We start from the raw sequence: 138,710 nt of genomic DNA on the forward strand, positions 1-138,710 counted from the left end.
GTGGCCCCTCCATGTTCCCGGCAAACTCCGGGCTTTGGTCCCCGAGACGTAGAGATCGAGTGTGGCCTCCGTGGCCCCCAGAATACGCACCCACCGTGGAGCCGGGGAGAAGGGCCCCCTTGTCCCGATCCCACCCTGGTGGCCCCCAGGATGCTTTGCACAAAATCCCCCTTGGCTTGGAGCGCCTGGCTCCTCCAGAGCTTCAGACTAAGTGCAGCCGCGTACACACAGTAGGTGTGCGGGGCAAGTATCCGTCTGTTCCAATCATGTGCCGCCCTGGCCTCTTGGGTTCCGCTCGAGGGAGGCAGCCCCAGACCCAGCCCTTCTGGGCCCAGCACCGTTTGGGAGCCATTTCCCACAATCCCCAGGAAAGTCCGGAGCTGCACCCCACTGCCTGCTCTCCTTCCACGAGGCCCCGCCCCAGCCGACCCCTGTTACCCAGGCCTGACAGTGGCCACTCAGAGGGAATGGCGCCTGGCACCCAGGAGCATCATGGGAGTAAGTGGCCAAGGTCAAGCTGCTGCAGGAGTCATGAAGGGGAACTTGGCTCTCCTGGTCCCAGTGCTCTGGAGTCCAATAGAAGCCGTTCCCGCCCCCATTCTTGGGCCACCTTCATGCCCCACCAGGTGGTCAAAGAGGATCCTCCCGGGGCATGGAGCACTCCCTGTGGTGCTCAGTCTCTCCAGCATGCTGCTGCTTCCCAAGCTCTGCCCCCGCCCCCAGTGTGAGGGCCCCCCTCTCCTGGGCTCCCTCCCATGCATGCTCTCTGCTTGGCTTCTGGGGCCAAACCTAGCCACCGAGGCAGAGCCTTCACAGGTCCCTCTTCACAAGTCAGACTCCCCCAGGGTGTGACATTCAAGGCCCCATTTACTGCCCAATTTCTAAACCATGGCTCCTCAGACAAGTCCATCAAATCAATGATCAACGAGCATTTATTAAGCACCTACTGTATGCCAGACACCAGGCTAAGTGCTGGGCATACAAACGCAAGGTATCCCTGCCCTCAGGGAGCTTACACTCTATGGGGCAGAGGGAACCCCCTCTGCTGCAGCAGAGGAAACACCCCGGCAATATTTTCCTGGATGTACACAGGAGGTGGCAGAGCAGGGTTCCCCTCGGTCTCCCTGCCCCCAATCAAGGAGCTGCTGGGAAGCTTCCAGGCCCAGCCGGTCCTAGGCCTCGGTTTCCTGCTGTGAAGGCAGCCGGGCCCAATGGCCTCCCGGCTCCAAGACCCTCCAAGACCCTCCAGGTCCAAGTCTGTGTCTCCTGGGCCCACCTGGGCCCTGCCCCCCCTCTTTCCCCGAGGGATCCTGGGGGGGCTCACTGTCCACCAACGGTCACCCCGGGAGCGACCCCCAGCCTGCCCCGACCCCTTGACATCTCACACAGACAAAACGGCCATTGATACCAGCTTGCGGTTTATTCTGTCATCGGGTGTGAGGCAGGAAGTGGATCTGGGGTGAAGGCCTAGGCCCAGGGCCGAGGCCCCGACCCCTGCACCGAGGCCCGTCCAGCCCCGGCCGGCCCCCTCCGCTTCCCCTCTGCCCCCACCACCCACACAGACCTTGGTCCCATGACGTGGCTCGCCCCGGCCCCCACCGGCCCAGAGCCGGGAGCCCCCCAGGCCCGGGCTAAGGGCACCGGTGGCTTTGGGGGCCGAGGCCGGACCCCCGGAGGCAGCTTTGGTGTGTGGCGGGGCGGGGGCTGGGATCTCTCCGGGAGAGGAGGATTTGGTCCTGGGGGGCGTCCCCGCCCCCGCCAGGCGCGAGTCTCGGGGGGGCCCTGCCCCCCCCAGGGAGGCCTGTGGCTTAGAAGGCACGGGGGCGGAGCCGGCAGTGACAGACACGAATGACAGACACAAGGATACACACAGAACGTGGAACGCAGCAGACACGACACAGAAAACATGGGACAAGATCTGTTTGGCACAAGTCACACTGGAATGGGGGCTCCGGGGTCGGGGCTCCAGGGGCCCGGGCGGGGGCTTGGCCCCCCTCCCCCCACATCTCGGAGAATGACGGGCAAGAGGCGGGAAGGAGGTGGGGCAGAGGCCAAAGGTCACACCCAGAGGCCGGCCGCCACCTGCCCGCTCACAGTGGTGGGGGACACGGCCCCCTCGCGGCCGGGGCCCCGAGGAGCAGGGGCCAAAGCGGGGCCCCGGGCTGTCCAGCAGCGGCGCCCCCTTCAGTCCGTCTTCCACACCTTGTTGAGCAGCTTCACGACTTCGTCATAGATGATGAAGACGATGGCCACGTCCAAGCAGACTCGGCCCAGCCGGGGCACGGTGCCCTTGTAGAAGCTGCGGGGGAGGAGCACGGGTGAGGGAGGGGCCACCCTCCAGGCTGGGGCCACCCCCTCCCCCCAGAACGGCCCCAACTCACGCCTTGAGGCCCTCGTGCTTCATGATCTGGTAGCCGCAGTCCCACGTGCTCTTGTACTTGTGAGCCTCCAAGCCCTGGGGGGGAAGGAGGAGCTGGAGACCTTGGGGACCCCGGGCCTTTGGGCCCCCCCCCCCCCCGGGTGAGGGGCCTGTGGGCATCTGGGGCCCAGGGCTGGGGCTCTGCCCGCTGCGCCCCCCTCCCCCCCCAGCACCGGCACACAGGAGGGGCTTAATAAAGGCTCATTGGGAAGAGGCTTTCCCGATGGCCACAGGGTCTGTGATGCCCCCCGGAGGCCGGGCCCACCCTGAGCCATCGCTGGGACCAGTCCTGGCTGCAAGTAAGAGGAGCCAGGCCGGCTGGGGGATCTGCTGCTTCTCCCTCGGTTTCCTCCGCTGCCCTCTTACCTCTCCGGGCCTCCAGAGTCTCTACTCTATTGGACTGTCCCCCCCTAGTCTCTTCCCTTCCCCCCCCCCCCAGGCCTCCTTGCCCCTCCGGCTGCTGGTGCCATTTACAATCCTGATCTCTGTGGCAGCCGCTCCCGGCCCCGGGGGAGCCTCACTGCTCAGGAAGAAGCAATTGCCTCCTGTCAGGGGTATTCAAGGCCCCACAACACCAACCTGCAGGCCTCGGTGCCCCCGGGACCCACCCCCGCCCCGGCCAGGGCACCCAGCAGGCGCTTAATATGTGGAGGAAGTGGTGGAGGAAGTGGCGGGTGATGGGTTTGGGGGGGCAGCTTTTAGGCCCATTGTACAGGTTCACGAAGGGAAGAGAGGAAAGAGAAGGCAGAGCGCCTCCCACATGGCCCGATTCTGGCGCTCACCTGCATGCGGGTCTTGATCACGTCCAGCGGCGTGTTCCCAAAGACGCTGGCGGCCCCCGCGATGGCTCCAAACGCCCCCGTCACCACCGGGTTCATGGGCTTGTTGGGGTCGTCCCCTGCGGAGGGCAAGCCCGGTGTGAGCCCACGGGAGGGCCGGGGCGCCGGTGGGGCTGCGGCGACGGGCGCAGGCGCTTACCTCGGTACCAGTTGCGCAGGGAGGTCATGACGAAGAAGCGGATGGCCTGGTTGGAGCCTTGTTTCAGCACGGTGGCGGTGAGACCCTGGTAGGTGCCCTTCAAACCTGGCGGCGCCCAAGCAGAGGTCAAGGCCCATCTGTGCAGGAGAAGCTGCCGGGGCCCCCGGGGGAGGAAGCCCGCCGGCAGCAGGGCCCCCGGGACCAGGCCGAGACCTCCGGGCAGGCTTCTGAGCCCCCCTCCCCCGGGGAGTCCCCTTAACCATGGAAGGCCGAGCGGGCCCGTTCCCGGCACTGACCTTGCTCACGGATGATCTCCCTCACCCCGTGGAAGAAGCCGCGGTACTTGGGGTTGGGGGAGCACTGGTCGTGGATGAACTTCACCTGCAAGTGGAGAATGGGGGACCGGGAGGGGTCAACCTGAGCCAGGGCCCCCAGACCTGCCCCCCACCCCCTCCTGCCCAGCAGCACCATGGGAGAGAGGGGAAAGGTCAGCTGGGAGCAGACAAGGTGAACCTGGGCTGTGAAGGAACAGGAGAAGGGAAAAGGGAGGGTGTGATTGTGACTGTACATGAATGTGAGTGTGAGCACATGTACACACGCACGTGTCAGACACCAGCCTGAGAGGCTGCAGAAGGGCCCTCAGGCCAGACCTCTGCCTGCCCCCCCCCTTCCCCCCCCCCAGAGGGGGGTGAAACTGCCTGTGCCCCCTTGGGCCCTGGGTGGGGAGAAGGCGTGTGTGGGGGGGGGAAACGGCGGGGGCAGGGAGGCCCCACCTTGATGGTCTCCATGGGGCACACGACCACCACGGCCTCGGCCACGCCGGCCCCCAGCCCGCAAAGCAGCCCTCGGGTGCTGTCCAGCCGGCCCTGGGCGTCCCGCATTTGGTTACTGAGAAATTCGAACATTCCGAACCTGGGGGCAGGGGTTAGAGGTGAGGGCGACGTGGTCAGAACCGACTCCCTGGGCCCCGCTGGCCGCCCCCCCCCCCCCCCCCCAGGCTGGCTCCCGCTTCTAGAAGACGTATTATTTCCAGAGACTTATTTTGGGCTAATCCGGAAAAGATGCTGGCCCCACAGCAGCCCCGTTTAACAAACAGAGAAACAGGCTGAGGAAATGGGCGAGTAGCCTGAGGCACAAGAGGCTGAGTGAGGAATGAGTAGAAAGAAGCCCGGCTCTAGCCCACTCTAGACCGCTGGGCACGGGACCTCTCCTCAGAGCCTCAGCTCCCACATCTGTAAAATGGGCTCATAAACTTGTGTGCTACAGCCCGAGGGCTGCGGTGAGGAACCCAGGGCAGACTCCAAGCCCTTGGCTGCCAGGTAGCCCGGCCCCTCCCCCCAGCCGAGGCTCACCTGACGGCCGCTTTGGGGATGGAGCCGTAGAGCAGAGAGCTGAGGCCCCGGTAGAGGCCCAGGACGCCATGGCTGCGCACAGTCTGCTTCACACAGTCCCCTGGAGAGGAGGCCCCGGCCGCTCAGCTGGGCAAAGGGCCCCGCCCACCGGCGCCCCAGCCCGGGTGTGCCCCACCCCCTCCCCGGGGGCAACAACCTCCCAGTATTCAGCTCCTCAGGAGGCAATCAGTCCTCAGTCCTGCCCCTGCCCCCACCCCCACCCCCCACCCCCAGGGCCGGGTGTCTCCCTGGCCCAGGCTGCCAGGAGCCAAGGCCCCAGCCCACCCACTCTACAGGCTGGGCTGTGCCACTTTCTGTTCACCTAGTCCCCACCCTCCTTCTTCACGCGGGTGTCCATGCTGCCTTCAGCATCGGGGCTCCCCATGCCCCCTAATCCAGGCTCCCTCTGCCCCTCCGCCCCTATAGCCATGGGGCGCCCGGCTAGGCCCTTCCCAACTCCATCTGGCCTCTGCTCCCGCTGCTGCCCTGGCCCCTTGCCCCTCCCTCCCCCGCTCCTGGCTCCCTTCCATCCCATCTCAAAGGTCCTTCCCCTCCCCAGGATGGCGGCTCCCTCCTGCCCCCCCTCTCCCCCCATGCCCCCCGCGCCCCGCCCCCTCACCGATGCCCCGGTAGCGAGGGGGGTTGGCTTTCTCGTCCAGCTGCAGCTGCGTCTTCACGTACTCGGTGGGGAAGGTGATGCAGATCTCGATGCCCCCGGCCAGGCCGCCTGCCAAGGGGGACAGCGGGGTTGGGGGCCGCGGGGCTGGCTCCTGGGGGGAGGGGCGGCCCCCCGCACCCCCTCCCCGGCCGCCACTAGGGGGCAGGGCAGAGGCCGGCCTTGGGGCTGGGAATGCAGACTGTCAGCCCCACTAGGTGACCCTACAACAGCCCCCTCCCCCCGGGCTCCTCCTCCACCGGGGGTGGGGCTGGGGCGCCAGAGCCCCCTTCTACCTGCCCTCCTCCCCTCCCCAAAGGGGGATCCCGCCCAGGCCGGTCTCGAGGTATAGAACCCAACGTCCCCTCCCCCCATTGGACAGCGCCAAGAGCCCCAGATGCCCGGGACACGCCCCCTCCTACTGGGGATATTCCAAGACCCTCCCCCACCCCAGCCTGGGGAAACATGACTCAGCAAGGGGGGGGAAGTGCCGCCCCGAGCCACCCGAGGGATTTCAAAGACCCAACTCTCCCATTCTGCAGAGTGGGAAACTGAGGCCCGGGGAGGGCAAGGGGCTGGTCCAAGGCCTCCAGGGAAGAAAGAAGCAGAACTCCCATTAAAGCCCACACCTCTTAGTTCCTGACCAGTGCGAGCACTTCAAGGAGACCCCGCAGGCTGCCTAGCCCGAGGGTTGACATTTGGGCGGGGGTGTCTCTGGAACTCGGACTCCGCTTTGGGGCTGGACTGCCTCAGTTTCCCCTTTACCCCCCGAGTCCTGGCCCAGACCCAGTTCTCTGGGAGGGAAGGGAGAGAAGAGGCCAGGACTCCGCCCCCTCAGTCCGAGTGGGGACCCAGCCCAAGCTCCCCCCCCCCCCCCCCCCAGGCCCGGAGCTCCAGGACAAGGAAAGGCCCTAATCCGGTCACAAGCTCCGGCCCGGCTCCAGCCCCTCTTCCTTTTGCAGATAAGGAAACTGAGGCTCCGGAGAAGAAAGCAGATCACGGCTTAGCCAAGACCCTGGTGAGGGGGGGCTCCGGCGGCCCCTCCTGCTGGCAAGACGCTTTCCCTTGGACCTGGAGGCCCCGTCACCGACAGGGAAGGAAACTGAGGCCCCAAGAGGTCCGGCTCTGGCTCTGGGACCGGGGCAGGCTTCGGAGCCGCCCAGGGCCAGGGCCCCAGGGACGGAGCAGACAAAGCCTCCTGGGCCCGCCCCCACCCGGGGGAGGCTGGGGTCCCCCAAGCCCGGGGAGGGCGGGACAAGGGTCAGTGGGAATCCGGGGGAAAGGGTGTGCGGGGGAGGCGTCTGGCCCCGCCCCCACCCCGAGAGGAGTCCCCCAGAACGAGGGTCTGTGCGAGTCCGAGGGTACGTGGAGGAGGCATTTGGCTCCACCCCCACCCCGGGAACGGGGGATCCCCTAGAAAAGGTCGGTGAGAGTCCGGGGGTGCGCGGAGGAGGCATCTGGCCCCGCCCCCAGGCGATCCTGCGCACCCTCCCCCACCCCGGGGAGGCAGGTCCCCCCTACAAGGTACATCGGCCCGAAGGTCCGTGGAGTCTGGGCCCCACCAGACTCTTCCCCAAACAACCCCGTCGGCCCCACCCCCATCCCGGGGAGGCGGGGGTCCCCCAGGGCCAGAGCAGGAGGAGCCCGAAGGAGGGAGAACCCCAATCTCGCGGGGAACTTCCGGGGCCCCCCCCCGGGTCCCCCTTCTCCCGGGCCCCCGCTCCCCCCGGTGCAGGGCCGGAAGCGGCGCGTGCTCACCTGCCAGGATGGCCTTCCCGGGGTGCGTGAGCTTGGCTTTGCCGGCCGGGGCGGCGGCGGCCAGCGAGCGGCCGGGGAGCGGGGCGGGGGCCAGAACCATGATTGCGGGGGGTGGGGGGGGGGCTCCGGGCTGACTCTCGCCTCGGCGTTCTGGGCTCCCGGGGCCGGCGGCGGGCGGACGGGCCGACTGGACCGACCAGGGGCGGCGGCGGGTTCTGGGGGATGGGGGGCGGGGTCTCGGCGTCAGGGCCTCGCTCCGCCCCCTCCCGCCCCCCGCCTGAGGTCGGACGGCTCCGGCTCCGCCCCGCCGCCTGACCCAGGCTCCTCCCCGGCCTTCCCTCTGGGCCCCGGGTCCGAGGCCCGCCCCGCGCCCGGGCCCTGGGCCCGGCGGCCTCTGGGCGGGCTGCTGGGGGGGCGGGGCTGGCCGGCGCCGCTCGGCTCCTCCCTTTCTGCGGGTAGCTGAGCCCCCATTTCTCCCGCCTCCCCCCGCCCCCGGCTGAGGGCGGTCCCCGGGGCCCCCACGCCTGTTTATGTCCCTTCCTCGGCCTTCACGTCCCCAGGAAGGGACAAAAGATCCGGCTTTCGGGGTTGGGGCCGCCGCCTACTGGAAGCTGTAACCTCAAACTGCTCCGCCTCCGCGGGCCTCAGTTTCCCCGCCTGTCCAATCTGGCCTGACCTCATAAGACGCTTCCAGCTTGTGCCAGTGCCTGCTCTGAGCCCCGGCCCCGTATTCCTTGCTCCTCGGGCTCGGTCTCTTCCTGTTCTAAGGCCTTGGGGCCGCCCTGCCCGGCTCCCAGCCCCCCACTCCATCCCTCAGGGCCCTTTCCTTTGGGCTGGGGGGCGGGGCCTCAGGGACCAGTAGGCGGGTGGGCCACCGCGGGGTGTGCCGGGACCTAGGCACCGAGGGGGGAATCCCTTTTCTGCAGGCCCTCAGTCGGGCTTTTTCCATCCTCAGCTCGGCCTCTGACCTCCCCAGCCTGTGACTCATCCAGGCCAACCTTGGCTAGGAGCCATCGCCAGACTTTACCTCTTCTGCTCCACTGCTCTAGCTCTAGCCCTCCCTCCTCCCTCCTCCCTCCTCCCTCCTCCCTGGCTCCTCTTTTCTGCCCGGCCCCTCCCCTGACATTTATCTCCCTCCCTCCCTCCTGAGCTCTGCTGTGCTCTCCCCGAGGCCTCCCAGAGACGTGGGCGGAATAGCCTACGGCCCTCAGCGTTTCCTCCATCCCTGCCAGAGGGGACGCTGGTCCCCTCCCCCTCCCCCTGGGGCCGGCGCCCAGGGGCTTCCTTGCCCCAGCTCGGTCCATCCGGGGCACCTGCGAAGGCCCCGCCCTCCAGGGCCAACCTGTCCTGGGGCCACCGGCCGGAATTGCTGGAAGACTCTCATGTTCCCCCAACCCCTCTCTCCCTCCTTTGGGGCAGCCTGGGTCTCCCCATCTTGCCCAGCTGCCGTGCAGGGTTCCTTGCAGCCCTCGGTCCCAGTGTTCAGCATGAGAGACGCATCCTGGGAATCTTCCCCCAGGGGGTCACCATGTGACACCTCCTGCTCCCCGGGGGCTCACCCTGTGCCCGAGCCAGCCCTGCGCACTCCAGAGCTAGGCCGCCCTCATCTCCCGGAGAGCTGGGGTCACATGTGCCCAACCATTGCCCCTTCCGGCTACACTCTGTTCCCGCACCGGACTCCTGCTCTCCAGCCTGGTTATCTGCCCTTGGCCTCCCCATCTCCCATCATCCCCGGCCTCCCTCTCTCCATCCCACTGCTCACAGCTGCCAGAGGGGTCTCTCCAGATCCAGCTCTTGCTTGTTGCAATCAGGAAGCTCCCAGGCTTCCCATTATCCCGAGCAGCAAATCCACACTCTTGTGTTTAGCATTGCAAATGCTTCCCAACAGCACCTGCGAGCCTGCCTGCGGACCCCTCCATTCCAGCCGGGCAGGCCTAGCAGTGGCTGTTCGTGCACCTCCCACCCGTCTCCGTGCTCGGGCTGCCTGGTCTCTGAGGCCGATGCCAGCTCCTCCAGGAAGCTCACTCAGTGGGGACGCAGCCTCTGGGCCCTCTCTGGCAGTTACATTGCATCTCCCTGGGTAAAAGGTTACACTGTATCTACCTGGGCAAAGGGAAGCAAATAGTTACATTGTATCTGCCTGTGCAGAGGCAGGGGAGTTACACTGTATTTAGGGGAGGGGAAAGAGAAAGAAGTTACATTGTATCTGCCTATGCATGATGCATATGGAGTGGTTACATAGTATCTACCTAGGTGTGGGTATCTATGGGGGGAGGGAAGTTACATTTTATCTATATAGGTGTGTGTGTGTGGGGGGGGGGGGAATAGCTGCATTGTATCTATCCAGGATAAAAACCCGTTGTTTGTATCTACCGGGGATGCACAATCCTATTTTCACTTCTGGGTAATTTTCCCTCCAAGATAATGTCAGTTGGGGAATGGGACGATTTTCTGCCCCCTGCAGAGAGCAACGTGGTGGGTTCACAGTCAAAGCCCGTTGGAATCCTTACAAAGTGTTCGTCATTAGAGCTGATAGAGACAATAATTACGTAATTTAGCCTGGTTCAGTAAGATTGATCTGATCCTACAAGGAGATGTTATGGGCCAGAAGAAACAAGGTACTAAGTAGAACTGATAGACAATAATGCTTGTGTTCACACCTTTAAAGAGCTCATATAAGGAAGAAGCTCAGAGCCAGGGAGCACTCTGGGAGGAAACCCATAATCCTCCTCTCGGATCCCACAATCCCATTCTCGGAGGCGCAGCCAGATTCATCTCAGACAGCTGTGGTGGCTGGGCTCCTGCACCTTCCCCACTGAGGCCGAGGCTGGTCTGAAAGACTCTCCAGAAAGCTGCCCAGCCACAGGCAAGGAGACAAGACTCAGAAGGAGCATTCTGGGAGATTGAGAGCCAGAAGCCCTCTCTCGGAGGCGAGAGAGATTCATTGCCTCTTCCACCTTTGTGCCCGCTGGAGGCTGAAGAAAGCAGAGGCAAAGGACAACTGCAAGAGCTCTTGCAATCAAGCAAGAAAGATAGGCCTCTAAGAAAACTAACAGGGCTACTTTGGAGGAAGCAATAAAAGATCTGAACTTTTAACACCTGGCTGTGTTTGGATGATTATTACTTTTAGCTGATACTAAGGCCGCCTCCAGAAAACCTCCCCCAAAAACCTGCTCCCAAAGAGCCATTATATTAAAGCAAAGCACAAAAGCCCCCCTTTTTTCTTTCTCCTGACCATGTGACTCCTTCAGCCCAGGTGGCGGGGGCACCAATGGGGATGAATGGGGGGGGGAAGTACACAGACCTTGGGGTCAGAGAGGAGCTTGAATTGTACCTCAGACACATAAGTGTCTATGTGATATCTCAGTTTCTCAATCTGTAAAATGGGAGTAACAATGGCATCTACTTCCCAAGGTTGTGAGGATCAAATGAGAATATGCAGGGTTTGGTAAAGATGCCAAAGTCAGGAGGGGATTTTCCTCACTGGCCAGGCCCCGGATCTTCTTTAGCTCAGTTATCTGATGTCCAACCTCCCTTTTATTTAGTCTGAAAAACTGGGGTCCAACTCTTCTCTCAGGCTCTTCTGTTTGTGTGTCCTCAGGGACCGAGAGGAGGTACAGGGAGGCAGAAATGCTGAACCCAAAATATATTGGGGTCCCAGCCACTCCTCATTGACAGTCCACCGAATGTTGGGAGGAGGGGATGAACCCCCAAATATATTAGTGTTTCAGGCCCTTGTCACAAGGTGGCCATCGCCAAATGGAGGCAAAGATGTCATTGTGCTGCTGGCAAAGGGTTAATTGTGCTAATTAACAAGGGGAGAGACTGGGGTGCTAAGTTCCCTCGGGAATTCAGGGCAGCCAACGACAAGGCAGCCTGAGCGAGTCAAGGGCGGGCCGGCCATCGCCTGCTAGACTGACCCCAGGAGGAGTTACTGCATCCAGAGGCAGCCGCCATAAGAAGGGCAAAGTTCCTAAAGAACTCCCTACCATAAGGTGGGGGGTTTCTAACGAGCCCACCGTGGTGATGCTCAGGGAGCGGAGCCGACCCTAAGGGAGTTGGGGGGGACTGGGGTACGGTAGGTGGAGAAAACGGGGAAATGGCAGGGGGCAGAACTCAGCCTGATGGGAAATAGAGAGCGAGGGGTGGAGAGAACTTTGTCAAAGCCGGGCATCTGACCTGGGCTCCCGGGGCGATCCGGCCAAAGCTGCTCCCTGCTCCCTTGGGAATGGCCGGGAATCCCAGGGGGCCCTGGGAACTTCACCAGAACTGCGCTCCCTGAGGCCCGCCTGGAGCAGGTGCCCAGGGGCTCGGCTATTTGTCACCCCAACCCACAGGCCACTCAGGGCCCACCTGGCCTCTCCTCCCAGTGCGCTCAATTCCATCCACCCTTCAGGGTCCCCAATCTGGGGTCCGAGTGTCCCAGGGGAATCGCTGGCCAAAAGCTGGGTGGCTCAAAATGGAATCTGGTGGCTGGGAGGGGATCCTGAGCCCTGAAAAGTCTGGGCCCCAGCGGGGCTGCCGGCCAGAAAAGCTGTGTGACCTGGGGTGAAAAAATGCCCTCTCTGGAGCTGTTCTCTAAAAGGAGTCCGGGGCCATTGAAAGCCCCTTTCCCCCTCCAGTGGCAAGGAAGCAGAAAGGAATCCTTTGAGCCCCACGCCAGCCAGAGCCTGGACAGGCCTCAGGGAGGCCAGGGACCCCTTGGTCCAAGATCTTCCTTTGGAGTGAGTTGAGGGGCAGCCCAGGCCCCCACCCCCAAGGGCGGCCAGTGGCCGCCCCCCCCCAGGCCGGGCCTTCCTGTTTGTCCCCCAGACAAAGGTCAGAAGGGCGGTTCTTCCTCCTCTGCAAGTCCTGGAACAATCTTTTCCTAAGGGCACGTGGGGCCCCAACTTGGCTCATGGCCTGGCAGCTCCCACTAGGAACTGGATGTTCTGTTTCTTGAGGCCCCGGCTTGGAGGGAGCAGCCGGGCAGGATTTGCACACGGGGCCTCCCCCTCGGGCTCTGGGGGCAGACTCCCAGCAGGCCCTGCACCAGCCCCTCCTCTGGGAAGCGGGCCAGGGGGTGCTGGGCCTTTGTCTCTCTGGCACCCCTGGAGTGCCCGGCTATTAAGATGCCGTGCCCCCGAGGTTGGCGGCCCCCGTGAGACCCGGAGCGTGGGCTAGCTCAATCTCTCTGGGGGACCCTGGCAACGCCCAAGAGACTTATCCCTGGGGCCGCAGCAGCCCCAGCCCCGGCCCCTCCGGCAGGGGGAGACTGCCCGGTCGGGTGCTCTGACGCTGGGCTCAGCTCTTGCAGAACTTTCTCCCCCTTCTGCCTTTTTGTGACTGAGGGAGGCTGGAGGTATCTGAGAGGCCGGAGTCCTTCTGAAAGCCTGAGCCCGGCCTCTGTGCTCGGGGCACTCCCGGGCTGCAGCTGCTCCCTCTGGGCCCCGGGCTCAGTGGTGGCTTCACAGGCCGAGCCCCCGTGCCCGGCCTGGGCGTCTCTGCCATAGGGTCGCGCCGGGAGGAGTCCAGAGTCCAGCTCTGCCCCCCTCCCACCATGGGAGCTCCCCAGGAGTGGCTCCGGCCCTAAGCCAGTCTGCCCTTCTAGAACACGGGAGAACCACCTGAGCCCTGCTCCCTCCCTGGGTGTGAGATCAGGCCGGGACAAGCAAGCGCTGATTCGTCGCCCCTCCCCCCCAGCCACTCTTGGCCAAAAGAGCTTTTAAATTAAAACCCCTGCAACGCCACGGAAACTGATTACAGAGTCACTTTCTGGCACCAAGAGGAGCATTAAGGGAATTACAAAGTCACAAGTCGAGACAGAGCCGAGGACAAGGGGGGGGCCCAGACAGCCTGGCCCTGGGGGAGCTGGGGGAGCCCGCCGTCCCGGCCGCCCCCACCGTGTCGCCCGTCCCCGACCTGGACCGGCCGGGCACCTTTGGGCAGCAGGTCGGGCATTGAACGCCGCCGTCTCCGGTGGGGCGGGCTCTTGCCCCTCTGCTGGCAACTTTCTGTCCTAGGGAACCCGGGGGCCCGCCTCTCCCCCTCACAGCCCCATAATGCCTTTCTCTAGGAACTTTCCACTGACCTTGGTCAGCCCCTCCCAGGAAGCCCTCCTGGATTTCTCCCCAAGACCCTTGGAACCTCCTCTTGTGTGCCCTGAAGACCACCGGAGGCAGAGCCCCAGGCCCCAAGCAGGGACATGAGGACGTCTGATCCTCCAGACCCGGCTCCCGGGCTCCCAGTCCTGTGGCCTGGCGGGGGTCCCATCCCAACTCTGAGGGAAGGAGCCCTGGAGAGGCCCCCATCCATCCCAGGCTCTTTGTGGCTCGCTATGGGGCCTCTGGGAGAGTGGCAGCCCCGGGTCCCACAGAGCAGCTCTCCCGGACCACGGGGTCCCACAAGGACACCCCGACTCCGTTAGCACATGCAGAGGGTCAGCGCAATGGGGCCTCCAGGACACCCTGTCACCGGGGTTGGCGCCGTGGATAAATGGCATTTTCTCCCTGGGGGACAAAGGCTCCCCCAGTCTTCTCAGGACGGGGGAAGGGGAATGGCCGCTTCCCCTGTGGCCTGAAGTCACTCTGCGGCTGCTGGGACAACGGACGGCCCTTGTGACGACCTTTGGTGGGAGGACGGGTGTCAGCAGGGAAGGGCCCTGCCTGGGCTCAGTGGGCATCTGGGTGGCAGGCTGAGTGGGCAGTGGGCACAGTGGGCACCTCAGCCTGCAGCCTCCCAAGGGAGGATGGGGGCAGTGGGCGTGGGGGAGGGGGCGCCGGCCTGTCCGCACGGATGCCACAGGGGCCGGCTTAGTTATAATGGGCTTTAATACTCATGATTAGCACAAGATTCATAACCATAAATTATACACTTCTCTATTTCCAGGACATCCAATGTTAATGGTCTATGTGTGTGTTGGACAAGGGCACCCGCTCACAACCCGCTTGGCACTTGACTGTCGCGGCGACCCCGGGCAGAGGTGGCCTGTGGGCACCGGGGGGGCCAGAGCCCCCAAGGCCCGCACTCCGGCCCCCCCAGCAGCCGGGCTCCTCTCGACCGTCCCCTCCAGAAACAACCTGCCCAAGCAGCCCTCCAGAGATGACTCTGCTCTCCCACTTTCCAGACCCGCTCCTGGGAGCTCGCTCAGAGGCCCCCAGGGGCTTCCTCCAGGCCCTCTTCCAGCCCCCCCGCCCCCCCACCCACGCCGACAAGGAACGAAGGCAGATAAGGCAATTCGCTCTCCAAGTCCCCGGGGTACATGCCAGAGATGACTTCTGAGCCCGTCCGTCCACGGGGGTCCCTGCTCGGCTCTCGGGGGCCCTGGGCCCGGGCTGGGAGGGGGGAAGGGGCCGCTGGTTCTCCCGCTATGGCTGTGCTGGCGAGGTCCCCGCGAGTCGGGGGCGGGCAGTGAGACGGTCTGACGCCTTGGGGACGTTAGCAAAAATAAATAAGCACCAGGGTCCTTTGGGTCTCAGGAGGCCGGAGGCCGGAGGCCGCCTCTGGGATCACCGAGTGCCGCAGAGGAGCCCCCAGGATCGCCTTTTACATGTTGAAGCTGTAAACGGGTGCCTGGGTGAATCCTGGAGCCGTGTATCCGTAGGAAAAGTTGGTTTGGGAAGGTCCAGAAGTGGGGCCTGCCGTCAGCATCAGCTGCTGGCCTGCAAGAGAGGGAGAAGGCGGGGGGTGAGAGGGGTCCCCTGGCATCGGGGGGAGCCGCTGAAGCAGAGGCTGCTGGGTCTGGCCAGGGCATGGGAGTGTCTCTCAGTGGTGGCTCTGGCAAACCTGGGGGGAGGGGTCTCTGGCTAGCCTGAGATGTCAGGTCGGAGCACGGGCGGGGGGGGCGAGGGCTCTGGAGGAGCCCCCCCGCCGTGCGGCCACGGTCTCGGCGGACCCGCTAAGCCACTGTGAAAGCTGGTGCTTGGAAGCGAGGGCCGGAGGGGACGCCTGCCAAGGCCCAGCTGTCTGGGGAGAGAGCTGCCTTCTTGCAATCAGAGCTGGCGCTGGGAATGTGGCACTTACTTAGCCGAATCAACTGTGTATCATTCATGCCCATCAAAATCTAAAAAAATCAGATGTCACATTTAAACGACAGTCGTAGACACTTGCGTCCCCAGCGCGACGGCGGGCCCCCGGTCGCAAGCTCCGTGCGTGCGCACACCGGCCCGCTAGGGCGTGGTTAGCGTGTCCCGGGGGGAGCCCGAGGGTCCGGCTGCCCCCGCTCGGCGGCAGCAAGCGTCAGAGGCCCCGGGACGGGCCGGCGGGGGGAGACGGCGGCGGTCTCCAGGTGGGCCCTCCGGGAAGCGTTAGTCACAAGGACGGAGCCGGCACCGGGACCGCTCATGCCCTGGCAAAGCTCCCTGGCTTCGGCCTCCGTGCGCCGTCAGGCCCCGACCACCACCACCATCCCTCGTCCGGGACGCTGCACAAAGCGGGTGCTCAAACCGCTTTCTACGACGAGGGGAGCCTGTGCGCTAGGGAAGCCTCGGGGCGCCCCCCCTGCCGCCCCCCCCCACGTACCGAAAACAATAGGGGTGGGCTCGGCGCCCTGCTCCTCATCTTTCCTCAGGCTCTCAGAAGCGTCCAGTTTATCTACCTGGGGGGAGAGATGGGGCCGAGGGTGAGGGAGCTGCCGGGGCTGGCTCAGCTGCAGCCCCTTCTCCAACAGCCTCCCACCAGGAGTCCCCCTGAGCCCCCCCAACCACCCAAACGAGTGGGCACAGAGGCAACGGGCAATCACCCGGGGCTGAGCGGCTCAGGGTTTTCAGTCCCAGGCCCTGTGAGCTCAGCTTGGGGCAGCGCCCCCCATTCCCCCCACTCCCCCTAAGGCTCTGCTTGCCAGTGTGTGCCGGGTCCCAAGGCCCCAAAAAGTCACAAGAAGACAGAAAGGCTAAGAACGTCCTGGAGGCAGAAGTGCACCCCGGACCACGAGCACCCCCAGCAGGCATGGGGACGCTCACAAAGATTCCCAGAATGCATCTCTGGGCATCAGCTTAGGTGAGCACCAAACCCCTAACCGAGGACTTCCACCAAAGAGCCAGAATGTCCTCCATGGCCCCAAACGCCTGCCTTCCCCTCATAAGCAAGGGTCCGCCCTGGACCCTGGCATGTTTGGGCCAGTTCTGGGCCCAGACAGAGGGGCCAGGCCCAATTGCTCCCCAAAGGCAGAAAAGGCATCTGTTAGCCATCAGGAAGCAGAGGAAGACCACGGTCTCCACCAGCCCTAATTTCCGGGCGTGTCCAAACACCTTTGCTCCCCTCAGTGCTGCCGTCCCAGACTCCTGCCTGCCCAGACCCCCCCCCCCCACCATCCAAGGCAGCCCCGATACCCCCCCCCGGGGAAGAGAACACTCCACCTCGGGGGTGGGGGGGCGGCATTTACAGTTGTCTGAGAACAAGCTGGCTCCTCAGTCTCGAGTGGAGCTTCACAAAGGGTCACTGCGAGGACAGGGGGCACAAGCTGGCGTGGGCACGTGAACAAGGAAAGAGAATGAACTGGGGGCAGCAGCACCCTCTCAAGGCCTGGGCCTGGCTGGCCCCATAAAACCCATGGCTCTCTGGTGCCTCAAGGGGAGTGAATGATGAACAGGGAAACCGAGGCAGGGAACCTGCCCCAGCCCGGGCAGCCTGACTACACAAGGCCGTCCGGCTAACAAGTGACAAGGCCGGCGTTCTGACCACAGGCTTCCGGCCAGGGATTCTTCCTGGTTCTGGACGCACTGCTGTCTATGCCCCTGTTCTAAAGCTCAACGCCATAATGGGAGCCTCGCACCTGTCTCTCCAAGGACAAGAGGGTGCAAGTTGCTCTCCACTGCCCCATGCCAGGGACAGAGGGAGCCCATGGCCCATCACGGGGCAGTGCCTGCCTGGTACCTGCTGCTGCCTCTGTCTGTCTCCCCCCCCCCCCCAACAGGTACTGACCAGGGCAGGTTTCTGTCACAAGGTTAGGGACCCACATGTGTCCACAGGTGGCAGCCACGCGGCAGGGAGCGGCGCCATCTGGCCTCGTCCCCGGGCTCAGGGTCTAGGGCCTCTGGCCCAGCACCGGCCTGGGAAGCAGCTGCCAGAGGAGCAGAAGGGCTGGGGAGCCTCTGCCCGGTGAGAGCCCGCTTCCAGGTCTGCAGCTGAGGCCCCTGAAGCCACCGTCCGCCACCCACCCCCCTCGGGGCACCACGAGCACAGATTGCTTCCATGTCAAGGACACTTAGGACATGGACACGTCCCCTCCATAAGCCCCGGTTAATCCATGCACACACAGTTAGTGTGGCCCAAGCAGGGGCGGCCCCAAAGGTCACTCCAGGCAGGCACTTGTAAATCCAACCAATCCCGGGGGGGGGGGGGAGCATCCCCATAACCTGCCTTAGGGGCACAACGACAAGTGCGCTCCTGGTGGCCCACGAAGCACAGAGCACATGGGCAGTGGGAAGGCTTGGAGGTGGGACAAAGGACTGGGAGCCGGCAGCCCCTGGCTCCATGCTGGGAACACACATGGGGGAAAAAGGTGGCCCTGGGCTTAGCAGGCCTGGGTTCGAAATCTAGTGCAGACCCCACTGCCTCTGAGCTCTTGGCAAGGCTGCTGTGAGGAATGCTGTCTGCAGGCCTCACAGCGGTTCTGTGACCAGGGAGGGCCTCCCCCTTGTGCTAATGAGCAAGCAGAGCTGAAGGACCCCGGGGGGCCTTTCTGGGCCTGCCCACCAGCCTCTAAGGCAGTTTATGGGGATGCTGCTGGGCCCCGTTCCCAGCCCCCCAGCCCCTCGAGCTCCCCACGCGTGGGAAGGCTGCGTGAGGCCGTCAGCACGAGTGGTCATCCCAAGTGCCTCCCTCAAGGGAGCAGAGTGAATGACTCCGTTGGGTCCCAAGGGCTCCTTCTCTACGGGCTGTGGCCTCTACTTGCCTCAATGGCTCACTGCTTCTTTCCAGAGGAGCCCAGCTCAGGAAACGCCCTCGGACTCCCACCCTCCCAACAGCCCAGAGCCCGTTTTCCTTCCTAGGGTGTAACCCCCGAGGGCCCAATTGCATTCCCAAGCGATCCCTGCCACGGGGTGACCTTTCCAGAGCATTAGACACGACGGAAGCCACTATGTTATAGAGCTCGTCCCGCAGCAACTAGAACTAGGCCCTGAAACATTTCTAGGCACGTCTGTGAGGACGGAACAGACCAATGAGGGAGGGGGAAAGCAGAGACTGTCACCTTATTAAACAGCCCATCCACCTGCAAGAAAAGTTAAGAGTATAGTATCTGAAGTCTCAGTGGGCAAGGAAAAACACGGGGGCTTAGGCAGGAGCACTGCTTGGGTGCCAGGAAGCTCTGGGGAGGACCCCCATTTGAGTATTGGGGGGAGGAGCCCCACTGAGATTTGGGGGAAGGAGCTCCCCTGGGCTGAGCGGGAGGAAACCCTGAGACCCAACTCTACCTGTCTTTTCAATGTCCCCCAGGGACCCCAAACCACCTCCCTCTCCCCAACCGGCTCATTCCTTGTCTTCCGAGCCCTCGGGAGCACAAGCTGGTTCAAGGATGGCCGGCTCCAACACCTGGGAGTGGGAGGAATCACACTTTGCTCATAAGATTAAGAACAAGAGTGGGAGGGGGATTCGAGAGAAGCCGACATCCGGGGGGGGGGGCAGCCCAGGTTGCATGGACCAGTGCGTGCTGGTGCTCTGAGAAGGCCTCGAGGCTACCGCACGTGGCGTGAACCAAAAATCCTCCTCCACTCCACCCTCAACCCTGCTAACCAGGGAAGAACCAGGAGGGTGCCAAGAGTGGGTACAACCCTTCCCTGTGAGGTTCAGGGAATTAAGACCTGCCCATGGAGCCCCAAGCAACGCCCTGGAGATCAGAGCGAGGCACGTAACATACTTACTTTGGTAAGATATTCCCTCATCACCTGGATAAAGTAGGGCATGGCAAAGTCCATGATGCTGTGCCTCCAGGAGAGCTCGAGGACAACATCAGGGTGCAGGAGATCATAGCAGGTGAAGAGAGAAGCAGCAAAGCATTCCCGCTTCCCCTCCTCCAGGAACCACTGCAGCAGGCCCTCGGCCAGCTCGGCGTCCCGGGACTCGGCCGCGTACTGCATGGCGTCCTGTGAAAAGGCAGCTGGTGAGGGGTAGCTCGCCACAGGCCACCCCGACAGCGTGCACAGCGAAGGAGAGCAACCGGGACCTCGTCTCTCCAGAAATTATCAAGGAAATCTGCCTTGGTAGCTAAGTCCCAGAGAGTCAAGTAGAAACAGAAAAAATCCATCAATCACCTCCTGAGACAGATTCCCAAAGGAAAACTCCCAGGAATATTATGGCCAAATTCCCAGGACAAGGAGAAAATACCACCAACAACCAGAAAGAAATGCTTCAAATATCATGGAGCCACAGTCAGAAGATTCAGCAGCCTCTACACAGGAGGAACAGAAGGCTTGGAATACGATATCCCAGAAGGCAAAGGGGCTTGGATTAGCATCAAGAATAACCTATCTAGCCAAACTGAGCATGATCCTTCAGGAGAAAAAATGGGCAGAAAACAGAACAGAAAACTTTCAAGCAATCCTGATCAAAGCTGACCAGAAAATCTTTCAAACACAAGACTCAAGAGAAGCGTAAAAAGATAAACATGAACAAAATGACAAGGTTCTTAATGAGGTTAAACTTTACATTTCTACATAAGAAGATGATACATGTAACTCCAAATTTTTATCATCATTATGGCAATTAAGAGGAATTGATATAGACAGAAGGCACGGATATGAGCCGATTATGTTGGAATGATTAAAAAACCGAGGGGTGAGAAAAGAGGAGAAGGGGAAAGGGAAAGGGAGAATGGGGAAATTTTTCTCATAAAAGAGGCTTGCAATGAAGCCCTTTTATACTTAAGGGAATTGGTAGGGGGACAATGCTTGAACCTCATCAAAATTGGTTCAAAGAGGGAAGAATACACACACTTAACCATGTATAGAATGTAATTTACCCAAAAGGAAAATAGGAGAAACAAAGGAAAAGAGAAGGAGGGAGGTGGATAATAAAAGGGATCCCTTAATATCCCAAAGAGATTATAAAGAAGGGAAAGGGACCTGTATGTGCACGAATGTTTGTGGCAGCCCTTTTTGTAGTGGCTAGAAACTGGAAACTGAATGGATGTCCATCAGTTGGAGAATGGCTGAATAAATTGTGGTATACGAATATTATGGAATATTACTGTTCTGTAAGAAATGACCAACAGGATGATTTCAGAAAGGCCTGGAGAGACTGACAGGAACTGATGCTGAGTGAAATGAGCAGGACCAGGAGATCATTATATACTTCAACAACAATACTATATGATGACCAGTTCTGATGGACCTGGCCATCCTCAGCAACGAGATCAACCAAATCATTTCTAATGGAGCAGTAATGAACTGAACTAGCTATGCCCAGAGAAAGAACTCTGGGAGATGACTAAAAACCATTACATTGAATTCCCAATCCCTATATTTATGCCCACCTGCATTTTTGATTTCCTTCACAAGCTAATTGCACAATATTTCAGAGTCTGATCCTTTTTGTACAGCAAAATAACGTTTTGGTCATGTATACTTATTGTGTATCTAATTTGTATTTTAATGTATTTAACATCGACTGGTCATCCTGTCATCTGGGGGAGGGGGTGGGGGGGGGTAAGAGGTAAAAAATTGGAACAAGAGGTTTGGCAATTGTTAATGCTGTAAAGTTACCCATGCATATATCCTGTAAATAAAAGGCTATTTAAAAAAAAAAATAAAATAAAAGGGATCCCTGACAGCAATTAGAAGAAAAATAAGACTATTGAAGAGGGAAAGAATAAACAGAAGTGGGATGGAATATAATACAGAATTAGTAATCATAACTGTGAATGTGAATGGGATGAACTCACCCACAAAATGGAAGCAGCCAGAAGAATGGATTAGAAACTAGAATCCAACGATATGTTGTTTATAAGAAACACGCTTGAAACAGGAAGATAAATAAAATAAAGGGGGCTACAGCGGAGGTGAAGAGGCTAGGAGTGGCAATGATGATCTCAGACAAAGCAAAAGGAAAAAATAAACCTAATTAAAAGGGATAATCAGAGAAACTCTATTTTGCTTAAAGTTACTACAGACAATGAAGTAGTATCAAAAAGTTTTATAGCAAATTCTCAAGTATATAGGGAATCACATCAAATGTATAAGTCGTCCTCCAATTAATAAATACTCAAAAACCAGGGACAGGACATTTTCAGAAGAAGAAATGCATGCTAGCCATAAACATGAAAAAATCTAAGTCACTAGTGATGAGAGAAAGGCAAATTAAAACAACCTCATGTAATGGGCTGAGGTTTGAGCTGATGAACTGAGGTCCCAAGTACCTGAGGCTAGATAATAATTGGGCTATACTCTATTAATATACATGATTGGATAAAGAATGGTCCCTGCCCCTCTCCTTGCAAGTCCTGATGTGTTGTATAGGAAATGACGATTTTGGTGGGTGGAGGCAGAGAGAGAGAGACAGGAAGAGAAGCTGGGAGAGATTGGGCCTGGGTTCGAGACTCTGAGCTGCTGGTTGTGTGGCTGCTGGTCGAGCTAGCTTCTTGACTCAGCTGCACACATTGCTATCGCCGATTCTCTTCCACCTCCGATCTTTCTTCACTGAGAATAAAGACTGACGATTTTCCCCTAACCTGAATTCCTGACTCGTGCTGATTTTAAAATACGCGATCTTCACAACCTCACATCCATCAGAAATGACAAATACTAAAGGGGGAGGTGGTAAAATGGCTACCCTGATATGCTGCTGATGGACCAGATTGGAGAACAATCTGAAACTATGTCCAAAGGGTTATAAAACTCGGCATACTCTTTGACCCAGCAGTTACCACTACTAGGTCTGTATCCCAAAGAGATCCAAGGGAAAGGACTGATATGGACAAAACATACCACAGAGTTCTTTCTGTGATTGCAAAGACTTGGAAATTGAGGGGACGCCCATCATTTGAGGAAAATCTGAACAAAATATGGCATATGATTGTGATGGAATACTATTGTGCTATAAGAAATGATGGACAGGAGAGTTTCAGAAAACAAAAACATGGCTTGATCTCTATGAACTGAGGCAAAATGAAGCGAGAAGAATGATTAGGGAATCATTGTGCATAGTAATTAGTAAAAATTAGAAACAATTCAGCTATTCTGATCAATACAATGATCCGAGACAATCCCAAAGGACTCACGATGAAAACTGAAAGCATTTTTTTCAGGGAGAGGGACTGATGAACTCTGAATGAAAACTGAAGTGTAATTTCTCACTTTTTTGGGTTATATCACTAAGAGGGACATATGCTCTGCGTGATTTCACAGGTATAAATGCATATCATTTCACTTGCCTTTTCCATGGGAGGGAGAGAACTGGGAACTCAAAATTTAAAAAGAATGTTAAAAAAATTTGAAATTTGGAAAACACAGTGATTAAAATATTAATAAGCTCAGGGACCAAAGGCTAGAAACTTCTGCTACAGGCAATCAGCTTGCTGCTCCGAGCTTCAGCTTCTTCAGAATTTAAAGTGGGGAGAACAACTGTAAGACCTCCCGGCTCCGTGGTGGGAACTGGGCTTAGGGCTGGTCAGGGATACAAAAAAGGAAAACGCACACACCCAAACTCCCTGCTCTCAAGAAGTTCACTCGAATGGAAGAGACAATACGAAAACAACTCTATGAACAAGATAGAGATCGTGTGAAAGGGTCATCTCAAAGGAAGTTCCTAACGTTAAGGGGAATTTAAAAAGGCTTCCTCTGTAAGATGGGTCTTTAATTGGGCTTTAAAAGTAGGGGGGGGGGGGGTTTCTAGGTAAGAGGGACGACCAGGGAGAATGCCCAGAGCTGAGGGATGGAGTCTTTTTCACAAAACAGTAAAGAGGTCGGTGTCAATGAGCTGAAGAGTACGTGTTGGGCTGTAAGGGATGAGAGGCCTGGAAAGGGAGGAGGGAGCCAGGGGATGAAGGGCTTCCAGTGCCCAGCCGAGCATGTATTTGATCCTGGAAGCAGCCAGCTGGTGCAGCAGACAAGCTCTGGACTTAAAAGTCAGGGCAGATGAGCTCAAATATTGTCTGTGGCACTGTATGACCCTTTCAAAGTCAGTTTTTTCATCTATAAAATGGGGGGGAGCACCTACCTCACTATTTTATATTGAGGATCAAATGAGATGAACTGTGCTCTGTACCACTCTGTAAATGCTATCATGTGGTCAGAGCCACGCTTTAGGAAATCCTTTTGGTGGTGGATTGAAGGATGAGGTGGACTGGGAAGAGCCTTGGAGCGGGAGACCTCCCAGCAGCCATTGCAACAGTCCAGGTGTGAGGTGATGAGGGTCTACACCAGGGTCGGGGCAGGGTCAGAAAGAAAGGGTGTATTGGAGATCTTAGAGGTGGGACCAACAGGTCTTGCTGACAGCCTGGACGTGAGGGGTGACTGGGAGGATGTGGGGTCCTTCCCCGAAGAGGGGAGGCCTGTGGAGGAAAGGTGGCGAGTTTTGTTTGGCTGCACAGAACAGGACAAGCCGTCTGGGAAGCTCAAGGGGCAGCCAGATATCAGGAAAGTCGGGGGCAAGCAAAGCTGAGTGTCATTTGGACACCTGATAACCAAATCCTTGGAAGCTTACTTAGGTTTAATCTTTAGGAAGATTACTGAGTGAGATGACACAAAGGGGAGGGAATAAGCAGCCACCGTGACTGCACTGTACTAAAACACATGCACAATTGTGATCTCATTTGGCCTTTGTGGGAGGGAAGGGCTATTATCCACTTTCCGTTGAGGAAACTGAGGCAAACAGGTGAAGTGACTTGCTTGGGGTCCCACAGATAGGAAGCGTAAGGCTGGATTTGAACTCGGGCCTTAACTACCCACTAAGCCACTAGTTGTCTTGAAATACAAAAAGGGGAGAGGGGCCAGGAAGTAGCCCTAGATGGGGGGAGGTAGGAAGGCCTTCGGCGCTGCTGGGAAGAGATGCCTCCAGCACCTCCAAACTGCCTGTAGCCCCACTCAAGCTTGCCCAAAGGGAGGCCCTGGCCCTAGGCAGAAGGATGGCTCCTCGATGGCTGACGCAGGCAGGAACCCCGTTCCTCAGGGAGTTCAGAGTGCGAGGCACTGACCTTATAGAGACGGTCTTTCTTGCAGAGCTCCACGCTCTGTCTCCACCGGTTATTGCCTTTGTACAAATAGGCCGCGATGCGCCTGAACTCCATCAGTTGGTGCTTCTCCAGTCGCTGAGCCAGACTGATGTTGTCAAAGTTATCGTAAGCATCAATAGATGCCCTCAAGCCCTGCGGAAGGCGGGCTCGGGTTAGAACAGACTTCTGGGGGCCCGGGGAGCTCAGTGGGTGACCTGCGGGCTGCCAGGTGCTAGCCCTCTGGGGGGGCAGGGAGGAAAGAGCAGGTGCTGACCAGCAGCAGCCTGAAGTCCAGGAAGGAACCACCACAGAGCGCCCACTTCTGCTTCGGATGGGAGGCGGGCTGGAGAAAGCCCCCCGACTTTGAGGGAAGCATGCTCAGTGCTGTGTCTGCACCTGTCCAGGCCGCAGGGATCTGGTGTATGTTCCCGGCCTGTGTAATTTAATGCCGGCCCAAAGCCAGGTTTGCCTCACAGTAACAGGAGCCCCTCCTGCAGCTGCAGACCAAGCCCCCAGGATGCACGGCGCTCCCCATCAGCTGGGAAATCAGCCCAGGTTGGAGAAGGGAAAGGACCATGAATCAGGCAGGATGAGAAACTGACCTGGTAATCCTCTTCCTCAGTCAGCAGGTTATTAAGAGCCTCATTTACTCCCTTATTATTGTGGTTCTGGACCGAACGCAGGTAAGGTTTCACCAGAGGCAGCTGATTCACCTGCCAAGTTAGGGAAAAAGGAAAAAAGGCTGGAAAAGCCAGTCCTTGAGATTCCCTTTCCTCCCTCCCCCATTACAGCTGATATAATGACAAGACTAAGAGCCTTCTGTTGGTGGAAGTGGTTCGTGTATCCCAACAGGAATCTCAGCTAAGGCGTCCCACACAGGTGGAACTGTCACAAATATCGTTTTTATAGTTAATGTTAGATACTGAAATAACATCTCAGTCTTGATATGGAGCAGCCCGGGTCTGAAGGGGAAAATATAGGATCGATGAAATGTTGGCAATGGACCTTTTGTCCCCCCACCCCCTGGCCCTCTTCCCTCCCAGGTTAAAGAACCAAGATGGGCTGGGGGTACAGGAGGGGAAGAAAACAAATCCAGTGAAAAGAGACAGGCTTTCCACAAGTAGAACTACTTTTCTACTTTGCAGCCCACTTGGACTGAACTCCCCCTTTCCTGCTGTTGCTCAGGTAATTCCCCCCCCCCCCCCCAGTTTTTGGCAAACTCACCTTAGAGAAAAACCTGACGGTGCGAGTGTGATCCAGCCGGGGCGAGAGAACCAGCAGGAGGTCGTTGATCAGGAGGGGCTTGTAATCCAGGTAAAAGCGCAGGGCTTTGTAGTACAGTTCCACATTGGCCACCTGGGCAAGTCAGCGAGGCAGAGGGTTAGCACGATTTTGAGGACTAGGAGAGCTCCAGGGGTAGCTCAGATCTCATTAAATGAACCGTTTTCTCTCATGTGATCTCAGAAAACCTTTCTCTTTTCCTCTTTTCCCTGGGCTCATTTTTTCCCTATTTCCTCCAGCCTTAGTCCATGCTTCTCTTATGTATTATTGGTCTATAACAACCTAGAAATTGTGGATTTTTTCTCCCATCACTGCTCCGTTGAAAACATAACCTTAATACCAACAGACAATTTTCAGATGATGAAATTAAAACCATTTCTAGTCATGAAAAAAATGCTCTAAATCACTGATTAGTGAAATGCAAATTAAGACAACTCTGAGGTACCACTTCATACCTCTTAGATTGGATAAGATGACAGGAAAAGATAATGATGAATGTGGGAGGGGATGCGGGAAAACTGGGACACTGATACATTGTTGGTGGAGTTGTGAACTGATCAGCCATTCTGGAGAGCCATCTGGAACTAGGCCCAAAGGCATACCCTTTGATCCAGCAGTGTCACTACTGGGCTTATATCCCAAAGAGAATTTAAAGGAGGGAGAGAGACCCACTTGTGCAAGAATGTTTGTGGCAGCCCTTTTTGTAGTGGCCAGAAACTGGAAACTGAGTGGACAGACATTAATTAGGGAATAGCTAAATAAGTTGGGGTAGATGAGTGTGTTCTGGAAATGATGAGCAGGCTGATTTCAGAAAAGCTGGAAAGACTGATATGAACTAGTTCTGAGTGAGTAGAACCAAGAGAACACTGTACACGGCAACAAGATGATTATATGATGATCATTTCTGACAGATGTGACTTCTCAACAATGAGGAGATTTAAGGCAATTCCAACAGGCGGGTGGTGGAGAGCGCCATCTGCATCCAGAGAGAGGACTATGGGACTGAATGTGGATCACAGCAGAGCTTTTTCACCTTGTTTGATTGTATTTCCCCCCCTTTTGATCTGATTTTTCTCGTGCGGCGTGATTAATGTGGAAATAGGTACAGAAGAACTACATGTTTAACCTGTCAGACTGCTCGCTGTCTTGGGGAGGAGAGGGAGAAAAATTCCAAATACAAGGTTTTGCAAAGGTGAATGTTGAAATATTATTAAATAAAATATTATTCTTTAATAATTTCCTGTGGCATCAGAGGCCCTGGGATACATTCAACCACAAGCAGAATCCCCGCTGTGAGGCCCGTCCCCTTCTCCCTCTGGCAAGTTCCTTTCGGGTCTCCTTTTAAGGAGGGGTCCAAAGGCCTTCGGGAACCAAGCCCCAGCGTTGGGTGGGTACTCCATGCCTTAACTTCCCCTGTGTAGACGGTCTACCTCCATTAGAACATAAGCTCCCTTAAGGCGAGCTTGGGGTTCTGTGTCTGTGAGCTTCTCTCCTTCCCTTTGTCACGAGTCCTATTACTGAAGCCATTTGTGCTCCTCCCTCTTTTCTGTGCAGTCCCCCAGTCTTGTGCCCCCTTTCTCTCCTGTGACATCCCCAGCCTCCCGGTGCAGGCTCCACAGCTCGCGTCTCCATTCCTGCCTGCATCCTGCCATTTCTCAATAAACTCCCTTTCACCATCACCCAGGGCCTCCTTCCTTTCCAGCCCACCGGGTTCTCTTTGCACTGGGGCCTCCCAGCGGCTGCACAAACCAGCCCCTCCACCTCCAAGCACGTGCCCCGGCCGTTTCCTGTCTCCGTCTCATCAAGTCTTCGTTAAAGCTCTTTCTTCTGCAAGAAGCGCCCATGGCCCCGTGGTGTGGTGCCCTTCATCAGAGCTCCTCTGGATACTGAGGCTCGCACATCAATTCCCCAAAAGACTGGTGCTCCTCACGGGCACTGCCTGGCACATAGTGGGGCATCAGTGTGGGCTGCTCTTCCGTACTTGGGCTCTCTATTCATCTTCCCTTTTGGAACCTGAAAACTGGGCCAGGCCCCTACCCTCTGGGGACAGGATTCAATTTCTCCAACAATCGCGCCGCTCTGGATCTCTCCCAACGTGCACCTGTTTCAGTGTCAAAGTCCCGCATGGATGCTGTCCCCACCCGGACTCCCGGGGCCGGGTTCACTATTCTGGGCTGCAAGCTCCGTCTCTCTCTCGCCTTTGGAAGCATTCTATCATGTGGTCTCACTGCTGGCACCGCCCAGGCTCTCGCAGGCCAGCTCTGGCTTATCTTGCCCAGACCAGACCCCAGCAGGGGCAGGACAGGCCTTCCTCCCTGCCCCCTTTTTCCAGATCCTCTTTGGATGGAAGCCTCGGGAGCTGGGTTGCCATGCAACCAGTTCCCTGATGTTCCCCAGACCGTGGGCACCCAGTCAGTGCTTAATAAATACTCTATTATCACATCTTCGTCCCTCCTCTCCTCGGCCCTTGTCAGATGCCCTGGCCTGCCTCTCTCAGGACCCCGGAAGCTCAGCCTGCCGGCATCTCCGTGGGACCCCCCGAGTCCCCGGGTGCCCCTGGAGGAGAGATGCCCGTGTGACTGGCCGCTAACACTCCGGGTCTTTCCCAGCTCTGCCCTGGCCAGGCTCTGGCCACACGAGGAGGTGCCCCTAGTTTTCTGCTGCTGCAGCAGCTTTAACACCAGGTCCCATTTCCTCCTGTGCAGGGCTCCTTGCTGACACTCTGCGCAGCTCTGGGATGGACGGGGCCGGTCATGATGACTTCTCGTGGCTCTCCTGACATTTGATTGGGGATGGCTGAGCCGTCCCCTCAGCGTCCCACATGCCTGGGACTCACGTTCATGAAAAGGAGGCCCAGGCGGCTGTCAGGGCTCGCCGAGCTACGAGATGCCCAACTGGCAGGAACTGTCCCCATCCAGGACCAGGACTCAGGCAGAGCCCAGCTCCTCCTCGCAGCCAGGTTAGGCGCACAAGCCAGTGAGGACACAGAGTTTTAACTTAGAGAGACAGAGGGAAAACAGGATGGCTGGGGAAAAACCCACAACAAACTCCTAAAATAGCCACGTGAGCCAAAAGGAAGCAATTTCTCTAGAGCTGGCTGCAGTGTCTGCTCCTGTGCAGGACATGGGGCACTGTGGCTTTGCTCGGCTGGATCTAGTGGAAAGAGCGACAGGGACCCAAGGGGAGGGTTTGGCTGAGGGCCTCCTGTGGCGGGGCCCGAGCGATACCGCCCATGCTGCAGACAGCAAGCTAGCCCCTCCACAGAGAGTGACTCAGTGGGCGAACTAAAATGTACCCAATTCCTCTCTTTCCTTGCTTTTTTTGGAGGGAGGGGGCAGAATATGGCTGATGTGGAAGTTCATTATACAGAATTTCCTGCTTGTAATGGACTTGTACTTCTTGCCTTCTCAATGGGCAAGGGAGGGAGAAAACTTGGAATTCAAAATAAAATGGAAAATAAATAATAACACAGTCCAAGATAGGCCAGTTATCCAATGTGCAGGGGCCACAGGTTCCGAAGACAATCAGGATTCAATAATAGCTCATCAGGCTACAAGATGGGCTAAGGGAGGAAAGATCAGAGTTCACGGAAGGGTTTGAGAACATCAGCATTCCGGGGACATAAGAGAAGAGCAGTGGTAAACGTGAATCTGAAAGCTCAGGGAGTTTGAAGAGAAGCTACAGAAACCTCCTGAGGCTGCCCTGGGCCCGGCAGAGGAACAGCCCCGATCCAGGGAGGGACCACGTCCCACGGGACTCTGCTGCGGTCAGAGCTGCGGGGGCGTCTGGCGAGAACGGCCACGCCCAGGGCAGAAGGGCCCAGGGCTAAGGGCCAGACCAAGTGCACCACAAAAGGCCCGTTAACAGTCACAGTCAAGCTGTTTCTTTTGGTGGAGAAGCAGACAAACAACAGTCTGAATTTTGTAACATAAACACCATCCCATCGGTAGCTCAAGGGCTGAACCCAGACTGGCAGCGGGCCCAACCCTGGGGGCCAGTTAATGACAGGGTCTTTGAGGGGCTGAGGGCCGTCATCAGGAAGAACTGCCTACTGCGCCCCGGCCCCCACCCCGCTCCCGGGCTCTGCACAAGCCTCCTGATTTCTGGCTGCGTTCCCGGCTCACCCCGGTGCCGAGCTCTCCTTCGCCTCGCGGAATAAAACAAGAGCAATGAAAGAAAGGGGCAGAAGGGAGAGTCCCTGAACCCGGGCAGCGCCCCAGGGAGGGCAAGGGAGGTGCCCCTGCAGCCTTGGCATGTGAGCAGTCGGGGGAGGGGCGGTCAGCATGGGCGCACCTTACCTTGGTGATGATGTCCTTGAACTGCCCTTCTTTCCAGGCCTCGGTGGGGTGGGCCATCATGGTGGTGATGGCGTTGTCGTACTCCTCGTACTTGTCGTAGAGGAACACGAGCTCGGCCCAGAGATGGGCCTGCTCAGCCGCTCTCAGGACCTGCGGGACAGGCTCGGGTAAGGCCCCAGGCCGGGCCGGCCCGGGGGAGCGGTGCCCCCTCCCCCACCTGGGGCGCAGCCTCACCTTGGGAATATTGACTCGGGACCAGAAGAGGTCCAGGTGCTCTCGCATCTTCTGTGGCTTGAACTTGGAGTACAGGATGGCCAGCTCAGTGAACATGCCCATGTGGGCCCGCTCCAGGCCCAGGGCAGCCTCCAACAGGGCGATCACTTCCTCGAAATAGCCCCGATCCTGGGACGGAAGAACAAGGACACGCATCGGATGGGGGCTGAGGTCCGGAAGGAGAAGCCACTTCACGGCCTACGCTGCTCTGAACGTGGTGAGACCGCAGCGGCACCTTCGGGAGAAGCCTCGGAGACAGCCCGGCCCCCCAAGGACCGAAGGCCTGCCCCAGCTTGCTCTAGGACCCCCTCCTGGGAAAGCCCTCCCTGGGCCAACAACCCTCTGGGCCCCAGGATGGACCTGGTATCAGGGCTGGTCTCCCCTCCCCCCACACCTAAACACACAGCCGGTGGTCACCCACTGGGACCTTCCTTCACCCTCCGGCCCCCTCAGCATCACAAAATCTTAACTGTCAATAGTGACTACTCTAAATTTAGATTGAGACCTTTTTTTTTTCACAGATCTTCCCTTTACCTCCCCCAGCATGTCCCCGTTTCCTGGCTCTCACCCCTGCCCCCATTTCAATTTCTCCATCAGGAGACAACAAACCCCCCCAGGGCAGGGACGGGTCCTCACCCCCCTTCTTTCTCACAGATGCTGCTGCCCCCAGCCCTGCCCTCCTACCCAGAGGGGCTGGAGACAAGGCCCAGAGTCCGAAGACAAGTGTACGCTCTTTTCCCAAAATGAAGCAGTTTGTCTGGAGACACTCGACTGCTCCTCGATGGTGCCCAAGTCAGCAAGAAAGCATCGGGGTCCCTGCCGCGCTCTGGGCCCCGAGAGCTCTGTGGGAACCAGTTAGGGAGCATAGCCCCGCGGGCGAGGAGCGTCTGGGATGACCACGTCCAGAGGCCCTTCGAGCTCACCTGGTAGTAGCTGATCAGCTCCTCGAGCTCATCTGCGTGGATGACGATATGGAGGCCACACAGCTGGGCCAGGCGGAACTCCTGGCCGTCCACACAGGCAAAACACACCTGCAAGAGAGGCAGCCGCTGGGCTGAGGACGCCAGCGGCTTCTCCAGCGCGCATCCCCGCAGTCGCGGCACAACGGGAACCCCAGCTTATCACGTGCGCTCCCCCGGGGAGAACGGAGGCGGTTAGCTCACGCCTCCAAACTGGTCCCAAAGGGGACCCCAGACAAAGTCACGGGCCAGAAAGCAAAAGCAGAATGAGGAAGCAGAGCACCCAGCCTGGCATTCTTCCAGGGATGGGCCCTACTGGGTACCAGCTGCCCTGGAGGATGAAGCAGAGGAAGGATGGCGGAGGACTGTGCCCCCTTTAGGGAAGATAGCGGAGGGCTGAGCCCCCTTTGGGGAGGATGGCAGAGGGCTGTGCCCCTCTAGGGAGGATGGTGCAGGGCTGTGCCCCTCGAGGGAGTGTGAGCCCAAGCCTGGCTGGACCACAAGCATATCAGAAATGGCTCCGGGCAGTATGAGCCTGGCAGCGCATCTGCTAACCCCCGAGAAAGGGGCTGGGCAGGCAGGAACCAGGCTAGAGCAGGCTTGCCAAGGCACACAGTCCTGCAGCTCTTGAGCCATCCTCCACAGGAGACCCGGGGGACAAGGCCCTCACTAAGGAAGCCGGGCGGACTGGGTGCTTCTGTCCCTCTGGGAGGCGGCCCGGCTGGCTCAGCCCCTTGACCTCTTCTGAAGGAGAACGGCCTGGCCCACCCCGTGGTGGGTGCCGAGGTTCGAGGTCTCCGTGTTGTGTTTTTGATAAGAGATGAGAACATAAGTGGCAGAGGGGGCGCTGGTGGCCGGCGGGCGAGGACCCCTCACTTCCAGCACTTCCACTGCCAGGGGAGACGGGGCTCAGAGCTTTACCTCCTTCCAGGTCCTGGTGCTGTTGGCCTTGCGACTGCTGTCCACGGCGGCCTGATACTCGCCCAGATGCACCAGGGTGGACGCCAAGCGGGCAAAGTTGGACACGTTGCTGTAGAGCAGCTTGGCGGCTTCGTACATGGCCTCCTCGTAGCAGCGGTCACCAACCTGGAGAGACACGCGGCTTAACTCCCCGGAGGAGAGAGCCCGCCTTCCCTGGGGACTCCGGCCCACGGACACACAAGAGGGACAGGCAGCAATGGGGAAGAGGCCCGGGACAGACCTTGGGGGGCGGGCCTCAGGAGCTGTGCCCGGCCTGGCAGCAAGGGGACTCTCTCTGGCACTTGGCACAACTAGTTCTGAAAACCCCTGCGTGGCCTGCAGCCTGAATTACCCAGCAGTCCCAGGGTGGCTGCCCTCTGGAGCTCACCCCACGCCCCCAGGAAGCCCAGGCACAAAGGCCTTCCTGCTTCTCACCGTGGGAAGTGAGCCAACCTCTGAGGTCCAACAGAAAGGTCTTAGATTGGGGAGCTGGGGGTGGGCAGGGGGAAAGGCTCGGCCACAGCGCCGCAGCTCGGTGAGGCCCCTCTGGCAACGGATGCCCCCGGAGCCCCAGAACAGAGATGTGCGTTCTCTGGATTCAAAAACATCAGTCAGCATTCATTCTCCTACGAGGTGAGGAATGAGGGGAAGCGTAGGAAGGCGGCTCTGGGGTCCATCCCCCTTCTCTCACAAGCAGAGGGAACGCAAAAGCAGGGAGAGTCCTGGGGAGAAGCCGAGGCATGGAGGGCCATCCCTGGAACCACGCTGGGGACCCCCTGGCGCTCTTGGGGGCTACTGGTCCTAGCTGGAAGGGGTCTCCAAGACCCCCGGGATGTGTCGCTTTTATAGAAGAGGAAGCTGCTCTTTTTATGGTGGCAAAGAACTGGAAAAGGAGCAGATGCCCATCGACTGGGGAATGGCTGAATAAGCTGTGGTCAGTAATGTAATAATATTGTTCTATGGGAAACGATGAACAGGATGATTACAGAAAGGCTTGGGAGGATTTACACGAACTGGCGCTGAGCAAAACGAGCAGAACCAGGAATACACTTTGTACAGTAACAGCCAGAACGGGCGGTGATACTAGGACAGACTGGCTCCTTCTCATGATCCAAGGCCATCCCAAGTGACTTTGGATGGAAAACACCATCCACGTCCAGAGAGAGCTATGGACACGGATGCAAACCCACACATGCCGTGTTCCCCCCCTTTTTTTTTTCCTTTTCTTGTTTTTCTTTCTCTCATGGTTTTTCTTTGTTCTGATTTTTCTCTTCCCAAATGAATCATAAAGAAATGTATTTTTTTAAAGTACACATATAACCAGAAATAAATAAATAATGACAAGAAGAGGAAGCTGAGGTCGGAGAGTCCCAAAAAGCTAGGCCCAGACCTGAGTGCCAGAGCACCTGCTGAGCTGAGTGCAAGCAGCAGGCCCTGGGATGAGGGGTGGCTCCTGGGGAGAATGTGAGACAGCCCAAGGTTCCCGGCCTTGGGAACACCACGAGCCACGCGGGCCGCCACAGGACACTGTTGTGTCAGCCACAGAATTCACTGTTCTTTAAGAATTCCTCAGTTGTACTCCCACCGGGAAAATGAGCTCATCAATGACTTAAGCCCGATCTTGGTTTCTCTTTCCCACAAAATTATCCTCTTGCTTCTGGCTTTTCATTAAATTGGTGTAATTATAACCAATGGGAGATGGGGCCGAGCCTGCAAACACTGGTTTGGAATCCCAACCTTTTGAGGGATCTCCTTTGGACCCCAACAAGAAGCCAGTCTAGAAAACCTTGGAGAAAGGTCAGGGAAATGACTAGTATGAGCACCCGAGGGCTCCCCGGCAGAGGTGCTTTTTACCTTGAGAGTCTCCGATTTTATACTAGGTAAGGGTCACTGTCCCCCACACTGCTGTCCTGCTGGCTCTCATGGGGTCACACCCACTGCCCCCCAGTTACAGCTTTCAATGGGTTGGGCCGGGCAGAGCCCCTAGTCCTAGAGAAGCACCTTTCGCCGGGAAGAAGGTGCTGAGGAGTTTCTGACCTGGGAGCTCTGCAAAGAGCAGGCTGGGAGGAGGGAGGGATCCCTTTCCACAAAGGGATTTTGTGCCAAAAAAAAAGCAAAAAACAAAACCCTGGGAAGATGATTCATTCTCAGGCAGGACGCAGCTGAAGGTCAACAAAAAGCAAAAGGAGCAGGAGTCCAGGCTGGAGGGGGTCGTGTCCCAAGGCCGAGGTCAGGGCCATAGGCAGGGCCTTGGGGCACTCTGTGCCACAGTTCCCTTTTGATGTACTGACCTAGTTTCCCTAATTGTCCTCTTTAGTTACTCTGCCTCAGGTTATGACCTTTCCCTCTTAATGTTTGATGAGATAAAGGTCTACCTCAGTTGCTCTGCCCCAAAACCCCAGGCTACAATCATTCCCCCTTAAATGGTTGAGATGAAGATTTTATATCTTTTTTTATATATATATTTTTTTATATATATTTCATATATATTTTTATATCGTTAGGCATCATAAGAGTGAGGGCCGGGCCCCGGGCAGGCCATGCTCTGTGCCCCAAAGTTAGCCGTTAGATGCTAGAAGCCGGGCTAAGGCGCTGGTGCGGTCGGAGGCCCCTGCTGACCCTCTGCGGGACGAGGACATCTGCCTGGCCCCGCGCCATCCTGTCACTTCCCCCCCTTCCTCCTGACAATGGCATAAGGCGCAGATGACCTTGAGGGCCCCTCAGACAGCCCGGGCCCATTTACAAGGCCTGGGTCAGCCGTGGGGTGGCAGGAGGACACGGGATTCAGGGACCAAAGCTACGGGGAAGGGTCTGGGCCCTTGCTCTGGGCAGCTCCCTCTAGTCCCCATGAACCCTGGCCCCACATCGGGGAAGGGCAAGTGATGGGGTGAAGCAAGGAAGGAGTTACCTGTGTAACTCTGAAGGGGGCAGGCTCCCCCTCCCCAGCTCCCAGCCTACCTGCTGGATGTGGGCGTTGTTGGGGCCATTGATAAACTCCTCCAACTCCGAGAGCCGGTTGGTTTTGGCCAAAGCGAAAATAAGTTCGGTCTCCACGTATGACTCTCGGCCCTTTTTCCTGGCCATGTGTAGAAATTTCACTAGATCTTCCCAGTTGCCTGGAGAAAGGAAGCCACAATGTGAGGCACGGTTGGGAATCTGGCATCCCCGGCCTCCCAACCGGGCAATACAGGCAAACCAGAGTGGAGGCCCTGGGCCTTCCAGGGCTTATGGAGGCTGTATGCTTTCCTTGGGCAGCCACAGCACAGGCAAGGGGAGGCCGACCCCTGCCCGAACCATCCACTGGGCCGCCAGGCTAAGCCCCTGACCCAGACCGAAGCAGCCGAGGGAAGCAAGTGTCAGAAGGACCTGATGTCACAAACCACCTTCCCAAGAGCCAAGGCTCTCCCGTGTTGAACTTTGCAGGGATCAGGCCCGTGTCCACGGCGCAGGAAGCACCCGGAGAGGAGCCTTCCTAGACATCGGAGCTGGCGGCACACAGGGATTCGCCCGCTTTGCGCGAGCAGCCCCAGACTCCCCACCCAGCCTCCTCCAACCCAGAGCATGACCTTCTGACCACTAATGCCCCCTTTGGAGAAGCGGGCCATTAAGAAATCCAGAAAGAAGGTACCCGGGGCTCTGGAAGTTCTGCCAACCAGTGCCAGCAGCTCTAGGTGAGAAAAAGCTAATGAGGCACCACAAGGGCTCAGCACAGCCCTCCTGGCAGTGAAGAGGTGGGGAGAGGGGCCGGGGGCGGGGGGTGGTGGCAGAAAGGAACACACCAACGACCTCTGGTGAGTGCGTCCGCCCGGAGTGTCCCGCAATCCCCACCCCACCCCCAAAGCGCTCCTGGGTGTCCGGGCGGGCCCCAACCTCCGTGGCCCCGGGGTGGGCGGCTCCCTCACCGTTTCTGCTGGCAGCCTCCACGACCTCCAGGTAGGAGGAGGGATCGTCCGCCTTGGTGTACGAGTCGATGGCCTCCCTCACCAGGTCCTTCTGCAGCTGGGCTCGGGCCAGCTGGCTCCATACAGCAGGCTCGTTGCATCTTTCCGCAAACTCGTAGGCGCGGTCCAAGTTGCCGATGTGTTCTATCAGCACCTGAGGGCCGAGAGCGGGGAGGTGACGGCTGCGGCGGGGCCGCATCAACAAGCACAACTTCAGGGTCTGGGGCAGATCTGGGCTTCTTTAAACTGGAATCTTGCTGCTGCTCCTTAAGGTCCAACCGAAGGACCTGGGCTGGGCAGGGACAAGCTGCCCCTGAGGATCTCAGCCCTGAACCCTCCACTGGTGTCAAGTCTAGCTCTTTGGGCTGGCACAGGGGTCTGCCAGAAGGACCGAGCGGCCCCAACTTGGGCAGGGAGACCCCGAGTGGCCCCGGCCCAGACAGGGAGACCCATACTCTGCCCACGCCTGAGGGCACTTCCTCTGCCTTTTGCTGAATTCAGCAGCTACTGTTGCCCTTGAGGCCTTCATCCTCTGGTTTAAGGACTCGTGACAAGCCATGTCTCTGTCTCATGCGTAGGAGACACAAAGCTGTTCCTCAACTGGACTCAAAAGGAAACACTTTAAAAATCTTTAAGTGTGTGATGAGAAAACGAGGCTTCTGAAAGTACCCGTTATTCCCCCAAGAAACCTCTTTAGGGAAAATTAACACTCACAGTGCAGGGGGTTACAGCCACGTATTCAAAAGCATAAAACAGACTCTTAAAGGTTTTTCCACAAAACCTTTTTTGGGGGAAGAAGGGGGTTCCTTATTACTGGGATCTTCAAGTCTTTAGGCAGAAATGGTCGGTGGGACACTTCTTCTTGCCATCCTGTAGGGACCCCATCTACCCTGAGCCTCGTCCCCATGTCTCCTGGGTCCCTGCCCGGAATCGGGCCGTGGTTCTGCGGTGGACACTCCTACCCCTCCCAGGCTGGCTCAGAGCCAGGCCCGTACCTGGATGGCTGACGTGTTCACATCGAACTTCCTGAAGATGGCGAAGGCCTCCTCGTAGAGCTCGTTGCTGATGGCGATGTTGGCGATGTCGGGGGCGTCGTAGTTATCCAGCCGGTTGATGTACTCCATGACGCGTGTGCGGTCAGCCTTGATGGCGGTCAAAATCAGGAGGTTCTGCAGATTCCTGCGGAAGAATCGACCGAGGGGAGGCTCCAAAGTCCCTCCTGGGGGATGTCGGGGTTTAGGGCAGGACCTCACTTACAAACGGCTCTTTCTCAGACAGATCCGGCCCATCCCCGGCCAGGCTGAGCAGGAGGCCCTTCTCCTGGCCAAGTGAAGGAGGACCAAATGGCCTGGGCTGTGTGAGGGGCGGTGGGATCTGCGTGGGGGGGGGGGGGCTATGAATCCCTGCATGTGCCATAACTAGTTAGAGAACAAGATACTGTGGGGAGCCGCTAGAACAGCTAGGAGGGAAACCAAGGAAGGCTCCACAGAGGAGCCACAAGGGGCCCCTCGGCAGCAGCAGAGTAGAGTGTATGGGAGCTGGCAGCTCTCGGCAGAGGAGAAGGGGCTGCTCCGTGAAGCAGATTCAGGCTCCTCGGTGCCCGTGGAAGACAAAGATGGTGGCCGTGAGACCTCCTCTCTCCCTGCTCTGGGGGAACCGACTTCACGACTCTGGGGGATGCTTTGCACCAGACGGGCACAGAGGCGTAAGTAACAAGTGCCCACCAACTGGTGCCTTGTGGTCAGAACAAGCCCTGCAGAACCGCCCCCCAGTGCCAGGCAGTCTTGAGGCAGCCCCATGATTCCAAGGCCACCAGAAGGAATCATTCTTGAGAGCCCAACTCGGGCCCATCTGGCGCCCCTGGGAGCAGGGTCTCGGTGCAGACTTCCGACCATCCACCCGAACTGGCAGGTCCATGTATGGGCCAAGAGCCGAAAGACCCTCCCCAAAGAGCCAGTCCACATGCCCGTGGCTGACAAGCCTGCGTCCCCGCCCCCCCAGGGTACTTAACCGGGGCACCCCGAGCTGCGGGCAGGGGGCACCAGCCCCTCAGTGAACAGCTCCTGCCCTGAGAGAACTCCCCACGGTGGCAGTCAGAGCCTTTCCCCTAAAAGTCCCCTAAAAAAAAGACGAAGCTGGGCCCAGAAGGCCCGAGGACGGCTCCCAGAGGGAGGGTCTGGGGATGGGAAGGGCGGCATCTCCCGTGGCCTGCAGCCAGGGGGCGTCCCCTCACCTGTGCTCGCTAAACACAGAGTTGTCTAGGACGATCTTCTCGAGGAGCTCGATGAGCTCGCTGGGCAGGTCGGCCGTCATGAAGGCTTTCACAGTCACCGAGACCTCCTCGGGGTCCTGGGTCTCAGACAGGGCCGTCTGCACCACCTGGTTTTAGACGTATTAGGGAGGGGACCCGTTAGCTCAGAAGAGTCAGCCCTCGGGGGGCCGGGATGGCAGGACGCAGCGGAGGAAGGGAGGGGGCCGGCCCAGGCTCTCCCACCCTCAGGCTCACCAAGCCCTGTCCTCCTAGCAACACTGTGCTGGAGACGGGGGAGGGGTCTTCCAGGGGGTCTCATGGCAGCTTCACAGGTTAAGGAGCCAGCCTGCCTCACCCATGGACCACAACAGGAGAGGGCAGGAGAGAAAGGGGCCAACCATCCCTAGGTGACCAGGGGGGCACCGTTACCCCTGCCCTGTTGGAGCAGACCTTGAAGGCCACCTGAGGTCAACCAGAACACCAAGGGCAATTGCATGAGGAATTGTGCTGGAGGAGGGGACGGTCGGCCTGGGGGGAAGGGTCCAGCAGGGACCCTGGCTGCCTCCCCCAGGCTCCCAGCACCCTGGCAAGACTACAGGAGTCGGGCCTGCTCCTGACTCTGCCATCAGGGCCATCCCCACCCCCTCCCCACCTCCTCTGCCTCCAGTCCCTTGGGTCTCCAAGGTGAACACTCCCAGCTCCACTACACGGCCGGCACCACCCTGGTCTCCCCCTGTAGGGGCCAGAGGCACCCAGAGCCGCCCCAGAGGCTGAACCCTCTATCTCCTTTGGACCTCGGACCATGTGAGCAGGCAGAGTGGATTACTCCAAGCACTGAGAAGAAGAAACTGTGGCTTCTGGGGGGCTGAAGGTCCGGCCTAAGGATCCCCAGCTAGCTGGCGGCCAAGCCATTCGCCATCTTGTACTAACTCCCCAGGGCCAGACCGATCTCATGAAGACTTGCAAGAAGACCTAATGTGATTATTTATCTCAATCCCCAGAATCCCCAGCTTTCACTGCCTGGCACACCTGTATGATGCCCACAGAGCTGGAACAGGTTCCCACGCTTCCCCCAGCCCAAAGGCATTTGACGTGGGAATCCCTGAATTATTTTTAATCCCATTTTAGGAACAGAGACGGGCCTGCCTGAAGCAGCCCCGCAGCAAGTCCAAGTTCCCCCACTTTTACTGAAGCAACTTTTAGCCACCCCATTGCACCATTCCAGCTGAAGGGGGTCAGCCTGCAGGCCACCCCCACCCCCTTTGGCCAAACCAGATCCAACAGCAGTAAGAATCCCACAACTCCCCTGACCTGGGCAGAAACAGAACCTTCAGCCTGACCACTGGGTTCTCCAGGGAGGGAGGGACAAATGCCAGCCCAGTCAGGGGCACTCCCATTAGTAAGTGGGCACTGCCCACCCGGCCCCAGGGGAGGTAGCTGACACGCCAGCTCTGCCGCCCCTTTCCCCAGGCCGGCTCTGGGGGCAGCGAGGAGCCCAGAGCTCTCCCAAGGCTCCACAGGGGTCAGGACTAGGAAATGGGGGATAAGAATGAAGAGAATCTTTTTGTACAGCAAAATAACGGTTTGGACATGTATAATTATTTTGTATTTAATTTATACTCTAATATATTTAACATGTATTGGTCAACCTGCCATCTAGGGGAGGGGATGGGGGGAAGGAGGGGAAAAATTGGAACAAAAGGTTTGGCAACTGTCAATGCTGAAAAATTACCCATGCATATAACTTCTAAATAAAAAGCTATAAACAAAGATAATAACAAAAAACAAAAAAAAACAAAATAAAAAAACTAGGTTATCTTAAAAAAAAAAAAAAAAATGAAGAGAAGACGCCACTTTACGGATTTCCCCAGAGCTCTTGGGCAACTGTTACGTGGCTGGGAGTGTGGTTCTCTAACTGTCCCTACTCTAAAACGGGGCCGGCCTCCGGGACAATCCACCTCAAGCACGGTGTTTCCAGAGCCCAGGGAAGCCGAGTCATTTTCCCAGCATCCTCAGTGAGAGAGCCGATCAAGGCCGGGCCGCGAGCTTCTATCAGAAGCCGCGCTCCCTAAGGTGAGGTCCTACCTCACAGCAAATTCCCGGGGATTTAACGTCTCTTGGGCGCCCGGCTGGGCAGGCTTGGGAGGAGACGTTCTCCTGCCTCAGGACTGTTCATGAACCAACAGGGAACCCACAAAAGCAGCCGGAAAAAGCCTTGCACCCAAGCGGGCCTCCAAGCCCGGGGAGGGGAGGGAGGGAGGGACTGTGGAGGCAGGAGTGGCCGGGCAGGGACTGGACAAAGACCCAAAGGAGCCCACGTGAGAGCCAGCTCTTTCAGGGTAAGAGGGGCCGGGTCAGCCTGGGCCGGAGAGGCCCCAAGCTACAAGTGGGCCGTCCACACCAAGTCCCTGCCAGTGCTCACGGGCCCATCACCAAAGGCGCTGCCCCCTGGAGGAGACACCCGAGAATGGCCTGGAGTCTCTAGGAGGCAGAGAGGCTCCTGGGAGAGGCAGAGGAAACCCAGACAAGTCAGGAAGGGCCATGGGCCGGGCCCCATTGTCTCTGCTCTCTTCCCGTGCCCCAGGGCTACGGCCTCTTCCTTAAAGCCAGGAGGCCAGGAGAGACTGCTGACCTCCCGGCTTCCTCCCAGTCTCCATTAAAACCCCACCTCCTTCGGGAAGCCTCCTCTAATTTGGGGCCTTCCCTGCTCATCCCCTTTTCTTCTGGCTCCCAGTTGGCTTTGTTGGGGTTTGTCTCTCTGTTGTCTCCCCATTAGACTGCGAGCTCCCGGAGGGCTCCACGGCTGGCATACAGCAGGCACTTAATAAATGCTTCCTGACTGACTCTCAGAGCCCTGCTGCCCTGTTAGAGAATGCCACGTTCGGGCTCCTAACTGGCCAACGGCCTCAAACGCAACCAGCCGCACTCCCCGGAGCTCCCTCACATGGGGATCTCGCAGCTCGGCCGCAGCGGCAGCTCTGGGCGCCCCCAGATCCCGTGTGGCCAAGAGTCGCTCCCGTGCCCTACCTGATCGATGAGCTGCCTCCTGAATGGGTTGTTCTCCTCCAGGACATTGGCCCAGAGCTCTGGGTCTTTTCTGCGTACCAGGTAACGAGCTTCACTTTTGAACAGAGAATTCTCGTTACAAACCTGAAAGAAGCCACAGCCAGTCAGAAGCTCCTGCTCTGCCGTCCATGCCCCCACAGACCCTCCCCCGAGGCTGAGCAGCCTGTCCCGCACCCCTGCCAGCCCGCCCGAGCACCCGGGGGAGAGGGAGCCATGTCAGAGGGACAGCCGCCCTACGCCGGGCAGCCCCCTGAAAGCCCGTCCTCCTGGAAGCATTCTGGCTCTCGGGGAGCCTGGGGGGTCAGAAATTTATCTTCTTTTAAAAGTCTTTTAAAAGGAACCCAAGTTCCTGAGTAACCCCCTCTCACTGAATTCCGCGCGCTCACCCAGCCCCAGTCCCAACAGGATCAGAACAGGGTGAGGTGCCCTAAAGCCCGACAGGCCTGGCAGAGCTTCCGAACCATTCTAAGTATCAGCTCGGAGGTCGTGAGGCAGCAAGAAAGGGGCCCCAGGAAGCTGGGTGTCTTATACCAATATGGACAACCAGCACACAGCAGGCACTTAATGCTGGCTAAGTGACCCAGAACCCAGGGGCACAAGTGGAAGGGCAGGAGGGTGCCCGCAGGCCCCCAGCCCGGCACTCGATGCCAACAGTTAATGCAGAAGCTCATGACCGGCCGTGGGCCGAGGACACTTGGAAGGTCAGTGGCCCCCCCCCGGGGGCCCCACTGCCTGGGGAGTCTGGGGGCATTTTTAATCTCTTTTTGAGTCAAGTGCCTCACTCCAGAGTCACAAACATGAGAGGGACTTGACGGCGAAGCCTCCCCGGAAAATCCAAAGCCCCCTCCCAGGGGCCCCATGATGGGCATTCACAGGCTCCTTTCTGAGGCGCGTCCGCATTCAGAACCCGAGTGGGGGGCCCGACTCCCCCCGCCCCAAACAGCACCACTCGTGGAAGGGGGCAGAGGCCAGGCAGGGCCGAGGGCACGAGGGCCACCTCTGTCGCCAGCCGAGCATCTGGGAGGAGACCCAGCGTGAAGGGGAAGCCACCCGGGGCAGCCCCGCCCCAACCCCCCGGGGCCCCCGACAAATAGAGTCTAAGAGACGAAAAGCAACAGCTGCTAACCTGGATGAGTTCGAGGTCACACTGCCCCCTCTCATAGGCAACACAGGCCAAATGCGGGTCCCTCTTTTCACAGTATTTACCTACAACCCGGCTGTCGTAGTAGGGGTTCTCGCGGAGGAAGCGCTCGGGGTTATTGTTACTGTCGATATAGATCTTGGCCAGGGCATTATGGGTGGCCGGCTCCTCGCAGCCCTCGTGGGTCCGGGACTCCAGCCAAGGAAGCAGCAGCTTCAGCCTTGGGTGGGAGAGAGACACGGCGCCCTGAGACCAGCAGGCCCCCCCGCGGGCCCGGAGGCTGCTCCAAACCGCTCCCACGGGTCCAGTACTGGAGCTCCCGGATGCCCCGAGTTCGCTCTGGGCACCCAGCAAGAGATGCAGCGCGGCCCCAGGAGGAGCGGAAAAGATCCAAGATGGTGGAACCAAAAGGTGCCCCTGGGTAGCCGCCCAACCCAGCAGGAGGGTCTGATGGGCGGGGACCCGGCGCCTGGGCTCTTGCGTTGGGGGGCCGCAGGCTGGCAGGGACACGCCCAGGAGGGGCAAGCACAAGTCGGGCAGCCGGCACCCTTACCTGTTTCTTTTCTCCACCTCAGCCACCAAGTCCTCGGTGGAGAACTGTCCCCTCACCACCATGATTAAGTTTTTGATGACGTCTTCCGAGCAATCCACATCGAGCAGCCCTCCGACCACGGCGGGAATCCGGCTGGGGTTGACCTGCCACGAGACACTCCGTCAGGTTGCGCACCCCGAGGAGAGGGAGCGCGCCAGCCCTGGGAGCGCCTCCTCTCGATCTGTTTCTGGGGGGCAATGTGCCCCACCTCCAAAGGACAAAGGCAGGAGGGGGACGGCCTCTGGGGCCCGGCTTCTCCCCTCCCACCAGTGTCTGTGCACCTGCGCCAACATGAGTCCCAGCCCTCCCAAGGCCGAGATCCACTGGGGTCTGACGGGGTCACCAGGGAATGCCCTCTGACCCCCAACCTGCCAGGCCTTGTGCCAGAGGCTGACACTGCCCAGCAGGTGCCATGTGCAGGGCCCCCACGGGCCCCGAGGCCTCGGGGCAGCACATTACCTTCTGAACGTAGATCTCGATGTACTTCTGCAGGTTGTTGCGGTACAGATACAGGACCAGGTCGTGGACAAAGTCAAATCGGTCGCAGACAATGATCAAGGGCAGCTGATCGGTCAGCTTGGCCTCCTACACATGGGGAGGGAGAAGAAGCTGCCTCAGGGCCCCCTCCAGGCGGAAGCGGCACAGGACAGCCCGGCCTCCCACTGCACGGGCCTCCGACTGCGCGGGCCTCCCCAGGCCTCCCACTGACCTGGGCTGCCCAGTTCCCCAACAGCCCCAGCTCCTTGGTCCGAGTACTCCCTGTATGGCCTGTCTCAGCCCAGGGCCGGGGCTGGCCCTGACCCCTCCCTGCTTCCTACTCGGGGCCAGGATGGCTTCTGAAGCCTCCTAAACCCCCATGAAGGAGGCAGCCCCCAGGGTGGTCCCTGCTCCGAGCACAGGCCCAAAGCCAGGAGGCCATGGTGGGGGGGGTCCCTCAGTGCTCCGGGCTGGAGGAAGAGGCCAGGTGGAGCCGCGCCAGGAGCGCACCTTGAGGAAGTTCTTCACCCGCTCAGGGTTGTAGCAGTTGCTCTCCCGGCATATTCTTTCCACCTCCTTGATCTGCCCGGTCTTACAGGCGGCCTGAATGTACTTGAAATGCACGTCCGGATCCTGGCTGAAGTTGACGATCGCGCCCAGGAAGTAGAAGAGGCCTGCAAGGAGAGGCTGCGTTGGGAGAGCGCGGGGAGAGGCCCGGGAGCCTCTGTCCCAAGTCACGGGGCAGCCTTGCGCAAGGCCTGGGGGCCCATCATGGGGGGGGGGGGGGGGGGGACGGCTGAGGGGGGTGGGAGACACCAGGCTTCATCTCCTCGTCTGGATGTAGGGCTGAGGGCAGCAGACATCTCAGGACAGCCTGGAGGCTGGGACCACCTCGGAGCCGTGGGAAGCCCCACTGGACGAGGGAGAGAACTGAAGAGGAAGTTGGAGGTCAAGGAGCCAAGGGGTCAAGGGCCACAGAGCCAAGGAGCCAAGGGGCTGCCCTACTTTTCTGGCCTAAGTCCTGGCACCAAGGACTAACCCTGCCTAAAGCACAGCCCTAAGGGCTGACGGACCCCCGGACCTGAAGCTCGCTCTGAAACTGGGTTTGGGAGCAGGACAAAGCACCCTAGAGCTGGGCCTGACCTCCCAACAATGCAGACCACGCCAAGGAGAGTCCTGCGACCTCCCGCCCTGGGCCCGGACGAGGCGCTACCTTCGTAACTCTTGAAGGACTCGAAGAGCTCAACCAAGGTCTGGGTGCCGAGCTGCTCGTGGTACTTGGAGGCCACCTGCACGCCCAGCTGCAGGTTCTGCCGGATGTTGGCCGCCAGCATCGCCCGCAGGCACTCCACGGAGTCCTCCACCGACAGGGAGCCGAAGAAGTTCACGAGCCACTGAGGAAGAAGAACCAAGGGCTCGGGAGGACCCTTCAGGCCCGGACCGCCCCTCCCCCCTGGGGCCCGATGCTCCCACAAGCGTCAGAAACAGGGACGAGGGACCCGAAGGGGACGGCCTGGGGGCCGGGAGCTCCGCCATCCTGCCCAGGCTGGGGGGGCCAAGCCTGGCCTCCTCTTGGTGCTCCCCCCACCCAAAACAACATGGAAGCTCCCCCTGTGATGAGTAGAGTCACACAAACAAGTCTGCACCTCGGCCCCCGGTTCTCTGCCAAAAGGAGGCCCGAGGCACCCCCGGCCAGTCAGGCTCGGGCCCAGTTACTGTGCTGCTGACAGATTAACTACAACGGCAGAGGGGGAGAAATGGTCCTTCCCATCTCAGAACCGCCAGACAGCGGCGGGTTCTCCCGGGCAGATTAAAAGGCGCCCCAGGTCACAACCCTAGTATCCAGCACAGGCCACGGTGCTCCCCGGGCAGGGCCGTACCTCGGGATTCAGGAGGTGGGTGTGCACCACGGCCCGCTTGATGTCGTACAGGTCCGTGTAGTGCTCCAGCGCCCGCTGCAGCAGCCCCGCCTTCTCGCAGAGCTGGGCGATGTGGGCACGGTCATAGTGGGTAAACATCTGATTGCCAAGGATGGCGTCCGCGACCTGGCACCGAGAGAGAGAGAGAGAGAAGCGCCTCGGTGAGCGGCGAGCCTGGCAGCCCCCACTCTCTGCCCCCCTCCCCAGCGTGCCCTTGGCTGCCTGTCAGAGTCGCCGTGAGCCCGCGAAGGTGGGGACTGTTGGACGAGGGAGGACGGGAGCACAACAAGCACTGAGCCGGATGGGGGAGGAGCATGGGGATCCCACTCTCTTTTTGCTGCTTCTGGGCCAAGAGCAGCCTGTCCTGGGGAGGAACGACCCATGACACACCCGGGAGCACCAGTCAGCCCCTGATGGCCCCACAGCTCGAAAGGATGAGCCCGTGGGGCCCGAGGGACCTGCCCATGCTCTGAAATGCTGGAAACCACAGGAATGGCGCCACAAGAGCCAAGGAGACTGAGAAATAAGGCCTGGAGGCTCATCAAAGGCACAGGACATGGCGAGTATGTAAGCACCAAAGCAGGTCTGAGGTGTTCCCTGTGGTCAGCAGTCACCCCGGGGATGGGGGCAGACTCTGGTCAGGACCCAGCCAGACCGGTCCTGGGCACGGGGAGGATCGAGACGGAAAACGGACCTGGCTCCACCCCTTGTCTCCCAGCAGACGATGGGCAGGGAGCAGAGAGTGACCCCTCCGGGGCTGGCAGGACGCAAGGACAGAGAGCCCGGGCAGGGCCTTCACTGGGGCTCCCTTTGGGGGCTGCGCCCTCAGCGGACCATGAGCGCGCCACCGTAATGGGAGGACCGAGGTCACAGCGTTGGACCCGGCCCGACGAGCCCTGGGTGGGGAGGGAGCAGCTGCCCCGGTTCGGTCCCGCTTCCCTCGCTCCCCAGTCCCCGGCTGTGCCCCTGCGGGCCGCGGCCCATGCTCCGAGCCTTCCTGGCCACGTCCCTCATCCGGAGCCATAGCCCCCCAGCACCGGGGCCGCACCTGGGCGGGGAGGGGGCCCTACCTGGGGGGCGTGGATCAGGTTCATCTCCAGGAGGCGGGTCTGCAGGTGGCCTTCTGCCGGGCGATTGTTCTTCAAGGCGTCCAGCAAGAAGGACGTGCACTGCTGAATCAGGCTGTTCTCCATGAAGACGTCCACGATCTGCAAAGCCCAAGGCAGGGCCGTCACCGCCACGCTCTGACCCGGGGGCTCTCCGGGGCCCAGACGCGCTCTCTGAAGCCGCGCCAAGAGCTCTCAGAATGAGGGCGAGGAACGGCCGTGCCATTTCTGACTCCCGCGATGTGACCACCAGAGTGTCTGATCGGGGTCCTCCCCACACTGCCACCCCCCGGGGACCCTCCATGTTTACATCACACCAGAGCAGGGCATTCAGGGTCACAAAGGCACATTTTGTTCTCCAAAGACTCCCCACAAGAGGGCAGTCTAGCACCTAGGCCAGGGCTCAGGCTGGGCTAAGGCAAAATGGTCCTCGGTCTGGATGCAGCCACGTGGACAGGGCACACGTCCCTCCGCTGGGCTGGAGCCCGCGGAGCTCCAAACATACCGAGGGCCCCTCGCCTCCCTCCCCACGTGCTGATGACTTGTGCCGAGCTCACACCGGCAGCGACAGACCCTGCCAAGTGGGGCGGGGCAGGAGCACGGGGGGGGGGGGGGGCGAGGGGAAAAGAGGGGCCCACAGGACCCTCGTGCACATGCCTGCGGGTTCTCTGGCCCCCAGAGGCCTTAGACACCACTAGCTGGGGGACCCTGGGCAGCTCGCCTCAGGCTCCCCAAATGTAGACCGAGGGTCACAGGAATTACTGAGTGTGTAAATGAGCCAATTCTTTGTGAACAAGGCTGAATACAGAGCCGGGCACACAGTAGGTGCTAAATAAATGCTTTTCCCGCCCTTTCTCCTTTCCCCCTGCTCTGCCCACCACCCAGACAGGAGCCACACTGTACTTCTCAACCAGGAGTGAACGACGACCACCTTTTAAACTCAAGGCTGCCTCACGAAACACACAATGTGGGAGCGGCCGGAGATCTCCCAAGGCGCCGCCCAGAACTGATGAAGCCACTGAGTTGGCCCCAGGCCCGCGTGGGGGGGAGGGGACGGGGGAGGCTTTAGAGCCAGCCCACCAATCCGGCAGCACAGGGAACCTGACCCCTGGCCACCTGCTCCCTAGCAAACGGACCCCACCGAGGCGACCTGGGGCTTAACCGGCTCAGGCTCGGGGTGGGGGCTGGGGGCGGAGCTTGTCTCTGCTAGAGCCCCTGGGCCCCCTTTGGGATCTCGGCCCCAGCCACCACTTACGTTCTGGGGGCAGCGCCCCGGGGAGCCAAAGGCGCCCCTGCCAACGACGGGCTGGGACCCCAGCAAAGGCTACTCTTTTCGGCTCACCCTGACACAAAGACGGGGGCTGGCTTCAGGGCTGCGGCGCCTGCTTTCCCACAGCCGGATGAGCCGCTCCCCTGGGACAGGGACACCCATTCAGGGTGGTCAGCAGGGCAAAGTGGGAAGGCTCAGCTAGGACGCTTCGGTTCTGCTCCAGAACCATCGGTGGGAAAGCATCAGTTGGCAGAAAGTCCTCCCGGACACTTCTCGGCGAATGTCCCTAACTCTTCATTGGGGATTCAGGGAGGGCATCACGAGAGGGGTTAGCGGGGCACCCTCTGCTGACCTGATTGATGTTGGCCAATGGCTCCTCATCCTGCACCAACATCTGGGCGAACTGCAGGCCCTGCTCTGGGCTGACCCTCATCACACTCCTCAGCAGGAAGATCCAGTCGGGCGTGTAGGCGACCTGAAACGGAGCCCCCGTGACAGACCCCGCTCTCGTCCCCAGCCCGGCTGCCTGCTCCCGGCTCAGCGTCCGGCAGGTGGGGAGCTCCCCCCTCCACGGGCACTGCGGCCGAGGCTCCACGAGCCACCTCCAGCAGACTGCCAGGGGCTAAACATGAGCCCAAAGAAGCAGTAGCCAGGGGAGGTCTGTGGGACCCCCTTGTGGCTCCTAGGGGGCCACAAGGAAAGGTTCAGGAAAACAAAGGGTGCGCTTGCTCTTCTAAACTCCACATCATGTCCTGCCTACTTTAAAAACCATTACATTGGTATGCCCCTGGGCCGGGGCCTCCTCACTCCCGATGTTGGGCCTGCAGCCCAACCCCACCTTGGGAGTAAGGGGGGAACCACGGACCCTTCTCAGGGCGGTGCTTTTAAAGCACGAAATAATAACATGCAGGGGGACAAAGGAAAACACCGAAATACAGGCAAGTCTTTTTAAAAACGCAGCCCAAAGGAAAAATTCCCATTGGATATTTTATTTCTCTTTAAAATGCTCATGTTGAATGTTTGTGGCAGCCCTCTTTGTAGTGGCCACAAACTGGAAACTGAATGGATGTCCATCAGTTGGAGAATGGCTGAATAAATTGTGGTATATGAATATTATGGAATATTACTGTTCTGTAAGAAATGACCAGATTTCAGAAAGGCCTGGAGAGACTTACACGAACTGATGCTGAGGGAAACGAGCAGGGGCAGGAGATCATTATATACGTCAACAACAATACTATATGATGACCAGTTCTGATGGACCAGGCCATCCTCAGCAACGAGATCAACCAAATCATTTCTAATGGAGCAGTAATGAACTGAACTAGCTATACCCAGAAAAAGAACTCTGGGAGATGACTAAAAACCATTACATTGAATTCCCAATCCCTATATTTATGCACACCTGCATTTTTGATTTCCTTCACAAGCTAATTGTACAATATTTCAGAGTCTGATTCTTTTTGTACAGAAAAATAACGTTTTGGTCATGTATACTTATTGTGTATCTAATTTATATTTTAATATATTTAACATCTACTGGTCATCCTGCCATCTGGGGGAGGGGGGGGGGTAAGAGGTGAAAAATTGGAACAAGAGGTTTGGCGATTGTCAATGCTGTAAAATTACCCATACATATAACCTGTAAATAAAAGGCTATTAAATAAAAAATAAATAAATAAATAAAATAAAATGCTCGTGTTGCCCCCAATCCTTAGCAAAAACCTCACTAATTATAACCGCCTTTTTTACTAAGAAGACAAAGTTGTGATTCTGTACCGAGACACAACTACTCAAGGGCCTAACAGGTTGTGCTACATGCTGGAGAGACAGAGAATGAAATAGCATAAAACAGTATCGTATGCAGGGGAGATAAGGTGGGGGGGTGGGGGGTGGAATGAGGGAAAAGCTTCTGTGGAGAAGGGGGCTGGGCAGGGGGAGGGTCAGTGAGAACTGAGCACAACCGTCGCTCACTAAGTTTGGTCAGGAGCAAACCACCCTCAAACGAGAGTCTATCTCAGGGGAGACCAAATTCAGAATCTGGAGGGATTCTGAAAAGTATTTGATGGCAGTCACGGCCAAGCTCCCCTGGGCTTTAAACCTAGTGGTCCCAACAAGGGGGAGGGTTGCTGGCCGCAGGGAGCAGCCTCCATTATTCTGGCACTAGGGGGTCACGGGCAGGAACCGAGACCAAGAACAGCCGGGGTCCGGATGAGCAGCCGCAAGCCCCTCTCACCTTCTTGGCGTAGAGCACGATCTTCTGGAACTGGCCCGTCTCGGCGAAGCACTGGATCACCTTGGTGGGCACACTCGCCCGCAGGTAGACACTGAGCGCCAGCGTCGGGTCCGTGGCCTTCACCAGGTCCCCCAGCTCTTCGGAGCACTCCAACTGCAAGCCGCCACGGGAGAGAAGGCCAAGGTCAGTGAGTTTCCCGGCCCCTGGGGCACCCTCGGCGCCGGGGCTTTCTGCATCTCACCTTGTCCTCCTTAAGCCATTTCTCCAGGAGCTGCTTGCGACCCTGCTGAAGGACAGGCCGGCAGAGCTCCAGAGACTCGAACTTGTTCAGCTGCCCCTGGTCCAGCAAGATCCCGAAATACTGGAGCAAGGGGGAGGCCTGCCCGGGCTGGGCCGGGACACTCTGGAACTTCCGGATGGTGTCGCTGGTGCGCAGGATCCCCTACGGCGACAAGCACAGCGGGGAGTCACTCCCAGGGCGGCCCCAGCCTCATCACACGACTCTCTGCCCACTCCAAAGCCCACGTGTGCAGCCCTTGTGCTTAGCTCACCAGCTCATACCGAGGAGACGCAGCAGGATGTGGTCCCCAGCTCCTCAGAGAAATGCACGCCAGAGCTTATGCACCTGGCAGCCATTCCCACCCACACTGGGCAGCAGTAATAAAGACCCCATTTTCCAGCCAATGTAAGGAGGCTGCGACATAGAGACCCTTCTCTCGGAAGGGGCGTCTCCCTTTCCTAGCTCATTTTGTACAGAAAACACGGTCCCCCAGCCTCTCCCAGGCCATGGAGCTTTCGAAGATGACCAAGGTCTGGGGGAGTACACAGGGGGCTCCTCCATTACTATTACGCACTTGCCCTTGCCCCCAGTGCCAGCGAGACAGCATGGGACAGAGCCCGCCTCTAGCCAAGCTGCACGGCCCAGGATGACCAAGAGCCCGTGTCCCCTTGCAGGACGAGACGCTTCCATACCACAGACCCAAACCTTACCTTGGGTGCGGAAGCAGCCACTTTGGCGGCTTCGGCGTAGCTGCCCTGCGCAAAGAGGGTATTGAACTTTCGGGCAAAGAGCTCCTCGGCTCCTGCCAGGTTGCTGCGAATGGCCATGCGCAGACCGAGGTCGGGATTCTGGAGCACACTGGTAGCATAATTGACAATGTTATCTTCTTCCACACAGATGGACAAGACCTGGAAAGGACCAGAGACCACAGGGAGTAAATCTGCAGGAAATGCCGCCTCCCGGACAGCTGGCAGAGGGCGACACCCACACCGCCAGAGACTCAGAGTTGCCGGGGCCTCACCCACAGAGTCCCACTGATGCAGAACAGAATCCCCCTTTCCGAGGCTCTGAGTCTGGCTGAGGGAAAACACTTTTGCAAATTTAAATCTTTACACATGGCGAGAAGGGGATCGGCCTGCAGGGGCCGCCTCTGGAAAATGAGGCAGGGTTTCCAATGATCCCAAACAGCTTTTTACCGCAACCATCCGTCCCTTTAACATTAAGGTTCTCTTGTCAAGGCTACCTGGCTAGGACACCAAGAGGGTCACTATCCCGAGAGAATTACCATTCTAGATATTTCCAAGAGCCCTAGAAATAGAACCTCACTCCCCAGGCTCTTGGAGGAGTCATTCCTTAACTAAACAACTATCGGAAGACATCTGGAATCATTTGCAAAGATATCCTCACGACCATTTTGAGGGAAGCAGCTTTGTCATAATTATGGAAGATTCTTTTTTAATGTTTTTGTTGTTGCTATTCTACCATTTACGGAGCTGTAAACGCTCGTTGTGAATACTGTTTCTACAGTTCTCGCTCATTAAAATTTGATTACATTCATACACCATAATCCCTTTAGTCATTCCCCGCGTGGCAGGGAAGATTGTTGCCAGTCTTGGCTACCGAAGAAGAGCTCCCGCAAATATTCCGTTGGGCTTTAATAAAGACAGTGGGAGTTGCAGCTTAAAGGGCGAGGACATTTCTGTCATTTTCTCTGCATGATTATAAAGTGCTTTCCAAAATGAATGGACGACTCCCTAGCTCTGCCAAGAACGCATTCGTGTGTCCATCTTTCCATGAGTCCTCCAGCACTGAGGGTTACGCCCATCTTCTGGCCTCCTTGCCAATTTTCTGGATCTGAGGGAAAACCTCAAGGCTGTTTTGTTTTGAATTTTTCTTGGGGTTGGCCCTTTGGATCATTCTTTCACAGTTGTTACTAGTTTACAGCTGTATCGAGGATACCTTTTGAACAGCTTTTAGTCTTATGTATGTTAACTGTCTTTGTTTCTTAGAACTTGGTACTGAGGGAACTGAAGGGACTGGGGCAAAAGGTGATTAACTATGGTTTAAATGAACCTCAATGACACCATCTGGGACTCAGTTCTGGAGCTTGCTCAGTTCTCTTTTCATTCATTTAAGTACAGCTTCCGTCTTGGAAAAACTTTATTCGGTTGTAGGAATTGGGAGAAAGCCTAATTGCACCATTTGAGCTTAGCCCTGCATGGCTGGGAAGCTGGACCCCCCCCCCCTTCCCTGCTGCCAAACTAGGCACCTCAGTTAGACTGACCAGAAACCCAAACAGATCTAAAGACTGATGTGAGGAGTTTTCTCATAATTATATATCTCGCCCATATGTCTTATGGGAAAATTGGCCCTGTACTGACCAATCAGCTACTGTTCCCATGCTCATTTGATTGAATACAGATCCTTAGGGCAGGGGGAGTGGGACATCTCCTGTGATTTCAAGGAATTGCACCTCTTTGCTCTCCCCAATTTAAAATCTATTCACTTAGATATTATATTACATAATATTATGTTATTTTCTTTTTAAAAATTACTCTTATTTGATTCATTTTTTTAATGTATAAAGTCTGTCTCCCCTGTATTCAGAATCCAGTGCCAAAGCTGAGGAAGGTGACTGGTCCCGACTTGTTAGGCAATTGATATGTACTGTTCAATAAATCAAAGGGTTGGAAGCTCTGACACTTGCTTCCTCAGTCATTTTATCTTATGGCCACCATGAGACTAATAATCAATGGGCTCAAGAGTCTCTTTCTATCATTTTTCAAGGATTTACATGACTGGGACATACATAGTAGATACTGTCAGAGGAAAACTTGATTTAAAGCTATTGCCAGACACACGTGCATGGTGAATCTTGCCTCCCTTCTGTCTTCTGAGTTAGCTGATTGAAGGCAAGAAGGGGCCTGACACAGCCCATTGCTCGTGAAAGCCTGGGGGCAAGCTTCCTCCTCCGCACTGGCACAAGTGCGCTGCCCTCTGCACAAGCTCCTGTTTTTCCCCTTTCATTCTCATAAATGCCGCGCCACTTCCTTGAGAAGTGGAACTCTATGAACGTGCATGCTGCTGGTGCTAGTGTCCTTGTTAGTGAAAAATCCCTGAAAACCAACGGTCCTGCCATTTGTCTATTTGCCACCCTAGTCTTATCTTCAGAATGTCCTCATGGATCGACTGTCCCTAACCGGGGTGGCTCGGCAAACTTACTTTAACCTACTTGTTCCAACGATTGATTCTTGGTGTTTTATGAGGAATTAATATTCTACTACCCTTTTCTGGAAGATTTTCTGGGCAAGTTTACGTATGAAGGCGTAATGTTAAACTCAGTTGTCACCTCTCTACACCTGGCACATAAGTCAAATATTGGCTAACCAAAACATTTTTGGCTCTTTGACCTGATGTTCACATCATCTGAACTTCATCGAAACTGTTATAACTGGCATTAATGTCCTTTTTCTATTTATTTCCCATTTTTCAGTGTTATCTTCCTTAAGTTGGCAGGACAGTTATTTTAAATGCACGCCGCCTCCATCTCATAATACTTTCTTCTAGCCATACATTAATTTTGATCCCACACACTATCCAAATGAGGTGGCTGCCCAACACATCTGGACAAATGGACTAATGCCATGGATTCTTCAGACCACGATATACAGCAAATCCTGTTTTGGGGGCCGGCCTGACATGCTGTCCCCTGTTGGCAGGCACTTTCTAGCAAGAAGATGTCTCCACTTCTATGATCTCTTCCATATTAATAACCAGAGAATTAGACAGCAGTTATCCCCCCATTACGGATCTCAAGGAATCTTGCATGATTTTATCGTTCGTATGGCTAATGCTCTGTAAGATGAGAGACTTTCAGGTGTACTGTGTGGATCAAATTGTATTTAATAATGAAGCTTGTGTCGTCTACTCCTTTTTATCAGCCGTGCATCCGAAAAGCTGTGGTCATTTGTGGGATTTTACCCACAAGCCCAACTGTTCCATTCCCACACTTTCATCAAGGTTGCTACTTGTAGATAAACCTGTTCCCATTAAAAATCTGGCAGAGCCCAGGAACAAGTCAGAAGGCAGTTGGGCTGGCAGTTAGCGGTACAACTCTTCCCAACTCTGTCATTCTATTCCTCCAGTCTGCATATTTGTGACTGCAACTGAGAAAGCTTAGGAGACTCAAACTCTTAAACAGAAAACAGTTACTCTTTTATGTGGTTTTTTCATTCTTTCTGTGGGATGAAATAAAAGCTGTCCTCTATGTGGAGAGAAAAATCTAATCTTTTCTCTAAAAAGTTGGCAGTCTGACTGAACACAGACAATTTTGAGGAAGGCCTCCCATATTAGTAACAAGCCATTTCCTGTCTGTTAAAATGCAATCAATTTATTGTGGTTTTATGTACCACTGGGCATATCTTGTGCCATCTGGTTCTTTTCTCAATGAAAGTGGTGAAGATGTACAGCATGAGGCTACTATTTAAATTAAAAGTGTTCTTGCTCTCATTGCTTAATTCTTACCTTTATTATGATTAAAAAATGTTTTGCTTTTTTTAAAGATTATTTTACCTTCCCAACAACTCTCCTTTCCGCCGCATACTAAACAGGATCCTTCTTTGTATCAATCAAGTTTAGTCATGTACAACAAATCACATCATGATGATAATGTCTCAGAGTAGAGACTCACTAAGCTGCCCCATCAACCACTTTTCAGTTCATCATCATCTTCTTGGCCCCTGATTGCACTGGTCAGAATTGTGAAGTCTTCCAACCTCACTTTTCATTAGTGCAGTCTTTGAATAAATCATCTTTATTTAGCTCCACATCAATCCATACAAGGCTTCTCCAATTTTTAAATTCTCCACAATCCTCATTTCTGACAATGTAACCCTATCTTCTTGCATTTACATGTCACAATTTGTTCTCCTCTTCGATCATACATGGGTACCTAATTCCCTTCCAGTTTTTTGCTATTAAGGAAAATGATGATATGAAATATATTTTGGGTGGGAAACTAAACCGTTTCCCATTTATCTTTTGTTATCTTCGCTTATGCCCTCTTTCATACTGAAGATAGATTGCATTCAAGTATGTGTTAATTTATTTGGAGGGTCTTAAATATTCTTTATCTTTCCAAGCCTTTTTGCTTTTAAGGAATTATTTTCATCAGCAAAGTCTGATACTTCTTTGACTATTTGGCCAATTCCATTTTTGAAGGTGCTATTTTCTTCAGTATTTTTTGGTGTCTCTTTTACTAAGCTGTCAATTCTCATTTCATAATTTTCTTGCACTGCTTACATTTCTTTTTCCAGTTTTTCTTCTACCACTCTGACCTGATTTAATTTTTTTTTTTTTTTTTTGCTTTTCTCTTTAGCTCTTTCAGGAATTCTCACTGGGCTAATATCTAACCTGCATTTTTCTTTGAGGCTTTGCTCATAACTGTTTTCCATGACACTATCTTCTGAATTTGTGTCTTGAGATTCTCTGTCACCATATCACCTTTTTATGGTCAGGTTCTTTCGTTGTTATTTTTTGTTCATTTTTCAGCCTATTTCATTATTTGAAGCTAGATTTGGAATTTGGGCTCCGCTGGTGTAGGGGGAATGGAACTCTGGAGAAGTCTACTTGAAACAAGGATACTTACAACAAGGGGTTAACTCAGTGGGACTAATGAAATGATGGTTCTCTAGTTCACATATACTTAGTACTTAACATGGTGATGTCATGGTTCTCTAGTTCACACATATTCAGAATACTGTAATGATATAATTGTAATAGGGTATTTAAAGACTAAGAAGGCCTGGAAGAGAGACATTTCATTTTTGACCATCTTCCTGATGGTTCTCCTGCACTCCTCCACTAAGATCAAGGCTGTCCCAAGGTCCTCCAGAAAGCTAGCCCGAACTTTACATGCTGGGACAAAGGAGCATGGCGCACTGTCACAAGCTTCAGGTTTTTTCATGCTGTCATTTTCACAGTTAATTTTTGAAGAGGAGGAAGAGAATCTGTTGAGTTTTTAGTTTTTTCAAGTAGATGTGATCTGAGAAGAATGGTGGTCGCTGCTCTCCTGGTCCTTACCCAGGTAGTGGCCCTGCTCCCTTGAAGCAGAATAAGTACTCTTCTCTATCATAGAATTGAAATCCAGAAGTGGGTACAAGTGTTTGCTCCTTGGTGGTCTCTTTTTGACCAGCTGTCCAGGACCCTTTCAGTGTCTGGGCTATAAGCCCCCGAAGCTGCCGCCATCACAGCCACCTCTAAAGCCCACCATTGGTATCTGCTGCTGCATGTGCTCCAGGCCAGTTCCCCACTGCGTCTCAGACCTCTCCTTCCAACCTTGACCGAGGCTAGAAAAATGACTCTTCCCCACTCTCACTGGCCATGCCCTTCCAGAATTCTATTTGAGGCTTTATTTTAAGTTGTTTAAGGGGAATGTAGGGAGGATTCCGCCGTAATGCTGCCTCCCCCGTGCTCTGGTTGTCTTTTTGGAAACAACTCTTATGAGTATCACTCTGCGTGATCCATGAGGAAAGGAGCTGTGGAATGTTTCTGGTTGCTTTGGGAGGCAGGTCAAAGCCACCTCTCCCAAGTCCAATGAAAGTTAATGAACCCATCCTTCCATTAAGCTACACCCGGGTTTTGTCTAATGATATCGAGGTCAAGACCGACAAATCATTCAGTTCCTGAATGGCCAAGCACACTTTACAATGCCAGCAGCTAGGTTAATGTTTGCACATGGCCATGACGGTCATCCTTAGAGCCCGGCTCCCTCCTCTCCACTGCTGTTCCTGCACAAACACCAAGGGGCCCGTGGGGACCAAAGAGTGATTCTATCTTTCCATTTTATGGGTGATGGCCACAGTGAGACTTTGTTATCAAAGGAGCCTCTTCCCGGCTGCTTTTTGGAAAGCAGACCACCTCGCTAAGAAAAGAGAAAGTAACAGTTATCAGAGAATCGACTACACAAGTCTTTGCTCTGACATTTTGCTGAATGGCAGGCCCTAATTCTTGAGGTGGATTTTCAGAGGGGAGGGAGGAGAGAACATGGCCGGTGGCCCCCCACCTACCTGCCCTTTCTTGTTCACCCCAATGATCCCAGAGGTGGGCTCGTGAGGAGTCGTGACGAAGATGGTATCGGCGCTGATACGGTTCATGTAGATGCACACTCCGGACTCTAAGTCATACATGTGGATATAGCCATGCTTTGTAATCAAGTAAATAACGCCGTGTTTGATTCCAATCTGTAAGGAAAGGAAAACACCGTCAATCCCCAAACATGCAGTCACGATGGAGGCCGTGGCCAAAGTGGCTTCCTACCAAAATCTTGGATGGGTGGGCGCCTCCTTAAAGAAGGGGGGACACCGGAGAGGTTTCTCTTCCATGTCCGGGACCTTCAATGCTTGCCTCTTGTGAGTAATAATAGTAACAGCAGCTAGCATTTATATAGCACCTCCTATGTGCCAGGCAGTGGGCAACAAGCTTTCTAATTACTATCTCATTGGATTCTCACAACAAGGCAAACGCTGTTGTTATTCCCATTGGACAGATGAAGAAACAGAGGCAGACGGAGTGACATGACTTGCCAAGGTCGCACACCTCAGGACCTCTTGACTCCAGACTGTATCCATGCACGTGCCACAAAGGGGAAAGGCTCAAAGGGAGGAGAAATGTTAGCCGCCCATCCTCGTCCTTGCCCACCGCATCAGATGGGACTGACAGATCTTTGCCTTTGTCTCTGTTCTCACCTCTGCTATGCTCAGTGGTGATATGGGAGCTACGTCTGGATTTTTGCAAGTCAGACTAGGAACTCCCAAACCATCATTTTTTGTCCCAGAAAGGACACCGGAAACAGTAGAATCTGAATCTCAGCTCCCACCTGTGATCCTGGAACACATTCCCTGACCTCTGAGCCTTGATTTCCTCATCTGTGAAATGGGTATAATACTCAATGTCGTGTTCTGCACTGGGGTGTTAGGAAAGCACTTTGCCAACAGGAAGCAAGCACACATCTCTGAGCTACTGTGAGTTATTTGCAAATTTTAACATTAATCAAGCAGGTCCGCAGCTGAGGACGAGCGTTTTCCAACAGACAAAATCTCAAAACTTCAACCATTCTGCAGAAACAGAATTTGGAAATCATCTGAAAGAATCAGCTCACAATCAAAAAACATCATTACACTAGCTGAAAAAGACAAAGGGGAAAATGTTACAAGGGAGAGAAGAGCGTGCTCTCAGTCTCTCCCACGTCTGACTCGGGATGGGCCGTGCTGATGCGAGATGAGCAGCAGAGGAACATTCCTCTAGGCTCTGCAGCTCTCCTTCTCAGGAGCCAATCAGACCCATTATTAAGAAACAGGCAGCTTAACAAAGGATTAACACCCCCTGCCCCCTCCCCACCAACAGCCGTCTTTGTTGTAACTACTTAGGAGGACCATCAGGCTAAGACATGTGAAATCTAGATGGGGAAGCACCTGCGACAGAGAAGTGGTTCTCCCAGGGCTATACTAGTGGAGAGGAACAGAAAGATCTGAACCGCCCTCAGCCTCCAAATCCAGGCCTCAGGCTCGAAACCCAGAACCTCCAAACCCAGGGCCTTGGCCTCTAAACCCAGGACCTCGGAGGGCCTCCAAACCCAAGGCCATCTTTGTCCGATCACGACTAGAGGCAAAGACAATGAAGCTCTCTTACCTGCATGGCCACCGGGAAATCCGTCTGTGCCTCGGGAGGAAAGAACACATCCACGGCTTTCTTCACAAAGGGCTGGTTCCCGGCCGCGGGCTGGCCCACCTCGATGATGTGCAGCTGGGGAAGAGAGTTCGGGTCATGATGCGCTGAGGCCGGAAGCTGGGAAAGCCTGTGGGGTCAGCCAGGCCAGGGCAGCCTCCAGCAGCCGAGTCCCCTTCAAGCTGACAAGAGGCCCACTCAGCACGGGGGTGGGGAGGGGGATGGGGAGGGAGAGGGGGGAGCCACAGTGTGGGGCAGCAGAGAGGGGGCGGCGTTGGAGCAGAGGAGGCTACAGGAGGGCAGCTGCTGCTACTTGGATATGAGAATGAGCGAGGCGAGAAAGAAGCGCAGAGCAGATCAGCTAACAGGAAAGAGCAAGGGGATGAGGGCAAGGAGGGGAAATGGTGGGACAGGGACAGCCCAGAGAACCTGATTCTTGCCCATGGCCACATAGGCGGGACATCACGGAGGGAAGACCTGAAAGCCTCAAACACAATGCCATCTGCCCCTTGATGGAGAGGGGATGGGCAGGGGCCAGGGCTAATCCCAAGGAGGAAAAGGCCTCTTGCGTGTGGGAGAAGAGTTCTCTATCATATTATCACGAGATACACGGTTCCCTTGGTGACATAGGAAGGTTCTACTTGGGCAAAGACAACTGGAAAAGATCAGCAATGTTGCATTTTTTTTTTTTTACTGAGGCAATTGGGGTTGTGTCACAACTGGGGTTAAGGGTCACACAGCTAGGAAGTGTTAAGTGTCTGAGACCACATTTGAACTCAGGTCCTCCTGACCTCAGGACCGGTCCTCTAGCCACTGCGTCACCTAGCTGCTTCAGCAATGTTGCATTTTTTAAAACTGGGTCCACCCCAGGAGTTGAAAGGAATGTCCACAAAAGCTTTGGAAATTAAAAATCCAGCAACTTACTAAATGGTCAAGGAGAAGGAATTTTTGTGACGGTCTGGTGCTAGAAAATTCAATCCAGTGCACATTGAAGTTCTGTGATGATGTAAAGAAGAGATCAATCAAGAGGAAAATGGCAAATATCGGAGGACGATGGGAAAACGGGCACACTAGCATCCTGCCGGTAAACTGGTCCACAGTTCTTGAGGTTCTGGAGACGATGCCCAGAAAGTTCCTGAGCTGTGTGCGCCCTTTCACTCACCCACACGACTACTAGGCCTATACCCAAGAGGTATCAAAGAAAAAAATTCTAGCAGATAATCTCAGAGGGGCTAAAATTGGAGAAGAGATGTTCTCTTGGAGAATGGTGAAACTAATTATGGCAGATGACTCTAATGGAATATCATTGTGCCAAAAGACATGATGACATGTACATCTGCAGACGTTCATGAACTGATTCAGAACAAAGTGAGCAAGAGGAGAACATGTTGTGCAACAACTTTACAGAAATAAGAGGCTTTAGAACTCTTGACTGGCGCCATGATGAGCCACCAGTCTACAATAATGATGACGAAACACCTGATTCTCCTCTTGACAGAGATGAGATGAATTTAGGATAGAGAGAGAGAAGAGTCCAATTTTCAGACAGGCCTGACATGAGGAAGTTTATTTTCCTAGACTATGTAGATACACATTAAGCAATTCAGTTTTTGAAAGAGAGGCAGAGTAATGAGTAGACAGATTATTTTTTTCAATTATAGAAAAAGAAAATCCAGTTAAATCTATAGCTGACCAAAAGCAAGTAGCCAAAATTAGAAATAAAAGTTGATTTGCATACCCTTTGATCCAGCAATATCTCTACGGGGCCTGTATCCCCAAGAGATCATAAAAGAGGGAAAAGGACCCACATGTGCAAAAATGTTTGTGGCAGCAAAGGATTGGGAAAATGAGTAGATGCTCATCATTTGGGGAATGACCAAACAAGTTGTAGTATATGAAGGTTATGGAATATTATTGTTCTATAAAAAAACGATCAGCAGGATGATTTCAGAGAGGCCTGGAGAGACTTATAGGAACTGATGCTGAGGGAAGTGAGTAGAACCAAGAGAACATTGGACACAGCAACAACATTATGCGATGATCAATTCTGATGGACGTGGCTATTTTCAACAATGAGCTGATTCAGGCCATTTCCAGTGGTTTTGTGATAAAGAAAGCTGTCTGTATCCAAAGATAGAACTATGGGAACTGAATGTGGATCACAACATAGGATTTTCTTTTCTTTTTTTTTGTATAGTACTTTCAGGTTTATAAAGTACTTTACAAAATGTAATTTTTTAATGTGTACATATTTATAAAGTTATCTTGCTGCACAAGAAAAATTGGATCTAGAAAGAAAGAAAAAAACCCCGAGAAGGAAAACAAAAATGCAAGCAAACAATAACAGAAAAAAGTGGAAATGCTCTGTTGTGGTCCACACTCAGTTCCCATAGTTCTCTTTCTGGGAGTAGCTGACTTTCTTCATCACTGAAGAATTGGAACTGGCCTAAATTATCCCTCAGCATCAGTTCATATAAGTCTCTCCGGGCCTCTCTGAAATCCTCCTGTTGGGCATTTCTTACAGAAAAATAATACTCCATAACATTCATATACCATTACTTATTCAGCCATTCTCTAGCTGATGGGCATCTGTGAAGACCAATTGGCTCCCTGGATACCTTAGAATCAGCCGGAGTCAGGATAAGCAAAAGTCCTTGGTCTTTATTCTTGGTCTTAGGGGTAGAAGTGAAGGGGATGGATGCAAGCTCTCCACGACCTCCCTTCTCCTGGTCCACAGCAAAAGTGACTCTGGATTGTCTTACTCCACCCCCTAGTCCCTCCTACAATTCTCCATATACACCAAAAGATTGAGCCAGCACAGAATAGTGGGAAGGACTATTTTCCAAGCATATGCTAATAAAAGTATTGTCCAATGGATAATTAGCCTTAAGTGCTCAGTTGTCTGATTCCAGTGCACCTACTCAGAGTTGCAGCCCTTTACAGCATCCATTCAACAACACAGTATTTTCACATGTATGTTTGTTTGCTTGTTTTTTCTCCTTTTTTTTCTTTCTGATCTGATTTTTCTTGTGCAACATGATAAATGTGGAAATATGTTTAGAAGAACTGCACACGTTTAACTAATACTGGATTACTTGCTGTCTGGGGAAGGGGATGGGGAGAAAATAGGAAGAAAAATTTGGAAAGTTTTGCAAGAGTGAATGTTAAAAACTATTTTTGCATGTATTTAGAAAAATAAAAAGCTATCATAAAAAAAGAAATTAAAGTTTACCTGAATCACTTAACCAAGGAAGTAGAACAAATTAATCGACCTAAAATGTTTGTACGATGTTTCCCTATCCCTTACCCCCAATTATGTCTGAATGGGGAGGTTTTTTCAGAAGGCTTTCACAAGGCCTCTCCATTTCCAGGAGATCTCCACCAATGGATACTGTTGGCTCATTTTCAATCAAATCTCTATTGACTCACAGCTTTAAATACTGGCTTCACTGATATCCAGGTAAATTTGTTTTTTCCATTCAACTCCTAGGCTCTGGCTTTTCATTATTATCCCTATTTTTATAAATTAGTGCTTGATGCAAGATCTGAGGCCCTAATTCCAGAAAAAGAGAATGTGAAAAGCAAGAAAGGAAAGAAGCTTTACCTTGCCACCGGTGGGATTCCGTACAGCGAAACAGAAAAGAGTGGAAGACTTGGAGTTCCCCTCTACTTTGAACTCGGCGAAAGCTGCGGCATGGCCTTCTATGGGCTGTGACACCTTCCTGTCCACTGAGTAAAGCTGCATGGCGCCAACCACACGGTTTTGCTAAAAGATTATGTGCAAAGTGAAAAGAGCGTTAGTAACTTTACATGTCGTGCAAGCAGAGAGCCTGAAGAGAACAATGAGGAGCTACTGTTCTATCTTTAAAAAGAAAATGGACATTTCCGAAATGGGGAGGGTCGATCTTTTTAAAAATTTGTATGGATATCTTTTCCTTTCTGAATAAAATCCTTCCGCCTACCCAACAAGCATTCCCTTTTAATACAGAAAAAAGTTCAGCAAAATCAACCAATCTATTATCAGTGGAATCAGAGAGCATGGGTGTGACTTTTTAAAGCTAGCTCTTGCTTTTTTCCAGGGGACGGCAGCCACACATGAGGAAGCCTGCCCTGGCCTTCTGCCATCGTATGGAACACCACCCAAAGAAGTTACAGGTGGCCTGCTTCTCGAACTCCTTACATAAAGGACAAGGAACGGCTAACATACTGGCGAACCCCCAGAACACAAACAACACTAGCTGGGAAGTCCGGAGCCATCCTAAAATGAGACTGAACAAAAAACAACATACAGTCCCACTCCTGGGTTACAAGAAGCCACTTCCTAAGCTGAAGAGAGGAGTCGTAGCTAGATGAAAATTCCTATAAAATAAAGATTGAGATGGGATTTGGGGGTGAGGAGAGTGTTAGCGAGTCTGCTGCTGGAGCTGAGGCAGCCGAAAAGCCCCCATGAGAACGACCGCTCCAGGACGCACCCCTGGGCTCGGTTCAGGTCAGCAGGAGAGTCACCACATGCACTTCTGGGGACCACATTTAACAAGGACCGTGACAAAATCTGGAGAATCTAGACAGGGTGAAGAGCCTGGAAGGTGAAAGAAGCGGGGATGTTTGGCCTGGAGAAATGGCCTACACAGGGCAGCTCTAATGAGGAACCAGTTTGGCCTTGGGCCCCGCTGCCATCCCCGCTGTTATCTGAGGCTGTCCATGCCAGCCACAGAATGCTTGAAGAAGCCACGTAGATGTATCTACAGAGACATGAGGGCCCCTCCCTGGGCCTTCCAAGAAGCCTGAAGGACCCCCTGGCCAAGAAACACACACTAGGAAAAGCCAGAGTTTGAGAGGCAACAGAGTGCTCCAAGAACCTGATGTCCCCTCTCACTTCCTGGGTCTTCCCTCTGGCCAGTACTTCCTCTCCATCCTCTCCCTCGCCTGGCCATACACAGCTGGGTTTGCTTGTTGTCTCTGAGAGTGCCTTGGGCAGGGACCTCCAGGACCTGGCACACAGCAGGCACTTAATAAGTGCAAACTCACTTGTGTGCTCTGTCTCACATGAGGTGCCAGCCCCCTGCCTTTGCTTTTACGGGGGTGACCCGGGGCCCGCAAAACTAAAGCCGTTTTCCCCACATCCCAGAAGTCCTGTCGGCCCGCAGGAGGCTGAAACCCAAGGCCGTGAGGACGGAGTCTCCCCACCCTGTAAAGTCTCCGACGTCCGGCAGGATCCCGATGAGGGAGTGCCCGCTCCGGGCCCCGCTCCGTGGGGGTCCTCGGGCCCCTTCCGCTCACCTGGGCAGAGATGCCGATCAGCAGAAGCCACTTCTGGTGCTCATCGGTCCTGTAGTTGATGATCTGGCACCCAGCCAGGCTCGCGTGTCGGTCAAACATCTTCAGGGGCTGCGAGTCTCCCTCCATGCTCCAATGGTAGACGGCCGCGTCGGTCACCAAGGCAACGGTGTTGACGGAAATCCATTTCCAGAAGGTCACCTCCTCTGCCATCGTGTGCGCTTTCACTTTGCTCTTCATCTCAATGTTGAAAATCTGGAGGGTCTTTCCCGCTAGGAGGAAAAGAGGATGGGAAAAGGGAGAGACGGAAAGGAGGGGGGAGAGATCACAGTGTGAGCAGAGCGGTCCACGTGCCCTCACAGCCTCCCTCGCCACCGGATTAACCGTTTCCGTGCTGTGAAAGCTAGTCTTAACCACAGTCTGTGGGGGCGGCAACGATCCGCCGCTGTCCGACTGTCCGGGGTGGCCGAGGACACCAGGAAAGCCAATTCTGTCTAACTGCTACAGGTGAAAGTCACCATCTTGGGTTCGTTTTCTTTTCTTTTTTTTGCTGAGGCCATTGGGGTTAAGTGACCTGCCCAGGGTCACACAGGAAGTGTCAAGTGTCTGAGGTCAGTTCTGAACTCAGCTCCTCCTGTCTCCAGGACTGGTGCCCCTGGATTCACTTTCTAGACTCTTCTGGACATGAAAAAGGAAGGGGGCGGCCAGGGGGTGCTATAGGAGATAAAGCCCCAGTCCTGGAGGCAGGAAGACTTGAGTTCAAATCTGCCCTCTTGACACTTCCTGGCTGTGTGACCCTGGGCAAGTCCCTTAACCCCACCTGCCTAAGCAAAACAAGGCAAAAAAGGGAGGGGGGACGGGGACCGCAGATCTCCAGCGTAACAACTTCGACTCTCACACGTGCACTGGATTAACAGCAGACAACCACGTAGCAGAACAGAGCACGCTGGAGCCCCATCCCGGGCAGAAGCTCCCCGATACACCCCCCTCTCTCCCCTGGCACCCCCGCCCTGGGGCCCCTCCTCTGGGCTCCGGCCATGGGTCTCTGCCCGTGCCAAGGCAGCCGCTGACCAGTGACTCCTAAAGCGCTCGGCCGCCCCATCTTGGTCACCTCCAGGATCAATGTCCACACGCGCTCTACCCCCAGGGCCACCCCGGGCTGTCCCCAGAGGCCGATATTCTCTCCCTCTCCCAACTCCTTCAAGTCTCAACTGAAACCCGGCCTTGTGCCAGGAACCCTCCCTGTCCCTAGAGGAGGTCTAAGCTCCTCCTTAGACCAGGAGCTGCCTGAAGCCACAGCACTTTTTGCCTCCTTTTTCCTGGCAGCATTTAGCCGGTACCTTTAGCCTGGCACATAGTAGGGCCTTAATATTTGTTCCTTTAGATCTGTTCATTAAACGCCTTACGTTTACAGAGCCATAACACGGCATGACCAATATTATCACAGGAAAAGTTACATCAATTTAAACAGATAAAAGTTTTCTTAAGTCACATCTGAGTGATCAAATCGCACTGTTAGGTCTCAATTTTAATGCAGATTATCTTTATAATTCTGTGCTTCTGACAGCAAGAAATGAGCCGAGACAACTCACAAAACCAAGTTTGAAGAACTTCGGCACGTACTAGTCTGCTCCCCAATCAACGTTCCGCATGTTTTATTAACTTCACACAGCTTTCCTCCCTCACAGGCCCGAGCCCACAAACTTGCAAGGCGGGCACACGTTTCTTCCCGGTGGCAGCCTCTGGGTTTGCCGCTGTGCATTTGGGCTGGGCGCCTCCTCCTCCACCCCCACCCACAGCACCTCAAGCTTCCTTTCAATTGCCGCCTTTCCCCAGTGACCAGGAGCTCCCGGAGGAGCCATCTTTCTTCTCCATATCTGTATCTCCAGGGCTTGACACATAATAAGACACTTTATGTTTAATGACTGAAGATCACCAAGCGAGCAACTAAACTCTTCCATATAGGAGACCCCTGATGGCAAATAGGGTCAAACACTTTTTATCATTAGGATATAGTGCTGAGGGGCAGCGAGGTGGGGCAGTGGATACAGCCCTGGAGTCAGGAGGACCTGAGTTCAAATATGGCCTCAGACACTTAATACTTCTAGCTGTGTGACCCTGGGCAAGTCACTTGACCTCAATTGCCTCAGCAAAATAATAATAATAATAATAATATGGTGTTGAAAATGCCCTTGGATCAGCATGACTTCATTTGTTGGATTATCTGTTGATCTTAAAGTTAAATTAACCAAAACCTGGTATCAGATATGAAATGTGACTTCATCTTTTATAAAAAATATCTATCTCCTGCTTTATTAAAGCAGTTTTAAAATAAGACACATCAACCGAATCGCGTAAGGCTCCTTCCATTCTACTCCTCTTCCCATTTCCATTGTTTGTTCAGTTTGAGGTGATCTGTGCCCACGACTCCGGGGAGGCGTTGCCACGATACACTGAGTTGGGCGGGGGACCAGCCCGGAGACTTATTGCTGGAGCAGGCTCCTCCTGGTAAGGCAGAAGGCAGAGCCCCCGAGGCAGTCCCCCCCCCCCCATCTCTGGAGCAGACTAACGGCTAAGCCTAAATTTTGCTCTTCACGACTTTCAGTCCCAGCTTCTGTTAAGTTTGACCCGAGAGCCACCATCCACTTTCGTTTACCACCTTTCCTCGTTCACACAAGACCAACTTCCCGACCCCGCCTGCTGGTTAGAGAAAAACTGAGTAATGTTATTAGGAAAAAGGAGAGTTTTCTTTGTTCTTCTTGGGCTACCAGAGTCTTGTTGTCTAAAAGACATAAGGAAAGTAGAGCACTGCTGTTGGTGTTCAATTCTAGGCCTGGCCAAGCTACTGTCTCGGGTAGAGGTGTGGGCTCCATTTTCGGCTCCGACAAACTGCGAAGGCAACCGCTTGGAACGAGCGCTTTACCCTCCAGGTGGGAGGGTCTCTACGACCATGCCAGAGAACCCAAAGAGGCGGCTCCCCAGCCTCCCACAAAGCCAGAGGTCGCTGGGTGATTCTGAAGAGGAAACAGGCCATGGCCACGTCTGGCTTAAGGCAGCAGAACGGAGAGGAGGACGCCTGGCCACTTCTCCTGCGTGCCCGACACACACTGCGCCCCACTCCAGGGCCAAGCATTCAGGTGCCAGGGCACTGGGATGCCCAGCCCACCAGGATGCCCAGCCACACCCTCTATAGCACCCTCTGTGGGATTCAGGTTTTGCCTCCATACCAGGTCCCTCAAGTTCTACACAGTCCATCCCCATTAACACTCTGCACCTCTGAAAATGTGGCCCGGGCTCAGTTAAATGGCTCTTGTGGAAGGGGGAACTTCCAGACAGATAAGGAGAAAACAGGGAAAGAAAGAGAGAATCAGTAAAGGCAAAGGTCAGGCTGGAGACAGTTGAGGGAGCTGGATTATGGACTCCTGAAGTTCAAGGCCCGGGCTCAAGAAAACTACCTTCTCCTAAGTCATCTGAGGTGGCTCTGAATAAGGGGCCGAGTTAGCAGAGATTTCTAACACCTAGGAAAGAAAAGGCTCGCTAGTCCTGTGTGACCCCTTGTTAACCACTTCCTAACAAGTCTTGCTAATTCTCCCTCCCCTGGAAAACAAGTTCTTTCAGAAAAAAATGAATAAAGGGCATTTTGGCCTTCCCTCGATGATGTACCTCAGTTCCTTCCGCATGTTATGAGCCCAGGAGGATGTATTTATAGTATAGCGGAAAGTAGCTGGAAAAGACACTGGTGAGTAAAAGGACGAGGCACAAAGTTTAGTGCGGTAGGGGCTGTCACGTGCTGTCCCGCACTCTCAGGACACGCTCTCCTGCGGGCTGTCATGCCAAGCAAAACTGTGCCGAGCCACCCCCTGCCTACAGTTGCCCCTGGCTCCGTCCCAAATCCAGCAGCAGGAGAAGCGTGGCGGGTCCTCCCACTCAGATTCTGGGGCCTGCTCCCCCCAAACCTGAAGTGCCACGGCAGGACCACCGCTCACTGCCATCATTTCTGCTGCTGCTGCTTGTTTTTAAACGACACATACTATGTTCTTAAAGCCTCTGCACATAATTAGCAGAGTTGCAGACAAACCTTCAAGTCCTCAGATTACCTGTTGCCTACCGGGTGGGGGAAGAGTCCTGCAGACAAGAAGCACCCTCCCCCAGCCCTGCACGGTCCACTTGCTGGATCCTCGGGGCAATGGAGGAAAAACAGCTCCCATGTGGACCCCCGACTCAGACTCGCCCACAAATGAACAAATGACCCAGAGAGAACCATGTGGCAACTTCTGACAGCTCTCTCTGAGCTAAGTTCGGGATCTGGAAGACCAGCCGGGACTATGGTCCCAGCACAAAGCCGGACCAGACGGATCCCAAGATAATTCTGACAGACACAAGAGTCCAAATATCCAGTCTTCAAACTACCCTAACTCCGGAGTCTTCTGCATCTCCCTGAAAGAGGGACTTCCAAATAAGACCAAGCAACACACAGGGCCTGGCCTGGGAAGGGACCCGGCCCACACCACAAGGTGTTCCTTAGCCCCAAGGAATGCCCCTCTTCCAGGAGAGCACAAAGCAAGTCTAGTAGCGTGTGTGAATGTGCCAAATGTGGGAGCAGTGAAGGGGCAAAAAAAGTTTAAAAAAAGAAAAAAAGCTGGTTTCCAGTCTCCCCAGGGAGACGATATGCAAATTCCCCCGAACAAGATGGAGAGAGAATCGGCGGGACACCATGTCGGGAGGAGGCGCGACCTCTCAGGGGCATCTTGCAGGAGGCGGCTGTTATCTGGAGGAGAGGAGGGGGAGTCTACCAGGCCGGGGACAGCAGAGAGAATGCCCGGCCCCTGGAGGCCAGGCTGGGACATGTGGGGGAGGTGTGAGAAGGCTGGAAAGGCCGGTCACAGGGAGCCATGGAGTCTGGCGGGTGGGGATGATGTGGGGACAAGCGCGACTTCCCAGGACACACAAGGCAGGCGCCGCAACATCACTGCACCACGAGGGACACGCGTGTGTCGTCACAAAGGCCAAAGTGGGAAACTGACTCCAACCCTCCGGCTGACATCCCCCATGAGGAGAAGGCTGACAGAAGGGCTCAGGGTGAAGACTCGCCATCTGCCCGGGACTGGGAAGAAGGGAGCGAGTAGCTCGCAGCCTCCCCTAGACAGAGACGCCCCCGAAGTGGGGCCACCAGAAGCAGCGTGGGACTCCCCAGCAGTGAGGGAACCGCCACTGCCAGGCTTCAGACAGACACTTTCACTGTCACAAGGATTCCGCCACTGGCCATCACTGAGGGTGTGAAGGTTGGCCCAGCACTTCAGCGGCCTGGAGGTACCTCCTGCAGCTCCCTCCAAGGCCGCACCGCTCAGGCTTTGGGTCACTGCTCAAAGCAGGGGGAGGGGAATTTCCCCCAGTAAGGAGGTCCCATTCTTCTGGGATAATGCATCTCCTGGGATGACTCACACTTTGGGTGGCGGTGCAAGGGCAGGAGAGCCAGATGGATACCCACAGCCTCCTGGCCATCCAAGCCATGCCGGAGACCCACCCCGAGGCAGACCCTCGCAGGTACCAAGCGGTGCCCCCCAAAATCTGCCCCCCACCTTCCACAGGCCCCATGCTAGACCCACCACCCAGTCCCTGTTGGGGGCCACGAGTCTACACACATGCTCGGTACCAGCACTGGCCTGTGTGCTGGGAAGGCCCCCCCCCCCCAATGCCGGCCAGCTACCTTTCAGGGCGATCACTTTGGAGGCTGGGTTCATGATGGCGCTTTCTGCGGAGATGGGCCGCCGGATCGGCGTGGATGGCTCGCTCATGTCGATGATGACCACCTGGGCTTGCTCCCCCACTTTCTCTCGGATGCAGATGAACTTGTCGGACTCCATCGTCAGCGTGCTGAAGCCAATGTTGGCCGGATTGATGCCCAGGTTCTGAAGCTAGACAGAGGAACAGCGGGTTACCCGACGCCGGCCTTCTGAGGAGCGGGAGCTGAGACAGCTCAGCCTGAGACTCTCCTAGGGAGAGACGGAGCCCCACGGGCACGAGGCGATCCTGAGCCAGGCCCTCCAGCCCATATCCCACAAATCGTGGCTACTCGGGCCCACTCCGGGGCCCGCTCTGGGGCCCGCTCCCAGCAGTGAGACGAGGCTCTGCAGCCTCGACTCTGTGCCAGGCCTGGGCCGCGGTCTCGACAATAGGCCGGGATGGAGCTGACACGCCCGGCACCAGCCCCACTGGAGGCCCTACAGCTGGCAGTCTGGGTCTCAGCAACACTCAAAGGCCATCTCAGCTGGTGTCTGAGGGCCAGGGTCACTCTGCGCGAGTCTGAGGAGTGCTCCCAGATCACTTAAGCACCATCAGAAATGGTACCAAGCCCAGCAGGAGACCTGGGGTGCCACGAGCCCAGAGACCACTTGTTGGGGATGGCCCAAAAGTCCAAACAAGAGGACGAGGCCGGAACCGCCGCTTCATCACCGGCCACAGCCAAAGACTCCTGTCGGGCAGGCGGACATCAGCAGGAAGTCCCGTTCCCACAGATGTGCACCAAGCACCTGGGGGACAGAGGAAGGCTGAACAAATCAAATACCAAGAACGCAGAGCCCTGGACATCATCCAGTCCAACCCGGCCATTTTACAGAGAGGAAACTGAGGCTGAGAGGGGCTTCTCCAAGGCCACCCGCATAGGTGGCCACAAAGCCAGGCCTTCTGATTCTAGATCCTGAGCTCTTCACCCCTTACAAGGAAATCAGATTTTAACTTGGAACATTTCCATCACAGACACTGGAACTGGTTCCCAAACCACTGGAGACAACACAGCCCAACCCGCCTGGGGTCAAAAACATTGTCCTTTTTTAAAAAACAACATCCCACTAAGCGTCACGAGACTCTCCCACGGGTGTAGCTACGAATCGGCGCAGTCGTCCCAGAAAGCCACTTAGGAGGATGACCAAGAGCTGCCACTTGTGCAGACGCTTTCACCCAACCACCTCCCTCCCAGAGCCCCTGCGGTAGGGAGAGGGAAAGGCCCTGGGGGAAACCAGCGGCAACGGCAGCGGCAAGGGAAGGGGAAGGGGAAGGGCAGAGCAAACTGGGCCGGGCGAACGGAACAGAACTGCACCCTGGGCAATGAGGAAAGCTGGGAAGAGCCGTGCTAACTGATGCAGAGTGAAGTCAACAAAATCAGGAACGGAACATTCTAATAACTGACAAAAACAGCATAAAGATGACTTTGTTTGAAAAGCTGGAACTGGGCAATTACCAATGATGAGGTCAGGGACGTTTTGTGTGACGGCTAAGCCTCCCGGCGGCCAAAATTCTGACGCCCAGCGGCCTACAATCAATAAGTGAATAAGTGATCCCGACTACAGGCAAAGTGCTCTGCCGACCTGGGGTGATGACGAGGGGAAAAGCCACGTCCTTCCCCAAAGGGGACTTTAGATGGGGGCGTAGGGGGACTGAAGGGGAGAATGAAAGAGAGATCAGGAAGAGACGGTGGCACAGACTGGAAGAGGAGTCAAAAGCTACCAAGGGAGAGACACGGCAACACTTGAGTCGAGCCTCTGACAAGAGGCTCACAAGACTCAGAAAAGGGAGGCCAAGAAGGACTCAAAGCAGCCAAGCCCGGAGCCCAAGGACTCCTATGAGCGTCACACGGCAAGAGGGCGGCCTCTCGACCGCGCACTCGCCTTGCCCGACCTCATCAGGATGTGGATGGTCCTGGGAGACTCCGGGCTTCTCGTCGGGGGACGAGCCCAGCAGGTTTTACTTAAATTTCCAAGATTCTCTGAGTTTTTTGCCTCCTTAACTCAATGACTCTAGAAAGTCAAGCTGCAATTAAAATTAGTCAAATTATGACAAATCATTGCCAGGGTAGACTTCCAATCAACACTGACGGCTTCCACAGTGTCCAATCATACACCTCGGGAGTAACGGCTCCTACCCGAGGACACCCACCTGGTGCATACGAACAGGCTGGAGCCGTGCTGCGCCCCAAGAAATGGAGACATCCAGACGCTCTCAGAGGGGGCGGGAAGAGCTCCCTGACCCGACACAGAGAAAGTGCAGGCCCGAGAGCACAGCCAGGGCAATGCCACAGCCCAGATCCAGAAGGCGAAGACCCTTCCCGGGAGAGGTGACGGGCTGAAGATGCCGACGGAGCCTGGAAGCGGCCCATTAGGGCTTCGCCGGACTCTGCTCATTTGGGAGAGTTTGCTTCTGCTTTTTAGTTGTTCCATGGGGAGGAGGCGGGGGCCGCGGGAAAGAGAAAACGAACTTCGAAATAAATGAATGAAAAGAGAGACATCTCTACAAAGACAGCCTCGTTTCAGAGCGGGCCGGGCGCCCGTCACGCCAGCTCAGCAGCACCAGCGGCTTCCGGCTCGTCACTTGCTCAGCGCTGGCAGCCGTGCTCGGATCACAAGATTCCGGGCCAGGCCGAAGCCTTTCATCACTAGAGCAACAGCGGGAAATGAGCCTCCAGGTCAGACTCACGCCTTCCAAATGCAAGGGGTGGATGTGACCCCAAAACGTGAGACACAAAGAGGATTCCCTCGCTGCCCAGGAAGAGGTGGCAAGTTCAGTTTCCGTTAGAGGAGAATGGGGGACAAAGGAATCAGAGAATGAAACCAGGAATATCAGACAACGGGGTGACGTCTGCACCTCAAGTCTGGGAGCAGGAGAGAAATTGGAGGATCCCTATTTCCAAGATCAAGGCTGGCCCCACGCGAAGCACTTTACAAGTATCTCCTCTCACCCTCCTAACTACTCTTCCCATTCTGCAGATGAGGAAACTGAGGCAGAGAGGTGAGGTGCCTTTCCCGGGATCACACAGTTAATGCGTGTCTGAGGCTGGACTCAAACCCCAGGCCTGCTGCTGTATCCATTATGCCACCCAGCCGTTTCTCAAAGGGCCCTCTAGTGGAGGATGGGGCAGGAGCAGGGCCAGAGCCCTCACCCTCCTTCCCAGCCTGTGGTTCCTTCTCCCCATCACTCCACGGCCTCCTCCATCTCTGGGGACCCTCTCCCAGTGTTTGTCGCTCCCCCAACTCCTGTCCTCCTGATAGGGATTTTCAATGTACACTCTGATGTCCCCTCCCCACCCCCAACTCCCCAAAAAACAGACACAAAAAAGAACACTGACCCTGGGACCTGGATGCAAATCCCCCCTCGGACCCCTGGATAATCCAGGCCACATCCCATGGCCAGCCCTCGCTGGGAATCAGTTTCCTCCTCACTGTCCCCCACAATAGCCACCATTCTACTTCCTCCTCCACCCCTGACAAGACTTGGGGCCAGCACAGTCGGGACGGTCTGTGACACCGGAGACCACCGTGTCCCCACTCCCTCCCGGCCCCTCTGGGACTGCCCAGTGAGGGCCGGGTCTTCCCTCGTGGGTCAGAGCTCTCCAGGATCTCCAGCTCTGATAACCTGCACAAGGCCACCCGCCCACAGCTCTGGCTCCACGTGCATCCACCGGAGGTTAGTGCCTTTCTCTGGCAGGGGATGCTTCCCCTCGCTCTCTCTGGCCAGCTGAAGAACCAAGGAGATCTGCCAGTCGCCCCCCTGGAGCTATCACCTCCATCTGACTCCTCCTTGAGCCCACCTCCTCCAGGAAGCCCTCCCGAAGCCTTTGAGACTTCCCCCCCGTTCTCTTGCAGAGCGTCTCCAGCCCCAGCCTGGGGGCTCCTGGGGGTCAGGGCTCCCACCGGCTCTTTCTGTATCCCCAGCACTTGGCACAATTCCTGGCACACAGGGGGCATTTAAGAATGTTTGTTGACTGACTGGGGCAGCGGGACAGTGCATGAAGCACTGGGCCTGGGTCAGGAAGGCTCGTCTCTCTGACTTCACACCTGGCGCAACACTTGCTGTCTGACCCTGGGCCAGTCCCTTCACTCTGTGTGCCTCAGTTTGCTCATCTGTAAAGTGAACTGGAGAAGGGAATGGCAACCCCTCCAGTATGTCTGCCAAGAAAGCCCCCCACGGGGTGAAGAACCCTACCACAAGATGGTCCCCAAAGGCTGTTTGTGGGGGGTTTCCGTGCCCCCACCCCGGGCCCCTGGCTCCGCAGAGGACATGTAGCCTTCTCCTACAGTCAGAGCCGGCCCTCACTAAACGCGGCCATTTTAAAGATGGGCAGACTGGGGCAGTTCCCCAGGGTGCCCTGCCTCCCCCAGCCCAAGGCCTCGGCTGACAGGACGGCCAGGCCCAGAGAGACAGAGTCCTGGACCCGGGGCTGCACCGGGCTCCGCTCTCCACCAGCACCGAGGCCACGACAGGCAGGTCCAAGGACGCTCCGGTCCTGGATTTAGACCGAGGGGAGGCCCAGGAGAACACCGAGGCCTCTCCGGGTTGGTCCCTCCGCGGCCTGGGGCCCGTCGTCCCCATCCCTCTGCCTGAGTCGCGTCTCCAGGCCTGAGCTCGGACACATCCGCTATCGGTGGGGACTGGTCCCCAGCAGGGACGAGGGGACAGAGGGTGGCGGGATGCCTCCAGAGATGAGGTCGCCCATCCTTTTAAGGCTCCAGGTCCCGCCGTCCTTCCAGGCTGCAGCGGCAGAGGGAGGAAACGGGCGGCAGCCTGACGAGGGAGGCGAGAAAATGCTCCCTCCCCCCTGCTGCTGGAGCCCTGGGCACGACACGGCCACGTTCTCCACGGCCCCCGTCCCACAAAGAGCCCGCACAGAAAGCCGGCTGCCGACTCAGCAACGGGTCCCTGCCCACAGATCCTGTCTCCTCCCTCCCGTGCCCTCAGAGGGCCTGGAATAAAACACCTGGGCCCCGGCTGCCCCACGCAGGCCAAAGGAGCCCATCCGAGGGCGAGGGCTGCGCCCCAGCTAAGAGAAACGAAGGGCCAGGAGCGGCCGGGGCTGGGCCAGGGGCTCACGCCTCCCGCTGGGGCCGTCACCCAGAGCTCGGCTTCCTCCTCTGGAAAGTGGGCGGGCCCTGGGGGCGGCTCGGGGCTCCAAGGAGCACCCTTGGGGGCCACGTCCCCCTCCTAACGACCCCCCATGCGGCCGAGGGCCTCCAGATCCCCCTTCTCTGCCCTGGGCCTAGCACACAGTAGGTGGCCCTGGCCCACGGCCACCTTGGGGAGAGATGACGGCCTGGGATCTGAGGGAGACCTGAGGGGGGGCAGCCCTGGCCCCGCTGAAAATGCAGGCCCTCATCCCAAGGCGGAGAGCCCCAGAGCCCTAATCCCAGGGGGCTGAGACTGGGGTTTCCAGGCCTGAGATTCCAAGCCTTAATGACCAGGGAACCTGCACCTGACTGAGCCCAGAGGTTCTGAGAACCTCCCAGCCGGGGAACGGGACAGAAGCCATCCATGAGGGGGAGGACTCCTTGGAGGGTTGGGCCATAAGGGGGAGGACTCCTTGGAGGGTTGGGCCACGAGGGGGAGGACTCCTTGGAGGAGCCCAGACAGGCTCAGCCACAAGGGAAGGACTCCTTGGAGGGGTGGGCCACGAGGGGGAGGCCCCCAGGGCCCAGGAGACCCCCTGCTTGGGTGTTTGTCTCTGCAGCAGCGGAGGTCAGAGGGCTCAAGGCCATAAATCTGAGCAGCAAGAGAGCGGAGGGCGGACTCCTGGCCCTGGAGCCCGGGTCCAACGCCGGGGGCTGCCATTCCTCGGACAGAGGGAAGACTCTGTTAAAAACCTCCTGCTGCTTAGAGGAAAAGGGCTGGGGGGCCAGAAAGGGAGGGGCCGCCAGGTGGGGGTCAGTGAGGGGCGGCCCGGCGCCCCTTTGGGGTTACCATGAAAACCAAACAGTCTAAAACAGGTGGCAGGAGGGCGGCCCCTCCCCCCAGGGCGGCGGCGCCAGGTCCTGGCAGGGGCGGGTGCAGGAGGTCGGCCCTCGGGGAACCAGCTGCTTCTGTCAAGAGGAGGTTCTCCCTCCAAGCTCGGCACCACGTGGCTCCGGGAGAGGAGTCAATCTCGGAAGAGCCCAGGGCGTGACCCGGACCGGAACCAGAGGGCCGCCCCTGCCCCTCCGCCCAGGACCCGTCTGCGACCCCGGGGGCTCCGGGCCCACCCAGCCGCCAGGGCCTCCGAGTGACCCTCCCGGGGCGCTGGGGACAAGAGGCCGGCAGCAAAGCAGGGGCTGCCGAGGCCCAGACGCCCTTCCCCGCGGTCTCCATCAGCGCCCCCGCGACCCGCGGGCCCCCTTACTGCCCGCCGCTCTCCAGAGCCCCCGTGTCGGCCCTCGGGGGCCCCAGCCCGGGGCACGGCTCGAGTCCCCGCGAGGCGCAGGAGCGCGGGAAGCCCCGGCCCTGAGCCGGAGGGGGTGAAGGTCACTTCCCCGGGTGGGCACAAAGGCCGGGGTCGCTTCCAGCCTTGGGCCCTTGTGAGCCCCCTGACCCAGGCGCCTCCGGTTCAGTCCCACCCCCCTCAGGAGGGGGCCTGGCTCCCCCACAGGTGGCAGAGAGATCGGGAGCCCCGAGCCCCCCTCCCGCCCCCCAGCCAGCAGCCACACCACGGGGTGAAAGAGGGCTGTGGCCGGTGGGAGGGGGCTGACCCCGGCCCCCCCCCGCGGCCACCCCCAGCTGCCGGGGCTCCGCCGCGGGCACTTTCCCCCACCTTCTGTCTCACTGACGGGGACACCTCCTCGGGAAGGGGGGCCCAGGCCCGGCCCGGCGCCCATTCATTCCGGAATCCCTGGTCATGGCTCCGGGGGCTCAGACCCAGGCCGGCACCTCGGGCTCTTCCCGGACAAGGGGACCACGGACCGTCCCCCGAGGGGGGGCTCCCTCCCTGCCGCAGGTCAGGCAGGAACAGCCCCCCCCCAGCTGGGGGCAGGGGGCGGGGGCGGGGCGGCTCTGGGGCCCCGGGACTTCCTGACTGTGGCACAAGCAGCGAGGGGGCCCGGCCCCGTCCCAGCCCCGGGGGGCCAGAAAAGGGGGGGGGGGCCCAGGGAAAGCTGGGAGTCAGTGGGCGCCAGAGAGGAGCCGGGGCCAGGGAGAGTCCCACAGAGCAGGGTGACTTAGGGAAGGCGGAGGGCGGGGAGGGGAGGGGCCGAGCTTCCCAGGGGAGACAAGAAGAAAGGGCCGGGGCATGGAGGGGAGGGGCAAGGGGAGGGGGCAAGGGGGGGGAGGGGGCCGTGGTTGGGAATCCACAGGGGCGGGGGCTAGGAGGAAGGGGAACCCATGAGGGAGGGGGCCAAGGTCAGGGGGGTCCATGGGAAGGGGATTCACAGAGGGGAGGGGGCAGGGCAAGGGGGGCCCACAGAGGGGAAAGAGGCTGGGGGAGAAGTCACAGGAGGGAGGGGCTGGAGCAAAGGAGGCCCGTGGGGGGAGGGGGCTCCCAGGGGGCGGGGGCTGAGGGAAGGGGCCCCCGGGAAGGGACGGACTGAATGGGGCCGCCCCAGCGGGGAGGGGGAAGGTTCCCGGAGGGCAGGGGGAGGGGAGGCAGCCGGGAGCATCCCTAGCAGAGAGCAGAGATAGGGGCCCTCAAGGGGGGGCTGGCAAGCGAGGTAAGGGGGGGCCGGGCCGGGGCTTTCCTCAAGGGTAACGAAAGGCCCGGGGGCGGGGTCGGGTCTGGGGCGTGGCGGGAGGGCCCCGGGGCCCGCACCCCTCCCCCGCTCACCTGGAAGTGCTCCTGGAAGCGGATGGGAAGGATCTGCGCCATGGCCGGCGGCGGGTCTGGGGTCGGGCCGGCCCCTCCTCTCCCCTCCTCACCTCCTTCCCTCTCGCTCTGGCCCCGCTCGGAGGCGCGCGCCCGCGCCCGGCTCGTGCCCGCTCCCCGCCCCCCGCCCCCACGCGCACGGCGCACGCGCACTGCGCCCCTCGCGCCCCCTCCGCCGGATCCCTCCGCCCCGGCCGGTGCCCGGGGGTCTCCGACAAGTAGTTCTCGCCGCCCCTTCCTCCGCGCGCCGCGCGTGTCCGCAGGCGAAGCCGGGGGGAGGAGGGGAGAGGTCATGGGGTAGAGCCCCCACCCCTAACTCCCGGCTGGGTCACGTGACGGCCCGGGGGGAGGGGTGGGGGAGGGGACCGTTATCTCCCTGGCCAGGAGCGCGCCCCCGAGCCTCTCTGAAGCGCGTCCCCGCGCCGCGCCGGTGCCCTCCCCCCGAGCTCTGGAACCAGCATTGTCCGGGGCGCCCGAGGCTGGGGGGCGGGGCGGGCTGGGCTCCGGGAGAGACTGAGGCCGGGCTGTGGGGCCGCCATCGCCAGGGGCATCCAGGCGCTCGGGCGCGGCGCTCCGGGGGCGTAAAGGGAGGCCCGCCGGCCCGCAGGGCCGGGCTCCCCGCACCGCAGGGCCGGGCTCCCCGCAGCCTAACCGCAATGGAATCTGACGTTCGCGCGGAACGTACCGGACCCTGCCCCGGGGGGCTCAGGCGCCCTCCCCCGGGCAGGGGCTCGTGAGCGGCTTCGCGGGGGCAACGCCCGGGGCTGGCGGGGGGCCAGGGCAGGGGGAGGGTCTCGGGGAAGGGGCCGAGAAAAGCCCCCGGGGGGGCGTTCTAGCCAGGCCGCGAGGAGGCGCCTCCCGGAGCGGAGCGGGACCACGGGAGCGCGGGAGGAGCCGGGACTGTGCGGGGGGCCTGGAGCCGCCGGCCGGGGGCGGGGCCTGGACGCCGCCGGGGGCGGGGGACCTGATCCGCCGGGGCCGGGGCCGGGGGCCTGGAGCCTGGGCCCGGGGGCGGGGCCTGGAGCCGCCGGGCCCGGGGGCGGGGACCTGGATCCGCCGGGGCTGGGGCCGGGGCCTGAGCCTCGGGCCCGGGGGGCGGGGCCTGGAGCCGCCGGGCCCGGGGACGGGGCCTGAGCCGCCGGGGCCGGGCTGGGGCCCCTGCGGCTCCTTCCCGGCTGCGTCAGGACCCCAGGAGAGGTTTCGGAGCCGGCTCAGGGGCCCACCGAGGGGAGACTATCAATGGAGCTGCTGTGGGCCCGGGCAGCGCCTCAGGGCCTGGCGGAGGAGAACCGGCAGAGGAGGGGGCGGGGCTCGGGGGAAAGGGGCCCGCAGGCTTGCGGAGGGGCCGGGGGTCAGAGGGCGAGCGGGGTCTGGGGCACGAGGAAGAGGGGGACCAGGGCTTGTCACCCACAAGCCACAAGGGATGGGGGCGGGATGGGGGCGCGGGGATGGGGGGGCGATGGGATGGGGGCCGGGATGGGGGCGGCGATGCGGGGCTGGTGAGCTCTGCGTGCTGACGGGGGCGCGGGACGGGGATGGGGCGCGGGGATGGGGGCGCGGGATGGGGCAGTGTGGATGGGGGCTGCGGGGATGGGGAGTCTGCGTGGGATGGGGACTGGGGGGCGGCGAGGGGGATGGGGCCGGGGATGGGGGCGCGGGATGGGGGGTGATGGGGGGCGGGGATGGGGGCGGGACTGGGGGGATGGGGCACGGGGATGGGGGATGGGGCGGGGATGGATGGGGCGCGGGATGGGGGTAGCGGGGATGGGAAGGGATGGGGAGTGGCGGAGTGGGGAGGGGCCGGGGATGGGTGGGGATGGGGCGCGGGGGAGCCTGCGGGGCGACGGGGATGGGGCTGGATGAAGGGGATGGGGGGCGGGGATGGGGGGCGCGGGGATGGGGGGCACGGGGATGGGGGCGCGGGGATGGGGAAGGGATGGGGGGGCAGGATGGGGGCGCGGGGATGGGAGGGGCAGGGATGGGGCACGGGGATGGGGGCGGGTGGACTGGGGCGTGACAGGGGCGGACCCGAGGATGAAGGGCGGGATGGGGGCAGCTGGGCGACTGGGGGCGGAGGTGAGCTCTGGCGTCGGCTGACTGTGCGCGTGCCGGACGCGGGACTGCCTCGCGCGCCAGCGAGAAGCTGGAGAAGGGGCAGCTGGGTTCGCGGAGCCTGGGGAGGCGCCGAGGGAGTGGAGGCCTCCGCCGCTCTGTCGCCGTTCACCTGCCGCCAGCTGCCTGTCCCTGAGAGACAGACGCTGCTCGGATGCGGAGGTCACGATGCGTCTGGCTCGGAGCCCTGTCCGGCTGCCCAGAGAGCCAAAGGGCTCTGACTGCGAAGGCAGCAGCTGGTTCCAGCCAAGCGACTGCCTGTGGGCCTGGCCTCCTGGGTGGAGCGGGCTCCTGGCCCTCGTGGTCCCTGGCCCGGTCTGGACCTGTCAGGGCCCTGCCGCTGCCTGTTCCAAGAAGCACAGAGACGCCATGCTGTATGCTCCAGAACCTCGCAAGCTTTGGGAGTAGTCCACAGATGCGTCTGGCCTGGACAGCTTCCCAGTGGCCTTTGGACAAGAGCCAGTCGATTGCACCTGCGACCCTCCACTGTAGCTCTGCTTTCCCCTTCCAGCCAAAGCAAACTCCCTGTGGCGCTTGGAGCCTCAATCCTCGAGCAGAGCCGGGCAGAGTCAGCAGGCCCTCCTCCCGCTGGCCGCCTAGACAGGGCTCGTCAGTGGCTGCCCCTGATCCAGAGGAAGTTCTGCAGAGACGAGTCCAAACCTGGCTGGTAAAAATGCTGCCGGCCAAGGGCCCGCAGTTTGAGGAGCCAGACCCTGACCGTGGCATGGGACACTCCCAGTGAGCCTCTCTCCGGGGGAACAAAGGGTTGTTTGCACTGGGGCCCCCACTGGCCCCCTTGGCGGTGGCTGCTTTTGGCCCCCGGGCCCCTCGGCAGCACCGGGCGGTCCTGACCCCAACCCTGGCAGAGCTGGCCCCCGCAGGCCCCTCCTCCCCGGCCGGCCGCAGAGCAGGGCCTCGGTGTTAATGGTCGGAGCCCTCTGCCTCTTTCCCGGTGCTTGCATATTTCTAGATTCCAAGGCAAGAAAACTTCAAACTTCGGCGTGTTTGAGGAAAGGGATTTTTATTTTGATGTTGAAGCAAGATGACCAGATTGGCAGGAAGTCAAGCCCTCCCCCAGTGAAATCAGAGAAGTTATCCTTCCGAAGGAACAGTATGTTCCCCCAGCCCGAGCCATGGATGAGGAAATGGGGATTCTTGGGTTCTGCCCCTGGGTGGGTCACTGGGTGACTCGGAACCCAGAACGTTCCTTTCCAGACTTGGTTTTCTCATCTTTAAAATAGGCATGACAACACGAGCAGTACTTTGTTGGGTGGTTCATTTATAGCTTGTGTTTCTGTTGCTACACTAGCAACAACACAGGAATCCCTTCAAGAGCTCGCAGTCAACTCGTGTCTGAATTCCATTACATTTTAAAATTAAATTTTCTAATTAAATTCTGTTTTCTCTCTCACCTCCTCTTCCTTTCCCCTCAGTGAAAGCAAAATAAAAACAAAGCCCTTATTAAAAAAAAAATACGGAGAGTCAAAACAAAATTTTGCAGGAACCGGGCCCAAAAATGCCGCCTCCTGCGCCCAGAGTCCACCTCCCGAGGAGGTGGAGTTTATCATGGATCCTCTGGAATCATGGGTCAAGCAAAGTTCTTAGGTCTTGCAAAATAATTTTGTTCAATCCAGCAAATACTGATTTAAGCACCTACTGTATTCAGTTCCCTCTGGTAGATACTGATACACCAGGATGACTCGAGTACAAAAAAGCCACGCAGACAATACAGCCTGAGGAAGGGCTGCCCTCATATTTTTGTCTCCGGACCCTTCCCCCTTCTCCCCAAACTTCTTTCATTGGAAGCAAACTTAAGCCTCGGTGTCCCAATCAGACGGACAAATGTTACCGTTGTTGTCCCTGAATGCTTTCGACTGTCTCCGATCCTTTGTGACCCATTTGAGGTTTTCTTGGCAGAGACACTGGCGAGGTCTGCCATTTCCTTTCCCAGCTTATTTTACAGTGGAGGAAACTGGCTAATAGGGTGAAGTGGTTTTCCCAGAGCCACACAGATGGATTTGAACTCAGTCCCTTCTGACTCCGGGATTAATACTCAATCCACTGCTCCACTTAGCTGCCTGCAAATAATGTTGATTCGATGCCATTTGGAGGCAGGAGGGTTTGAGCCAGGAGAGGAGCACACCTTCGCAAAAGTGAGAGACGCAATGTCTCACCTCGAAAAGAACAACCGGCCGATTGGAGTAGAAGATCACATAGAACGTGTGAGTACGGTAAAGCGTAACTGCCCTAGAAAGCTGGGATAGAGCCAGATGGTAAAGGGCTTTCAATGTCAGGCAGAAAAGTTTGCATTTTAATCTACTGTAAAGAGAGGCAGAGTGGAGCCATCGAAGATTCTTGAGCAATGGAATGACATGGGTCACGACCACTTGGCGGGAGGATGGATTGGAGAAAGGAGAGACTAGAGGCAGGGAGACCAATTAGGAGATTTCTGCAGGGCTGGTGTGATGAGGGCCTGGACTAGGATGGTTGATAGGTGAATAGGGAGAAGGAGACAGACGGGAGAAGTACTAAGGGGGCAGAATTCACCAAATATGGCAAGTGGCTGAATGTGGAAAATGAGTGAGTCAGAGTGATGGGACAGGGAGACAGATGTACGAGATGGGGACCTGGGTGGCTGAAATAATTGTGGTACCCTGGTAAGAAACGGGGAAGTCAGGAAGAAGGTGGTTGTAGGGGGAAAGGTGGGGAGTTCCATTATATCTATAAGTAAATGAACCTAAAAATGACTTTCCAGTCTAGGGGAGATCGCTAAGGGGGTAGACTGGTACCTCACTTCTCTGAGGAGAGCAGAACAGTCGGCCCCTGACCCCAGCCTCTTGCTCCCCTCCTGGCAGGAACCCCAGTTTCCTGTGGAAATACTTGGCCAATTTAGGGGAGGGGGTGGGGGGGTAAGAGGTGAAAAATTGGAACAAGAGGTTTGGCAATTGTTAATGCTGTAAAGTTACCCATGTATATATCCTGTAAATAAAAGGCTATTAAATTAAAAAAAAAAAAAAAGGAAATACTTGGCCATGTCTCACTGCATGCTCATCTAGACAACCCACGCAGACACACCGACATACAGAGCACATCAAAAAATGCCCCTTACAGAAGCATCATGGGTCTCTCTGCCCCATTTATGCCCACTCTGCTACCCATGGGCATATCCTCCATAGGTAGAAGAATAGACCCCAAACAGTCCACATTGTTGGTGGTGGTATCTGCCTCTTTGTGACCCCATTTGGGGTTTTCTCTGCAAAGATACTGGCCATTTTCTCCTCCAACCCATTTTACAAATGAGGAAACTGAGGCTGATGGTGAAATGACTCACTCAGCATCTCACAGCTGGCTGGTAAGTGACTCCGGACCCAGGGGTCATCCTCTATAGCGCCATCTAGTGCCCAATATCTCCCCTTTGGGGTAAATAAGACCAAGAGTTCCCCATCTCCCCCATCTCTCCTTTGCGTCCCTGGGAATCGCTCCTCCCCATCCTGCCAGTCGGGCCGCCTGCTGCATGCACCCCTTGGTCTGGCCCGGACTTTGCTGCTGTGTGTCTGGGCCCCCGGGGAAAGCGTCCCTCGTACTTAAGCCCTACAGGGCTCTGACGAGGAGAGGGCTTGGCAGGGCTGGCCCTGGCGCGGATGCTGGGCCCGGGAGAGGCGGGGGACAGCTCGGGCTTGGCTCAGGGAGCCCTTGGTAACCGCTTTGTTTGTTTAGCGGAGGCAGGAGTCAGACATTCACTAGTTCAGTCCTTATTTCCCTCATCTGCTAAATGGCAGCTCCCAGGGTGGTTGGGAGGCTCAAATGATACATTTGCAAAGTATTTTTTAACAAAGCCCAAAGGGTGTTTGTGCCTTGTGTCTGGCCTGGGTGGGAACGGGTGGCTGGACGGAATCAGCCCTTTGGGGGCTGCCGGGCCCGGAGGTTTTATCTCCTCATTTCCTCTCCCTCATGGATGCCGGGCAACCAGGCACCGATTCCCCAGAAATCTCAGGCTCTTATAATGGGTCTTGTGTCCTTTCAGAGAGAAGCTGGTTTCTGCTCCAGCCGAGGCAGTGTTGGCTGGGAGTGACCCGAGCCCACAGGGAACCTCTGGACGCAGCTTCAGCCCCCAGGCTGGGGAAGCTCCCGGCTCCTTCCCATCCCATTTCCTGTCTCCGTGCTCCTTCCTCTGCCTGCTTCCTTTGTGCCCCTCCTGTGCCAGCTGATATCTCTCTTGGTATACAGTTTGTTTGTTCATCTGGGTCTGTGTGGTTTCCTGTGAGTTTCCTGGGTAGGCTCCCTGTGAGCGAGCTTTCCTGGTATCCCGGTGGGTGAGCTCCCTGGGTAGGGTCACCATGGGTGAGCTCGCTGGGTAAGCTCCCTGTGGGCGAGCTTTTTGGCTCCCTAGGCCCAGCACAGGGCCCAGTTCAGAGATGCTGATGATTGGGAAACTCCATAGTAATGACTTTGAAGGAGGCCATTCCTCGTGGCTGTGTCTCTGAGGAGCATCCTCTGCTTTATTCTAAGAGGCAGTTGGGGGTAAGTGACTCAGCCAGGATCACCTAGGAAGTGTCTGAAGCCACATTTAGACTCTGGGGCCAAGCCGCCTGCCTGCCCCTGCTGTCGGCCTTGGGCTGCGGACGTAACACCATGAGGGCCGCAAGGCTTCCTGGGGTCCAGTAGGACCACCGCACACAAAGCAACGTTATGGGCCTGTACCGGGCAGGAGCCCTGCTGCTGGGGTCACAAGCGCCTAAGACACCAGGGCAGAAATCTGAGAAATCCACTCTCAGGGTCCCAGCCAAAAAGGGCCTGCCCTCCCTCCCACATGGCCTGTCCCTCTCCTGGCGTCCCCCGGGGCTCTCCTGGGCTGGTGCGCTGGCCCCTTCTTTGCAGGGTCCCCACATCGTGAGCCTGCACGGCCACTGAGCCTGAGTGCCCAGGAGGTCCCTGGCGTTTGCTGAGTCACCTTCCTCCATGACGGAATGTCTGCCATCTGCCGCCACCAGCTGCCCTGGGCGGTGTCCTCATGGCACAGGCTACAGCTGAAGGGTCAGCTGTGGGCAAGGAGGGCAGGGCTTGGGCCCAAACTCCCTGGCCAGGGATTGGACAAACCATTCAGATTTGGTCCTTCGGTTTCCTCATCCACAAAAGTGAGTGTGTGATGAGAGGAAATGGGGGTCTGAGGCGTTTCAGGGGGCCGGGCAGCCCAGAGGACTTCCTGCAGAACTGGGGAGACAAGGCCAGGTCCTGAAGGGAGCTTTTTCAGGTGACCGCTTTGTCCAACTCGCTTTAATGCTGAGCCTGCTCTCTTCAGGTGCAAGGTGGGAGGGGGGAGAGCACGGGGAGATCCCCCAAGGCCGGGCTCTCGCTAGCCAGGCCATCCCCCCTCCCCTTCACACTAGCCCAGCACGTAGAAAATGGAACGCACGAAGGCTGCCCTCCTGGACTTCCCCAATCTCTGCCGGGCTGAGGGAGAAAATCTCTGCTGTCTCCTTGTGGGTGGGGGTGCTGAGGCCCTGCCTTGTTCCCTCTTTCCGCTAATATTACAAAATCAGATTATGAGAATCCTTAGTCAAAAGCCATTTCCAGTCAGAGTGAAGAAAACCTAATCAGTTTTTGGTCAAACTCACAGGAAGAAAGGAGACAAATTTTTAAAATCTACTGACATGTGTTTTGCAACATCCCCGGGGGTGGGGTGGGGGTGGGGGGGAGGTAGTTTTATTATTCCCATTTTATAATGAAGAAAACTGAGGCAGAGCAGCAGTGAAGTGATGTGCTTAGGGTCAGAAGTGTATGAGGGTGAGTTTGAACTCGGGTCTTGCTGACTCAGCCAGGCAGCACTCTAGAAAAATGCATCCTGCACCGAGTCCTCCCTGCTCCTTAACAAGAATCTCTTCTCTGAGCAGACGGGGTGGAAGTTTAAGAACTCAACAGGCCTGTAAAGTGACCTAAGCTGGGGGGCCCCTGAGAACAGGGCCTTTTGCCTGCCTTTGTATCCCCAGCACTAAATTGGCCAGCACACAGTAGGTTTATAATGTTTATCGACTTGACTCAGTTTTAATTACAAGTCATTACTGATCTCTGCCCTTCACAACGGTGATTCTCCAGAACTGGCTGCCATTTTAGATGTCGATATCTCTGTTAGACAAATCGAAACTGTTCATTGAACTTTCGCCGGAGCTCTGAAATGAAATTTCATCTTACTGTGGGATGTTCTCTGTTGGGAAATACTAAAAACTCAATGGAAGAGGGATTTGCAAAGACAGGCAAGTTTCTGATCCTTTGGACTTGAGATCTCTCCAAGCAGAGCTAAAATTGGAATTAAACTGATTAAAGTAGCCTCAGAATGGCTTGTGCCCCAAGAGCGCCTATAGCATTTTGCTCCCAGAGCAGCAGGCATGTGGACTAAACATGTTTGGGCAGAACAGCTCCAGTGTACTTTCTGGTGTAGACCCACTCAGGAGTGAGACATTGGGCCAGAAGATGAAGAGGAGGAATGCTGATGCCCAGTGGGAGCTAGAGCAAGCCTACCGTCCCCAAGAACCTTTCCTGGAATGATTCAAGGGAAATGACGTTGTCCAGAGAAACTGAAAAAGAATTGCAAAAGATGACAAAGTCCTCAGTAACTGAGAACCATAGGGATGCAGGGGGCAGTTCCTCCTTGTTTCTGGTGGGAGGCAAAGGGTGCAGAAGTGATCTGGATAAGTTCTTTGGATCTCAGCTCTCTGCCTCCCAGGGCAGTCATAGGCTAAATGAGATAATTATAAAGTGCTTTATGCCCTGGAGGAAGGAGTTACTATTAGCCCCATTTTACAGCTAAGGAAACTGAGACAAGGTTAAGTGATTTGCCCACAGTCACACAATGAAAAAGTTGGATTTGAACTCGGGTCTTTCCATCTGAAGACCCAGCACCTTATAAACTATACCCTCAACTGCCCCCTAAATGAGGCCTAAAGGTTGCAGGATTTTGACCTTGGTCTACTGGAACCACAGAGGGATATGAAGCCAGGCTCGGGTAGGTCAAGTCAAGCCAACAAAAATTTATTAAGCCCTTAACTGTATGTCAGGCACTGTACTAAATTAGAGAAGGGAAAAAATAGTATTTTAACAGCTTTTTTCCAAATATATGCAACCAACATTTACCCTTGAGCTGGAGCATCCAGCACCTGTCAGGCTACTTTGTCTTGAGTCACACCTCAAATGAGAATACTTGGCATAGTCCCTTCTTTGTTCTCAGCCTATAAAAGCCCCTTAGAGGTAAAGGGATTTGGAGAATCTCACCCAGGAAAGACCATACACTCTCTACCAGTCAAGAAATTCAGATGTTGGTGCTTCCTTGAAGTGGTGATGATGCACGTTGTCTGTTACGTTGGCTTTATTGTTATGGTGGCCACTGTGTTAATTGTGTTACTATTTTCATGCTGTTTCTTCTTCCCTTAAGAATTGTTTGAATCAAGGTTCTGAGCACTAATAAACTTGTATCCACCCTTTTTAAGTCTATGCTTGTTGAATGCCAATTCCGAACCTAGATTAATCTTACTCTGCCCTGAAGGAGCTCACAGCCTAATGAAGACAATAAGCAAACACTAATGTTCAAACAAAATATATTCAGAGTGTATTGGAGAGAATCAGGAGAAGGCCTTAACATTAAGGAAGATCAGGAAAGGTTTTTTATAAAAGATGACTTTGTAGTGGTTGTTGATCATTCTTGAAGATTAAGATTTTAGCTGGGATGGGGAGGAAGCCAGCAGGGGTAGATGAGGAGGACATTGAGGGACAGTCAGAGAAAATGTTCAGAGTTGGGGGATGGAGGCTTTTGTTTTAGGAACAATCAGGAGACCAAGATTACTGGTTCATAGACTGGCAATTGCATCTTGTGTCTTGGGCTAGCTCCAGGAAAATGACAGCCACCAAGAAGTCCATCCCCTTTGACCATCCCTTAATTGCAACAATAGCAGGAAGAATAAGACCAGGCAGAGCCTGCCCATAGCATTCAAGGATGCTGGAAGTGAGGGAAGCCTGGCCCTGCTGCAAAATATTAATCCAGGAACTGTCTGCAAATATGAGTAAGCAGAAGAAAATATAAAGCTATGAAGACATAAAAAGCCTAAGAAGCAAATACAGCAAGAGACAACCATCCTCAACAAGTTCAAGTAGAGTCTGGCCTGGGGACATTAAACAAGAGATATCAAATAGAAGTCAAGCTTTTAGAGAAAAAAGAAATAGAATCAGAAACCATTGAGCAAAAGATGGAAAACTTTCCCCAAGCAGGAGATCCTGAAAAATATAACAAACAACTGATGGTTCTATGAAATAACGAGAAATAACAGAACAAAGTAAAAAGAAAATACCTGAAAAATTAGGACATGGAAGGTATCTATCTAAAATATGGAAGGTATTTAAAATATGGAAGATATCTAGAACATAAAATGTATTTAGTATCCAAAAAAACTTACGTGGAAAACAGATGGAGAGATGAAGAATCATCCAAGTTCCTAAAAGTCATAATGGAACAAAAAAAATTTGGATACCATATTTTAAGAAATCACAAAAGAAAAATGCCAAATTATATAAAGCCAGAGGGCAAAGTGAAAAAATTAAGGATTTCACTACATTATCAAAACTTGTGGGAAGAGAGATGGGGAAATTCCATCTCAATTATTAAAAGGGGCAGCTAGACGGTCCAGTGGATAGAGTATCAGCTCTGAAGCCAGGAGGAACTGACTTCAAATCTGGCCTCAAACCTTTAACACTTCCTCGCTCACTTAATCCCAATTGCCTCTCCCCCCAAAATTATAAGAATGTATAAAACATGGGGGAGCCTACCTACCAAGATACCCACAGGAACTTTATGAGTGAAATTACAAAAAAGTCTCATTTCTTGCAGCCCTCAATCCTGCTCATATCTCTCCTATCTTCCAAGAAACCTTTCTTGATCTGTCCATCCCCCTAGCCACTGTACCAGATCTCTCCTCCCTAAGAAGGTCCTTTACACTAAGTATCCCCACCTCTTTTCCTCTCTCCATTCTCAACAGTCTGGCTTCTGCCTTCATCTTCTACTGAAATCGTCGTCTTCAACGTTCTCTGTGACCTCATTACCAAATCTTATAGCTTTTTTTTCTTCTTCTTGGTCTTGATCTTCTCCTCTCTTGGTTTTTGGGATAGTCAGTGTCCTGGTTCTCCTCCTACCTCTGGAACTACTTACTCCTCAGACTCCTTTGCTGGACCTTCCACTAGATTGCACCTGCTAACCCCAGCAGATCTCAAAGGTCTGCGGCTGGGCTGCCCTCTCCTTTCTCTATGCTTGAAGATCTCATCAGCTCCCCTTCATTTAATTACCATCTCTGAGACAGAAAGCATCACCACCTGGATCACCTTGAGCTCCATGAGGATAAAGTTTATCTGTTGATCCCCTGAATATGCCTATAGTAAGCACTTAATAAGTGCTCTGCAGAAAGTAAAGCCATTTTTCAGCCATTGCTTCTATGCTAAAGATCATCTGTCCATCCCTAACCTCTCTCTTGACTGCTAATCTTAGTCTCCAGCTGCCTATTGGACGGCCACATCAGATGGCCAGAAAGCATTTCAAACTCGCTATGTCCACAATGGAACTCATTATCTTTCCCCCAGTAAACCTTTCCTTCTTCCAATCTTCCCTCTTACTGTGGAGAACACCATTTTCCAAATCTAAATATCACTCTCTTCCCCCCCCCCAATCCCATCTGCTGTCAAACCAAACATCCCTCCAGTGAGCCCCCTTCTCCCCTGGGACACTGCCCCCACCCTGGAGCAGACCTTCAGCCCCTCACACCCAGACTGTCACAATATCTGTTGAGAGTTGAGTCCCACCTGCCTCAGTTTCTCCCGACTCCAGTCAGCTACCAAAGAGATTTTCCTAAAACACAGGGCTGGTCACATCAACCCCACTCCACAAACTCCGTCATCTCCCTACAACTCCAGGAGCGAGTGCAAAATGCTCCATTTGGTCTTCCTTGCCCCACCTTTCTAGTCTTTACATCTCACTGGCTTTCTTACGGGTCCCCCCTCCTCCAGGCCCTACCACCCTCCCTCTAACTGTCCCCCAGATCCAGAATACCTTCTCTCCTCCTTCCAGAGTCTTAGCTTCTCTGATCTCCTGCAAGTTCCAGCTGGAGTCCCTCCTTCCACAGCAAGCCTTTCCTGATCCCCATTAAAGCCACAGGGCGCCCAGTGGACTCTCTCCAGTTTAGCTCCTGTGTCCAGAGCTCTTTTCAGGTGGAATCTCTATTAGGCTGAGAACTCCTTGAGGGCAGGATTTATTCTCTGACACATAGTAGGTGCTTAACAAATACTACTCCCCTTCACTTCACCATGCTAGAAAGGAAACGAGGCAGTGGGTGGATATCCACTAACGGGGAGCCAGAGATAGCAAAGGAGAGGCCATGGGTGAGTGGGGGACTACTCTGGGGGGAGGGCATCCCCCACACTGAAGAGATCTCAGGGCTAGGCAAGCATCAAAACACGGAGTGCTCCAAGGCTCCTTGGGGCCGCCAAGACCTCTCGATTTGCCCACACACAAATCGTGTTTTAGTTCTGGTTTTAGACATTCAGTCTCAGGTCAGGAGATCTAATTATAAATTGCTTATGATTACAGAAAAAAAATCGTAATTGAATTTTCTCTAAGACAGGACGGCGGGCCGTGGCTTCTGGCACAAGGCCTGTAAAAACAAGCCCCACCGGCTGGAGAATTTGCCTAATGAAAACAAGCTTTGGAAAAGCCACAGAAAGAAAATTATGAGCCCGAAGCTAAGAGCGGAGCAGCATTTCTCAGCAGTTGGCCATGGCTCGTTGCTGCCTGGCCACTGAGGGGGTGGCTTGTGGCGGGGCCTGAGTCCAGCATGCAGCCACTTGGATCTCGCTGGAAGAGGCTCATGCTTTCAACTATTCCTGCTTTGGGCCATGCTGTCGGGTGTCCAAGACACTCTCTGTTTCTCTGGGGGCGGCTGCCAGTGCCCTGGGATTGCAGTCTAGATCTAATAAAGACATGAATACCAGAAGCGATGTGGTCCGACAAATGGAGGCTGGGGTGGGCTCAGAGAAATGTGCCCACAAACCCTGCCTCTGCCACCTGCTACTTCAGTAATCTGGCATAAGTACAATTATTATTGGTAATTAGGCACATAATGATGACTTATTAGATTCTGACATCTCCAAACAGAATCAATTTTTTTAAGTAAAGGTTTTATTTCTTTATTGAAAAATGGGTTGTTTTTTGTTTTAGGGTTTTCAATAGAATATTTCATTAAAAAATTATTAAAGCTTTTTATTTACAAAACATATGCATGGGTAATTTTTCTTTTCTTTTTTCTTTTTCTTTTCTTTTTTTTGCTGAGGCAATTGGGGTTAAGTGACTTGCCCAGAGTCATACAGCTAGGAAGTGTCAAATGTCTCAGGTCACATTTGAATGTAGGTCCTCCTGAATTTAGGGCTAGTGCCCTATCCACTGTGCCACCTAGTTGCCTCCAATAGGTAATTTTTCATCATTGATGCTTGCAAAATCATATATTCCAACTTTTCCCCTTCTTCCCTTCACCTCCTCCCCTAGATGGCAGGTAGTTCAATACATGTTAAATATGTTAAATTCTATGTTAAATCCAATATATGTAAACATATACAGTTATCTTGTTGCACAAGAAAAATTGGATCTAGAAAGAAATTTTAAAAAACCTGAGAAGGAAAACAAAATGCAAGCAAACAATAACAGAGTGGAAATGCTATGTTGTGGTTCATACTCAGTTCCCACAGGCCTCTCTCTGGGTGTCGATGGCCTGAATCATCTCATTATTGAAAAGCGCGATGTTCATCAGAATTGATCATCATATGATCTTGTTATTGCCGTGTATAATGATCTCCTGGTCCTGCTCACTTCCCTCAACATCAGTTCCTGTCAGTCTCTCCAGGCCTCTCTGAAATCCTCCTGCTGGTCATTTCTTACAGAACAATAATATTCCATAACATTCATACCATAACTTATTCAGCCATTCTCCAACTGATGGGCATCCACTCAGTCTCCAATTTGTAGCCACTACAAAAAGGGCCGCCACAAACATCCAATAGGATATTTAAAAAAAAACCAATACTCCATGACACCAACATAAAAAAATGTCAGAAAAGTTCCTTCTTTGTCAAAAGAAAAAATTAACTACGTTAAAAATTAAAAAGTTCAACAAAAATACAATTAAAGAAATTTAAAAGTTAAATAAAAATAGAGAGTCTAGGCCACATATAACTATATAAAACTTTAAAAAGTGAATTTCGGTCAGTGAAAAACTAGACTTTCAAGAGTTCACCACTCAAATAGATTTTTTCCCCCCAACAATAAAGCATACACATTCAGCCATTCAATCTGTGGGGTGGTAAAAGGGTTTACGTTTAGGATGAGTTAATGTTTACTCATGGAGGAGCTATTGGCCTCTGGGGAGACAGTGCTCCTACAGGCAGCAATCATCACCTGGCTTCTTTCGAAGAAGTTCCCTTCTTGACATGATGAGCAATCTTGAAATGGGCTTCCTTCCCCTTTCAGTGGAAGAGATCCTGGTAGTTACTGCAGGGGTCTTAATCTCTAGCAGAGCACCTTTGATCTGTCCTGCTAAGCCAGATCCCACAGTTTGAGTCAGTGGGAACTCAGAACCGACCACGGGGCTCCAAAGACAAGGGGACAGAGCGGCCGCCGGCTCCTCCATCCCCAAAGCTCTGTCCCCCAGAAGCTCCCAGTCTTGCCCATGAACTGTAATTTGATCATCTATAGCAAAGGTACTGGCAGATAGACACTGGCGCCATATTTGTACAGGGGACAGCTCAGGGGGTAGAAGTAGCTAGAGGAAGAGACAAAGTTTGCACGGTAATGGAGGCTCCCAACCACAACAGGCAGGCCTGCTGCAGCCTGGGGACATAGAGTTGGGTAGATCCAGTTGGAAGCAACACACCGATGGGGGCTCACGAGCTATGAATGGCTTCCAACCCACATGCGTTTTGTCCTGAAGCTGGGGTGCCCCAGGGACTGCACAGATGTCTGGGACTGACAAAACTGGGCCCAGGATGGAGTCGAAGAGAGAAGGCTGGGTAGCCTCGGAGAAATCACACTGGGCTTTTAATGCCCTTGGGCTTCTTCATGAAATAAAGGGCCATCTTTTAAACATAAATATTTTTCCAGGATGATGCTGTAGGGTGTCAGCTATGGAATACCACCTTGTTGCATTGTGGATTAGGTCCCATTCGGATTATTTGATTGGGTGCTGAATGAGAGTACATACGCTTTGGCAGCTGGCTGGCACAGTCCCCAAAATGAGGAATCAGTTCAATTCTAGTTTCAGACACCTCCTAGCTGAGTGACCCTAGACAGTCACTTCACCCTGTCTGCCTCAGTTTCCTCATCTGTAAAACAAACCGAGGAGGGAAATGGCAACCCCCTTCAGTATCTTTGCCAAAACTCCAAATGAGGTCAAGAAGGAGTAGATATGATAACTGAACTTGCCCTTGAGACAACCAAAAACTAACAAAAAGTACTATTATTATTTCTCTGCACTTCACATTGCTGGTAGGTGCGATCTCTCCTTTGACCCTCACCATGGGTCCATTCACTTCTATTAGTGCTCTGGAAGCTTCCTAGAGAGAGGAAGTGCCAATTAGGTCAAACCCATTGCTTTGCCCATCCTTCTGAATCCCCAGTGTGCACAGTGTCTGGCACATAGTAAGTGCTTAATAACTGCCAGCTGATGACCATCTGGGGAACAAAGGTGGGTATGAGAGGAGAGAGATCTTCCCCTGAATCACCACGTGCTTCCTTTTTTTGGACCCTGGACATTTGCCCTCCAGAGGCGTGACTCTTCCCTTCTCCGTGACCGTTGGTATACGGCTGGCACAGGCTCAGGACTTGAGAGTGTAGAACAGTTATCAATGACAACCAAGCGCCTTTTACTTGGGGATCCCCATCTGCCATTTTTGTTCTGATATCTCTGCTGCAGAAGCCATTCTCCTCAGCCGAGTAAATGAGCGGTGAGTGAGAGTGAGCGTTCTCGCCTTCTCTGACGGTTACCGTCACACCCACTCCAAGCGGGCCTGTCTTTTCCTTCATCTTCCTCTTTACTCCAATAAATAAGCTAAAAATATTTCTTAATTCACATAGCAATTTTGTGGAAAATGCTGAAGAAAGGGATTATTAATAGTTTTGTTGTTTTGTTTTTTTCCTCCAAAAAACTTAATTTGATGGAGTTAAATCAGTTAGTAGATCAAATGCTGGGCCTGGAGTCAGGAAGGTCTGAGTTCAAATCCTGCCTCGGTTAACAGTTGTGTGATCTTAGGTAAGTCACGTAAGTTCTGAGCCCGTTTCCTCATTTGTAAAAGGGGGATAATAATGGCACTTATCTCCTCGGGTTGCTGTAAGGATCCGACATAAATGCAAAGTGATTTGGGAACCATAAGACACTAACATTAGTATCTTTGAACACTTTGGAGCTGGGGTTTGTGGGTAGTACTTGTTGCCAGCCTAGGGAGAAGATCCCTTCGAGGCAGAGACGGAGGCAACTTTTGGAGCAGCGTCAGAGAAAGCGACAGCACATTTATGATAAGGTTCACCAAGAGATAACGGCGGGGAGACTTTAGCCACTGCAGCCTGAAGGGGATAGTGGAGGACCGAGGGTGGTTTGGCGGGGCTAAGAGGGAGGGAGGGACCTCCCCCGTGCGGAGCGCCACTGGTTTTCCTGAGTTCAAATCAGGCCTCACTCAATACTGGCTAGGTGATCCTGGCCAAGTCCCTAAAACCGGCCTCAGTTTCCCCGTCTGTAAAACGAGCTGAAGGAGGAAATGGCCAATCCTCCAGTTATCTCTGCCAAGAAACCCCTCCCCCAGCGGGGTCACAGAGTCATATGTGCCAGAGCGAGACAAACCTGGAGTAATGTCAGAGCTAAAGGAATCTCGGGGTCCTTGAGGACGTAATAACCTGTGATGCTTGTGTGGGACCATCGGCCATCCCTGGGAGGGGCCTTTCTCACAATGGGATCTCGACCTTTCCAGGCCTGTCCTTCCCCTATGCAAAGTGGGAGAGCCAGACAACGGCCTCCGCTCAGTCTGAACCCTTGCCATTCTCAGGGCCCCAGGTGCTCGCTCTCTCTGGGTCTGGGCCGGGAGCAGCCCCGTGGCCGGCTGGGTCAGCCAGGGCTCCCAGGGCCAGCAGCCGGCGTCTTCAGGCAGCCCCTTCCTGAGCAGGCTCGCAGCTAAGCAACGTGGGGGCAGCTCCACGGACAGCCCGAGTACCCGGGCCCCACGGAACTGGAGCGGGGAATTCCAATAGACGTGATGGAGAGAGTCGTCTGCAGACCCCGAGCTATGGAGACTGAATGGGGAGCACAGCCTAGTATTTTCACCTTTGTTTTCATTTTTTTTTCTACTGGGATTTTTCTTGTGCAGCATGAAGAACATGGAAACACGTTTGGAAGAATCGCGCCCGTTTGACCTACAGTGAGTGGGTTACCAGCTGTCTGGGGGAGGGAGAAACAGCTGGAACACCAAGTTTTCGAGGGCGAATGCTGAAAACTCTGCTTGTATTTGGAAAAAAATAAAAGGCTATTACAAAAAAATGAAAATCTGCCTCGATTCAGTGAGACAAGAATCACTTCCCGGCCGCAGCCAGAGGGCCTTCCTTCGGAACGGCCACAGAGGCAGGCGGGGGGAGGGGGAAGCGGTCTGTCTGAAGTCAAACAAAGGGCCACTAAGCACCGGGCCAGGCCCCCAAGTCTAAAGCCCGTCCCATCAGTGAGCGGAGCTAAACTGTTCAGGGCTTCGATGCCAAATCAGTGATGGGGGGCAGGGGGTAAGGGGGGGTCCTGGGCCTCCAGACCTCACCGAGTCCTTCGTACCGGGAGGGGGATGGATTCGCTGGAAAGCAGAAGAGACGAGCAGAGTCCCCGGCGGGGGCCAGGCCCGAGCTCTCCCTCGCACGCACGGCCCTCGGCTACCCAGGGAACGGAGAGAGGGCCCATGCGCGCAGTCCCAGCCATGTGGAGGAGCACAGGCCCAGGCCAGGAAAACGCTCCAGTTTCCAATCCCTGTGGGTAAGAGCACTGGGGGTCCCCGACATCTCTGGGATTCGGGGGCACCTCCCAGAGAGCTAGAGGAGCCCAGATACCACTCTGCGCTCATGCTTTCATCTGCTGGAGGGCCCTGAACAATACCAGCCTAGTCCCAGCCCCCTTAGTGACATCCCATGCCATATGTGTATATGTGTGTGTGTGTGCGTGTGTGTGCGCGCACATGCTCGTACAGCCCGGGGAGGGGTCACCCTGGCACCCCACGGCCCTGCTTCTGCTTCCCTGTGACCGAGACAGGCCCCGGGGGGCCGGGAGACGCCTGGCTGGAGGCCGGGCCGGGTTTTGTATCCAATGCCGTGTTCATTTATTTCATACTTACAAAAAGAATCGCCCGCCCCTTGCCCCTTCCCAGAAAAACGGTCTCTTTTACAAACATTTAAAAATTAAAAACCAAATGAGGACAGGTTAATTTTGGTACAATTATTGAGCCACATAGCTGTCATAATTAGAGTTGCGATGTCCTATGGGTGACAGGCGTCCACGTGCCCCATAGGGAAATCCTGATTCTTGGCCAAGGAAAAGTCCTCTCTCACAAGCGGTCGGGTCCCCGTGGAAAACCCGCCTTGGGGGAGGGCAGCCTTTCTCTGGGCAGGGGAGTCTCTGGGCTGCTTCCGCCTTCCCCGTGGCAGGGCTCAGAGCCTGCCGAGCTCTGGGGCCCCGGTGCTGCCCGCGGCCTCTGCCGCCGACGGGCTCTGGAGGGCGGAGCCATCTCCCCGCGCCTCCCTGGCGATTCGTGGCAAGTCCCCCGGAGCACATGGGGAGGCTCCCGGCCACGTAGAGCTGCAGCTCCCTGCAGTCCCGGACCTTGCTCTGGAGAGGGAGGCCCTTCTAGGAAGGAGGGCCGGGCCTGTCCGTGTCCGGATGTCACGCACCCCGCCGTGGTCTCCTCGGACAAGAGCGGCCCCTGTGCTGGAGGCCCTCCCGCTGGCTCCCTTCGGAAGGGCTGGCCGGCCGTCTGTCCGTCAGGGCTCGTGCCAAGAAGCGCTGTTCCTCCTGGAGCGGGCCAGGGGCTGCTACTTGTCCCTCAGGATGTCCAGCTGCTCCTGGTACTCTGTGAACAGCCGCTGGAAGCGCAAGTTCTGCCCGATGACTGGAAGCAGCTCCTTGAGAAGTTCCCGCTTTCGCAAGCCCTGCACGCAGAGAGAGGAGGTAGAATTGGGGCCAGGGGGGCCTCCGCTACAGGGTGCTCCAGAGCCCCCCTCTCCCCCCCCCGGCCCCACCACCCTAAGGGCTCGCTGGGAATGAAACAAGAGATGGCAAAATGGGAAAAGCTGGAAACTCTTTGTGATGCCAGGTACTGTTGGCAGACGCGCCAACGTGACGGCCATCTGTGCCCAGGGAGGGGGAGTCTCAGGCCATGGGGGCTGTCCAGCCCTCTCATGAGTGACCACCAGCTCCAGGCAAAGCCCTGTGCCCTCCCCCCCCCCCCAGCTCCAGGCTCTGCCCTCAGCTGGCACAATCTGAAGTCGTGCCTGCCCTCTGGTGGCAGCTCGGGGGCAGCAGGCCCCGCTCCATGTTGGGCAGCCTGTTTCCCACACCAACCTCCAGCTTCATGACACTCCCTAAATGTGGCCCCAGGCCTGACCCAGCTGGTCCACTGCCCGGGCACCTAGGGAGGTCACGGGCCCGCTGAGCCTGGGCAGCCGAGGGAAGGGCCCTGGGCCCCTGCGCTGCTCCAAGAAAAGTTCCTTTCTCCTCTCCCAGAGCTCTCTGGGGGTTTGGGGGGCTCTGGCCCTGCCCCTCCCTTCAGGCAGCTCTGACCGACCGGGCGAAAGGGAACGTGAGACCTTACCACGACCGTTGATTCCCACTGACTTCCGGTAGAGTAATGGACCGGCCCCAGCAAATCCTTGCATAATTCTCGCAGCCGATATTCAAACCCTGGGAGAGGACGACAGGCTGAAGCGGCCCCTGGACGGGCGGCTGGGGCTTTGGGCCGAGTCGGTACCACTCGTGGCCGAGAGGAATCTCTCGGGACGTAGCGGGGAGCCCCCTTCCAGCCTGTCTGTGCCCAGCTTCGGGTCCCCCAGACCCAGAGGATCTGCCCCCTCCCCCCAGTCAGCAGGGTAGGCCCCGGGGAGCCAGGGGCCGGGCTCACCTTCATTGACGAGGTACCGTGCATAGATGAGGAGCCAGTGGCGGTACTCGTGGCTGGACTGCAGTGTTAGCGCCGCCGCCATCTGGCTCTCCAGGTAGGCCAGGGTGGTCTCTTGCTGGACCAAGTGAGGCACGGAGAACAACCGGGTAGCTTGTCTTCCTGAACTGCAAAGTGGGGGGGAGGGGGTGAGCCGGGTCCGGGCTCGCTTTGCCCAAGGGGGCTGTGGCTGCCCTTTCGCCCGAGTTCTCCGGGACAGCACAGAAGGGGCCAGGGCACTAACGAGGGGGATGGGAGGCCACCTCAGGGCTGGCTTCCTGCCCCACAAACCAGACCCTCACCTGGGCCGTCCTGCTCTACCCCTGGTCACGGGGCCTCCCCGGCTCCCTCTCCCCCCTGCGGCACTCTGGGTCAGCCAGGGTCGGGGGCCGAGCAACTACGGACAGCCCCACGCCAGCATCAGGGCTGGAGAAGCAGGAGGGGCTGTAGTGAGTGGGCTGTTCTGGCCAGGAGGTCTCTGGGCTGGAGAAGCAGGTGCCCTCAGCATTTATTAAGCACCTCCTGTGTGCTCAGCCCGGGAGGACATCTGCCCTGGAGGAGCTCATGGACTAAGGGGGAGCCAGCACACAAAGCACTGGGAGGGAATGAACCGAGGGAAGGCTTCCTGCAGAGGGAGGACCGGCTGGGACCTATGGAGGCGGGGAGGTCGGGGCCAGAACAGGGGCAAGGACGGCGGCCCAGGTAGCCCCTGGATTCAGGAGAGCGTGCTGGAGCGTAAGAAGGCTGAGGCAGGGGGAGGGGGGAAGCAGCGTTCTAATGTGTGGGATCCCGAAGCCACAGGGAGCCCCCGAGCAGGGGAGGGACACGCTCAGACCTGAGCCTCAGGAAAAGCCCTGGGGGCACCCAGGGCGATGGCCTGGCCCCAGGGAGTGGGGCCTGCCCCGGGGGGAGCAGGGTCAGGGGGCACAAGGGGACAGAGCCCAGACACGTTGCTGAGAAGACCCCAGCCCCGCAGCCTGATGAGCCCTGGGCCTTCCCTGCCAGCTCAACCCCAGCTTCAGGGGATCGCTTCAGGGAGTCTGTGTCTCTCTCGGAGCACTTGCTACAGTGGGTGCTCATGGGGATCACCCGGTAGGTGATGTCTCCTTCCTTCCTAACACAGGAAGTGCTCCGCAGACAGAAGCCTGCGACCTCCATGCTCGCCGCCCTCCCTCCCTCCCAGGCCGGGGGGACAGAGGCTTTACGTACTTAGCTGTGCGTCCCTGGATTATGGCGAGAGGCCCGGAGCACAGCGTGGCCTCCTGGGACGGCAAACTGCTCCTGTAGTCCGCGCACTGGGCCAGGGAGTCCTGCTTGTCCGAAACCAGATTCCTGGTGGGAGGAAAGGCTCATCAGAGCTCTAAGCCCGGGGGGAAGGGGGGCTGTGCCCAGAGAGGCGACCCTGCCCTCCCCACCCCCTCTGTTGCCTCAGTGCCCACCCACCAGAGGGGACACGGCTGGGCGGGCACACAGCCCATCCACTGTAAGTGGAAAGGGGCGACCCACAATCAGCTTTAAACGATCCAAGTCCCCAACCCAACTAATGGTCTTGGGGAGGAGAGGCGGACCCTGGAGCCTGCCGACTGAGACCCCGGTACCAGCCCGAGACCAGCTCCTCCCTCCAGGCAGTGGCCGGAGCGGGCACAAAGCACCCTGGCACCTTCTCCCTGGCTCCCCTTTCCCAGGTGCCCGGGGTCGCCAGCCTGCTCACCAGGTAGAGAGGGCCGGGTTGAAGCAGTAGGCCTTCCCGTCAGACAGGTTCATCACCGGGATGCCGTGCTGGGTCAGCAGGATCTGCGAAACAGTCATGTCACTTCCTAGGGAGAAGACCAGGAGGATTATGGTCCACGGCCGCCACGATGCGGAAATGCCCCGAGAACCTCGTTAACCGGGAAACAAAAGCCCTCGTTTCTCTGGCGCCCAGCAGGGCTGCTCCTTCTGGCTCGTCCCGAGGCCAGGGCCCAGAACTCTGCTCCCCGCCCCCCCTCTGCTGGGAGAGGAGCCCCTGCCGCCATTACCTGATAGAATGGTCTGCAGAGACTCATCTTTGATGACGACCACCTGTTTATGGACATCCCTGGGAAGGGAAACGGAGACCATCAGTCCTGCCAAAGACATGGGATGCCCGGCCCGGGTCCCGGGGTGGGGAGGAGCTTCCCCTGCCGACAGCCCCGACTTCCCCAGAAGCAGCTCTGACTCCCCAGGCTCCCAGACCACCCAGAGGGCAGGGCCAGGCTCCAGGTCAAGGCTGGGGGGAGGGGTTGGCACAGGGGCCTCACAGGCACTCCCTCGGGCCCAGCTCACAGCGGGCACTCAAGCCAAGGGCCCAGAGGCTCTAATCTAGAAGACCGCCACGGCACCCGTCTGCCCGTCTGAAGACAGAGCGTGAAAGAGTCGTTTTTGAAAGGAAAAAATAGCCACAGAGGTCCAAAAACATCGCCCTCTGAAAGCCATCCCCATGTGGCTGAAGGGGCGCCTGGTGAAGAAGGGACGGGCCAAGCACTGGGCACTCCTGTCAACGTGGCGGGGGCGGAGGAGGGCGGGGGCCACTGCCCGTGGCGACACAAGGCGGCACAAGCCTGGGGGGGCGGGGAGCAGCCTGGCCTCAGGGGTCCGCGAGGGAGGTGACTCACAAAGGCCAGGCCTGCCCCCTCCCCAGCCCCGTCATGCTGTCCCTGGGGCAAAGGGGGGCTGGGCCGGGGTCACTTACCACACAGACAAGGTGGCAGCGGAGGTGAGAGCCATGATGTAGGGTCCCGTGCAGTGCAGCGTGGAGACAGGGGAGTGCAGGACGATGGGGGGCAGTAGGCGGCGGCCACAGGCAGAGAACACGGACAGTGTCCTCTTTTCACAGGCGGCGCACACCACGTCACTGCAAGGAGCCAAGGGGGGTGGGTGTCACGCTGGGAACCGTCCGAGCGGGCCCGAGCCTGGCCCCCGACCCCAGGTAAGGGGAAAAGCCCACCCTGGGGGTGAGGGGAAGAAAGGAAAATGGGGAAGGGAGAGGCCCGAGCTTACACAGGGCCCCCCCAGAGCCAGGACTTGTGACACACGGCTCCACTAAGGGTCACAAACAGCTGGAAGGTGGCGGGTCTGGGGATGGGCCCTGGGAGGGAAGCTCCAGTGTGTCTGGGGGGGAGCCATGGGCCCGCCACCAGCCCCGCCCTCCCCACCCCAAGGCCCCTCCCAGGAAGGTCCCCGTGGGATGCTCTTGGTGCTCTCGGGCGCCCCAGAGATGGCGGAGCCACAGGGGGTCTGGGTTGGAGGGAGCTCTGGCCTACAAGGTCCTAGCCAGTGGGGGCCTCCCTCTTACAGAAGAACTTGGGGTCTTTGCTGTTCCTGACCCTGACCAACCGGGAGAAGCCTGGGACGTAATTGCCCAGCAAGTCTGGGCAGAGAGGGAGGCCGGCCCAGGGTGCGGGGAGACCCCCTGGGTCAGGAGAGACTGTGCCCACCAGGGGATAGGCCCCGAGGACCAATCCTGCAAGGTCCCCACCACTTCCTTGGAGATGGAGGCGGGGCAAGCTTTGGCCACCTCACTTTACCAAGGAGGGAAATGGGCAGGAGATGCAGAGCTGGTGGGAGGGAGTAGGAGCTTGGGGGTCACCCCGTCCATTTAGCCTGTTGCTGTGGTCCTCTAAAAACTCTGCTGGGTCTGGGGCCTGGTCGACACTGGCTAGCCACTGAACCCGCTGGAACCCCTATGTCATGCAGTGGGAGCAGCGGCCTCTCTGACCCCCCCCCCCCCCCCAACAACGCCTGCTTTCTAATGCAGTCACGGGCAGGGGAGGGCCTGGGGGTCCCGGGTCAGCGCCAAAGCCGTGACACCCTCCCGGGCCGGGCGCCGGCTCACCCGCACACTCACCAGCTGCCCGCGGCAGTCAGGATCCGGCTGGTCAGGACGGTCTCCCACTCTTTGCCTTCCCGCGTACATTTTAGCCGGCTCAGCTTCAGGCCCCCCACAGCGGTGACCTCGTTCTCCACTTCGATGTAGAGGGAAGGGTCGGAGCTCACCTGCACAGGGGGAGAGAGCAGCACCTTGAGCAGCCGTACCTTCCATCGGCTTCCCCAGGCTTCTGGGCATCCTGCACCCCCCCCCCCCCCCCCCACTGCTGGGCTGTCAGGAGGGGGGCGCTTTTACCATCCCACCAGCACCAGCCCAAGGCAGCGGAGGCCCCGCTCAGTCACTGCCCGTACCCACACCCCGTGCCCAGCCTGCTCAGCTGGCACCGCCCCCTGAAGAGGCCCCCGTGGACAGTGGGCCCGGGCCAGGCCAGGGGGTGGCAGGAGGCTGGCCTTCCTTGCTGCCCCCAGAAGAGGCAAGCTCAGTTCCTCTCCTCATTTACTGGCTGGGCCATGGTCAGCTCTCTGAGCCACAGGCAGGAGCGCGGCCCCAGAAGGGCATGCGGAGTGAGCCGCTGGCGGAAAGGCGCGCCCCAGCTCCACAGAGGGGTCTGTCAGGGCCCTGCCCGTAGCTGCCCCCTCAATCCCTCATGTTCCAGGGCCGTGGGGATTATCGGAGAAGCTATGATCAGAGCGGGCTGAAGAGATAGCTGCCAACGCTATTTGTATCAATAAGCATTTATTATGTACCTACTGTGTGCCAGCCAAAAACAATCACAACAGCATCATTTATGTTATAAATTGTTTTAGAATTTATGACAGATTGGGGGGGGGGGGGGGGGGGGGGCGTGGGCCAGGACAAAAAGGAGGGACGAGAGAGAATATGGGGAAAGGACCCTTTGCCGCCCCCCCCCCCACTTCCCCTCCAGGTGGCTTTGCCAGACAGCCACATGCTGGGCTCCTGACCACCAAAAACCAAAGCCCTTTACAAAATGATTGGGTTTTAAGCAGAACCGGGATGGCCAGACAAGCCGACTGTCTCCAGGACCAGCAGCCCCTGCTGCTGGGGTTCTCAGAGAGCTACCCTCGTGGCTCCTGTGTGGACCTCACATCTCACCCCGGTCCCAGAGAGTCTCAGAGACCCTGCACCCACAAGCCTGCTGGAGGAACATGTCTATGTGTCGGGGCCACGGCCACATGGGCCTCAGGAGGGGGCACCCTTGTGGCTCCCATTTATGTCTTCTTGGGAGGGAGCCCAAGGACCGACAACATAGTGCCCACACTGGGGAGATCGGGTGGGAGGAGCTTTTCCCTGGGCCCCCCTCCAGATCACCCTCTTCTGTAACCCACTCTCTCCTCCTGTGTATTTCCCAGGGCAGCAGGGCCCCGGGTTATGGAGCCCCTTCGGGAGCCCCACTGCTGTCACTGCAGCACAGATGGCTGGCCCAGAGACGGGCCCCAAGTTCAGCTCAGGGACGCGCAGGGCCCCTTCCCCAGACCCTCAGCTTACCTGCAGGGCAAAGGACTTCTGAGGGGCTGGCGTTGGCAGTTTAAGAGCTAGTGCTGGGGTGGACACACAGAGGTTATCCTTGTCGGCCGTCAACGGGGACTGTGAGGGGGCAAACAACAGAGAAGGGTCAATGAGTGCCTGGCCCGGGGGCGGCACGAGGAGGAAGGCGGCCATACCCGCAGTGCCAGTCTGAGTATGGGCAGCTTAGAGAGGACAAGACCCAAGTTCAGAGTGGGCCGGTGTGAGCAGCCGGGTAGTCCTTTGTGGTCAGAGCACCCTGGCCTGGCTTCTGGTCTGTAGGAGCTGGCGAGTCCCTTGGCCTCTCCGGACCCCCTATGTGCTCATGTCGGTCCCCCTAGTGACCACCCCTTTCCCAACAGTCCCTTGGGTTGCTGCCTTCACTCCCCGCAGGCCTGGCTGGTCCTTGTGCCACGCCGTGCTGCCCGGCTGAGTCTCACCCCTAGTTAGAGGGAGGTAAGTGAGCCTCAGGCATGGGGGCTTGCCCGGGGTCCCCCGAAGCCCTGGACGCTGAGGTGCCCGGGGGCCTTACCTGCACGGACAGCGCCACAGGCAGGAGGCGCGTGTCCTTCCGCGGACGGCCCTTCTTCTTCTTCTCCACGGTCTCCCCTTCGAGGTCCAGCTTCCGTTTGGGCAGTGAGGAGGGCCTGGAAATGGGGATCTTCTCATCGCTGTCACTGCTGCTCTCCAGGATGTCCTTGGGCTTTATCTCCTTCACAAGATTCTGCTCTTTCAACCTGACAGAGGGAGAGTCTCTGCTGTGCCTTTCTTAAGGATAAATGAAGTCCCTTCCCCCTCAAGATGGGGCAGGTGAGCTCTCCCAGAGGCACTCAGCTGCAGCAGCTGGGGGTGCCCTCCCCGGGACCTCCCTCCCCCTGCCCAGGCCCTGGAGCTGAGACACAGACGAGGGCTGGCATCCCAGGCATCATCTGCGCTGGCAGGAGCCAGGCTGAGCCATTCCTGACTCCCCACATGGTCCATCCTAGGGCGCCGACAGGGAGGCAGAGGCTGCCCCGTCCCCGTCCAGAATGACTTCTGGTGCTCCGGGGCAACCCCCACGCAAGCCTCTGCTCCTCGCCCCTCAGGGCTCCTGGTCCCCTTTGAGTTCCCCTAGGGAAGCCCTGGATGCCTCAGCTCCTTCCCCAAATCAAAGTCATGCCCAAAGAACCCCCGGGGCCCCCCAAGTCAGTTCCTAAGAAGCTGCCTGGGCTCGGAGGCGATATCCAAGGCAGGCCGCCAGTCCCTCGGCCCCGTCTGGCCCAGGGGGACGCTGCTAAGGCCCCCTGCTGCCCACGGCCCCCGAGTCGCCCACAGAGCCACGTGCGAAAGTGGGCTGCTGACCCTGCCACTTCCAGTCCTTCCTGTGGCGCCGCTTCCTAAGGCTCCAGGCCTAACTGACCCCCGGTGCTCTGGGAAGAGGGAGACCCAGGGTCACCCTGGCCAGAATGGGCAAGTCTCCCAGGAAGTGGCTTCCAAGCCAAAGGCCCCATGCTCAGCGGGCTCTGTCAGCTGGAGAACCCAGAGACCTGGTCCTGGCTCCTCTGCTGCAGCAAAGGGCCCAAAGCCGGAAAGTTCTCCCGTGTCAATTCGTCCTGCCGGGGTCACCGGCTGCATTTATCGAACAAAACGGGCACCTGGCCTCTTTCCTGGGGCAAAAAAACTAGGAACTGGGGGAGCCCATGGAGCAGGACATGGCCGACCAAACTGGGGTGTGTGACTACGTGGGAATATCATGTTCGATGGGAAATGAGGAGCTCAGAAAAACCCGGGAAATCCTCCCCAAACTCGAGCAAAGGGGAATGTGCTGAGCACAGAGTGACGGCGATGCTGTGGGACCATCAGCCGGGAACGGCTTTCTCAGCGTGCAACGATCCACGAGCACTCGGAGGGGCTGAGGGTGAACAATCCTGCTCACACCCTGACAAAGAACTGCTGGGCCTCAGGACAAACTGAAGCAGCCAGGGGGCACCGCCGAGTCAGGAGGGCCCGAGTTCCACTGTGGCCTCAGACACCACACTTCCTAGCGGTGTGACCCTGGGCAAGTCACTTAACCCCAACTGCCTCACAAAACCCAAAACAAACATTTCCTTTTTTTCTTGAGTTTTTTGGGGGGAGGGAGGAGAATTTTTTTTTTTTTTTTGCAACATGACTTTTATAAGTGTTTTAGTGTTTTGCATGACTTCACATGGGCCTTGCCCTCTGGGGGGAGGAGGAGGGTTGGAGGAAGGGAAGAATCTGGAACTCAAAGTTATGAAAACATGTAGAAAAAATTGTTTCATATGCAACTGGGGAAAAGAAAAGAAACAAACAAAAAAAAAAAAAAAAAAGGAAAAATGGGTTTCTTACCATGAAAGGGAAATGAGGCAACAGGCCCAGAGCCTGGATGGACCTTCCGGACCTCGCCTCCTGGGACAGGCCTGAATGCTGCCGGGGCGGGGCATCGCTGCAGGCATCCCCAGAGCCCAGGGCGCTGGTAGTACTTCTATCTCCTCCCACCTCTCTCCTCTATTTCCCTCCATCTCTCTTCTTTTTCTCTATTTCCCTCAATGTCTCTCCCCTTTATCTTTCTCTACTTCCCTCCATTTCTCTCCTCCTCTCTCCTATTTCCCTCCATCTGTCTCCTTTCTCTCTATTTCCCTCCATGTCTCTCCCCTTAATCTATTTTCCTCCATCTCTCTTCCCCTTCATTTCTCTCCTCTTTCTCTACTTCCCTCCATTTCTTTCCTCTCTCCTATTTCTCTCCATCTCCCTCTTCTCTTTTTATTTCCCTCCACCTCTCCCCCTTCCATCTGTCTCTCCCCCTCCAAAGCTCCTCAGACATCTCTGTATTACTGGCACCCAGAACTCGGCACTCCCCAGAGCCTCATCACTGCCTCAAGGACGCCCTGGATGTCTCATTCCACTGGACTCTAATGCAGTGACTCCCTCCTCCATCGCTGCTCAGGTCATGAGGCCTGCGCTCCCTCCTGGACTGTTGTGTTCGTGTCTCCTCCACTTGCCCCCATTCCTACAGTCGCCCGACCAGGAGATCTATGAGGGCCCTAACGGCTGCTGAAGCGAATTCCCCTGCGGGCCTCCTGGTACTGTGGGACCCCAAGCTAGAGGCGGGCTGAGCTGACGGGTCCCGTCCTGACCTCCGCTCCACTACCACGCCCTTCACCCCACCGACCTCCCCGTGCCTTACCGGTCCATGGCAGTCTGGTTCATATTTGTGATGGCAGCAGTCCCGGTCCCTGAGGTGGCTTTGGATCGTTCAGTGAATCGGGAATCAAATGCTTTCATTGGTTCGATCTTGGAAGGAGTCGTTAAGACAGAGGCCGAGGAGGTGGGGGGGACGGCTGCAGCCGAGGTAGCATTTACACTGAGAAGGGATCAAACAAAAGAGAGTAGGCTGAGCTAACCCACTGGATGCCAAGCGCAGCAGGCCCCTCGATTCCCGTCTATAAGGAGTAGAGCTGCCCTGGTCTTAACACCTCTAAGAGGAAGCCCCCACCCCCTGCCTCAGTGTCCCAGCGGGTTGTTTAGAGCCTCAGAGGGTCCTGTCTTCCTACCAGTCCAGTGTTCATGGCCGGTTTTCAGAGTTTAAATAACGTACATTCTGAGGGAACTTTGTTTTAAAACAAACAAAATTAAGATCCTGCTCTAGACCAGTGCTTCGAAGGCTCCACTGTGCTCTAATATAGGGAGACACCAAGAAGCTTCCAAAGACGGAGGGGTTTGAGAGAATAAATGGAAAGTGGCCAAGACCTGGGCTCCGAGGCCTGCTGGCAACCTGTGGCTCCGTGTCCGGCCAGAGACCAGCAGGAGACATCAACTGGAAAGAGCATCCTGTTTGCTTCCCCTCCCCATGTTGGGTCACCTTCCCTCTCCCCTCTGCTCCCTATGGATGGGAAAATGCCATGGAACAAGCTGTGGGCCTCTCAGGAGCTCAGGGATCCCTCCGGGGATGGGGACAAGGGTCGAGCGCCCCAGAAGCGGGGGCTGCATCCGTCTCAGCAGCGGGGCCTCCTCTGGCAGGAACAGAGGCAAAACCTACGTGAAGGATTGCTGAGGCTGTCACTAGGGGGTGCCAGAGCACAAAGGGCAAATCTGACCTTGGACATTTGATAGCTGGGTAACTATTGGCCATCAGTTTCCATATCTGCAAAATGGGGGTGATAGCAACACCAACTTTCCAGGGCTGTTGTAAAGCTCAAATAAGAGGCTGTCTGAAGTTCACAGCAGGGCTTGGCACACAGTAGGTACTCTATAGATGCTTCTCTCTCCCCTAAATGACCAATTATTAATGGGGATTTAACAGGCATAAAACAACTGCCAACTTTTCCCCTCCAACAAAGTGCAGGAATTATTCACATGGAGGAATGGCAAATGGACACAAATAAAAACTCACGCCCAGAGAGTGACCCCCCTACAAGCCCAATGGCTCACTCAAGAGACCCAGTTGTGGAAGGCCGAGTCCCCAGGACCAAGCCCGTCCGGATGTGGCCAATAACTAGTGAGGCAGATGGTGTAGGAGAACCTCTGTTGCCTGGGAGTGGGAGGATATGAATTCTAGAGCCACCATCTGAGCCTCAGTTTTCCTATCTATTAAAAATGGGTCTGTTGGGAGAGCTAGGTGGTGCCGTGGGTAGAGCACCAGCCCTGAAGTCAGGAGGACCCCAGTTCAAATCTGACCTCAGGCATCTCCTGGGGTGGAGCCCTGGGCCCGTCTGTGCTGCAATCTGTCTCCTTAGCTGAACGGGGACCAGACTAGCACCTACTCCGCAGGCTCTGTGCAGATCCAAGGGAATATTACTGGTAAAGTGCTCCGCAGTGTCTGGCACAGAGCAGGCGTTCCATAAACGCTCAGTCCCTTCCCCTTCCCTTCTCACACGGTTCTTTTTTTTTCTACCCAGCTCCTGAGGACCAAGAACTTCCCTTTGAGGAGGGCCATCCCAACATGGCATCCAGGCTCACCATCCAAGACCCCCCCAACACCCTATCCAGCTCATCCCTGGCTCTGCCCCCTGATCCTGTGGCCTGACATCTCCTAAGGGGCACCTCTTCTTCACCTGGCCTTTGTTGTGTTCACCAACCCATTTCCCTGAGTGGGGCCGCTCCGTTGTGTTCCTCGTGCTTCCTCCAGGCCGTGTCCGTAGCCAGCCGAGGCTCAGAGGAAGCCCTTAGTGGGCCCACTCGGTGCCCGCCTTCCCTTACCCTCTCGGGCGGCCCCTCGTACATTGGTGCTGACTGACCGTGGCCCACACCTGTGGGACCCTGAGATGCCCCGAGTAGCCCAGCTTGGCTTCCTCCATGAGTGTCTGGCACACAGATCGTTAACCGAGGCTCGCTGCCTGATCGTGACTAAGTGAACCTGTCTTCACAAGGCAAGGACTCCAGGTTTCCGCGGCTTCCTTGGAGCTTTGGCTGGCTCTCCACACAATTCCAGACGTGGTCAGACCAAGGCAGGGTTCTGGCTGGACGTCATCATTCCCAACGGTTCCCAGAAATCATCGATCTTTTTCAGATGAAAAGCTACATGGCTCTAAGTTCTGAATAACTCGGAAGGTCGACTGATTGAGTCTGAGAGTAAGGGGCCATGTATCCCTGTTTGGTTTCTTCTCATTACATTTAGTTCCAAGTACTGAAAGGAAACTGCCAACCACTGAGTTGGCTAGTCCACCTAGGCCTACATCCCGTGCAGACACTGATAAACAGCCCAGGGCCCAAGGCCTTCTTCCACGGAAATACCTTTTTTAAATTAAGTTTTATTATTTTCAACCAGTAAAAATTTGCCTTTTCTCACTCCCCCTCTGACGACAAAAGAAAAACAAACTCCCCATTAACAGACGTATGTAGTCAAATCAAATCTTTGCACGGATGCACACGAACGCAGGGAAGTGCTACTTTTTTCAACCTCAGGGAGCAGGTTTCATGGTCCACTGGACGTCTTTCAGAGTTGTTTCAAAAAACAACTCTGTTTCTTTCTTTCTTTTCTTTTCTTTTTTTTTTTTAAATTAAAGATTTTTATTTTAAAAACATATGCATGGATAATTTTTCAACACTGATCCTTGCAAAACCTTGTGTCCCGATACAAAACTATTTTCACAGTAAATTCTTCTCCTGGTTTTGCTTATTTCACTCTTACCATAGAGGTTGCTTTTTTTAATCCCTTTCTTGATCTCCTTCCCTGTAATTCCCCTTTCTTTCTCCCATTTCCCTGTGGAGTGAAATCTATTTCTGAATCCAACTGTGTGTGCGCTGGGTATGTGTATGTACGCACGTGTATCTTTTTGTGTTCCTCCTTCTTTGGACCAATTCAGATGAGGGAAGTTCAAGTGTCAGCTAACTCAAGGTTACACTGCTGCTGCTGCTGGCTTCTTGCCACCATTTACTCTAAATGGTCAGCCTTAGGTAACATAGATTTTTAATGGCCGAGTCCTCTTTGAGGCTGGTGATCAAGTAAGCTCTAAATCCATCTAGTTATGTTCTTGGTGAGAAGGTATGACTCCATTTTCCCCACAAATCTAGCACAAGAAACTCTAGTAAGTGTTTCACTAAAACAAAATCAAACTATATCCTTGATCTACCACTTTATCCCTCTTATCCCTAACTAAAAAGGGGATGTTCTGATTAACTTCCTGGCCAGAATGCTGGAAGACAAGATCCTTCTTTGTCCTCATCACCTTAGTAGCTAGTCACTAACTAGTTCAAATAATAATCTCTTCAGGAATTCCCCCTCCCCAAGAATCAAAGTGAAGTTCACTGGGCAGCAGTCACCACAAGCGTCTTCTTCCCTTCTGTGAAAACTAGGCAACAAGAGCCCTGTCTAGTTCCAAGGAACCTCTTCTATTTCCACAATTATTCAAATACTACAGATCCGATAGGCATTTACTACCTTTTAAAGCCTAAGAACAAATTTAAAATACACAGCAGTTTGATGTTTTCCTTACTTTTCCTGGGCACACCCCTCCCAAATAGTCATTGTCTAACTTTTCCAGTTCAAAGGTCATTCATTCTTGGTAGAGAAGACAGAAAAGCAGTGAGAAATGAGCAGCTCTGTCTCCTCCCTGGTATCAGGGAGGGCCTTCCACCCATTTTTGAGGAGTGGGGTTCCTCTCTCTCTCCAACAGAAGCAAACCTTCTCTGGTTGTTCTTGGCTTTGCAGTTCTCTGCAGATATGGAACTCTTAGTGAGCAACACTTTACGGCACTGGCTCACCCATTCTGTATCAATAATGTTCCCCGTTTTTGTTTCTATCTTCTGCATAGATCTTAACAAAATATGAGTTCTCTGGCCATCCCCACACTTTTTTCCCTCTTCTCTCCTCATCTATCATCTGGATGCCTCCTGTCCCTCTCTCTTCCTTCACCCCATCTCATGAAGTCTCTTACTCCTTGCCAAAGCTCACCTCTCCTCCTGCTCAAATCCCACCTTTCCATCCCCTCCCCACCAAGAGACAATCTGTCCCCTGTCTATCATTCCTACTTTGTCACTTCTTTCCAATCTCACCCTCTTTACAAGCTCAAACACACCCATGTCTCCTGCATCCTGAAAAAACCGTCACTTGGTTCCTCCCTGCCATCATCCCGCATCTCATCTGCCCTTGGTGGCCAAGTTCCTGCCAAAGGTGCCTCCACTATCTCTTCTCTGTCATTAAGCCCTTACAATCTGCCTTCCAACCTCATCTTTCCCCCCAAAAGCCCAATGAATGGTCTCTTAGCTGCCAAGTCCAATGGTCCTTTCTCCACGCTCATTTTCCCTGGGTCCTCTGCAGCGCGGGACACTGGTGGTCACTCCTCCTCCCTCTCTGCTGCTCCTCTTCTATTCTTTGCCTGTGCCGGCCCGCTTCATCTCATGCTAGAATTGCTGCCATGGCTTCCCAGCTAAACCTAGCCCCTTTCCCACCTTTCCCGTCTTCTTACACATTACATGCTCTTCAATCCAATGACACTGGCCTCTTAGCATGTTCTCTGGCCACTCCCCATCTGGAACGCTCCTTCCTCTGCTCTGACTCCAGACCTTCCTGGTGTCCTTTCAGTCCCAACTAAGGCTTCTCCTAATCTCTCTCAATTCTAGTGTTTTTCCTCCTTTAGATATTTCTTATTTTGTCCATAGCTCGCTTAGTATGTGTTTGCGCACTGTCTCCTCCACTGGCATGTAAGCTCCTCGGAGACAGGGACCGTCTTTTGCCTCTTTTGCAGCCCCTGCACTTAGCACATATTAGTGATTTAATAAATGCTTGCCCGATTACAGCGATGGCAGATTTCTACTGCCTGTAAACCTTCTGCAACTCTCTTTGCCAAAAGCAGAGCATCAAATAATTTCCTGATTCGGCACCATTTCATCCTTCAATAGGAGGAAAAGCTCACTGGAAGGAAAATCTATTCGGATCTCTTTCTTACCAACAAGGGAGAGCTGGGTAAAAGTGATCAAAACTGTGGAGAAAAGGCCAGACTAACTAAATGGCCGCACTGCTCTGGGAAAGCCAATTTCAACAGATTCGGCATCAGAAGGAGGCTCTTCTCTGTCCTGAAACTCTGCAGGACCCAAGTGGCCTGAGGAGGATGGGAAGCTCCCCAAATGAAAGGCTGAATACACAAAGAGAAAACTCGGGTTCGGGAGAAGAAGGGGAAGTTGCCAAAAAGAAGTGCCGTCAACTCGGAACGACCCCGATGCCCCCAGAGGAAATTGGTCTGAGAGCAGATTAGGAAGGAAGTGGGGGGTGGGGGGGTAGGCAGCGGGGGGCACTCAGGGGAGATACAGTATAGGTTCCGTCAGATTTTTTTTTATTGTTTTGGTTTTTTCAATGAAATGGTTTTCTTTCTCTTTTTAAAAAATTCTGTTTCATAACGTCAGCCAATCAACAAGTGTTTAAGTTCTTACCGTGATCCAGGCACGGTGATGAGTGCTGGAGGAACAAAGAAAGGCAAAAACATGGTCCCTGAGAGGGACCTTTCTGGGAGGGGGCAGGGAGGCAGGAGCCACTGAAATATGATTCAAAAATAAAAAATATCCATAAAAATGTTTGCTGTTTTTTTTTCAAAATGTGACTGATGTGAATACACAGGAAACTTCCCAGCTTAAATAATAAAAATATACAGAAGATACATCAGACAGAAGAGAAGATCTATGAGGCACAGAAGTCAGGAAGTCCCGAGTTCTAATTGTACTTCACACTTTCGCTCTCACTGCCAAGGGCAGGCAGCCCGACTCATGCCTGAGGATCTCTACCATCATATGCCCCTTGACCTCTCACTTCTTCAGATCTTGTGTTCCCACTGCTCTCTCTGACCTCGAACCCCGCTCTCCTCTGGCTTCAGTCCACCACCTCCCCCAATGTCTCTTCCCCTCTTTCCATCTTTTTTCCTCTCCACTCCCAGACATCCCTGAGCTCAGGTTCCCTTCCTCCTTTCCAAGCTGCCAATGGGATTTTCTTCAAGGACATTCCCATCAGGATACCCTTCTTCTACCCAAACTTCCAACTCCCTGTTCCTCTGTCTAGCTTTACATTTCTCCCCATTCTGGGTTCTCCTTCCCTTTCCAGCACTGTGATATCCCATCAGTCCCCTTCTTCCCGCACTCACTGGCCCACCTCGCTCAGCCTTCTCTTTGTTCTTCAGCAATAATGATCCATCTCCCATTTCCATGCTTTCGCACATTCTGGTTTGCTTGCCTAGATACCCGACAAGGTAGCCCAACCTGCCCTCTAACTCTTAACTTCCCCATTTTCCTCCAAATCTCCCCCATCCGTGAGCCATCTCTCCTTGCCCCACATTTGCCTGGCCATGCTTTTGTGTGTGTCTCCTATGGGCTTATTTGTGAACAAGCTTTGCCACCTGAAAGAATATGTGTTCTATGAGAACAAGAAATGCTTGTATATTGTAGATGCCTAATAAAGGCTTGTTGATTGACAGACTGATCACGGCCACTGATCATTCTGTTGTGGAGAAAAACTTGCTAAAAATCAAAGCTATTCAACAAATAAAAATGGACTGCCTTTCATGGGAAGGAGTCCCCCTCTCACAAGAGATCGTGGAGCCAAGGCTATTTAGGACCAGTTATGGGGGATGAGAATGGATCTCTGACTAAGATGACAGGAAAAGATAATGCTGAATGTTGGAGGGGATGTGGGAAAACCAGGCACTAATACAGCGTTGGTGGAGCTGTGCACTGATCCAACCATTCAGAACAGCAATTTGGAATTATACCCAGAGGGCTATCAAACTACCTCTTTGATCCAGCAGAGTTTCTACTGAACCTGTATCCTAAAGAGGTCAGAAAAAAAAGGGAAAAGGACCCACGTGGGCAAACATGTTTGTGGCGGGCCTTTCCGTAGTGGCCAGAAACTGGAAACTGAGGGGATGCCCATCGGTGGGAATGGCTGAATAAGTTAAGGGATATGAATGTTATGGAATATTATTGTTCTATAAGAAACGATCAGCAGGAGGATTTCAGAGAGGCTGGAGAGACCAACAGGAACTGATGCTGAGGGAAATGAACAGAACCAGGAGATCATTGGACACGGCAGCAGCAAGATTATAGGATGATTAATTCTGACAGATGGAAGTCAGCATGATAAATGTGGAAATAGAAGAACTGCACATGTTTAACCTAGCTTGGATTACCAGCTGTCTAGGGGAGGAGAGGAGAGGGAAGGGAAAGGAAAATATATGGAACACAAGCTTTCACAAGGATGAATGCTGAAATCTTTGCATGTATTTAGAAAATAAAAAGCTATTATCAAAAAAAATAGGATAAAGAGGGAAAAAACACAATACCAAAAAAGAAAAAGAAGGGACCACTGCATGGGGGCAGCTGGATAGCATAGGGGGATCAGCCCTGGAGTCAGGAGTTCACACATGAAGCCTCAGACAATTAAAAGTTGTATGACCCTGGAAGTCACTTAACCCTGATTACCTCCCCATCTCCCCTTTCTCCCCAGAATGGACTCTCAAAAGGAGGTGGGCAAAAGGACATCATCAAGGAATAAAAGAAGGGGAAAAGAGCAAGTGGGGTGCTCTGAAGGCATGGACGACATTTCACATCAGGTGCTGAGGACACTCATTGGTTAACAATGGGAAAAAGAGCAACTTAACTCCCCAAAAGACAGATGGGGTGAAATGCCCCACCTGCAGGGAGATGAACAAAGCAAGGCAAGCAGCAGGTGACTGAGAGATCCAGGCCAGCTCCTGAAGACCTGCCCCCAATGGAGTGGCCGGCAGCTTCCAGGCCCCTCCCCAAACAAGGCACATGGTCACTCTGCCCCTCATGACCCCACATGGGGTCCCACCAAGCAGCAGAAGGACGTGGCCACCCAAAAGGGATGGCCCCCTGGCAGCCTCTAGTCACCCGAATGGAATGTTACCCCTTAAAGGGCAGCAGACACTGAAAACTGAAGCCACGGAGAACGAGGCGACGAGAGAGCGGGCAAGACAAGCAAGCCCTTCCAGACCTGACCCCGGGGGCCCAAAGAGGCGGCTGTTCGCGGCTCGTGGCCGGGTACTGACCTGTCCTTATTGACGGCATCCCCTGCGGGCTTCAGACTCGATGCCACGGGCTCCGCAGCAGGCTTCGCCGTGCTAAGGGAGTTGGTGTTGGAGTCTAGTGCCATGAGCTGCTGGCTACTTTGGGAAGACAGCATGGAGCCCGCCAGCGATCCCGAAAGAGGAATACTGTTAAAGAAGGCCGTGGAGAAGTCCCTGCACACAAACAGAGCAGACCCGCTGAGCCCGGCGGCCAGGAGGGAACAAGCCCACCCGGGCGCGGGCTCCCCCCACTCTCTTGGCACGCTAGCTCAGGGCGACCCACGACAACCCTGGCTCAGCCATGGCCTCCCCAAGGGGAGCCACAGAGCACCTCCCCAGGATAGCGACACCAGGTTCCTGCGACCCCTCCGTTTCTGCAGCTTCTGAGCCAGCTCCCGGGGGCCTCACCAGATACCACAGAATCAAGCAAAAGGAGAACCTGGCACCTTCACTCCCATTTCACACACAAAAAAACGGAGGCCTGAAGCTCAGTGCCTTGTTAATGGCCACAGATAGAGACCCTCACGTGGACACACAAACACAGAGACACAAAGATACACACACAGATACACAAACACACACACAGACACACACACACTTTCTCTCTCTCTCTCTGACACTAGGGTATCTGCACATAACCTTGTCTCTGAGGCTGTGGCCCAGGAAGGCGCCTCCCGAGTCTCTTCCCAAGGTCTCTGCAAAGCTGGGAAACCTCTGAGCACAGGCCACATGTTGTACCCCTGAGACAGGGACGGGGAGCCGCCACGCAAGGAGGTCCCAGGCAGGCACAGCTTGTACCCAAATCAGCCCCTTTCCCCAGATACCCCAACAAATGGCCCACAGGCCACATGCTCACCGGCCCTGGGCCTCCTCACCCCCCCTCTGGGCTTCTGCCCGCCGGCCCCGGGCCTCCTTACCCCCTCTCTGGGCCTCTGCCCACCGGCTCTGGGCCTCCTTACCTCCCCACTCAGGATGATCACTTCCTTCAGGACTCAGCTCAAGCACCCTCCCCCCCCCCCAAGAGTCTGCTCCCGTTGCCGCTGACCTAGCCACAATGACCCTCGGTCTTTTCTCTGCCTGCATAGCCCTAGGCCCCTACCCGAGGTCTCCCCGCAGGAGACTCAGCCTCCTCCCTCTCCTGTTTTTCTCTGGGGCCCCAAGTACACGTAGTTCCCGGCTCACAGGAGGCCCTTAATGAATGCTTGCTGGCTGACTCATGGAGTCTTCAAACATTTATTAAACGCGTACTGCACGCAAAGCCTGACATGGCCCCGGGAGGAGGAAGGACTGCCATCACCCCTCAGCAGAGACCAGGGGCCCCACCCGGGGCTCACGCGGAGCTGGTCTGGGCTTGGGGAGAGCTGCTAGGGCCAGGTGTTGGGGCAGGCTCCCCGGGGCGTGTGGCTCAGACTCGGGTCTCCATCCCACGGAAGCCACAAGCATGAGTCTGACACGACCCATTTATACTGGAAGCCCCCGAGTTTGGGGCTCCCGGGCATGGGCCCCACCTTCTGTACCCCCCTCCAGTTCCGAGGGGCTCCCTTCTGTTCAGGAAGCACGGAAGTTAGCGAGACCATCAGCTTCCTTACCCTTCTATGGGAGCACCAGCTGACCTACAGGCTGGCGGGGGAGCGAGGGGGCCGTGGGGGTCCAGCTGGGCCGTCACCAAGCTGTGCAAATGGAAGGAAATCCCTTCCCCACCCGGACTGCTAGGTTCTCCTGCAGAAAATGCCAGCGCTAGAATCCAAGGTGACTTATTTAGGTCTTTCCCAGAAGGGAGCCGCTACCCTGGCGCACTGAGTGAGCTCCCTTCGAGATCAAGCATTTTACGCCGAGGACATGGCTCGACTCCGGGATTCTCTGTTCTCGGGGCCCTTCTCTCTCCGATGTTCTATGTTCTCTGGCCCTTCTGTCTATGATGTTGCGTGGTCTATGACCCTCCCAGCCCAGACATTCTACAAAGCCTCAGGGGATGAGAGCTAGCAGTCGCTAAAGGAGGCACCAGGCAGGGCCTGGGATCGATGGCCTTGCTCCTCCCCGGCCCGCGCCTCCTGACCAGGCAGGACCAGCTGTGCTGCCAGGGCTCAGCCAGAGATAGCTGCGCGGGCCAGCAGGTACTCTTCGCACGGCCGGGGGCCGCCTCCCGCCTCCCGCGGGTCTGCCCTCACGTCAGGGTGGGAGCCTGCCAAGAAGATCCTGGTGGCCTGACTCTGCTGGGCCCCCGGGGACGGGCCTGGCAGCAAAAGGCCCGTAGGCCGCGCACGCCAGGGGAGCCATGGGTGCTGAGCCTGCCACTGGGGCAGCTCACGGGGGAAGTCTGGTCCAAATGGGAGGAAAATGATCTAAGGGGGAAGGCACAATACCCATCTGGCACCAAACGCAGGGAACAGAGAGCGCCCGGCTCTGGCCCCCGGAGACCGGCCTGGTCCCTGACTGCCAGGGGGCATTTAGAAAACCCCTCTCTCTGGGACTTGGTTTCCTCATCTGTAAAGGATCCAAATCTAATACCTGCATCACCTACTCATCGGGTCCTTGGAAGGAAAATCACCTCAGAAATGAGAGCTCTGGTCACGACCACCAGCAGCAGCCCTCGTCATGGCTACACCCTCCCCCCATCTCTCAAAGGGAGGGCTACTGAAGTGTACGTGCGCCAAGAACAGAGCCAGCTAGGAGCCGCGCCCTGGGACCAGCCGGGGCCAAGTTGGCCGAGCGTCCAGCATGGGCATCTCTGCAAATCCCTCAGGAAACGGGGGGCCCGAGCCTCAGGCTCATGCCGCAGCCAGCTTGGGCTGGGATTCCCAGGGGAGGACACTTCCTCCCTGCACCCCCTGCACCCCCATGGCCTGCACCTGCCACGTCCGCAACCACATCTGCAGGGAGAGGGAAGCTGGCAAATTTAGGCCACAGCGTGTTGGACTGAATTTAGGTCATCCCTAAATGGGGACTATACTCCTGAGAACGAGCCCATGCATTCATTCTCATTCTCATTCTCATTCTCATTCTCTCTCTCTCTCTCTCTCTCTCTTTCTCTCTCTCTCTCTCTCTCTCTCACACACACACACACACACACACACTCACACAAAGCTGACACAGACACTTAAGAAAAACCTTCCAATCCCAGAACACCTTTGAGACACACCTGGGGGACCTTGGAGGAAGAATGACTACAGAGTGGAATGGGAAGTGGGAGGTGGGAGAAGCTTAGACCTCCTCAAGGATCCCAGTCCAAGTTTGGGCGTGGGGGGTCTCAGGCAATGTTCCCGCCCTGGTCTCACCCCCAGAAGACCAACCCAAATGGGAACAAGAGTCTTTGGCCAGACTAACGGGCCCCTGGGCTGTGGGGGGAGACTCACTACTTGTGGCTTTGGGAAGGAGCAGGGCTGGCCCACAGATCACTCCCGAAGGAGCTGGGCCGGCCCCAGGGACTGGTCTGAGAGCACGATCGCTTCTTGCCCGAGTGCTGAGATGCTGGGTTATCACCCAGAGAAGAAATGGCCTCAGCAGCCCAGAGTCCCAAGGGCAGAGGACCCCGGGCAGACCACATGGCCTGCCAGGCCCCCTCCCCAATCCCATGACTCTGTGTCTGTCATTAAGAACTCGGAAGAAAGAATGGCAGGTGGGGGGGGAGGGGAGGGGGTCATGGCGCCCGCAATATCGCAGCGAATGCTTCATGTGGTGGAAAGAGCTAGTGGGGGGCGGGGGGGAAGGAGAGACTGGAGGAGCCTCAGGCCCAAGCGTTCTCTCTAGGGCAGGTCAAAGTGAGCCAGAGTCAGGAAAGCTTCCTGGCACACATCCGTTTGGGGCAGGACCTGGGGCTGGTGGAGAAAGCTCCCCAGCTGGGTCCTGGGGCACAGAATCCCTTGCTTCTGAGCAGGAAGATGGTGGGGGCAGAAAGGGGGAGAATCTCCAGCACGCCCAGACTACTCTAAGCCATCCTGCAGGGAGACCCCCAACAAGGCAAGGCTAAGGCTTCCACAGGTAAGAAAAAGCCAAAACCTGGATGAATACCCAGTGTCCAGCTGAGCTATACAGAGGGGCGTGATCCTTCTCCGGCCGTCGGCTGTGCGCGTTTCCACTTGCTTCTTTAACAGATTCTGCCAGGGGAAGACAACAAAATTAAAAGGGATCCGAGTGGACAGACCCCCGGTGGGGACACGGTTCCTTTTTCTTCTGTCTCGCCTCTCCAAAAGCACGAGCTGCTCCCCAAAGTGAAGACAAGGGCATCCTCTTACTTCTCAGGGCCACAGGGCAAACAGGAGGATTTTGTGAGTGAACTCAAAATACCAAGTCCCCAAAGGATTCTTGAGAGAGAAAAATGTTATTTCCAGAGTGACTTGGGGTAGTCCAAGGAGACTTAAGTCACTGTCCTTTCTCTATCGTCTTGGGCTTAACCAAGACAGCAAACAAGGTCGCCGAGGGTCGGCCCCTCCAAATGCGGGCTTCTCGCACTGGGCTGTGAACGTGTCTTTTAAAAAACATTCTGGTAGCCCTGTTTGAATGGTAGCGCTCGCCTGAGCAACTCTCTGCCTTTCATCCTAAGCATTTAAGATCCGTGAAAGGGAAGACCTCACACTCCTGATGAAGGCTCTGGCTAATGTGAGAGGAGGAGGCCTAAAATGCTGCTGAAAGGAGTCCCTACGGCTCAGACACACAACTCGCCACTTTCTTTACACAAGAGGGCGCTCCCTCTGACTCCCCTCGGGTCCTACCGGCACAGAAGCCCACCCCCCAGCTCTCTTGCACTGCTGTTGCTTCCCTGGGTGGCCCCATCCCCATTTCTGGCCTAGTGGCCCTGCCTCAGCAAGCCCGGATCAGCATTAAGCGCTGCCATCCTACGGATTCCACCCTGCTCTTCTCAGTAGGAAGCTCCCTGGGGGAAGCCCCGCCACACGCCCCAAAGACTGGCCCCAAGTGGGTAGAAGCTTCGCCGGGTGAGCCCGTGGGCCCCAGGCCGAGACCCACCTTGCGGATGTCCTCCAGACTCTCCCCGTTCACCATGCTGGCCACCTTGGGGTTGGCGCCAGCTTCCCGGGACGCTGCGTTCTTGTGGCCCAGTTGCTGCTGCTGCCTCTGCTGGTACTTGAGCATCTCGGGGTTCTCGATGATGGTGGTGGGCAGCTGAGCCTCTGTCATGACGGCCAGGCTCTTCCCGTAGGTGGACTGGTGAATGTGGCTCTGAGGGAGGAAAGAGGCTTTGAGGAGGCAGCCTCTGGAACGCACATTTCCACTGTCTCCACCTCCGGGACCACCTCCCGCCTCTGAAGACCAAAGACCCTAATTCACGCCCCACCAAGACAAAGGTTTTTCAGCCCCAGACACTGGGTGGGGGAGTGGGTGTTACCATCCCATTTACAGTGGGAAGGTGCCTGAGGTCATGCAGAGAGGAGACCCCCTCCTTGCCCAGGACCTGGAAGCTCCTTTACTGAGCAAGCCCCCGCCCTGTCTTGCTCCAGGCTCCAGGCCGGCGGCTCTCAGGAGTGTGGCTGCTCCCAGCCTGACGCCCTCAGGTTCTCCTCCTGTTGCCTCAGAGTGACCCCCGGTGGGAAAGCATCTTGGGAGCCATGGCCAGTCTCCCACTGAGCTGCCTGTGGCTCAAGTGTCCTGTGGGCCCCATTGCTGTCGGGGGAGGTGCCAGAGGAAGTGCCCCCAAGGGGCCGCCATGGCCGGTCTTTCCACAGACCTTTGCAAGCCCAACACCTCATCCTGGGAATGACCACCGGGTGGGGCGGGGAAGACATAACCGTTTTAGGGGGAAACCCCAGGGAAGGCAAGGGACCGGCCTCCAGTGCCCCAGCTACCGAGGCTGCCACTGTTGAGCCTTTCCAGAACGATGAGCAGGGAGAAGCGGCCCGGCAGTCTCTATGGCCTTTGTCATCGTGCACAGAAGGGCACGCTAGGAGAGGGGGATGTCCGGACTGTTTGGGCTTCCTCAGCCAGACCCTTGGGAGCTCCACATAAAACACTTCCAGGGCCTGCAGCTCCTTGGCCTGTCCCCAAGGGGAGGAGGCTTAGAATTTCTCTGAACTTATTGAAGGAGGGGTTGTGCCCCTCCCCGCCCAAAGCCCTAGGGCTGGATGAGGAGAGGGGTCCAGGCCTCTCCCAAGACATTACAAGCTGCTCTAGGCTGGGCCCCAGATACAGAACACGCCCCTGGGCCGCGGGCAGGGCCACTGGGCAGGCCAGCTGCCTTTCTCTCCTCATGCTTTAGGAGGGCAACCAGCGGGGAATTAACTGGGGAAGGAGTAGATGTAAAATCCAAAGCCATCTATGGCCATGTGGGGAACACTCACGGTCCAGAAAGGCCAGACTCACAAGGAGTGCTCCCTACAGGAAGACACTCTTAAGATGGCACCTGCTGCCATCCTAAGATAGGAAGTGCAGGAGAAAGAGGAGGATGGCAGGCTAAATCAGGAAAAGGCCTCTTTTTTGGTTTTCTCCCCCAGAGACCCCAAGTGCTGGGGGAGCATGGGAGGCTGGGGCACTGGCCCAAGGCTGGCCCTGGCAAGCCCCCAAGCAGGAGGAATGAGGGACTACCTCATGTGCCTGCGGGTGCTAAGGAGACAAACTCAGTACCTTCTCCTCCTCGCTCAGGGGGTCCCCAAGCTCATCTTGGGAGAAATCCAAAAAGGCCACGGAGCCGTCCATGGAGCACACTAAGATGCCGAGTCCATTCAAGGTCCTGCAAAGGAATCAAAGTCATGAAGTCCTGTTGGGGCCGGAGGCCCTTCGCGCCAATTCCTGACCAGCATCGAGCACTCCCACTGGGAACCTCGGAAGAGCTTCTCCCCGTGGGATGCAAGGGCTCCACCTGCTCCTGGACTGTCAGCCTTGGTTACAGAGGAGCAAAGCAGGGCTCAGAGCCGGGAGCTCCAGCACGCACACTAAGTCACTGCTGGAACTGCCGACTCCGATCCAGCGCTTCCCTCTCAGGGAGGCTGAGGAAGGCCACGAGAGTGACCCCTTGGTGAGCAAGGACCCGAGCCCACCCCCCTGGTCACCTCCCACTGCCAGCTCTGCGAGACCCCAAGCGGGAGCCGTGGTGACCTTCCAGGAGGGTTTCAGACCCTTGTGCACAGACAGCAAACCTGGCCCCCCGCATGTGCAGTGACTCCCACACAGCGCCAGGCAGGGGCCCCTGAAACAAGGAGGTTATAAGGGGTATCGGAGGGGAAGGCCCCACAGGGCCGGGTTACACAAGTGCTGCGGCCTGGCGGGGAGCACCCAAACTCGGCTTACCAAGAAATGTCCATGATAGACTTGTCAAACAGCTCATGGATGACGACTAACGGCCGCTTCAGACACGTGAGCTGTGGGAGAGGAAGAGAATCAGGGCCTGTCTTCAGGCCGGGGGGAGCCCCAGAGGCAAGAAGGCAGCCCCTGGTCCCCGGGGGCCCGAGCCACTCTCTGATCCCCACTCCTCCCTTCGCTGCGCAGGAGCACTGCCTGAGGCCCGGGGCCTGAATGTGGGCCCAGCTGGCAGCAGCAGTAGCAGCAGCAGCAAACCCAACCCCGGTGGTCCGGACTGTCTGAGTGAATGTGACATGCAAAGAGCCGGGTTTGCATTCTGCTTCTGACACAGACCTAGAGGCTTTGGGCAAGACACCTGGTCTCTCCCAGTCTGTTTCCTCAACTGTCAAGTGAGAGTCAGGCTAGCCGACCTCGCATGACCTGATGGTACCTGCTTGTGTCTCCCCTGACCCTAACTCCCCCCCACTCCTGCTTCTCTTCTGCCCTTTGTAGTCAAACCCCTCAAAAACGCATCTCCACCAGGGGCCTCCATTTTCTCTCCTCCCCCTCTCTTCTTCAGCCCTGACCCTGTGGCCTCCGATCTCATCGCTCCTAAAACTGCTTGGTCCAAAGTGACCGGTGACCTCTTAGAGGCCAAACTGGCCCCCTTGGGCTCCAAGCTGGGGCTGCTGTCCATCTCTCCCTCCTCCTGGATGTCTCCTCTCTCCGGGTGTTCAGGACACGGGCTCCCCTACTCCCTCTCTGAGTGCTGGGGGTCCCCGGGCCTCTGTCCTGGGCCCCCTCCTCTTCTGCATCTACTGCATCTCACTGGCTCCCCCTGATTCAATGACCATCCCCCTGCTGAGGATTTTCAATCCCACCCAACCTGCCCCACTATCGGGCAGCCTTGTGCTCACAACTACATAACAGATAATTTAAAATGGATGTAGTGTAGGCATCTTAACCTCGGGGTGTCCAGAGGAGAACCCTGCCTTGCCTCCACCTTCCCTCTTACTATCAGGGCACCAGCCGCCCCCAAGCCCCTAGGATCTGAGCTCAGGAGTCAGCCAGGACTCCCATCCCACCCCCCACATCCAAGGTCTGTTGATCTCACTTCTGCAGCATTCCCTCAATCCTCCCCCCACTCTCCTCTAACCCCGCCCCCCCCAGCCCCACCCTGGGTGCAGGCCTTCATCCCCTCATTCCTGCAGTAGCTGCTGGGGGCTCTGCCCATCTCAGTCCAGCCTCTATTCAGCCCCCCAAGGGACCTTCCTAAAGCTCAGGTCTGACAATGTCACCCCCCACTCAATAACTCCTGTGGCTTCCCTAACCCCCCCCCCCACTCCCTACCCTGTCCTCTGCGACCCAGCGCCCCCAGCCCCCAGGCTGATCCACAGACGAGACCCTCCGTCTCTGGACCTGCTCTCTGGCCTGCACCCACCGTCCTTCGCTCTGACCTCACTGGCTTCCTTCAAGTCCCAACTACACCCCTGTTGCCCCCGGCCCCCAGCCTCCTCATTGCAGAGCCTTCTCTTTGTTCATTTTGTCCAGAGTGTACAAGTCTGTCCATGGCGGTCCGCAGGTCGCCTCCCCCACCAGACTGCAAGCCCCTCGAGGGCAGGAGCCCTCTGCTGCCTTTCTCCCTCTGCCCACCATAGGAGCATGATGGGTGTCTGTGGACTGGCTGACTTCTCTCTGGGAGGAGGGCCAGCCCTCGAGCCCTTGGGGCACTACCTGCCTACACTCGGGAGGCTAGGGCGACTTCTCCTATATAGGCACCCAAGGCTTCCGTCCCACTTTCAGGAGTGTGGGAAAGCAGGCCCAGCAGACGGGGGAGGCCAACAGTGGAGGCGGGGGCCTGGTTTTGGACCTCTCCGGGAGCCTCACTGCCTACTCTTAATCCTCTGGGTGGCCCTGGATGTGGGTCTCACCCCCCAGCCCCAGTCTGGCAACTCACCCAGACTGAGAGGGAACGATCCTTGCTGCCCACAGCGCAGCAACAGTACGGGCAGCTTGGCTTGGCAGAGCTCCCATTCTTCTGCTTCTTCTTGAAGATTTTGGGATTGAATTTCTAGAGCCAAACAGATCGAAAAGCACTCACTAAGCACCCGCTCGGCAGCCAGCCAGTAACAGCGGCAGAATCTGGCCTGCCCAGGGCCCCCAAGGACCGTGGCAGCCAGTGCCCACATCCCCAGAGAGCCAACCAGGACGAGCACTCTGCGTCCGGGCGGCCCATCACCCTGATTGTGGGAAGGGGAGCTCCTGTGACTGCCCCAAGGCCCCAATGCCCCAGAGCTGCCCGCAGGGACGGACGCCTCAGAGTCCCAAGCCAATCTGGCCATCCTGCTGAGGGGGAGGACTGCCCAACCTGGCAGTCCACCTGTGCCCCAGAGGCAGGTGGGGGTCTCCTGGCATGCTCATACCCAAGTAAGAGAAGATTTGCTGAACTGGGAGAGCAAAGGTGAAGGGGAGTGACTGCTCTGGGAACCCAAATGACTGAGTGAAGGCAAGCACAGAGCAGGTAAATTAAGTCGAGGGGTCCCCTTTTTGCCCTGGGTGCAGGAGGCCCAGTTCACCTTGACTAGATTCCCCCCATTAGCAGGAGCCTCTCCTGACCCTGCCTCTGCCTCTCTGCATCCTCCTATATAGAAATGGAGCGCAGCCTGTCCTGGAGCTCAGTCATGGTTGGGGTGCTTCATGGCCCAGATGCAACTCAGTGAGGAGACATGGCCAAGCCCCAGACACCACGACAGGGCCCAGTTTGGGCTGGATACTCTGCGTTGGCCAAAGCCCTGCCGTCCCGGCCGGGGCTGCCTGACGGGCCCTGGAACTGGGCTTCCCCATCCGGCGTTCTGTAAAGTTCCCTGAATCCCGGCACTGACAAGGCAGCCTCCTGCAGGAGGCCATTCTGGCCTTCGGGCCCAAGGGCACAGCAGCCCTGGGGGATTTCTTGCAGGCTCCCCAGCAGTCCCGGTTCCTCCTGTCCTTCCTCTCCTCTAAAATTCCCGCTGACCCCGTTTGGGTTTTCAGAGCATTTTCCACACGTGGTCCCACCGCGTCCTCCCTCCCCTCTTCCCTGGGGCTGGCGCTGCTTCTATACACCCAGGGAACACTCACCACCACCGTGACCGCCTTTCGATGCCCCACAAAGTCCATGTTGGTTTTCCACCCGTCCCTCTCAATGATCTGAGCAGTGGGGCCCGAGTTGTTCATGGCGTGAGCAGAGACGAGGTAGTGCCCGTCGGGGGACCAGCTGAGACGCAAAACGTGGGTCGTCCCCCCGCACTGCAAAGAAGAGGGCTTTGAGACCCCGACTGCCCCCGGCTTGGCCCTGCTCGGGGAGCCGCAGGGTCGCCCATGGTAACCTCCACACACAGCGGACATGAGTCCGAGATGGAATTATCTCGTCAGAGGGGTGAGAAACGCTGTGAGAAAACCACCGTGGCCTGGAAGCGGGGCGAGGAGCGACTACCGCGAGAGTTTAAATCACGTTTATTAGACAGCCGCGGGCCGAGCTTCTAACTGGTGCCTCCTGGGAGAGCTCGGGACAACATAGGAGCGGCCTGAGGAGCCCGGCCCCATCTGAAGCAGGCAGGGGAGTGAAGGCCAAACCCGAGGTGAGGGCCAAGCCCCAGACGATGGTATTAGGGACCGGGGACGTGGGGACATCTGGGCGTCCGGCAAAAGGCCAACAAAATGCACCAAGCCCGCAAAGCACGTCATGGAGCACAGACTCCCCCCAAGGCCTCCAGCCAAAAGGCTGGAGCTGGGAGCGAGCTTGGAAGCCCCGGAGGCCAGGGGAGGCAGCCCCAGGAGCACCACCAGGGGGTGCAGACGAGGCTGTTCCAGGTATGGGGGAAAGTGAATACATAGGCATGGAGGAGGAAGAGCAGCGCAGGGCAAGATCAGGGCGAGTGAGTGGCCACTGCCTGCAGCTGCTCCTACCCATAGCGGGTCTCGAATGTCAGCCTAAGCAGCCTCTATCTCAGTCTGGAGGCCGGGGGGCTTCCTGCTGGGTCTACAAAGCAGGCCAGGAGGCAAGCACGGGACCTTCCCACCCTCCATTCACAATGGGTTCTGGGGCAATCGAAAGGGCAGAGGGGGAGGACCCCCTGGCACGACAGCACGCCCATTTTCAAGGCCTCTCCACAGCTGCCCTTCTCCTGGGCAGCAGAGCCATCTCCCACATGGAAACCGCTACCTGACATGCGCCCTCTCCAAGGGCAGAACTCGGGCCCCGTGGGGCTCATACCTCATCAAAGGGCTTGGTGATGCTGGTTTCCAGCTGCCAGTCCATGGTCCTCCAGACTTTCAAGCTGCGGTCATCGGCCTGGGAAGCAATGTACTTCCCCACAGGGTCCCAGGTCAGCCCCTTCACCAATCCAGAGTGGCCCCGGAGAGTGGCAAGGATTTCTGTGGAATAAGATGAAATCAAGGAGAACAGTGAGGAACAGCCTGCCGGAGCACGAAGTCTTGGGAAATGAGGCTGCTGAGCCCTCCAGGGCCCCCATTCCTTTGCCATCAGAGTGGGCACAAGGAGCTCTTCCCCCAGGACAATCTGGCCGGTCAGTGCAGCCCTGAGTATCCAGCCCACTCCAGGGGCTGGATATCTCCGTGGCAGGTGCTTTCCACCTGGTACAATGAACCAAGGAAAAAGAGCCGGCACTGGAGGTTTCCAACTCATTTTGAAATGAGTGCATTCCCACAGCCAGGCCGCGCACTCCCCAGGAGCAGCAGTCCCTGACCCCTGGCCATGACCTCCACCTGGGGTCCAGGGCTTCTCAGAGCCCCAAGGGAACAAACCCGGCCAGCAGCTGCAGCCTCCCCCAGGCTTCCGGGGGCCTTTCTGGTCCCAGCATGGGTCCTGCTGCACTGGGAGACCCCCTTGCGCTTTCCAGGGAGATGGGGCACAACCTCAGGCCAGACGAGCGAGCAGGAAGGCCTGTCCTTGCTCTCCTTACGGGGCAGGGGGCCACCCCAGCCCGGCCCCTCAGCAAGGCTCCGTACCTGGAAATTTGACGGCGTTCCAGATGACGACGGTGTTATCCACACTGCAGGATGCAAGCCAGGCATCGTGAGGTGACCAAGCGACATCCATCACATCTGGAAGGAGAGTCAGGAAGGGTCACAGTTCCACGCAGGGCCCCAACCTCGTCCAGTCAATCTCGCTCCCATGGTCGCGCAGGCCCCCCCCCCAAATCCAGGAAGGTCCCCCCGGCCCAGCTCTGCCCCTCATGCGGGTCTCTCGGAAGGGAAAGAAGGGGCCCAATGCCGGTGGGGGCAGAGGCTCCAGGGTAAGGTGCTCTGCAGCCCATGGTGCGAAGGCTAATTTGACCCGCTCCATGAGTCAATCCTCTGCCAAAGAAAAGTCTCCGACAGCTCTGAACCGTCTATGCCACACCCAGGCCCCCAAATGCCTGCGGGCCCCCTGCCCCATCACCTGAATGAAGGCTGGCCTGGAAAGCCCTGTGAAAGCTGCCCCAGACGCCCCCCAGGCTCGCGCTCTCCTCAAGCTGGGACCACCTGCGTCCCCTCTCCCACCTGGGATCCCCCACTCCATCTCTCCCTCCACAAGGTCCCCTGCACCCTCATGCACTCAGCCGAGGCAAATGGGAATTAGTTTGGAGCGGCCTCCAGCCAGGGGCCCGAGGGAGCTGGGGAGGTTCCTTCTCACTAGAGCCGCCCTTGCAGGTGACAACCTCACCTAAGACAAGGCCCCACGTGTGAACGGCCCCAGAAAAGCCTGTGGTCTGTGCTCTGGGGGACAGGCTGCCGGTGCCTTACAGAGGAAGGTGCCTTTCCTTTAATTTTTAACAGACAAAAAACCCAAGACAAACTGGGAGGGGTTCTCATTTCCGGCTCCTCAAGAGCTGGCTGCTCTATGTTGTGCCGAAGTGAAAGGTGAGCGATCCATGTTGGGGCGTAGCCCAATACCCCAAAGTGCCTTCTGGGGTGGGTCAGGAACCACCCCCCAGAACTGAGCTCTCAGCTGCAGGCAGCCCCTCTCCGCTCCTGCTCAGTCAGTCCACCTTTGGGAGAGTGCGGAGTCCTGCCACAGGAAGGCAGGAAGGAGACAGCCTGGGCAGACCCCAAGGAAACATCCACCAGGCAGATAAGGCACGTCCCACGCTCGCACTCACACCCACTCCAAAATCCCAGCCGCTCACAAGCCCAGTATTTACAGTGTTCTTCGTCAAGGGGGCAAGTAACGCCTCCTTCGAAAGGTCTGGGGCCCCCAAAGCCAGAGTGTATCGGCCTGTCCTGGGCCCCTGGGAGGGCCGGGCCCTCCTCATCCATCCCAGGGTCCCCCAGAGAGCAAACGCTTCAGTCTCGCCCAGGCTGGGAAGGCAGGCCTCTGCATCCCACCCAGATGCTCTGGGTCCCAGTTTTACCAGAATACCTCCCAGAGGCCAGGGAGTCAAAGGGGACCCTGCTGGCAGAGGGGAAGCGAGCTCTTTGGGGGACTGGCCACAAAGCTCTAGTGCCCCTAAAGCCCCCATGTCTTCTTTTCCTAGGGTGGCTCCTTGGCAGCCCCTAGTCTGAGGCCTAATGCCAGGCAGAGAAGCAGGCCCGGGGCTCCTGCCCCCGCTCCACCAAGGCCGCCCTGCTAACGGACTGCGAGAATGCCCAGCCTGGCCCAGGTGATGGTGGCTGCCAGAGGTCCAGAGCTTAGGAACAGACAAGGCAGAGAATGGGGAGGGGAGGTAAAGAGGGAAGGAGAGAGGGGAAGGGGATACAAGGACGAAGGTGATGGGGGTGGGGGGTAGAGGGTCCCAGTCCAGGCTGTCTATGCTAGGGGACCTCTTAGAACCCCTTCCTACCCCTGCTTCTCTTAACGGCCCCGGGGGCAAGGAGCAGGGTCTCCCCAGCCTCCAACCCTCTCCCTCTGACTCCCTTTTCTAGGGAAGCTCAGTAACCCCAGGCTTTGCAGAGCTGGAGGTAGCGCCCCTGGGGCAGGCTTGGGGCTTTTCGGAACCAATGGGACGTTCACTCACCGCCTGAATGGCTTCTGAGGATGGACACACACCTCCACTGCTCCACGTTGGCGAGCTTACTACTGGAACCGAAGACCGTGCTGGGGCCGATGTACCTGGGGGAGAGAGAATCCCAGAGGTCACCCCCTGTTCTCAGCGAACACCAGGGACACAAAATGCACACGAGGGGCTGCGGTCAGGCTGCAGAGCGTGCGGCCCGGGCCCGGGCAGGGGTCCCAGGGAGTCAGCACGACAGCCGGCACTGGCCCTGCTGTTAGAGTAAGTCAGCCTCCTCCTTTAACTCTTAGGTGGCTCCACACAATAAACACAGCAGGGACGGAGAAATACGGATTGTGAAATGGGGGCATAATTGGGATAAATCAGAGCTGGACCCTCAAACCAGGCTCATTTCACCACAAAAAGATAAAGAACTATGAGATGTTTACAGTGCTCTGCTCCAGACTCCATAGGGCTCGAGTATCAGGGCCAGGGCCCAAGTCCGGACCTCCTAGTGCTAAATCTGGAGCAAAAGCTCAGCAGAGCAGAGTTCTGGTCATTCCACTAGGAAGCAGCCAGACACAACCTCGGGCTTAAGGGAAGAGTGCGCCTGGGGGGCTCCAGGAAGACACCCCTAAAGGGCACATGAACACTCACAGTGGATGCTCATCCAAGGACGGGACAGGGAAAAGGGAGACTGGAAAACACCCCCTCCAAAAATAAGAGAAATAGGAAATGATGCTTACGTAGCCCGCTTCCACACCATAATCAGTTTGTCATCTCCCCCAGAAGCTAAATACATCCCACTGTTTGACCATCGCACACAGTTCACACAAGCTAGGAAGAAAAAGAAAAGAGGTTGGTGAAAAACCCCAATTCAGGCCCCGGTTCTCTTGTGCAGGCTGTGGTCCGGGGATCACGGAGCTGGAGCTCTGCCCAGGGAGGCAGCGACGACAGGAGGGCCCCTGCATTTATCTGCGTCTCAGCTGAAAAGCACCTCAGTGTGAGCGGCAGTCGGTCAGTCGGCGCTTTAACCAGGCCCGGAGCCCGTGGCACTGGCCCACCAGAAGGCCCCCTCCCCGCGTAGGGGCTCTGTGCCGGTGGGCGCACCGATGTCCCTCTGGGCCCCCGTGGGCTCTGCTCTGGTTTGATACCTACCGGACAGGCCAAGAGGCGCTACATTTTGGGAAGGGAAAAATGGTAAGTGAGCCGGGAGCCATTCGAGTCAGCGGATACAACCCAGCTGACAGAGCATTTCTGAATGGGGGAACGGACCATAAAGCACGGTTGTCGGTCTCCACGAGCCACACTCTAGAGCTAGAATGAGCCTGGAGAGCCTGTGAGAGCAGGGACCCCTGGAGTGATGTCTCCTCCGCAAAGCGCGGGAGTCACGCAAAGGCCCAAGGAAAGGCCCGGTCTCCCTGGGAGGGCTGGCCCTTCTGGAGCAGAGCCGACCAGGCAGACTGCACAAAGAAGGAAGGACATCAGGCAGACTTGCCCCCAGGGCCGCTAGTGAAGCTGAGATTTCCAGGGGGTTCAGGGCTCGGTCCTCGGAGAGCCGAGAGAACAAAAGCTGCCATCTCCGAAGTGGCCTCTGGCCTGTGGGCAACTAGGCCTAGGCCCAGGAGGCAGGAGCAGTCTCGAGGCCAGACTAAAGGCTCAGAGGACAAATGCCAAAGGGGCCTCAGAGCTCAGTCACTCGGCCACACATCCCACTGTGCAGCTGAGGCCACGAGGGCCCGGGGAAAGTAACCTGGCCAGGGTCACACAGCTAGGAAGGGGCCAAGCTAGGATCTGAACCAGGTCCTCTAAGTGCACGTCCAAAGCTCCTATCACACCACAAAAGAGACAAGAGGATCGACTGATAATGACTCATGGAGAGTCAACAGGGGAAGGTAAAGTTGAAAATACCACGAGGACAAAATGAGCTCCCCAGGGTCACAGGGAGGGAAAACTGAGCCACAAACACAGAAAAGGAATCTGCGCCCTCTAGGCAGGTCCCCAGAGGGGTCCTGGCACTAAGACCCCAGGAACCGCACTGGCCCAACTGGAAAACCACAGCGAGCAGTCCATTCTGTACCCCCTTCCCCAGAATCCTCCTCTCGCTAGGAAGCTGAACCCAAAGATGCACAAGACATGTGTGGAAGCCCTATCGAATCAGGCGGTAAGACTCATGAGCAGGAAATCACCAGAGGTACCTGCAGGACTGTCCAAAGGTGGTTCTGTGGGTTGGCCAAGTCTTCTGCTGAATAACTCAACCAGGTGTGTAGCCAACATCTGTGCCTTCTGACAGCAGACCGGGGACATTTACCGCTGCACGGGGCCTTATATTTCTAATTACAAACACATGGGCTAACTTTGGGCAATCTGCCAACACTCAAAGCCCACGAAGGGCTGTTCTGTAATACCTAAGTGATTGTCCATCTGGCAAAGCATCTTGGGAATATTTTCATTCTTTTCATCTTCCTCTTTGAGGACTGGAGCCATATTCCAGATCACAACCTTCCCAGAATCTTGCCCTATAAGGAACAGGAGAGAAGACATCAACATACCCAAAGTACAGTCTTTGTGACAGGCTTCGAACAGCTCTCCACCTCCAAGTCTGATGGAGCATCTGCTACACTAACTCCGCGGCAAGAGACGAGCTAGAGAGCGCCAAACAGGTTGGTCTAGGGGAGAACGGCGAGGGAGGGGCGCTAGCTGGAGCCCCAGCAGGGCTGGGCAGAAGCCAGCACCCCAACAAGCCCTTGGGAAATGCCTGGTGGGGGCCAGTACCGCGCTGGGTGTGGAGAGCACCACAGACAAACTTCCACCTTCCCAGGGCTTCAAGGGGTCACGTTCTTCCTAAGCTCACGCTGCCTGCCTGGCCGAACCCTGAACTCCCTCCGGCTTGGATAGTCTAAAGGCCTGGTGGTTTGTCTGGTGTTTTGCCAAGTTCCAGATGAGTTCTGCAGGGTCATGTCAGTTAATGAGCGGCTCCCGCCTCCGCTCTGCTCAATTCCAGGCTAGCCAAGCCTTAACCCTGACTGGGAGCTCAGAAAGAAAATGGCCATAGGAAGGCTGACTTGTGGTGCTCCTGACCAAGAGCCAGCTGGAAGCGGCCTGTCTGAAACCAGAGCCCGGGTCAGCGCCTCCCTCTGCCCCTTGCTCCCTGCGAGTGCCCCTCTTCGAGCCCAAGTGTCCTGCGAACAGGGCAGGAACAGGTGAGTAGGAATGCCTGTGAGCAGCGGGCACACGTACACAGCCCTCGTGGCCTGAAGTGCGCCATCAAATGTCTCTAGGCCGGCAGAGCTCAGGGAGGAGACCTATTAAAGTCTCTCCTCAGAAAACACTGGCAGAAGAATGTTCTAGAGGGGAACAGGGTCTTTGCTTCTGCTTGTTGAGGGCCCACCCTAGGAAACCCCTAGAGGGTGGGACATTCCGGCTGCTCAAGAGCAGGAGGGCCGAGGTCCGGTCTCCAGACTAAGGGGCAGAGAGCCGCCAACTGCTCCCTAACAGCTCCCCGGTTGCTTCATCTCCCTGATGCTGAGCAGTAATCAGGAGGGGCCAAAGGTTACCCGGCCAGGATTACACAGGCTGGACCCCGTGCTGGGCTGCCTAAAAGTGCACAATGTTTCCTGCTCGCTGAGGAGACTAGAACCAAGATGCCGCCGGGGGAGGCCAAGTTGACTGGGTTGGTTGGAACACCGGACCAGAACTCCCGCAGGGGTGGGGCACTCCTCAGAGGAACGCCAGCCACATGCCGCCCCCCAAGCGCTCTCCCTGGCACCCTGCGCTCTCCCTGGCACCCTGCGCACTCATGGGGGCTCAGGCCCTCCAAGTTGTGTGTTACTCTATTAAAGGAGGGGCCTGGACAAGAGGCTCACAGATGTTCACAGGATCAGAAACTGAGACCCAGAATAGTCCTTGGGGGAGATTACATCCTCCATTCTACTAAGGACCAGGAGAGCCCAAGTAGGGAGGGGCCCTAGGACAGGAAAGAAGGGCCCAGAGGAGTCAGAAGGCTGGACCAAGGACACCCAGAGGCAGAGCCAGAACTAAGCAAGAATCCTACTTTAGTTCTCTCCACTACAACATACGATCATTCTCCGCTGTCACTAAATAGGAACAAACACAAAGCCATTTTCATACTAGTCTGGGCGACAGAATCAGAAAGGTGTATCCGTGACCAGGGCACTGTTCCTGGCCTGGGCTTCTCCAGTCCCCACCAGTCTACACGAGCCCTCTCCTCTCCTCCCATTAACTCTGGACCTACCTTGCCCTCCAGTTGCAAACTTGGTCCCATCAGGATGAATATCAACAGAAAAAATTGGTTTGCCTAGAGAAAAAAGAAAAGGGAAAACATCTCAATGGCTTATATTTCTCAGAAGACAACAGGGTCTGTGGCTATTTCCATAGCACAGGCTACCTTTGTTATTACTGTGAGCCTGGTAACAGCTAACTTTTATGGAGGGATTTTAAGGTGGGGGAACATTTCCTCCACAACGACCTCTTAAATGGCTCCCATTTAACAGATGGGAAAACCCATGCTCAGAGGCAAAGTGTCTTTCCCAAGCATGGGAACCAGGATTTCAATGGAGGCCTTTGGATTCCAAGAGCAAGCTCTTTGTACCCCACTAAACAAACTTTTTTCCAAACGCTTTTCTCCATGTCTAGCTTTGAGAACGTCCGGCTGTACCATCAACAGAGCCGCATGAGCAATACTTATGCTCCAAGTCTAAGCACAGAAGCAGGATTACACCGGGGGGGTGTAAGCCTGGGCTCAGTGAACTTGATTCTTAATATTCGGAATTGGTTCCTTTTCTAGTGTATTTTATTTTTTGCATTTAAAAATATGATTCTGAAGAGGATTCCTGAGCTTTATCACAGAGGAGAGGTCCAGGCCAATGGGCAAAAACGGTTCAGAAATCCCTGCTGTATCTGGAGTCAAGGTCTTAAATGGCACAATCCTATTTTATGTAGGAGAACAGGTACTGGGCCAACTTACTATCATTTAATTTTTCCTTGGTAAACATCACACCTGTAATTCAATTGCTGACTATCTGCAGCCATTTGTGGAATGGCAGATTACGTGAACAAAATAAACATGTCTCTGAAGGCATATACTGTAAGAATTCAAGGACAAAAGGGAAAGAGGCCAGTGAGAATGATGGCAAAGGACCAAGGAAGGAAGCCCCACGTGGCACGCTGCAGCCGCCATCACAAAAATCTAAAGGAAAAATGAGCCCCCCCAAAAAGCAGAAAGAGCTGGATAAGGCCCAAGGAGGCAGAGATTGGAAGCCGTCTGATATGGGCATGGCAAGGGACCAATTCTCAAGATATCTGAAAGAGAGGAAGCCCCCAAATGCCCACAATAAGGCAAGGATGTTGTTTCTACGGAAAAAGCCAACGGACAACCCAGAGTTCTCCTTTTCCAACTCCAGAAAATCTTCATGAGAAAAATGCTGGCAAAGATTGAGGACATCGCTGATAAAGGGGGAGAAAGAAACCCAAAGGCTCTTTGCAGACAATATTCTCCAACAAAGTGAGTTCTGTAATACTGAATAATCTCAGGCTCAGTTCCAATGTCTACTCGATAGCTGATGACACGAACGTGTCATCAGCTAAGTAAAAGGTAAATAAATATGTTCCCTGGTACCTGTTTGGTGACTAGAAATCAAATGAGTTATTTTCAAAAGCCCTAAGGCATACAGGTAGTACTATATAAATGCTTATTTCCTTCTCCCCTACTGGGGAAAAAAATAATTTTGATTCAATAGAACAAAAGCTACTTGAAGTAGACAAGAGAGTAACTTTTACTGACCAAGACCTGAAAGGAAGAAGTTGTGGCCATGAATGTATGTGCAGAACAAGGGGAGGGCTGGCTAGGCAGCGGGTCTGGGGAAGAACAAAAGGGCTTTGCTGGTTTCCCCACATTCACAACCGCTCAAGAGCAAAAGGCGTCCCTGACAGGTCACACACCCCAGATCTGGATGCATGAGACCCAGCACAAATGGGCTCTCCACTGCTCCCCAGTGCCCTACGTACTAACAGACACTTAAAAAATAAGGCACAATGACCATGACAATATCATCAAAAAGAACAATAAAAACCAAACTCAGTGCCTTCGATGACCAATTGGGGGCCCAGAAAACAGATTAGGATGAGCAGAGAGGACAGAGTTCTAGGGCTGAGAATATCTGGAAATGACTATGCTGTCTTTAAAAAAGCCAGCAATAAAAAATAAGGTTGCGAGACAACGAACTGAATGGAGGGAGTCACAAAATAATGTGATTCCCCAGTACCCCACTGGAAGGGACCTAGGACTTCCAGAGCTGCTCTCAGCGCTGTGTGCAAGGGGCCATCCCCCCTCTGCTGGAAGACCTCCTGGGGCTGTGGATGTCCCCCTTGCAGCTTCTTCCACTTTAGGGAGCTACTGGTGGTCTGCACCCCACCTTAGCCCCAGTTCCAGTTTCCTCATCCCTAGAGTAGCTATCCACAAGCCCCCTTGATCCTCACACAAGGCCTGATTCCTTAGCCTCCTTTATCTTCCTCTTCTTCCCCGCTCTCTGGAAATCTACCACACAGACATCCTTCCTAAACGTGGGGCCCAGGCCTCACAACCTGCAGTCCCACCCAGACTGACAGAAGGAGGTCCATCACTTCTAGATGGTAGCCTTCCATTAATGGTGCTTAACTCTGCGCCGTCTTTTCTGGCTGCACACCACAAGAACTCCCAACGACAATAAAGACAAGGGGGCTGATCCCGTCAGCACGGTGCTTCACACATACTCTCTCACTTGAGCCTCACACCAACCATAGCAGACAGATACTACGGGGGTTCCCATCATTTTCCAAGTGAGGAAACTGAATCACAGAAATGATGGGTGACGGGGCCCAAGTCACAGCCCTTGTTTTCCTGATCCAAAATCCAGCATCGGGACCACCACTGCACACTGCCCCTCACAGCACCCCAAAAGATCACCTTCTCACATGCTTCTTTCTGCACCTGGACAGGGTTTTCTTAACTTAAGGGTTTGGTAATGTCCAAGGTCCATAAGTCAACTCTTCCATAATCTAACACCCAGCAACCCCACCCAAACCCAGCTCTCTCTGGGTCCAGGTTTCTTTAACTCCTGATGCTTTAGGGTCACTTTTCTTTTAAAATGTTTTCCTCCCCTCTCCCCCTGCCCTCCTTCAAATTATGAAGCACTTATTTTTTCCCCTCTCACCTTGATACCTCTATTGTAAAAGAAACAATACAAAAGCTTATAACATCCAAGTATGGTCAAACAAAAAAATTCCCATGTTAGCCACATTCTCGAATGGGCATCTCATTCCAATCGTGATTAGTCCTATCGCCCTCAGTCGGGGGGAGGGAGAGGAGCAGCATTTCTCATCTAGCCTCGGCAACCCAGATTGATCATGGCACTAATTGGAGTAAAGTATTCCAGAATCAGTTATTTTTACAATATGGTTCTGGTTCTGCTCACTTCACTTTGCATCAGTTCATACAGGTCTTTCCCAGGCTTCTCTGAAACCAATTCTCTATTTCCTTTTTTTTTTCTTTTTTTTGCTGATACAATTGGGGTTAAGTGACTTGCCCAGGGTCACATGGCTAGGAAGTGTTAAGTGTCTGAGTCACATTTGAACACAGGTCCTCCTGACTCCAGGACTGGTGTTCTATCTGTGCCACCTAGCTGTGCCTCCATTTCTTATAGCAAAAAACAGTATTCCATTAGATGTACAGGTGATCATTTATTCAGCCGTCCCCCAGCAGATGAATACTTCCTTAGTTCTGAGTCCCTGGCAACTGCAAAGAGAGCTGCTATAAATGCGTTTTATCCATACACGACTTTCATTCTTTGGGGAGCAGACATGGTGAGTGCTAGGGAGTTGGCAGGATTTAGCGATTCTCTAGAAATCGTTCCAATTCATGCTCCAGAACGGAAGGACCAATTCACAGCTCCACTAGCAGGGCATCAATGTGTCTTTCTTTCTCTCAAGTCCCCCTGGAATTTGCTACTGTCTTTGTCTGCCTGGAGGGTGTGAGGCGGAACCTCAAGCTGCTCTAATTAGAATTTCTCTCCTTATTAGCAAATCGTGGCACCTTTTCCCCCCTCACATAGCTAGAGAAAGCTTGAGCTGCTTCTCCCAGGGGAAACTGCCTGTTCATATCCTCTAACCATTTATCAATTAGGGAACGGTCCATTTTTATAAAGTTACTCTAGTTCCGTAAATCTCTTGGAAATAAGACCCCTTTTCAGAAAAAAAAAAAAAATTGATGCAAAAATCTGTGTTTTTCAAGGCAACAATTTCTCCAGGGTCATTTTTACGCCAGGAATATGTGAATACAGGTTGACTCATTCTGCCAGTGTTTGTGGAGGAAACGGTCCATGAGTGTTTGCTGTGACAGTGCATGTGATAAGACTCATGTTCCAGGTAGGAAGGAGTGGCTTCAGAGGCGCCAAGAGCCTAACATGACTTGGGCGCACACCTGACTTGTGCTGCAGTTATTTAAGGCAATCACCATAACAAGGTTTCCAAATAACAGTGCAGCCAGAGAAAGGAGCGGTAATTCTTATAGACTTTCTCTTGCCTATTCAGATGAGTCTACATTGTTCTGTTTCTAAGAGGTCACAGGGAAACAGGAGACTGTCCAGGGAATTAAATACAAAGGAGGAAAGTGGTGCGAAATGAGGGAGGTATAGGGAGAAAGGTTCCAAAGGCTGGGAGTATTTAAAGACAAAGTTTCTCAGGGCTAAGGCACACCAGGATATTGAAAGACCTCTCATGGTAGCAAAAAATCCCGATTCCCTCTTTACTCCTGCTTGACCTGGGAGACATGAGATGGCATCATGTCTCCAGCTCCCTTTTCCCTCGATTTAAACATGCCCCTCCCACTTCTGATCATTCTCCTGCCTCCCATCCCCATCTAGCAACACAGCAGGGTGAGTTGTGGCCTTTGGCTTGAGCCCCTTCCCTGGGAAGGGATGCAGCACCAATTACTCGGCTCTGGCTGAGAGCCTGGAGGCCTTGAGAAGCTCAGCAGCAGGAGCATTGAGGGACACTGTAAAGCTCATAACTGAGGGACCAAGAAATCAGAAGTGATAGCAGAGGATGGCTTTGGCGGTCGGAAATGTTAAGCCCTTTTCTCTCCCCCTACAAATGAGTGAGATGCAGCTCGAAACACGTGAGCGTGGTCGGAGAAACAGACCCATGACAGCTACTCCTGGGGAGATTTAAGAAGCACTCCTCCAAGGAAAGAGGCCTGGATCCTGACAGGGCCTGGAAGGTCCAAGTCTACAAAACAGCTCTATTACAGCCCACCC

At 56.0% G+C, this 138,710-nt stretch overlaps 3 protein-coding genes and 1 long non-coding RNA gene across 10 annotated transcripts in view; 1 reads left to right on the top strand and 3 right to left on the bottom strand.

Annotated features, from left to right (window-relative positions):
• Window positions 1-1,401: 1,401 nt before the first annotated feature.
• On the bottom strand, window positions 1,402-7,988 carry SLC25A1 (solute carrier family 25 member 1). Its single transcript, XM_031948967.1, has 10 exons — window positions 7,878-7,988; window positions 7,202-7,416; window positions 5,408-5,515; window positions 4,750-4,849; window positions 4,171-4,309; window positions 3,694-3,778; window positions 3,398-3,502; window positions 3,202-3,317; window positions 2,382-2,455; window positions 1,402-2,299 (listed from the first exon to the last, which is right to left on the bottom strand). Exons 1-10 carry the CDS (start codon window positions 7,880-7,882, stop codon window positions 2,185-2,187), a joined length of 1,062 nt encoding a protein of 353 aa, XP_031804827.1. The 5' UTR covers window positions 7,883-7,988; the 3' UTR covers window positions 1,402-2,184.
• A 6,054-nt stretch (window positions 7,989-14,042) lies between these two features.
• On the bottom strand, window positions 14,043-78,084 carry CLTCL1 (clathrin heavy chain like 1). Of its 5 annotated transcripts, XM_031948970.1 has the most exons (34): window positions 77,930-78,084; window positions 70,085-70,292; window positions 64,381-64,649; window positions 62,705-62,866; window positions 59,065-59,178; window positions 57,444-57,617; window positions 51,087-51,284; window positions 50,338-50,538; window positions 50,097-50,249; window positions 48,213-48,335; window positions 46,555-46,692; window positions 45,446-45,610; window positions 44,779-44,959; window positions 44,076-44,239; window positions 43,548-43,673; window positions 43,050-43,192; window positions 42,482-42,716; window positions 41,317-41,439; window positions 38,272-38,417; window positions 37,034-37,217; window positions 36,000-36,192; window positions 35,056-35,213; window positions 32,059-32,223; window positions 31,102-31,209; window positions 30,140-30,307; window positions 29,906-30,055; window positions 25,551-25,682; window positions 24,929-25,039; window positions 24,309-24,479; window positions 19,042-19,263; window positions 18,372-18,392; window positions 15,701-15,776; window positions 15,203-15,242; window positions 14,610-14,841 (listed from the first exon to the last, which is right to left on the bottom strand). In XM_031948970.1, exons 1-33 carry the CDS (start codon window positions 77,969-77,971, stop codon window positions 15,223-15,225), a joined length of 4,944 nt encoding a protein of 1,647 aa, XP_031804830.1. In that variant the 5' UTR covers window positions 77,972-78,084; the 3' UTR covers window positions 14,610-14,841; window positions 15,203-15,222. The 5 variants fall into 5 exon arrangements, with proteins under 5 accessions (XP_031804828.1, XP_031804833.1, XP_031804829.1 ...); XM_031948968.1 differs by lacking the exon at window positions 15,203-15,242 and having other exon boundaries at window positions 14,043-14,841; XM_031948973.1 differs by lacking the exons at window positions 15,203-15,242; window positions 77,930-78,084 and adding an exon at window positions 72,310-73,440 and having other exon boundaries at window positions 14,043-14,841.
• An 18,384-nt stretch (window positions 78,085-96,468) lies between these two features.
• LOC100920800 (protein HIRA) overlaps window positions 96,469-138,710 on the bottom strand; it is a 69,304-nt gene continuing 27,062 nt past the window's right edge. Inside the window, exons 2-25 of one of the 2 annotated variants that reach the window (XM_031948974.1) lie at window positions 133,655-133,717; window positions 131,808-131,918; window positions 130,146-130,236; window positions 129,424-129,518; window positions 127,436-127,531; window positions 126,681-126,841; window positions 125,546-125,713; window positions 124,386-124,499; window positions 122,438-122,508; window positions 121,775-121,880; window positions 120,164-120,376; window positions 119,210-119,295; window positions 115,184-115,375; window positions 106,879-107,055; window positions 104,227-104,431; window positions 103,677-103,775; window positions 102,189-102,337; window positions 101,034-101,195; window positions 100,342-100,400; window positions 100,035-100,140; window positions 99,533-99,655; window positions 98,288-98,451; window positions 97,982-98,070; window positions 96,469-97,319 (exon numbers count right to left, since the gene is read on the bottom strand). In XM_031948974.1, the coding sequence (XP_031804834.1) occupies window positions 97,203-97,319; window positions 97,982-98,070; window positions 98,288-98,451; window positions 99,533-99,655; window positions 100,035-100,140; window positions 100,342-100,400; window positions 101,034-101,195; window positions 102,189-102,337; window positions 103,677-103,775; window positions 104,227-104,431; window positions 106,879-107,055; window positions 115,184-115,375; window positions 119,210-119,295; window positions 120,164-120,376; window positions 121,775-121,880; window positions 122,438-122,508; window positions 124,386-124,499; window positions 125,546-125,713; window positions 126,681-126,841; window positions 127,436-127,531; window positions 129,424-129,518; window positions 130,146-130,236; window positions 131,808-131,918; window positions 133,655-133,717 (3,017 nt within the window). In that variant the 3' untranslated portion in view covers window positions 96,469-97,202. Of the gene's footprint in view, window positions 97,320-97,981; window positions 98,071-98,287; window positions 98,452-99,532; window positions 99,656-100,034; window positions 100,141-100,341; window positions 100,401-101,033; window positions 101,196-102,188; window positions 102,338-103,676; window positions 103,776-104,226; window positions 104,432-106,878; window positions 107,056-115,183; window positions 115,376-119,197; window positions 119,296-120,163; window positions 120,377-121,774; window positions 121,881-122,437; window positions 122,509-124,385; window positions 124,500-125,545; window positions 125,714-126,680; window positions 126,842-127,435; window positions 127,532-129,423; window positions 129,519-130,145; window positions 130,237-131,597; window positions 131,919-133,654; window positions 133,718-138,710 lie in introns of those variants that run through there. The other variant, XM_031948975.1, reaches the window with a different exon arrangement.
• LOC116420867 lies at window positions 128,437-129,565 on the top strand. Of its 2 annotated transcripts, none has more exons than XR_004231315.1 (2): window positions 128,437-129,132; window positions 129,332-129,565. It is a non-coding gene; the product is annotated as an uncharacterized LOC116420867 (long non-coding RNA). The 2 variants fall into 2 exon arrangements; XR_004231316.1 differs by having other exon boundaries at window positions 128,437-129,069.

Source organism: Sarcophilus harrisii, chromosome 1 (genome assembly GCF_902635505.1).
Source record: "Sarcophilus harrisii chromosome 1, mSarHar1.11, whole genome shotgun sequence".
Classification (NCBI taxonomy): Eukaryota; Metazoa; Chordata; class Mammalia; order Dasyuromorphia; family Dasyuridae; genus Sarcophilus; species Sarcophilus harrisii.

Excerpts from the sequence above, each read along its gene's own strand:
- SLC25A1 (XM_031948967.1), bottom strand. Across the intron at positions 3,779-4,170 it reads GCCCCATGGAGACCATCAAG|GTGAAGTTCATCCACGACCA; the intron begins GTGGGGCCTCCC and ends CTCCACTTGCAG. Across the intron at positions 3,503-3,693 it reads GGAGATCATCCGTGAGCAAG|GTTTGAAGGGCACCTACCAG; the intron begins GTCAGTGCCGGG and ends GGGCGCCGCCAG.
- CLTCL1 (XM_031948968.1), bottom strand. The coding sequence starts at position 77,971 with ATGGCGCAGATCCTTCCCATCCGCTTCCAGGAGCACTTCCAG. Across the intron at positions 36,193-37,033 it reads TGAACACGTCAGCCATCCAG|GTGCTGATAGAACACATCGG; the intron begins GTACGGGCCTGG and ends CTCGGCCCTCAG. Across the intron at positions 14,842-15,700 it reads GCCCACCCCTATTGTTTTCG|GCCAGCAGCTGATGCTGACG; the intron begins GTACGTGGGGGG and ends CCTCTCTTGCAG.